Consider the following 104,820-nt stretch of genomic DNA (forward strand, 5'->3'; position numbering starts at 1 on the left):
TTGAGTGGAACCAAAGGAGGAGGAAGAAGATGGATGTGCCACCTCCCCTATCAACCAAGAAGGGAAAAAGCAAGACAGTAAGAGAGCAGGGAAGCTAAGGGCAAGATGAGATAACCGACTCGAAATTCATGGTAAGATAGATGTATGATGTGTAGCCAATTTATAAAGATTATGTTAGGAGGCATGGTGTGAGGATGACATAGTTCCCACCTGTAAATATGCTTCCATGCAATTCCGAGGGTAATACAAGGAAAGAGAGGATAAAGAAGAAGGGAGGAGGATATGGGTGAAGACTTCCCACCCATATACAACTTTGAAAAGGCTTTCCAACCCGAATGACCTTAAACTAAAGGTCTCAAACTCCGCAGCCCAACTCGAGATGACCCAGCCCATTCATCGATGGACGAGCTTCAAAGCTGTAGTACCATGTGCAGGCTACTATGTGAACCGAACATCATTGATTAGTAAGGTGGTTGCTATGTGCTGATTCCGTCGGACATCATTGATTAATAATGTGGTTATGTGCTGAATCCACCGAATATCTGTTATTATTCCAAAGTGTTCATCGGGAAATTGACTAAGTGTAATTGAATAATGAATATAGGTGTGGAATTGAATTGAATATCGATTTAAAAATGGAAAAGTGAATTTTGAATTGAATTGTGATTGAAAGTGAAAAAGTGAAATTATGAAAGAGTACATTTAGCAATAAAATAGTTTAGACAGCAACAGTTGTGTGACTTTGAAAAATCACCAAAAATGGTGGAGATTGAATTAGAGGCTAAATAATATATGAAATTGAAGCTGAATGAGTCTATTTTCACATAAAGGAAACTGAGCAAGGAAAAGATCTATTTTCACATAAAAGAAACAGAGCAAGCAAAAGAGTTATATATTTTGAGATATTTGAAGTTTAGTTAGACAAAGTCAAAAAGAGTTCAGAATCCCCTATTCTGAATTTAGAAAATTGTAAAAAATTGTACAAAAATAATTATGGGATAAAATTTATATGTTTAGAATTTTCAGTGAATCTATTTTCAATAGAAACAAACAAAAACAATATCTGAATTTTGTACAATGATATAATTAATTTTTAGTGAAGAGAGGTCAGAACTGTCGAGTAGTGAAATAGGGGAAACTTTAAAGAATAAATTGTACTATTTGGCTAAACCAAAAATTTTGAAAATTTTATGGTAAGAAGATATGTGAAACTAGTTTTGGGTAAAATTTAAGGATCTTAATTTGGAGTTCTGTAGCTCCAGGTAAAAATAATTTAGTGACTTTGACTCGAATAGACAGCTTTGAATATACATGTGAGTGAATAGTGAAATTGTAGTTAATGTGTTTAAGTGTGTTATACACATTAAGGATGTGGAATGGAGAGGAAGAGGAGGAAAATTGGAAGAACATATGAATGATTTGTGTATAATTGGCCAAGTTGTGGCTGGATTACGCCACATTAAATTTATAAAATTTTGCATTGAGATGGTAAATGTCTAGATGGAAATATGCTTGTCATCATAAAAGGGTGGTAAGGTTTAAAGTTTGTAATCTTTATTAAAATGGTTTATCATGTGGTTAGTCTTCAAAAAGACTAGTTTGCGACTATGGTTGAGTGTAATGTTTATATCTTGTGTGATATGCATAGGAAACGGGAGTGGAAAGGAAACGAAATACTAGGTTCATGCTTGAAGTGTAAAATGATGCAAAAAGGGGACGTTAAGTTAAACGATAAATATGTATTAGTATTGAACTTAATGAAATTGAATTGTACGTGAATTAAATGGAAATTGCAAATGATATGATTTGAATTGAATGAATTATTGTGGTATTGAAATGTATATTGGATTGAGAAATTGAATTGAATCGTGAACATGAGAATCATGAATTAAATGAAATGGAAATGAAGTATTGAATTGCATGAGTATGTATTGGGTCTCAGAAGCCCTATTTGTTACAAATATAGTATTTTGAAGTTATAACGCGAAGATTTATAAAAGCATGTTAAAAATTTGAAGAGTTTAAATTTGAATGAAATTTTATAGCTCAGTTTAACATGTTTATAAGTGTATGTGTTCTGGTAATGCCTCATACCCTATTTCGGTGTCGAATACGGGTAAGGGGTGTTACAATGTGACATCGTCAGATTCGGTCATAACGTTTAGACCGAATTTGGGGTGTTACAAAAGCAGGCTGTCGAAAGAATATACAAAGGGAATATGAAGATGATTGAGTCATCAGAATCCGATTCCGATGAAGATTATTAAAATTTTTATTGTTGTTTTGGGGATTATAAATAATTAACTTAGATGATACATTTTATTTTTCTACTTTAGATAAGATTTATTTAGTTTGTTTTTAATTATTAACTAACTTTTAAAATGAATTTTGTTGTTCTATGTAGGTATCCCACATGAAGATGCATAACTATTTTGAGCAGAACATGCAAAAGGAAAACAACCCAACTACACCTCGCTGTACCGTCACAATGACAAAGGGAAGTTCTCACTCTTATCTTTAGTTTTGGGCACATTAGGAACAATGTGCAATCTAAATTGTGGGGGGCATACATAAAAAAATTTATGTTTGTTTTTTTTTTCTTTCGTATGTATTCTTATTATTTTCGTCAAAAAAAAAGTTTCGTATGCATGGTGCTTGAGCTTACAGTAATGCAAGTGATAGGTTAAGAGCATGTTACTAGGAATTGTTTGTATGAAATTTGTAAATTTGGCTTGATAGTAAAGTATTCTAAGCTTTTAGAATTAGACTTGTTTGTTCACTTTATTACAAGGTATAATAGGTAAAAGCGTTTAAGTATACCAAATGACAAATAACTACATAATAAGGCATATATGTATGACTTGAACTGTAGGTAGCTATAATTTTGTCACTCGAATTATTGAATCCATGAATTCTGATATGCCTAATAATGACCTAAAGCATTGTTTTGTTAAAGCTAGAACCTAAAAAGCTAACCTTATGCAATTGCACCTTAGTACCTATATTTGAGCCTTAATCCCACTTCTTAATAAACCTCAATATTGAAACTATAAACTAAAAAAAAATTTACTGATATCCTTTGTGGTCCCATATTTAGATTCTGCATGAATTTATACGTCACGCCATAGATGTTGAGGGTTAGGTAAATATATCATGGAGGTTTCGAAAAGAACTAGAGTGGAAAAAGTAAGAAACAGTATGATATAGCAAGTATAAGACTCTTGCAAAAAGTGTGCTTAAATGAAAAATTAGTGTGAGAATAAAAGTATTGTTAGAGTTAAAAGCAAAGTGAGAGAAATAAAAGCATAGAATGGGACAAAAACAATGCGAGTGAAAAAGAGCGAAATAAGTGATCAAATAAAAATTATATGTACTTAGGAAACTTTTCATTCATATTGCACAAACTTGCTAAGCTAACTGTACTTATGAATATTATATTGTGTCTTCACATTTGAAGATAAAAGGAAGGTGAGATAAGGAGATATATAAATGTAAGCTAAAAGCTACACTAGGGGGTGCATAGGGAACAATATCATGTGCCAAAATACTTTCATGCTTGAACTATTTTGATGCCCTTAGTTCTTGAAATCCAAACCAACTTTATGTGACTTAGGTAATTCAATTCATGGATGAAAGTCATGATGAGTTATGTGAATTCTAGTTGATTGCATTCCTCTGACATAAATGCTATAATTGTGTAGTTTGTTTGGATGGAACCATATGCTTAACCATCTGTTTACTTGTTAATTTAGTAATTTAGTGAACTATTGTGTTTGAATTTAATAACCATGAGTATTTTGCATATCACGTCAAAGTTACAGGTTTTAGCAAGCACTCTTAGCTTCTATGTCTCCAAACTAACTATTTCTATTAAGCATGTTCAAGGGACGTCTTTTAGTTGTATGTTGGATGTTTTGTTTACTTGAAGAAAAGCAAAGAGTTAAGTGTGAGGGAATTTAATCTACCACAATTTATTGTGGCAAATTAAGCTCTTTTCACCACTTAAGGAACTTGTATTCAAGTGATTTTCTATCTTTTAATTCTATTTTTAAAATTAATTGGTTTTGAAGTTAAGTTTAATAAATTGAGCTTTTAGTGTTGTTTTATGACCTTTTAGGCTGATTGGGACCTAAGGAAGAGCTAATAAGTTGACTAAGTGTGTAGGACAATATTTTTGGCCAATGAGTCAGTGAACTATAATAGATGTTGCAACATTCAAAGAGAATGTTGCGACATTGAAGCAAGCCTCACACTTAGTCGAATTTCCAACACAAATCCAAGAGGTGAGCTACTGGAGACAATGTCACAACAGCCATAAGCAAAAGTTGTGACATTCAACCCAGAATCCAAACGGGAGCATACTACCAACAATGTTGCGACATCAGGAAACCAAAATTGCGACATCCCATCCAGAAGAGCAAGCAATCTGCCCATAAAGTCACGACACCGGCTAAGGGTGTCACAACATCGGTTTAACGAGGCCCATATGACTGCAAGGGGTGTTTTTGCCCGTACAATCTTTGTTAACTTGTTACACAACTTGTAATTAACTTAAATTGGTCATATAACATAAACACTATAAATATTAACTCAAAAGACCTGATTAGAGGGCTGGTTTTTGTTTTTAAGTTCTTTCATAGGATTAATTAGAATTTTAGTTATATCTCAATTTTATTTTTGATTGTTAAACACTTTGTTAATTTTAATAGCAATTTTGTTTTTGTTTTCTTTTAATTACTTTTTTTTATTTTCTTCTTTGCCAAATCAAATATCAACATCATTTGTGGGTTCAACACTCCAAGCTTTGATTCAAGATTTTCGGATTCTAAGCATTCTTTTCCCTTCTCTTTATTTTTACATTTATATTAATATTTGGTAATCAGGGAGGAGAGATTGTATCTAGAATGGCCATGAACTAATGCCTTATGAAGATTGATGAGCTAAAGTGGGAGTGGTTGTTTTAGGTTTCGGGTTTCGAAACTAGTTAAATTAGGTTAAGTGAATTAAACCCTAGAATTGATGACTCTAAGAAGTAACTTAGGTAGATGAGGCTAAAACAATAATTTGCTTAGGACCAACTTAATCTAACCTGATTTAATTTATCAGATCGAAAGATAAGTAAGTTAAGTCGGTCAATTAATTTAGTTATAGGCCGAAAGGTATTAATTAGGTTAATTGTTAGCTGATTAGTAAAAACCCTATATCTAAGTTAATCATGATTGTGATTTTTGTCTACTTATATTGATTGTGATTTTGGTGTTAGCTTTTATATACTTTGGTTTTGTTTCGTGATTCATCTCTTCAATGTTTTGTTGTAATATGATTAGCACGTGAGTAGCTATTTAGACCTAGGTAGTTTGTGATTTGTTCTATTAGTTTAGTTTAAAAGAACCTCCTTTAAGTACGATTCTCAAAATATTTCCCAGTGTTTCGTTACAAATTTTACTATATTACACTTTAACTTATACACTTATAGACACCACACTTCACTCAGTTAAAAGCACCATCCACCAAAATTAACCATTCTTCTCACCTTTTTGATGTGAACCGTACCCATCATAACAACTCTCTACGAAAAACCGCTATTTATTTTTGTGTTGTAACCATAATTAAGATCGATAATCTTCCAAAATTTGAAGACAACACTTCTTTAATTTCTTTAAATACTCGGCAGATGAAGTAGCCCTTGAAAACATAAATTCATACAAATCAGCAAATTCATAATAAAAAAGTATTCATTCTCACATGCACCATGGCTTAATAAGTCGCCGCATATATTGGTCAAACAATCAGCAAAATAACTATAGGGAAAGCCTACACTTTTAAGGCTCAATCCACTTATATATATGGGTGCATGGGTGGCCCCAAATAGTATAACTAACGGATAATATAAATAAAAAATATTCAATACTATGTAAGAAGTTTAGCATTTGCATGCCCTGTAAACCAATTTGATTTATTCAATTCATTTTGTTGTCAAGGATATAATTTTATGACGGTAAAAGTTAAATAGCAGAATAATAGGTTACAAATAAGGATTTTACAAACGAGAAAAGGATTGTATAAATTAGGAACGTCACGTTATTTGTATCATTTTTTTAATAATTTTATGTTACATCAATATTTTTATTTTGAATTTAAGCATTTTCATCTTGAAAAAAGAATCAAATGAAAATGAAAATCTTGAAATTCAGAATAAAATTACTAATGTGGCATAAAACTATTAGAAAATGATAATATTATTATTTCGTATAATCCTTTCTCTTACAAACGAGTATTCTAATAATAATTGGCTAATTGAATTTCAAGAATTGCAACTATAAAACTAATATAAAATAGTTTTTAATATTTTATAATATTTAAACAAAAATATGAACTGTTGGTCCAAGATGAGCTGGATTATTCGAACATGGGCATGAAACATTTCTGAAACCAAGTACATGTCTCATATCTAATTCCAAAATAATTTCCTCTGGTACCCATCGTTTGCATGAAGTGTTAGCAATCTAAGGCATCAACATCGGGCGGCAATGGCAGATTAATTGGGAGGAAGCAATTCACATGTTTCTCATTGATTGATGATGAGACTAATTATAAATATCGATCATTTGATATTAATTCAAATGCATGCATGCATACGTGTTTAGGTGTACCGAAATAAAAACATTTAAAATGGTTCATGTGTTGTAGTTGTCATGTTAAAGAAGTTAGTTTAGATGATATTATATATTATTTATTTTTATGTCATATTTTTATATCATTCGAATATAATTTACACACTCACAAAATTATATTATCATACAAATTAAATCTGCAAATCCATCCTATATTATATTTTAAAAGATATAAAGGAAAATAACAGCTACTACATTAAGTACGCGTTAATCCAATGTGGTAAGTAAAAACGAAGAAACAATGGGAAAATGTGGGCATTAAGTTATTAACCAGAAACAAAGCGACGCCAATACCAGTGCTTCTCCCAAACAGAATTCATGGAGTCGAGCGGAATGCCTTTGGTTTCGGGCAAGAAGAGGGCAACGAAAATGGTCATGGACGCGATCCAAGCAGCGTAGAACAAGAAGGTGCCATATTTGAAGTGGCAAAGCATGGTCAAGAAGGTTTGGGAAAGCACGAAGGTGGTGGCGAAGTTGACAGCAACGCTGATGCTTTGGCCCGTGGACCGGATTTTAATGGGGAATATTTCACTTGGAATGAGCCAACTGAGAGGACCCCAAGACCAACCAAACCCAGCTGCGTAGATGCACATTAGAACCAGTACCAGTATGGCGTAGCCTTTGCTGATTTCCTTTGTGCCTGAAACCCCTGTTGTAACTGCTAGCAGAACTGCCACCCCTACCTTCACAAATTTCCCAACCAACATTGATTTAGAAATTGCTTCAATGGACATCGATAAAGAAAATTCATGGGTGGTTGGGTGCTTTTAGTTTTCGTTTAAAGCATTCGCTTTGGAACTAAACCAGAAATTTTGAGGGAGATAAAACTTTAAAATTTTGAGTGGTCAAAATTAAAAAGGTTTAAATTGAATTATTTTTTTTAAAGGACCAACAGTGAATTGGAAAGGGCTTAAAAGAAAATTTTCCCATTTACCCTGGGGGCCAAGGCCCTGGCTCTCCTTGGTGCGCCCCTGGCAATGAGTATACGATCTCCTGATTGGAATATAACAAGAGCAAAAGCATACCTGACAGACAAACATTTGAATTCCACCTTCCAAGAACAAAAACCTGCGACCAAACCGATCAACTACACCGGTGGACACAAGGATTGATGCAAGATTAACTAACCCCAATATGATAGCCGCTATCAATGCTGAATCATTTCCAAAGCCAACTGATTGGAATAGAACTGGTGCATAGAATGCAATGATGTTAATCCCCGTAAGCTGTTGAAAAAATGGTATTGCAATTGACATAACCAGGTGAGGCCGATATTGCCTCTCAAATATGGTAACAAAGGGCTCTCTCTTTGCTTCATTGGCTACATCACTGGCCTTTTTTAACTCAGCCAGCTCAGCTTCCACATCACAATCTTTCCCTCGGACTTTTCGAAGAGAATGTCGGGCTTGCTCCACTTTGCCTCGTTCTATTAGGCTGCTGGGAGTGTCTGAAATCAAGAGGGCGCCTATAGTCATGATGGCAGCGGGCACTACGGCCAGGCCAAGAGAGAGGCGCCACCCCCAACTTCGTTTAGCAGTACCGTAGTTTATGCAGTTGGCTGCCACCACGCCAATGCCTATGAAGAATTGGAAGCCTGTGTTGAAAGCTCCACGCCATCTTGGTGGTGCCACTTCCGAGAGGTATACAGGAGTTGCCTTAATTCAAAGTTTACAACAAAATTTCAAGGTTATAAGAACTAGGTGATCCCTCCTAAGACCAAATTAATGTTGAAACTTCAAATTTAAATTATAGAGACTAAACTGTTAAACTTTTATAGTAATGGGATGATTTGCTCATAAACGTATAGCACAGGGATATACCGAATTGTTTAACCAAAATTTAATGTTAATTTTGCTAGAAAGCTGAATAAACTTTGTTAGTGCATTTATTATTACATGTGCTCAGAGTTGACTTTCACATGATACTTAAACCAGAAATTACCTCTAGATTTTAATTTTATGATTTTTTTGGGGGGGAAATTTTGTGATCAAATTGATATCCAGCTGGCATGTCTAAATTAGGATCCTCAAATCTTAAAATTATTCGTTTGTTAACCATGGAAAGAAACACTGAAGAAGTAGATCATATCTACAATGTAAATAATGTTGATGTGTTCTTAAAAATAGCTAATTGGATAAATATATATTTTTTTGAACCAAAATTGGATAAATATATTAACTACAATATTAAGGGAAATATTTTAAAGAATTATTGTATTTTTTACGAATATGATTAAGTGACAAAATTTGAATGAGGTTGGCCAATACAACTATTCCCTAATGTAAACCAAAAAAAAAAAATACAACTATTTCCTACAAGGCTACAATCCTTTCCAAAAAAAGAAATAGGACCAAGCTAGTTACCTGATTGGTAAAACCAACCCCAAATCCAAGCAAGATACGGCCGAAGATAAGCATGGCAACGTTAGCAGCGCCGCCATTGATGGCAGCACCAGCAAGGAAGGTGAGACCACCTAAGACCATTGTGTTTCGTCGACCAATTGCCGCACTGAGGCGGCTAGCAACCAGTGAGGCAGCTAAACCAGCAATGTACAGTGAAGAAGTAAAGGATGTTAAAACTTGGCTATCATACACGCAATAGATGTTGGTTTTAGCCTCTGCTGCTTTTCTTAAAACTGATGGGAAAAATTTCTGGAGAAATGGTTGCATAGTTGTCACACCTCCTGCAATTATTTAGCCAACAATATCAGGGAAGTTTCACTTTCAGTTTCAGCTGATTCAACTTTCAAGGTTTTTGGTACAAATTTACCCATCCTAAATTCCATTTGAGACCTTTAGAGTAAATTTAACATAGTTTGAACTAAACCCCTTTTTTCCTTTCTGTAATTCGAGTGTGTCGACTTTAGACACTTGAAGAACAGCTTCGAATTCTTTATCTGTTTTCAATTCATTTTTTCGGTTTAGCTGCTTTGAATTTTAACGGAGAATGAAATTAAATATAAAAATACTACTCCATTTATGCTCACATAGCATTAAATTTGTTCCATTTCTGTAATGAAACGTCTCTCAAGCTAATTGATGTGAAAGAATCTTGTTAAGAAATGGCTTAAAATTGGTAGTGGATTGTTGTTGTTGGTAGTGGGTTGTTGGTGGTAGTGGATTAGTGGATGGTTGTTGGTGTCCATTTTCAACCACAAATCTTTGCCAAAGTTTTGGACAATTATGTCCTTGAACTCTCTTATAAATAGAGAGGTTCATTAGCCATATTAATCATCCCAAACCAAGAGAGAGCAAAGCTTGTTCTTTGAAAGCTAGGATTTTAGCTTTCGGGTTTTCTATAGGGGTTGAGAGTTGTAAGGTTCTCGGGTTGTGTCTTGAGTGTAAAACACTTGTAATCTTCATCTTGTTATAGTGAAATTTCTTTTCGCCTCTGCCCGTGGACGTAGGCATTAAAGCCGAACCACGTAAATCCTTGTGTTCACTTTATTTTTCGTTCCGGTCAATTTACTTGTAGTCATATCGGAGTTCTCGAATCGATCCTTTCCGCAACAAATTGGTATCAGAGCGTAGTTGAAGGAGTGATAATATTTTCTGAATTGCCCTGTGACTGCAGCTTTGTCTGATCTTTCACATCAGGAAGAAAATATTATCATTCATTCAAAGGTTCCAAATTATGGCTACAAGTGTTTCATCGACTAAGTATGATGTCGAGAAATTTACCGGGAAAAATAGTTTCAGTTTATGGCGCATCAAGATGCGGGCAGTGCTGGTTCAACAAGGATTGCTAAAAGCATTGTCTGGTAAAGATAAATTACCAAGCACGCTTTCGGAAGAGCAAAAGGATGACATGCTAGAAAGAGCACATAGTGCTATTCTGCTATGTCTAGGAGATGAAGTGCTACGAGAAGTAGCGGATGAGAAAACCGCGTCCGGTTTGTGGCTCCGGTTAGAGAGCAAGTACATGACGAAGTCATTGACGAACCGGCTCTACCTCAAGCAAAGACTCTATGCCCTGAAGATGGAGGAAGGTACACCTGTTTCCCAGCACCTGGATAAATTCAATTCCATTATCATGGATTTGAATAATATCGATAACAAAATCGATGATGAGGACCAAGCAATAATTGTTTTGTGTTCTTTGCCTCCCTCGTATGAGAATTTTGTTGATACAATGATGTACGGTCGTGATGACCTGACTCTAGAGGAGGTGAAAAATGCCTTAAGTTCCAGTGAGTTGAGGAAGAAAATCACTGGTAAGGTGGTCGAAAACAATGAAGGCGAAGGCTTGGTTGCTCGAGGAAGATCCAAGGCAAAGGGTGGAAGTTCAAGTAAAAGCCATCCTAGATCGCAGTCCAAGAAGAGAATACAGTGCTACTACTGTAAGAAGTACGGGCACATGAAGGTAGATTGTCCGAAAAGGAAGGAGAAATCAGAATCACAGGAGCAACAAAATGATCGTGCGAATGTAGCTGATGCAGATTCTTCAAGTGATGCCGAGATCGTTCTTGCAGTATCCGACTCTTACGCTGGTGGGAGATGGATTCTTGATACGGGAGCTACATTTCATATAAGTACTTCGAAAGATGCATTCTCAACATACGAGAAGCATTCTGGTTCAGTACTAATGGGAAATGACCACGCATGTCAAGTCATGGGGATTGGCACAGTTCGTATAAAGATGTTTGACGGTATTGTTAGAACTCTAACTGATGTTCGGCACATTCCAGAAATGAAGAAAAATTTGATCTCTTTGAGTACGTTGGACAAGAAAGGCTTTCGGTACTCTGCTGAAGGTGGAGTTCTCAAGGTATTCTCGGGTGCTTTGACTGTGATACGTGGTAATTTGGAGCGGGGCCTTTACTTCCTCGATGGTTCCTCGGTTACAGGTGTTGCGGGAGTGTCATCATCAGATGATCTAGATTCTGACACCACGAAGTTATGGCATATGCGGCTCGGGCATATGAGCGAGAGAGGCTTATCGGTGCTAAGCAAACGAGGATTATTGTCTGGGCAGTGTACAGGAAAGTTGAATTTCTGTGAGCACTGCGTCTTCGGTAAGCAGACTCGGGTAAAGTTCAGCACTGGGATTCACAAGACAAAAGGCACAGTGGATTACTTCCATTCTGACCTTTGGGGGCCTTCTCCGACAATTTCTAAAGGTGGTTACAGATATCTGCTTACCTTTATCGATGATTACTCGAGAAAGGTTGGGTGTATTTTCTGAAGAGCAAGTATGAGGTTCTCATCAACTTCAAGCAATTTAAAGCTTTAATCGAAAATCAAACAGGAAAGAAGATCAAGCGATTCCGGACGGATAATGGCTTGGAGTTTTGCTCAGGTGAATTCAATGAGTTCTGCAAAAATGAAGGAATAGTGAGACACCGCACTGTTCGTCGAACACCACAACAAAATGGAGTTGCAGAACGCATGAATAGAACTCTCTTGGAGCGAGCTCGTTGCATGCGATCAAATGCTGGGCTCGGTGAAGAATTTTGGGCTGAAGCTGTTAATACTGCTTGTTATTTGGTTAACAGATCTCCGTCAACAGCTATTGAGCTGAAGACTCCTGAGGAAGTATGGTCTGGTTCTCCTGCTGATTACTCTGGTTTAAGAGTGTTTGGCTGCCCTGCGTATGCTCATGTAAATGAGGGAAAACTCAAACCGAGGGCGAAGAAATGCATATTTCTTGGATACGGCCAAGGGGTGAAAGGATACAGGTTGTGGTGTCCTGATCCGGTTCGTCCAAGTTCATCATCAGCAGAGATGTGACTTTGATGAGTCATCCATGCTTCGATCCACCACAAATTCCCGGGAAAAGGAGGAGTCAGATAGAATGGGAGATCACGGTGTTGAGAAGCAGGTGGAGTGTCAGGTGGACGCTCCAATTCCTACGGAAGGTACTTCAGTCCAGGATGATCAAGTTGAGGTGCAAGATTCCGATGAAGATGAGTCACCTCAAGAAAAACCATATAGCATTGCCACTGGAAGAACGAAGAGACAAATCAAACCAAATCCGCGTTACGCTAATCTGGTGTCTTTCGCGCTCAGTGTGGCGGAGTCCATTGGTATAGAACCTTCCAGTTATAATGAGGCTGTCACGTGTGATGAGTCGGCACAGTGGGCAATTGCTATGAGTGAGGAGATAGAATCTCTTCACAAGAACCATACTTGGGAGTTGGTTAAGCCGCCAAGTAACCAGAAGATAGTTGGTTGCAAATGGGTCTTCAAGAAAAAGGAAGGCATCCTAGGGGTTGAAGCAACTAGATTCAAGGCACGATTGGTTGCTAAAGGCTTCACTCAGAAAGAGGGGATTGACTACAATGAAGTTTTCTCCCCAGTCGTAAAGCATTCTTCCATTCGTGTATTACTTGCCATGGTGGCCAAGTCTGATCTAGAACTTGAGCAGCTTGACGTAAAAACGGCGTTCTTGCATGGTGAGCTCGAGGAAACAATCTACATGCGTCAACCAGAGGGTTTTACAGTTCCTGGTAAAGAAGACCATGTCTGTCTATTAAAGAAGTCTTTATATGGATTGAAACAATCCCCAAGGCAGTGGTACAAGCGGTTTGATAGCTTCATGATTCAGCATGGTTACACAAGATGTGACTATGATGCTTGTGTCTATCATCGGAAGCTCTCAGATGGTTCGCACATTTATTTGTTGCTGTATGTTGATGACATGTTAATTGCTTCCAAAAACATGTCGGAAATCAACAAGTTAAAGTCGCAGTTGAGTGGTGAGTTCGAGATGAAGGATCTGGGTGCTGCCAAGAAAATTTTGGGCATGGATATTCACAGAGATCGCAAGGCGGGCAAGCTTCGTGTGTCGCAGAAGAACTACATTGAAAAGGTTCTTCAACGCTTCGGCATGGATAAAGCGAAAACTGTGAGTACTCCGTTGGCACCACATTTCAAACTCTCTGCAGAGTTGTCACCACAATCTGATGAAGAAAAGCAGCAAATGTCTCACATTCCATACTCGAGTGCAGTTGGAAGCGTGATGTATGCAATGGTTTGCACTCGTCCAGACATTTCACATGCAGTTAGTGTGGTCAGCAGATACATGAGTTGTCCTGGCAAGGAACACTGGCAGGCCGTGAAATGGATTCTCAGGTACTTGAGAGGTTCTGCAGATTTATGCTTGGTATATGATCAGAGTGACTGCACTAGCAGTGTCACGGGCTATGTGGACTCTGATTATGCTGGAGATCTGGACAAAAGAAGATCTCTGACGGGTTATGTTTTCACTTATTCTGGAGGAGCCATTAGTTGGAAAGCTGTGTTACAGTCTACCGTAGCCTTATCTACGACTGAGGCGGAATATATGGCGTTAGCAGAAGCAGTGAAAGAAGCATTGTGGATGAAAGGTCTAGTAAGCAGTTTGGGTTTACAACAGGATTTCACTGTTGTATTTTGCGATAGCCAGAGTGTCATACATCTGACTAAAAATCAGATGTTTCATGAACGGACCAAACACATTGATGTCAGATATCATTTTGTTCGGGAACATGTTACGCAAGGTGACATTGTTATCAGCAAGGTTGCTACCGAGAAGAATCCTGCAGATATGTTAACTAAGGTGATCCCTGCATATAAGTTCAAGCATTGCTTGGACTTGATAGGTATTCGGGATTGATTAGCGCCAGAGAGGCGTTTGGAAGAGGTGATCCAGTTCGAGGAATTCACTATGATGTTCAGCTTGGTAAATTTCAAGCCAAGGTGGAGATTTGTTAAGAAATGGCTTAAAATTGGTAGTGGATTGTTGTTGTTGGTAGTGGGTTGTTGGTGGTAGTGGATTAGTGGATGGTTGTTGGTGTCCATTTTCAACCACAAATCTTTGCCAAAGTTTTGGACAATTATGTCCTTGAACTCTCTTATAAATAGAGAGGTTCATTAGCCATATTAATCATCCCAAACCAAGAGAGAGCAAAGCTTGTTCTTTGAAAGCTAGGATTTTAGCTTTCGGGTTTTCTATAGGGGTTGAGAGTTGTAAGGTTCTCGGGTTGTGTCTTGAGTGTAAAACACTTGTAATCTTCATCTTGTTATAGTGAAATTTCTTTTCGCCTCTGCCCGTGGACGTAGGCATTAAAGCCGAACCACGTAAATCCTTGTGTTCACTTTATTTTTCGTTCCGGTCAATTTACTTGTAGTCATATCGGAGTTCTCGAATCGATCCTTTCCGCAACAAATCTCATGGATGCAGCGAAAAACACAATTAATTACATGTACTCCTCTGTTTTACAATCATGGAAGATGAAAATTTAATTCGAAGACGAAAACAGTGTAATTTTTTTTTTCATTCTTCTTCTTTCTACCTTACTCTGTACCAGAAATTATTACCAAAGCTGGATAAAAAAACAATTACCTGAAATTCCAATGTCATAACCAAATATGAGGCCGCTTGAAGCAGCAACAATGCAGGTGATCACCACCGAAGCTGTGATCTTGCCATTGAAGCTGCTGACAGGTCCATCGACGCCGCCAAAACCTCCAACAGCCATTTCTGGTGCTATTTGTCAGTGTCCGGGGAGGATCAGTTTTGCTCTCCTGACCACCTTGTCGCGACAAAGACGAGATCACTCTACTTTATATACTGAAAATTAGTAGTGTTGCTGAAGCCGTAAGAGCTATGAATTTATTTTGCTTCCAGATTGACTTTATCCTAATTTTGTTTTGGATCTGATATACCTACCTTTCAATCTGTCAACGAACCTTGGCATTTAATATTTAAGAAATAAAAATTAATGCCAATCAATACAAAATGGATAACCGTCATATTTTCATATAATCATTCCAAGCAACGCCTCATGATGATCAAAATTTTAAATTATATGTAAATAATTTATATAATTATATCATTATTAAAATATTAAAATATTATTACATAAAATAATTTAAAATTAATAAATTTGACATGGGTATAACCTTAATCTCACTTTTAATTATATGATTTTGATTAAGGGAAAGAATCCTTATCAAGAATGGTAAAGAGGACCAATGATTTTCTTCATATTTTGAATTTAGTTATACCTTTTTCTTTTTTTCTTTTTTAATATCCATTTGAGTTTAGTTTAGTACTGTTTCTTAAAGGTACTTTGGATCAAAAGTTCAAATTTTATACTTTTACTTTTGGCTAAAAAATTACTTTTGCAAAATTTTTGAAAAGCTCAAAAGCATACTCAAATGTATTTTGTCCCAAAAATACTTCTTAAAAACAATACTAAATTGATCCTTAATGCAGAGCTTATTTCCAGTGCTTGTCTAAACATGTGATTAAATTATTATTTATCCTAAAATTAAATTATTTTTTCAGATTTATTTTAAAAAAAACTTGCAATTCAATACCTCAACTTTGAATTGTTGTAACCTAAGAACTTGCGATTTTAATGTATCCTAAAAGCATTATAAAAGTTTCTCCTCTGTTATTTTTATATTTCTAACAATAACTTGTTTGATTGCTTTAACTAGAGCAACTGGGCCGGGACTCGTTCGTACACCCAACAACAATAGCGCGGGGTGTTAGGTACTGTGGGGCAAGTCACAATGTCAAAGGGACCTCTGATTTGTTAGTGTGCAATAGGTTGTAAAAGGACCGAGGCAGAGCCACGTCAAGCAGAAGACAAATCTCCAACAACCATGCAAAGAGCATGAAATGAATCAGCAATTGTTGGCTTAGCCCACGTGAAATACCAATATCTTCCCTTCTCCGATTAAGCAACATTATTAATTCAAGAAAAAAACAAATAAGCAACATGAATTCGTAAGTGGAATGAATATACATATATCAATCTTCTCCTACTTCTCTTGAGACGAATGGGAAGTGGCACATGGGATTATGCTCATAGGTCATAGGTAAACGGGCATGCAAAATAATTGAATTTAGCAGTTAATACAAAATCCAAAATTTGTCCAACCATTAAACCATACAGACTATCTTACTTTATTTATTTATTTAACCATTAAAATATGCTGGTGGAATTTTTAAAATTTCATTTTACTTCTGTTTGGCACATTTTGCCAGCTAGAAAACGTGATGAGATACAGTGATGTTAGTGGTTGACTAGAGAGAAAATACAAGGAAGATGGAAACAAAAGAGGAGGAGGAAATAAAGTTTAGAAAAGAGAGAAAACTGGAGAAATTCTAGTTCCCCTACGGTCAGCGTCCCATGAGCCCGGTTTAAAGCTAAAGTAGAGTACCGGGTCATCCAATAAAAGAATAAATGAAAGGGAAATTATATAGTTTAGTATCTAAACTTGCTTTTAATTTCTAAATTGGTACTTAAGTTATTTTTTGTCCAAATTAGTAATCCAATTTCTTTTCTGCCACATATTTAAATTCATTTTTTTAACATAATTTAATTAAGATGACATGGAAATTAATACACTTTCCAATTTGCTCTTCCTTAATTTCCTTGCTTTAATTAATTATCATGGGTCCAGGCCCCAGGGGTTGAAGTTATGACATTCAATTCTGACTTCGATATTCGCTTTTTTCCGTTTTAATATTAAAAGGCGTTGATATTTTTGTCTAACCGTTTAAAGTTTTATATTTACAAAACAGAGGTACTAAAATATTTAAAATATTTATTATGCATATAGATTTTAAAGTATATTTTTGTTAGAGTTGTATGACCTAAATTTTTATTAAAAAATAAAATACAGTGGTAAAATAGGAGGATCTATAGTTCAATCTGCTCCGCTGTAATCTCAGGGAGATAAGATCTGAAATTCTTCGGTCTGCTCCACTGTAATCTCAGGGAGATAAGACCTGGTGCGATCTACTCTACTGTAACTTCAGAGAGATAAGATCCTTATTTTAATCCACTCCACTGTAATCTCAAGGAGATAGGATTACTATCTTCAATCTGCTCCGCTGTAATCTCAGGGAGATAAGATCTGAAATTCTTCGGTCTGTTCCACTGTAATCTCAGGGACCAGAAGACAAATTCCTAAATTGAGGCTGCACCTACGGCCCCCACAGTACGGCATAGGCTGCATAAGTAGAATCCGTTTAGAAGTACACATCTATTTGATATTGACTGTGCAAGTAAAATTCATATATAACTTCCCTCCTTCTATTTGACATTGATTAGAATAAAATTTTTCAACTTATTAAACTCCTTTTATATTAATTTGAATTTCAATATTAGTGCATTTGTTTCTCCTCTGCCCATAGTTTTTACTCGAAAGGATTTTTACGTAAAATTTGTGTGTTTTTTTCATTCTTCTTTTTTTTTTGCTTTACAATTTTTCTGTATTACCATTATCGACATTCAGTTTTTACAATTTTAATATTAAAATCTTTAAAGAAATATTTTTTTATGAATATGTGTACCTTTTTCTTTCTTTCTTTTTTCCATAAAAAATCTTAATTGCTCAATTTTTTCAAACTAAATCATTACTTTGTCAATGATGATGTTGATCTTTGAGCTGGTCATGGTTTTTTTCATTTTTCTATAATTTTATCTTGTTTTTAATTTAGTCCACGTTATTATGGTTTCATAGTTTTTGGTTTGTCAGTTCTATTTTCTTTGAAAGTAGATGTGATTTTATTTTTAATTTTAATTTTTAATCATGCTTTGACATATATGGCTCAAGCCTGTTTTTGACATTTTTGAGGTCCTAGGCGAAACAATGAATTGGATCTCTTTTAAAGAAAATTATAAAATATAATACAATAAAAGTTGAAAACGTTTTTGGGCCCTAGAAGATAAAACATTTATGGTGAAAAATTGAAAACCCTAGGCATTTAATTAATTAATTTTAGTCTGAATTTTCTTTCCACATTAATTTATGATGTGGTGAGTCTTTTGGGGTCTTTGGCAATTTTTCTTGTTTGATTTGTGTTTATCGTCATATTGATTTGATGATAGCGAGGTTAGGATTTAATTTTCAACAATTTGATCAAGCTTATACATGTTTAGTTTGCTTTTGAATTATTTCAGTGTTACAGTTATTGTCAATTTGCCATTTTTTTTTGAGATTATTTTGCAAACATGACATTTGTGCATAATTTGTAATTATTTATTTATCATTTGTACTATATGTCATGTCTTTGTATTATTATTATTATTCAAAATTACTATTCATAATAATAATTTTTTAAATAAAATATTTTATTCAAATCTAACCCATTTTTGAAAATAATTAACCTCAATTTAAGTTTTCTTTCTACCAAATCTCTTCTATCAATAATTCAGTCCGATGGCTAAATTTGTTCATATGTTAATCATATTACAATGCTTTTTTTCAATTTTTAATAAACTTAATTCGGATTAACTAATGGTTCAATTTATTATTAAAAACATACATACTAAAAAATATTTCATTTTAATATTTATAATTTTATTTACTATTATCAATTTTCGAATTTAGGAAATTTTGGTTCAAATGGCCTGCCCTTAAACAAGTACAAAACCATAGTGGCTTTTTAGATAAGGCCTCCCAAAGAAACTAAGGGCAAAGGCCCACAGAAGATAGTATAACGTTAGTGTTAGGCAAGGGAATCGGTGGATTCTTTTCTAACTTCTAAAATTTGTCCAACTCGACAATGAAAGACCCAAAAAGTGGAGGAGACTTTTCCAAGTCTTTCTCTTATTATTTTTATATTTAAAGGTGGATGGGTACTGAAATTCAACTTTGCTACAGAAAAACAAATACCAATCATGGAAAATTCCACTCAAATAATGAAGTTTATAAATCTTAAGATATATCCAAATTGAAGATGAACATACTTACAGACATCAATACTGAAATAATATTTTGATGATGAAGAGAGTAGTCTGGCATGCTTCCTTGCTTCTCCTGGTTGTTACGTTGCATGCTTGTTTATCTCATGCTTAGTCTAATTCTACTGCAGAATCACTTGCACTCCTCGATCGGAAAGTCAACCTTCAATCCCTCACAAACCGCTCTGTTTTGCCTTCCTGGACTATCTCGCCTCGAAATGCAGAAGCAAGTCCATGCAGTTGGTTTGGGGTCCATTGCAAAGGCGACAGCGTTTACAGAATCAATCTTACGAGCTATGGCGTAAAAGGTACATTGCATGGATTTCCATTCTCATCTTTGCCTAACCTTGAAGAATTGGACCTTAGCATCAATGGACTTTTCGGCACGATCCCACCTCAAATCAATCAGCTCTCTAATCTCACTTACCTTGATTTGTCATATAATCAGTTGTCTGGTAAAATCCCACCTCAAATTGGTCAGCTTATTCATCTCAGGACCCTTCACCTTGTTCAGAACCTATTGAATAGCTCCATTCCTGAGGAAATAGGTCAGCTAAAGTCCCTCGAAGAGCTTGCCTTGCAGAACAACTATTTAAATGGTTCCATCCCTTCCTCTTTGGTTAACTTGGCCAACCTGACCTACTTGTATATGTTAAATAATTCCCTTTCTGGTAACATCCCTTCAGAAATAGGAAATCTCAGCAGCTTGCAGGAACTTTACATTGACAAAAACCAACTCGCAGGTTCCATCCCTTCCACTTTTGGAAACCTAAAACACTTGAGATTGCTCTACTTGTCCACTAACAGTCTTTCAGGATCCATCCCTTCTGAATTTGGGCATATGGAATCGCTGACTGAATTAGCACTTTTTAAAAACAATCTATCAGGTTTCATCCCACCCTCACTCGGAAACTTGACTGATCTGACCATTCTCCAACTGTATGAAAATAAACTTTTTGGCCCCATTCCTGAAGAGTTAGGGAACTTGAAATTATTGGTTTTCCTAGAGTTGAGTCAAAACCAACTCAATGGTTCTATTCCATCTTCATTTGCTAATTTGAGCAACTTGGAAACTTTGTTCCTCCGAGACAACCAACTTTCCGGTCCCATACCTCAAGAAATAGGAAACTTCATGAAAATGTGGATGTTGGAACTCGATGAAAACCAGTTCACAGGGCAGCTGCCACAAAACATTTGCAAAGGTGGAAAACTGGAATATTTCATAGCCAATGACAATCATTTCAGAGGACCAATACCCAAAGACTTGAAAAACTGCAGCAGCCTAAAAAGAGTGCGCCTGGAAAGAAATAGACTGACTGGAAACATATCAGAAGATTTCGGAGTCTATCCAAGCTTGGAATTTATAAGCCTTAGTGACAATGACTTTTATGGTGAAATTTCACCTCAGTGGGCGTTGTGCAATAATTTGAGCAACCTACAGATTGCCCGGAACAACATCACTGGCAGAATACCACCTGAGCTTGGAAACTCAACTCAGTTTCAAGCTCTTGATCTTTCTTCAAATCATTTAGTTGGGGAGATTCCAAAGGAACTGACAAAATTGACATCTTTAACAAGGCTTATTTTGTCAGGGAATCAACTCTCTGGTGGTATACCAATGGAAGTTGGATCTTTTTCCCAACTCGAGTATCTTGATTTGTCGGCAAACAGATTGAGTCAGTCCATCCCCAAGACTATAGGGGATATGTTGAAATTGCACTACTTGAATTTGAGTAGTAACAATTTCAGCCTAGGAATTCCACCTCAGATAGGCAAGTTAGTTCAAGTGAATGAATTAGATCTGAGTCATAACGTGCTTTCTGGGGATATTCCAACACAAATTCAATCTTTGCAGAGCTTGTCAACGTTGAACCTCTCTTACAATAACCTCTCGGCAGCATCACCATTTTCGATGAACTCCGAGGCTTGCTCCATGTTAACATTGCGCATAATGAGTTGCAGGGTCCAATTCCTGATATTCCGGCATTTCAAAATGCTCCAATACAAGCACTAGAAGGAAACAAGGGTTTGTGTGGCAATGTTAGTGGGTTGAAACCTTGCAAGCTTTCTAAAAACGGCCACCACAAGTTACTCTACGCAATCATGTTTCCTCTGTTAGGAGCTTCTATCCTTTTAATTGTTATTCTGGCTTTGTATTTCAGCTTCAAAAGTCGGGGAAAACATGCAGATGAAGAAAGTGAAAGCAGCTTGATTAGTGCAAGCCTCTTTTCAATATCGTCCTTTGATGGAAAATTGTTGTACTCTGAGATCATAAGTGCAACAAACAACTTCGATTCTAGTTGCTGCATTGGAAAGGGAGGATACGGAAATGTATACAGGGTAGAGCTATCATCCGGTGATATTGTAGCTGTGAAGAAAGTCCATCCACTGCGTGCTGATGAAGTTAGAGCTGCAAAAGAATTCCAAAATGAAGTAATGGCGTGCATAGAGATACGGCATCGAAATATCGTAAAGTTCTATGGGTTTTGTTGGTCTGCCGAACAATCATTCTTGGTTTACAAATACCTTGAAAAGGGTAGTTTGGCTACAAATCTAAGCAATGAAGAAGCAGGAAGAGAATTGGATTGGGAAAAAAGGGTGAATATTATAAAAGGTGTTGCTAATGCCTTGTCTTACTTGCACAATGATTGCTCGCCACCGATTGTTCATCGAGACTTGTCAAGCAACAATGTTTTGCTTGATGCGGAATTTGAAGCTCATGTTTCGGATTTTGGCACGGCTAAACTTCTCAATCCAGACTCATCTAATTGGACCAATCTTGCTGGAACATATGGATATGTCGCACCAGGTAATTTAGTTCATAGAAATCTTTTGTTGCATAAAAGGTGGATCATCATTCTGCAATCGACTATTTCTTTTTAACAATTTTTCCTTTTCAGAACTTGCCTACACAATGAAGGTTAGTGAGAAATGTGACGTTTATAGTTTCGGAGTGTTGACTATGGAAGTTATCATGGGAGCACATCCTGGTGACTTGATCTCCACACTACCATCTTCATCTCTTGAAATGCGGCTTCTGGTAAAAGATGTCTTGGATCAAAGGCCTTTACCTCCATCAACAGACGTTCAAGACAAACTGGAATCAGTGATGGAGATAGCTTTTATGTGCTTAGCTGAAAATCCACATTCTAGACCAATCATGTACGCTATTTCTCAGTTGTTAGCCAGCTGAACCATTTCCTCCCATGGGTCATTGCATTGAATTGCAGACCAGAACGTATGATGTTTGTCAGCTGCTACTCTGAAGTTTGAATATTTTATTGCTGTGTCATTCCAGATATGCAAGTAGATTTGTAAGAACAGTATTCCCAGGTTTTTATGTATCATATTCCCGTTTAAAGTGATTTGCAAGCAAATAGACACCGTAATGTAACTTCTTTTCAAGAAATAAGAAAGACTTCATTTTACAACTTCTATCTTTTTCTTCTTAATAGAAGAGGAAATACATAAATTAAACAAACATAGCTCTTGGTGACAGAACACTAATAGCATCAATATCAAGTTGATCAAGAAACACCATTGAAGGAGAGTAATACAAAATACTTGGTAATATTTGCCCCTAAGCCATCGATGCTATACAAAATATTCAACATCATATGCTATACAAAATATTGTAATCAACTTATAACTTCAGACATGATAAATTAACTTGTTATGTTAGTTATATCATAGCAAGTTTTCTTGGTTATCAATGACGACTTTGACTTTCAATCCAACCACCATCCACAGTACATATATTGCCGACTTTACTCTCCATTTCCTTGTAGAAGCTGCTGCTCAATGATTGGCTCTCAGAGACAAAAATATATGGTTGGTTCAAATTTTCTGGTTTTAATCAGGCTGCCTTTAGTTTGAAATTGTTTTGGTTTAATGATCGAGGGGCTTTTTCAAATGCTATTGACTTTTATAATTGAAATTTTCAACAGTCATAGTAATTCTTTTTTTATATATAATAATTGAGTTGGTAGAATTTGTGTGATGATGTGTGTTGGTAGAATTTTTATCTTCAAGTCTTCAAATGATATTCGTCTTCACTGTAGATATTGGTGTTAAGATTTGGGGTTAATTATAATTTTAAAAAGAATTAAAGGATTTAATGAGAATGTTTAAAAGATTTAATCAAAACTTTTAAAAAATAAAGACTTAACGAGATTTTAAAGGGACTTAATTAAATTTTTTTTAAATAATTTAAAAGACTTAATGAAAAATTCTAAAGTCGCTAATTAGTTTAGTTAAAAGAAAGTCAAAATAGAATTTGTTAATCTAATATCTAATAAATATATTTGGCTATTTTACAAAACTGATCCAAAATAATTAAATGTTTATAAGAATAATCCAAATTCAAAAGTATTTATGAGAATGACTTGAAAGGATCAGTGCCTCTGGGTTATGACACCTTCATAGTTGGTATCCATGTCTGCAATTCCTAAAAAATTACTTAATAATTGAAAAAACAGCTAAAATAATTTTTTTTATGTCAGCAATGCAATAGCTGACACTCATATATATATATATATATATATATATATTTAAAAATACATGTTATAGTAGGCATAAAAATAAAATTGCAGCACGTTTGGTTCGCTGTAATGGAATAGAGGCGTAATGGAATAGAAGCGTAATGGAATAGAGGCGTAATAGCAATTCAATTGTTTGGTTGAATGTAATGGAATAGAGGCGTAATAGTATTCTTGTGTTTGGTTGAATGGAATGGAGGTGTAATAGCATAAGAGAAAAAACTAAAATGACTAGAATACCCTTAGCAGAAATTTGTTTAGGCAAATGATTATTGTTATTGTTATTAAATTTTAATAAGATTATTAATATCAATAATAAATGATTTAATCATATTTTAACATAATTATTAAATATATTTTAATTAAAATATATAATTTAATAAAATTCTTAATAATCAATATTCTTATATGGATTTACTAAAATCATAATATATAATACAATAAAATATAATTTAAAATAATTAATATTAAATATAATTTAGTTAAAATATATAATTTAATAAAATTCAATATAATTATTCTTATATGAATTTACTAAAATCATATTATATAATACTATGAAAATAATATATAATCTACTTTATTATTTTTAAACTGCAATACATATTTAATGTGCTAAAATATCATTAGTGAAACAAATAATTTAATTATTCTACAATAAAAAAATATTAGCCAGAACCTTATGTAGAAATAGACTATCCTTGTGAGGTGAACAAATTTTGAAAATAGTCTACAGCAAATTGCATAAATTCTTCGTCTTTAAAATATTTGATCATGTTATTATGTTGATGCTTTGTAGGTATATGTATAATTGAGATAAAAATTAAAATTTGCATGGAATTATAAAGATATCATGCATATTGGTCAACAAAGAAAATGTTTTGTTTACTTTGGCGACCATGTAAAATTTGCCAAGGTCCAAAAAAGTTGGATGAATCCAACAGAACAAGAAATTATTGTTGGATGAATAGGTTAATACAAGGATTATTGTAAGATAAAACCATGAACCATAATCCACGTAGTAGATACAATATGACTAATTCATCTATTCTATAAAATGCTAAACAAATCAACTCATGCCAGCAACAAAATCGAAGATAGAACAACTAGGGTGTCACTGGAAACTCCCCAACTTTAATTATAAAAAATATAATAAAATAGATTTTCCAACTTCTTTAAATCTAGCACTGCCGTGCCATTTTGCAACACTTCAAGCAAAACAATCCCCAACCATTCTTCCATCTCGTCAAACAAATAGGTTACCTGCAGCAGGAAAGATGCTCCATACCAAACCGACTTTCTAGTGAAAGTAAAAGAACGCAGCTACTCTATCTTTGTTGATAAGAATTTACAATGTATCACGAGTCTTTGTTGATAAGAACGCAGCAACTCTATCTTCATGAAGCTTCCACCTACCTAAGGAGGAAAGAGTACAAGGATTTCTAGTAATGTACATATAAACATCTGATCCCTGTTTTTGAACCACTACATTAACCTTGTTACATTACATCCTTGTCTTGTACAAACATATGGTAAATGATGCAAACCTGGTATTAGATAATTAATTTACTCCGTGTCACTATTGGATTCTAAAAAGCTAAACTCTCTGTATCCATCAAGCTTGATTAGTATAGTTCCACGGTTTTCTTCACGCCACTGAATACCTTCCTTTTCAAGAAGCTTAGTGACCTGTATGCATCAGCCAGTGACATAAAACATTAGACAACAAGAAGATAAACTACACTGTCCTCCTAAGACAAAAGCATAAAGTAAAATGTTCGCAATGAAGAAAATGAATCAAAGTTCAATATAATCAATAAAACATTTCAACCACATATAATCTACCAAAACATCCACATTAATCATTTCTGGATAAATCAACCACCACAAAAGAATCTGACTTTTTTTTAATTAATTTACTACAGAAAGGACAACTAGCTGGATTAGGATACTTTAGATCCATACCGACTGTTTCAGTTTTGACTTCCCCATACCATGTGTTCCACAGCCAGTAATAACCAAGTAGAAAACACACCTGATCAGAAAGATAAGCCGCATACCTCCAACTCTCCCTTTGAATATGCAGTAGCAGCCTGTAGAAGAACATTCATTCTACCATCAAATAGTCAACTGTACTCATATCAATTACAAAAAATTCATATGGAGCAATGCAACTTGTATTCATGATGTTCATATATGTATGTATGTATGCATGTATGTATTTGGTTTATAGAAATAACAAATATACATATTGATATAAACGCCATACCTTCTGAAAATAAGATCTCATGGAATCCCAATGTTCTTTGGCACTCTATCTAAATTTGTGATATTCATCTCCCTTAGCTACAAATTACAGAAATTCTGAATTGTAAAGAAAAAGATGATGAAAAATAGTGCAGAAACGTATATACAGGTTGTACAAAAGAGTTTATGATGAATATTTTGAGAAATGGTTATAAATGCTACGTGAAGAAGGAAATAAAAACAATACAAACCCTTAAAGAAAACTACATCCAATCAAGAATCACCTTAAAATTCTTCCGTTCCTTTTTCTTATTATTATTTCAGTAGACTTTTTTAAGTTCTAAAAAGGAACCAAAGAGTTACCTAACCACTTTTACGATTATTCTTATGTCTTGATTTCTCATAATAAGTAGAGGGGGCAGTTATTCAAGTAGCTCTGAGTACTTGTATATTCAAATTATGGCAGGAGTAGGACAAACAGAAGAAAAGTAATGCATACGTATCTAGCATACATGTGACTAAAAATGAAAAGATAATTAATAGCAATTTGTCAGTTTACCCTTCCAATAGAGGTGATCAAGTGCAATTTAGCAAATAAAACTGTTTATAGTGATATTCATAACCCCATTTCAAAACCAGAGGTCACAATATAAACAAACTCACACATACAATAACATGCAAAGCCTGAGAAAATTAACAAGAGAATACCATAGATATCCTGCTGAGGTTCTGCATCAGTATAGCTGCAGCTAAACCTGGATCCGGCTAAGAAAATCAACAGTTTCAGAAAAAACATTTACCTCTAGGCTTGGGTTCAACCATAAATTTAATTTTTAAAAAGAATTTGTAACAATATGAATCTAGTAGATAGCCATTTAAAATGTTTCAGCTATATCCGATAGCTCTTTGGTTCATAAAAGAAATTCCTAAGCTACCTCAAAGAACAAAGACTTGCAATCAGAAACTATTAGGCTTCACAGAATAAACTTTCAAAGACTTGCAATCAGAAACTATGATGCTTCACAGAATAAACTTTCTCGGATACATCACAGAATCATACTTCACCTCAAGAATTATTTTTCATGGAACAGAAATATACAAAGCTATACGCAACAAGTAATAGAACCACTTTGAAAAAAATTTCATATGTTTGATCGAACATGCAATAGAATCAGTCAAAGAAAAGCCGAATAAAAATCATAACAAAGGAATTAAAATTAGGAGAACAAAAAACAAATATTCTAGATTTGAGCAAAAGCAAAACTAATCTGTAAAATAAACAGGGAACCAGCGACCTGCTAAAATAATGATGGTAACGACCTGTCACTCAAAACTGAAGAGTTAGAAAATGGAGAAAAGAAAAACGAAATCGATTTTACAGAAAAGAAAAGAAAAACAGGGAAAGAGTGCGAGCATTTTTCGTTGTTAGAAGAAGAAGAAGCAGAAATCGATGGAAGAAGAAGCAGAAATTACTTGTGCAATATCGATGGAAGAAGAAGCAGAAATCGATGAGGGCAGAATATGGAATAGAAAATAAGAAACGGTAAGGAATCCCTAATCGGCGCTCAGCGTGGGGAATGCCTATTACAGCCAGTGGGCGTAATAGGGACGGAATGGATTCGGGACGTAATAGCATTACGGCCAACCAAACGCCCGTTTGGTGGTGGGCCCGCCGAATAGGGGGAATGCATTCCTATTCCCCCAACCAAACGTGCTGTGAAGGTACCATTTACCAAGTGATCGATACACCTTTTTCAAAAAAAAATAAAATTACTTTAGTTTTTGATGCTACTGTGGTGAACGGCACCCACACAGTAAAAAAATAGAGACTTACACGGTAGAAAGCAAGTAAAATCTCGGAAGCACATACAAGGATGTGGCACGTCAATTTCCAAAAACACAGCTGAGTTACGAATATATATATATATATATAAAGCATGTATATTATGTACTTTTATTGCTTTTGAATGAATATATGCAACAAGCCCTAAAATTTTAAACTTCTTTGGTAACTGTATGTTTTTTCATGATAAGGGAGGGGGTCCAAGGATCAATCTTAAGATTTGACATCAATCAAGATTTCATTTTAATTGAAGTTTTTTTTGCTATTACCCCAAGGGCGAACTTGACATTTTAATAATTGTACTTAGTATTATAAAAAAATGGCCTGAAAATCTTGTAAACTTAAAAGTTATTATCCAATAAAATTTTAAGCCATCCAATAAAGAACCCAAGTTCCATCCACTTCAAATATTATTCTCTTGTTTCCAAACAATGTGGAAGCTGAAATCATCAGGTTGAGCAAAACAACAGCTCATCTCTTTTCACTTCTTCTCCCCAACTTTACATCACTATATAGTCTCACCTGCATGGATGTATGGCCCCCAAGAAAAAAGATGGCTTTGTTCTCAATGCTTCTTTATATTTTCTTAATTGAGGTGTTCCATTAATTTCTTGCGGGGCTGTGGGCATTAGGGTTCACTTTTGGAGAAAAGTTATGCAAAAAATCCATCGTCCCATGCCATTCTGCATTTTTCCCATATAGACCATGTCCAGTTTTCCATTTGTTTGTTGTGTCCCTGAGTGTCCATTATGTATTCCAGACACTGATTCAACAATGATATGAGGAGAAGAAGCTATGTCCATGCTTCATAGCATATTATATATCCCACACCTAAGCGCAGACTAAGATATTTGACTGACCTCAAATAGATGGCAAGGAAATCATGTCGTACAACATCATATAAATCTTGAACAGCCTTAACAGCACCTTTTTCATGCTCCGGCTTTCTGTTTAGGCCACAATCAGACCAAAAGACAGACATAAGTATACAGATACAGAATTTTATGAGAAACAAGGTAATATATAAAGATAACGAGAAAACCCCAAAGACATCTGTTTAACCTTTTCCTTTGAAATTTGTATAGGAAAAATCATGATGCAGGCTTTTATAAGCAAGTCATTTTCCCCTTGAAATTAGTATATCAAAGAAGTGAAAAGAGTGCCGGCACAGGAAAATAATTGTTTTTACCGGCAAAGGGGTGCTCGTTGGTGACCGACACTCTAAATAAGTTATTATTTTTGTTAGAGTATAGATTCTGTTAGTCTATTACTAATTTGTTATACAAGCTGGAATATTGTTAGTAAGTGGTTAGCAGCAGTTAGTTATAGTAGCTAGTCATAGCAGTTAGTCATGTATAAATATTATTCATGTACTTATTAAAGGTAAGCTAATAATACTAGTAAAGATTTAGGGTGGGTTTGGATGGGCGATTGGGTGCGGTGCGGTACGTTTAACTTACTTTTTGTCTCACGCTACAGTATCTAATCTCACCGCCACCGTTGTTTTTACACTAATCACAGGTAAACACACCGCCCATCCAAACTCACTCTTAGTGTGTTCATTCTATTTCTTTGATCCTGTTATTCATCATAATACAATTACTAACATTTTATACTCAATATAAACATGTATTTTTTAAAATTCGTGTAACACCCCTTACCCGAGACCTTTGCCGGAGTCTGGCACGAGACGTTACCTGACTTAACTTACCAGTTCGGAGCATAAAAATTTATTTTTAAAATTAATTCACTCGCGTTCAATCAATACGTCCCTAAAAAGAGCACTCGAGACCCTAAAACATACAACGAAAATGATTTGGGTCCAAACCGGGAACATTAAAAATTTTCTGTATACTTAAACAAATCAAAATAATTTATTTCACTATTCACAATAAAACTATCCACCTACATAACTGTCACTAATTTAATTATAACTTGAGTTACAAAACTCGAAATTTAGATCCATAATTTTTCCCTAAAACTACACTCATATATCTTCTTACCATAAAATTTCTAGAATTTTTGGGTTAGCCAATTAGTACAGTTTATTCGTTAAAGTCTCCCCTGTTTCACTTTCGATGGTTCTGACCTTTGTTCACTCAAAATCAATTATCTCATTGTACAGACTTCATATGGTGCTTTCGCTTGCTTCTATTGAAAATATACTCACTAAGGAATCTAGACATATAAATTATAACTCATAATTCTTTCTATACAATTTTTAATGACTTTATAAAGTCAGAACAGAAGACTTCAAAAACCATTCTTACCCGGTCTCACTAAAATTCAAATATCTAAAAATATATAACTCTTTTTCTTACTCTATTTCTTTAATGTGAAAATAGATTCATTCAGATTTAATTTCATATCTCACTCAGCTTCTAATTCAATTTCCACCATTGTTGGTGATTTTTCAAAATCACGTCAATACTGTTGTCCAAAAACTATTCCATTGCAATTTTTTTTACTCTTTTATAATTTCTTTGTATTAATTATCATTTAGGCATACACAACACCAAAACACATTCTTATATGGCCATTTCAATAGTTAATCATTATCGAATATTTACTTACTACTCCTTAGCCATATCATAAGGATACACACAAAATGATTAATTCTCTATACATGCCATATAAATCAAAAAGTTGTTTAACAAAATCTACCGGGGTAAATCTGGATAGTGTGATCGTTGATGTAGATCCGATCCTCCGAACATATATATATACACGTCAATATACAAGAAACAATAAACACACACAAGTAAGCTTACAGAAAGCTTAGTAAGTTCATAGACTCACAATAAAATCTTACCAAATTTTCACTAACAATATTAATAAACAAATAAAAATTCAACATTTTCTGCCAACCACAATTTCAAACAATGAATTTACTCAATCGAACTCAATATCAGATGTCAACTTATATTCCAACATTTAGCTTCAATTTCATTTTTAAATACTTGTCAAATTAAGGATCGTCTTACGAATTTGAGTACATCGTTTGCCCGATGCCACGATTTGCTTGAATCTTTTACAATGCTATAACTCAGTATGGTTTCCTTCATTGAAATACCATACCTACTTTTCACAACTCAATATGGTTTTCTTCACTGAAACACCATACCTACTTTTCACAATTTTCCATTGATTCACCATGGACTTATTCGTCAATTCATCACTGATTACCGAATGTATGTACTCAACCATGCGTATCCCTTAATTTGAACTAACAATCTCATTTTTTTCTTATTTTTACCATAATCATAATTAAACAACAATAATCATAAAAGTTCAGCTGTATGAACTTACCTGGGCCAATTTGTAGGAGTTGTAAATGTTCAGGGACTAGTTTGATAATTTCTCTTTTCCGCATTTATCTTTGAATTTTTGATCTATAATATAAAGTTTTTCATTCATTAGCATCTAATTCAATAATAATTCACTTCGCAATGTACGCCCTTCAATTTTTGAAATTACACTTTTACCCCAAAATTTACAATTTTTACAATTTAGTCTCTACTCAATTAACACTTTAATTGAACAAATTTTTCCTCCAATAACAATTTATCTAATCACTTTAGACTACTAAACAGCCTTTTATATTCATAATTTAAGTACAAAACCCCAATTCCTAACTTTTTCACAATTAGGTCCTAAAAATCATTTTCTACTAAAATCACTTAATAAAATCATAATATAATGAAATTAAAACTTAAAATATATAATAATTCATCATAAACTTCCATAACTTATTCATGGTAACTTACAAAATCACCCATGGAATCAAAAACTAATGAATTCAATAGTTGGACCTAGTTGTAAAAGTCACAAAACATAAAAATTTCAAAGAAAAAGCAAGAATTGAACTCACATGGTATAAAAATATGAGAAACCAGCTTGTTTAAGATCTCCTATGGCTTTTTTTTTCTGATAAATTATGAAGAAATATCTAGATTTTTCACTTTTGTCTTTGTTTTATATATTTAATTTGTAAAGTTTCCAATTTTGCCCTTGTTTCTCCTTACTTTCTTGCTGATTTTTCTTGCCCAACCATCCAGCCCATATAATTTGGGCCTAATTGCCTTTTAAATCCCTCCTTAATAGTCACTTAAGCTATTTAATCACAATTTAACAAATTTTACACTATTTTCAATTTAGTTCGTTTTAGTTAATTGACTATCCAAACGTTAAAATTTTCTAACGAAACTTTTCTAATAACTCAATGACACTCCATAAATATTTATAAAAATATTTGTGGCTCGGCTTATGAATTCGAGGTCTCGATACCTCATTTTAGACTCAATTTACCTATTAAATTCTTTTTAAATCACAAAATTCACCAATTCAAGAATTCTTCTATAATCACACTTGTCTCGTATGTATTTATTTATTAGATTTTAGAACTCACTGGTCGGATTTAGTGATCTCGAATCACTGTTTCCGACACTATTGAAAATTAGGCTGCTACAATTCGAATGAAAAAAATACACATGGGTATTGGCCATTATAATACCAACACCAAAAAATTATTTTTTTAATCTTTCCAGCAATCATCAGGTAATCATTGCTTAATTATTGATATAGGTGCTGCCCATTAGGGTACCATAATCCCCGGCAACGTTTATTTCAAGTCATTCTCGTAAATATTTTTGAACTCGGATCATCTTTGTAAATATTTAATTATTTTGGGTCAGTTTGGTAAAATAGCCAATATATTGTGAAAATTTTCAAGCAATGAAACTAAATAAACTTTGGATAAACTACACCCAATGTCACTAAACTATTAGTAAGTTTACATTTTGGTTACTTAACTTCAAAAAGTTATAAAATGGTTACTGAAGTATTTGGAATTTTAGAGTCATTGGACTATTCAAAAGTTTTTTTTTTAAGTCATAAGGTTATTAAGTTTTTTTTATAATAAAAAAATCCGCTAGTGAGCTCCAAACAACGATTGGTATAGTAGATCAAAATCCATCGACGAGTAGAAGAACATATCTTAGGTCCAAATCATTTCGATAGTTAGTGTCCAAGGGTGTATGTAGGGGTAGGTAGGGGCCTTGGCCTCCAAAAATGGAAATTTGCTATTTCAGTCCTCTCATAAACAATGAATTTGTAAATTAATATATGGTGAAATTATACTTTAACCCCTAAAATGGAAAAAAATCTTTTTAGCCCCTTAAAAATGACGAAATAATAAATTAATAAATGATTAAATTATGTTTTGACCTCTCAAAATTTTAGAATTAATTTTTGGCCCCTCTTTAGAAATTCTAGATTTGCCCCTGTTGGAGTCAGAGATCAGAAAGAAAAAAAAAGTTGCTTGGATTTTAATTAGTAGATTCAAGACATTCAAAGTTGTTTTATGAAAAAAGAATTGAATTGTTGAAAAGAATGATGAGAGAGCTTTCGATTGGTACAGATAATGCGAACAGAAAAATGCTAAATAATAGTGATTTTAACAACTTAGTGACTTAAATGAAAACTTTTGAATAAGTTAATAATCATTTTGTAACTTTTTTGAAATTGAGTGACGAAAATATAAACTTGCTAATAACTTAGTGACATTGAATGTAATTTACCCATAAAATATTAAAAATTAAATATTTTTATTACATTTTTTAACTAAAATATTTTTCATTTTGTATGGAGACTAAATAATATTCGATAACGTACTAAAACAACACTTAATTCAGTGACAAAAGTTAACTCGAGTATGGCAGACATGTGATTTTCTTAAAATCTTTCCCCCTTTCTTTTAATATTTAACTACCATTAACTCTCTGTTTATGCAGGAGATTTACAATTTTTTCAATAATTTATTTGATTAAGTACTACGTATTTTTAAATTTAAAAAATTATGAATTAAGTAATTATTTACTTTTTTAATATTAATTAATTAATTATTATTAGTATTAATTTAAAGGTTAAATACTATTTTTTTGGCTGTTATCTTATAGTTAAATTATCACTTTAATATTTTTACTATTTTTTTTATCAATTTGACTCCTATACTTTCATTCGTAATTTTTCTTATCCTAATTTAAATTTCTGTTAAAAAATAAACCATTCAATGACACTTTACCATATGTGAAAGAAAACAATAAAAAAATACTTAAATTTCAGAAAATTTAAAAAAATCATCAAAGTCCAAAAAAAAAACCCCTCAAAAAAATCTTAAAATATAGAAAATTATTAAAAAACTAAATAATCATAATATATTTTTTTAAAAATTGTAAAAAAATTTAAAAATTAAAGTATCTTAAACTTTTAAAATAATTTTAAAAAATCGTAAATTTAAAAATATATATATCTATTTGAATTTTTTTTAACAATCTCATTATAGATCTTGATAATATTTATTATTTTTGACACAATACTAACACTAACCATAGCCTCCAACCTAAAAATAGGAGAAATTTTAAGTTTTTTTAAATAAAAAATTATCATAAAATTCTTTTAAAATATTATAAAATTCTAAGATTTTCTAAAAATACTAAAATTCGAAACAAAGGTTCCCCTCTAAATTTTATGATTTTTTTTTTGAAGTTTTGCGTACTTATAGTATTATAAAATATTTCTATAAAATTCAAAAATAGATTATGTGTTTATTTTTTTATAATTTTCTAAATTTATGAAATATTTGTTATAAGTTCTTAGACATTTGGGGCTAGCCTGTCCTTAAATAAGTAAAAATTAAAATATGTCTTAATCTATTTATTGTTCGAAATTTAAAATTTAATTTTTATATTTTTATTTTTAAAAATTTAATCTTTCTATTTTTTTAAATTTTAAAAATCAGGTTTAGTTGTTTAACTCTTTTTTTGTTAAATTTAGGGTAATTATATTTTTTTTAATTTTATTGCTATCTAGTGAGTATTTTTTTTATGTTAAAATACAACAACAACAAATATTAAAAAAAATAATAGTGTTAACCATTAGACTAAAGTAAAAATATTAAATTTTTGAAAATAAATATATAGGAACTAAAATCGAAATTTGTAAAGAGTATGGAACCTTTTGCATATTTTAAGTATTAACCATAAGTAAACTATCTTTAATAAATAATGGCTTTTTAAATACGTCGTCTCTCAGAGAAACCATGGTCAAACACAAGACTGGTGGAGAGTGGAGAGTGAACGTAGATCCGATTTAACAATAAAAGATTAGTCTTTCCAAGTTTTAGGGTCTGTTTGATTGCCAGTAAAATATTTTCCGTAAAATGATTTCAGGAAAATATTTTTCTTTTCTGTAAAATGATTTACTGGAAAATATTTTCTGGTGTTTGATTGAATCTGTGTAAAATATTTTCAGCTGTTTGGCAGATTTCCTAGAAATATTTTTCGAAAAAATTGTTTTTACATATATTGATATATATTAATAAATTTTTATATTTTAAATTATTTTTACATATATTGCAATGATTTATTTATAATAATACTCAATTATTAAGCTACAATATTAATCGTTATAAATTGAAAAAAATTAATATCAAATAAATTATTTGTAATTGTGTTAAAAAAACAAGTATTGAATAATTAAAAAAACAAGTTACTGGAAAATCGATAAACAGAAGCAATTTTATACCGGAAATGAAGGAAGGAATGAAGGAGGCGATAGAGAGGAGAGCACGGAAAATGTCTTACGGAAATTGAAAGGGTAAGACATTTTCCCTAAAATGTAACCCATTTTCCCTTGTTTTGGAGTTCATTTTCCAAATGGAAAATGTTTTCCGCCAATCAAACGCTGGAAAAGTTGGAAATGATTTTCCGGAAAATCAATTCCTTCAATCAAACAGACCCTTAAATGCGGTATGAAGTGCTTGCTTTCAACGTCTTTCAAAAACCAAACTTGCAATGGAGGGGAAGACGAAGACCCCAACAGTGTAAGCCAATTTTCCAAGTCTTCCTTTTATTATTTTTATATTTTAAGTCTAGGTATGGGAATTCAACTTTCCAATGAGAAATAAAGAAAAACATCATAAAGGAAAATTGGACTCAAATGCTTTTAACCTTATGTAAATCTTGAAGTATATCCAACTTGTACATAAACTTAAAACTAAATATCAATACTGAAATACTGTTTGGAACCTTGAGTTGTTAAAGATGAAGAGAGTAGCCTGGCTTCCTTCCCTGCTGCTCCTGATAGTTACGTTGCATACTTGTTTATCTGATGTTGAGTCTAATTCTACAGTAGAAGCACTTGCGCTCCTCAATTGGAAAGCCAGCCTTCTATCCCTCACAAACCGTTCTGTTTTGCCTTCGTGGACTGTCTCGCCTGGAAATGCACAAGCAAATCCCTGCGGTTGGTTTGGGATCCATTGCAAGGGTGACAGCGTTTCCAGAATCAATCTTACGAGTTATGGTGTAAAAGGTACATTCCATGCATTTCCATTCTCATCTTTGCCTAATCTTGAAGAGTTAGACCTTAGCATCAATGGACTTTTTGGCACAATCCCACCTCAAATCAATCAACTCTCTAATCTCACTTACCTTGATTTATCATATAATCAGTTGTCTGGAAGAACCCCACCTCAAATTGGTCAACTTATTCATCTCAAGACCCTTCACCTTGTTCAAAACCTGTTGAATGGCTCCATTCCTGAGGAAATAGGTCAGCTAGAGTCCCTCGAAGAGCTTGCCTTGCAAAACAACTAAATGGTTCCATCCCTTCTTCTTTGGGTAACTTGGCCAACCTGACCTACTTGTATATGTTAAATAATTCCCTTTCTGGTAACATCCCTTCAGAAATAGGAAATCTTAGCAGCCTGCAGGAACTTTACATTGACAACAACCAACTCGCAGGTTCCATCCCTTCCACTTTTGGAAAACTAAAACACTTGAGATTGCTCCACTTGTCCACTAACAGTCTTTCAGGATCCATCCCTTCTGAATTTGGGCATATGGAATCGCTAAATGAATTAGCACTTTATAAAAACAATCTATCAGGTTTCATCCCACCCTCACTCGGAAACTTGACTGATCTGACCATTCTCCAACTGTATGAAAATAAACTTTTTGGCCTCATTCCTGAAGAGTTAGGGAACTTGAAATTATTGGTTTTCCTAGAGGTGAGTCAAAACCAACTCAATGGTTCTATTCCATTTTCATTTGCTAATTTGAGCAACTTGGAAACTTTGTTCCTCCGAGACAATTAACTTTCCGGTCCCATACCTCAAGAAATAGGAAACCTCATGAAAATGTGGATGTTGGAACTCGATGGAAACCAGTTCACTGGGCAGCTGCCGCAAAACATTTGCAGAGGTGGAAAACTGGAATATTTCATAGCCAATGACAACCATTTCAGAGGACCAATACCCAAAGATGTTAGTACAAAACTCCGGTAAGGAAAAAACTCGAACACACGATCGGAACTCGAAAAGAAAAAGAAGAAATAGGACAGGCTCCAAGGCGTGTATCAAGCCACTATCTTTAAGGTTATATTCGCCCCCACTTATCTTCAGTGTGCAAACGAGTTCCAAGAAAATTAACCTCGAGGATACAATGAAGCCAATGACTATTTGCGTTTTGCACTGACGAGAATAATTCACTATGCACTGAGTAATGTATAACAAAAACTCAATTTCTACAAAGGATTTCTGCAGCAATACTTTATAGAATAATCTAATAATATTAGAAAATGAAGGAAGAGAAGAAATAATATTAGAATTTGTTGATATGATTTCCAAATGAAATCCCATTCCTATTTATAGGAATTTTCATGTCTCTTCATAGAGACATCTTTCAATAGGTGTCTTTATGAATAAATAAATAATAATAATTATTCATTTAATTTTGTAACTATTCAAATAATATTTTTTGAATAGTTATAATTCTTTTTTAAAAAGTCAAATGATATAACTTTTGACCAATGACCAAAAGTTTTATCTTTTGATTAATTACACCCATTCATTTATAGTTATTGGGATACTATAAATATTTGAAAATATTCCAACAATCTCCCCCCATTTTCAAAATATTTAGATTTTGATATTTTTGGAAATCAATTTGCATAAATAAAGGTGTCTTACGATTGAACCTTCACTTAGTGAAAACATGTTAAAGTTAATCGAAATTGTATGGTAGACTAAGCTTTGAACCAACTATTCCATTTGATTAACTGAACACATCTCACACAATGATTTCAACATCAGTCAATGCATAGTATCTAGGGACACTATTATAGCCATGTGTCTATGTCCTCTTTTCATGAGTGCTGTCAGAGCCAAGCCCTTAAGCTCCTAGAAGCGGCCACACTTCCACTCACATAAGTAGATCCCATCAAAAGTGTTCCCGTAATTATAACACTCTAACATATTTATGTTATGGGTCCATTAAGAGTACATTACTCATCCTTCCCTTATCATTACGGGTACCTAGCACTTTAATCTTAGGATGGATTTATTTATAATGCTAACAGTCACATACTAATGATGTACTTTGTCTCATTGAACTCAAGACTTGACGTTATACCAAGCGTTGAGTCGAGTTTCCATCATGGGTGACTCTAATTAATAGGCTTGAGTCCCATCCCTTTTGAGGTCCTTTTTACTGCATCTCTAGCAAGACTTTTTGTCAAAGGATCTGCCAAATTTTCACTTGACCTCACATAATTAATAGTGATCACTCCATCAGAGATTAATTGTTGGACATAACTATGTCTTAATCCAATGTGTCTAGACTTTCCATTATATACTTGGCTATATGCCTTTGCTAGAGTAGCCTCACTATCACAACGGATAGAAATAGGTGAAATTGGCTTAAGCCATAAAGGTACATCATAAAGCAAATTTCTTAACCATTCTGCTTCTTTAGATGCAGCGGCTAATGCAATAAATTCTGCTGCCATGGTGGAATCAGTAATACATGTTTGTTTCTTGGAACCCCAAGAAATGACTCCTCCACCAAGAATGAAGATCCACCCACTAGTAGATGCATGATCTTCCAAACTTGTAATCCAACTAGCATCCGAATACCCTTCTAAAACTGGAGGATATCCATTATAACACAATCCATAGTTAATAGTTTTCTTTAAGTACCTAAGTACTCTATTTAAAGCTTGCCAATGCAAACTACTTGGATTACTTATGTATCTACTCAATTTTCCAATAGCATATGCAATATCTGGTCTTGTACAAGTCATTATGTACATAAGATAACCAATTAGACTTGCATATTTCAATTGATCAATTTTCCTACCAGCATTAGATACTAATTTTAATTGAGGATCCATGGGTGTAGATGCTGGTATACAGTTGAAAAGATCAAACTTTTTAAGCACATTTTCAATGTAATGTGATTGTGATAAAGCTATAGTGCTTTCATCTCGGGTTATTTTAATCCCAAGAATAACATCTGCTACACCCATATCCTTCATAGCAAAGTTGTTTGACAAGAATTTCTTTGTGTTTTCTATTTGTTTCAAATCCGTGCCAAAAATGAGCATGTCATCTACATATAAGCAAATTATAACACCCTTTCCATTATCAAATTTACTATATATGCACTTATCGGATTCATTTATTTTATAGCCATTAGCTAAAACAACCTTGTCAAACTTTTGGTGCCATTGTTTTGGTGCTTGTTTAAGCCCATATAAAGATTTAACAAGCTTACATACCTTATGCTCTTGTCCTGGAACAACAAATCCTTCCGGTTGCTCCATGTACACTTCCTCTTCCAATTCACCATTTAAAAATGCAGTTTTAACATCCATTTGGTGAACAACCAAATTATATATAGAGGTAAGTGATATTAATAGTCTAATTGTAGCAATTCTTGCTACTGGAGCATAGGTATCAAAGTAATCAATACCTTGTCTTTGTGTAAAACCTTTTGCTACCAACCTTGCTTTAAATTTATCAATGGTTCCATCGACCTTCATTTTCTTTTTGAAGATCCATTTACAACCTATTGGTTTGGAACCTGGTGGAAGATCAACTAAGATCCAAGTTTGATTTCCCATTATTGAATCCATTTCATCATTTATTGCTTCTTTCCAAAAAGCAGAGTCTTGAGATTTCACTGCTTCTTCAAATGTAATAGGATCAGATTCGGTATTATAACAATAAGGTATCTTATTGCATATACTTTCACCTTTTCCTTCTACAAGAAACATAATGAAATCTGGTCCAAAATCTTTGACCTTTTTAATCCTCTTACTTCTTCTTAATTCTTGACAAGATTCATCATTATTATCAATTTGTTTCAATGGAATCTCATTCTCATTTGAAGAATGAATCAATTGTTGTGGTTGTAATTGTCTTGATATAGAATTAAATCTATTTTCATCAAAAATAGCATCTTTTGATTCAATAACTGTATTAATTGAAATTGAATCATTTGGTTCAATTACTATGAACCTATATGCCTTGCTATTATGTGCATAACCTATAAATATGCATTCAATTCCTCTTTCACCTAACTTTTTACGTTTATGTGTTGGAACTTTTACAATAACTCTACAACCCCAAACCTTTAAATAATTAAGGTTTGGTTTCCTTTTCTTCCATTGTTCATAGGGGGTTATTTTAGTTTCCTTATTAGGAACTCTATTCAATTTATGACAAGCTGTTAGAACAGCTTCTCTCCAAAAACCCTGTCCAAGACCTGAATATGATAACATTGAATTTACCATTTCAATCAAGACTCTATTTTTCCTTTCAGCTACACCATTTTGTTGTGGTGTGTAAGGGGCTGAAACTTGATGGACAATTCCAGTGAGTTCAAAATAACTTGGATTATAGTATTCTCCACCTCTATCCGATCTTAAGCACTTGATAAATGATTCACACTGAAGTTCAACTTCAGATTTATAAACTTTAACTTTATCAAGCGCTTCATCTTTTGAATGCAATAAATATACATAACAATATCTAGAACAATCATCAATAAAAGTAACAAAATATTTCTTTCCACCTAATGTAGGAGTATTATGCAAGTCACATAAATCACTATGTATCAAATCAAGCAATTTTGTTTTCCTTTTAACCTTAGGGAAAGGATTTCTTGTAATTTTAGTCAACATACAGGTATTGCATTTTTCAATATTATTATTAAAAACAGGAATTAAATCTAATTTATACATGTCATTCAATTTTCTATAATTCAAATGACCTAATCTATAATGCCACAAACAAAATGATTCAACCATATAAGCAGAAATAGTATTTTTATTCTTATTAATAATATTAAGTTTGAACATGCTTTCATACATATACCCTTTTCCCACAAAAATTCCTCCCTTAGACAAAATAAACTTATCTGCCTCAAAAACAAGTTTGAAACCAAACTTATTCAACAGACTTCCAGACACTAAATTTTTCCTAACTTCTGGTACATAATATACATCATTTAAGGTTAAAACCTTTCCAGAAGTGAATTGTAGTTCAACAAACCCTTTGCCTTTAATTGTTGCGGTGGAAGAATTTCCCATGTACAAGACATTGTCATTTTCACATTGTGTGAACTTTGTGAACATGCTTTTGTCTTTGCACACATGTTTGGTTGCTCCGATATCAATCCACCATGTATTATCATCTTGTGCCATATTAATTTCAGATATCATTGCAACGAACTTTTCGTTATTATCAGCCTTAGAAGATGATTTCTTCTTTAAAAATCGACATTCATTCTTGAAATGTCCCGGCTTTCCACAATGATAGCATGAGCCCTTTTGTTTCTTTTTGAACTTAGGTGCTCTATCAGCCTGATTGAACTTTCTTTTGAATGGTTTAGTAGTCTGTACTTCCTCCATAACATGTACTTTGGCATTTTCAGAATTTAGGTTCTGATCTTGTTTTCGATACTTTTCTTCAATACGAAGATGATTTGCCAAAGCCTCAAGAGATATTTCCTTTTTCTTATGTTTTAGACTTCTTTTAAAGTCTTTCCAAGATAGAGGAAGTTTGTCTATTATAGAGGATACCACAATCATTTCATCCATTTTCATATCATATTGCTTAAATTGATTCAGCATCTTTTCAATATCACGAAATTGTTCCATAACAGAACGACCATCAACCATTTGATAATTATTGAAACGACTGACAAGAAATTTCTTACTTGTAACATCTTCGGTCATGTATCTTTCCTCCAATTTGTCCCATAATTCTTTAGCGGTGACGTCGTTTTGGTAGGTGTCGAACAAACCATCAGATAAACCATTCAATATGTGGCCCATGCACATGTAATCAGCATTGTCCTATTTTTGTCTTTCTCGGGTTGCAGCAATAGATTCGTTTTCATTCTCTTCAGGTCTTGGAGTATCCAAAACATAAGCAATCTTCAAAGTTGATAACAAAAAGTGCATCTTTTTCTGCCATCGTCGAAAATTGCCACCATCAAAACGATCAAGTTTAACAAAGTTGGAAGCCAACTCCCTTAGTGTTCCACTTTCATGTGTTGTGGTAGTCATCATGAAATATAACCTTAAAATTGTTAGTACAAAACTCCGGTAAGGAAAAAACTCGAACACACGATCGGAACTCGAAAAGAAAAAGAAGAAATAGGACAGGCTCCTAGGCGTGTATCAAGCCACTATCTTTAAGGTTATATTCGCCCCCACTTATCTTCAGTGTGCAAACGAGTTCCAAGCAAATTAACCTCGAGGATACAATGAAGCCAATGACTATTTACGTTTTGCACTGACGAGAATAGTCCACTATGCACTGAGTAATGTATAACAAAAACTCAATTTCTACAAAGGATTTCTGCAGCAATACTTTATAGAATAATCTAATAATATTAGAAAATGAAGGAAGAGAAGAAATAATATTAGAATTTGTTGATATGATTTCCAAATGAAATCCCATTCCTATTTATAGGAATTTTCATGTCTCTTCATAGAGACATCTTTCAATAGGTGTCTTTATGAATAAATAAATAATAATAATTATTCATTTAATTTTGTAACTATTCAAATAATATTTTTTGAATAGTTATAATTCTTTTTTAAAAAATCAAACGATATAACTTTTGACCAATGACCAAAAGTTTTATCTTTTGATTAATTACACCCATTCATTTATAGTTATTGGGATACTATAAATATTTGAAAATATTCCAACAAAAGACTTGAAAAACTGCAGCAGCCTAAAAAGAGTGCGCCTGGAAAGAAATAGACTGACTAGAAACATATCAGAAGATTTCGGAGTCTATTCAAGCTTGAATTTTATAAGCCTTAGTGACAATGACTTTTATGGTGAAATTTCACCTCAGTGGGCGTCGTGCAATAATTTGAGCAGCCTACAGATTGCCCGGAACAACATCACTGGCAGAATACCACCTGAGCTTGGAAACTCAGCTCAGCTTCAGGCTCTTGATCTTTCTTCAAATCATTTAGTGGGGGAGATTCCAAAGAAACTGACAAAATTGACATCTTTAACAAGGCTTATTTTGTCAGGGAATCAACTCTATGGTGGTATACCAATGGAAGTTGGATCTTTTTCCCAACTCGAGTATCTTGATTTGTCGGCAAATAGATTGAGTCGGTCCATCCCCGAGACTATAGGGGATATGTTGAAATTGTACTACTTGAATTTGAGTAGTAACAATTTCAGCCTTGGAATTCCACGTCAGATAGGCAAGTTAGTTCAAGTGAATGAATTAGATCTGAGTCATAACATGCTTTCAGGGGAGATTCCAACACAATTTCAATCTTTGCAGAGCTTGTCAACGTTGAACCTCTCTTACAATAACCTCTCTGGTAGCATCACCATTTTCAATGAGCTCCGAGGCTTGGTCCAAGTTGACATAGCACATAATGAATTGGAGGGTCCAATTCCTGATGTCCCAGCATTTCAAAATGCTTCAATACAAGAATTAGAAGGAAACTGTTGAGCATGGACTGCAATGCAACAGAAGGCCATGATGCAGACCAGCATTCAAGCAGGACCAGAAGTAGCTTAATTATTTTGTTTACTTTTTGTCCATTTTGTAATGCCATCCAAGCTAAATATAACTAGACTTTTAGAGTTGTTAAGATTTGAATTGATGGATGTAATGGCTAAAAATTGTTCAGCTTTCTTTTGTATTACTTTAGTTGGCAACTTGCCAAAATAGGTGGGAGCAGTTACAAGTTTAGGTAACTGACATTCTAATTTTGTAACTCATATATTTTCAAATGAAATGAAAAGTAATAGCATTTCATTCAGTTACATTTTTTGCTTTTGAGTTTTCTGTTCTGTTTCTGCTTGCTGTTCGTGAGCTTATGCTCTTGGTGTTTTCATTTGTTTGATTTGCTGCTGCCATTGTTCCAACAGAAACAGGGGTTTGTGTGGCAATGTTAGTGGGTTGAAACCTTGCAAGCTTTCTAAAAACGGCCACCACAAGTTACTCTACGCAATCATGCTTCCTCTGTTAGGAGCTGCTATCCTTTCAATTGCTATTCTGGCTTTGTTTTTTGGCTTCAAAAAAAAAAGGAAAAGATGCAGATGAAGAAAGGGAAAGCACCAAGATTGATGAGAACCTCTTTGCAATATCGTCCGTCGATGGAAGATTGTTGTATGCTGAGATTATAAGTGCTACTAAAAACTTTAATTCTCAGTGCTGCATTAGCAAGGGAGAATACGGAAATGCATACCGAGTAGAACTGTCATCAGGTGATATTGTAGCTGTGAAGAAAGTCCTTCCACTGCATGCTGATGAAGTTAGCACTGCAAAAGAATTCCAAAATGAAGTAATGGCGCTCATAGATATACAGCATGGGAATATTGTGAAGTTCTACGGGTTTTGTTGCTCTGCTGAACAATCATTCTTGGTTTACAAATACCTCGAAAAAGGTAGTTTGGCTACCAATCTAAGCAATGATGAAACAGCAAAAGAATTGGACTGGGATAAAAGGCTGAATATTATAAATGGGGTTGCTTATGCCCTGTCTTACTTGCACCATGATTGCTCACCACCAATTGTCCATCGAGACCTTACAAGCAACAATGTTTTGCTCGACTTGGAATTTGAAGCTCACATTTCAGGTTTTGGCATGGCTAAACTTCTCAATCCAGACTCATCTAATTGGACAAATCTTGCTGGAACATATGGATATGTCGCACCAGGTGATGTAGTTTATAGAAATCTTTTGGTGCATGAAAGGTAGATCATTGTTCTGTAATTGACTATTTCTTTGTTTTTTCTTTTCCTTGGCAGAGCTTGCCTACACAATGAAGGTTACAGAAAAGTGTGATGTTTATAGTTTTGGAGTGTTGATTCTGGAAGTTATCGTGGGAGCACATCCGGGTGATTTGATCGCCACACTACCATCTTCATCCCTTGAAATGCGGCTTCTGGTGAAAGATGTCTTGGATCAAAAGCCTTTACCTCCATCAGCATACATTCAAGACAAACTAGTATCTTTAATGAAGATTGCTTTTATCTGTTTGGCTGACAATCCACATTCTAGACCAACCATGTGTGCTGTTTCTCAGCTGTTAGCCAGCTGAATCATGTCCTCCCAAGGGTCTTACATTGAATTGCAGACTGCCATGTACGTTGTTTCTCAGCTGTTACTCTTTGAAGTCCTAATATTTTTATTGTTGTGTCATTGCTGGTATACAAGTAGATTACTAAGGAAACTTTACCAGGTTTTCATGTATCATATTTACGTTTGAAGTGATTTCCAAGCAAATAGACCCCATTATGTAACTAATTTTGAAAAATGTAGATTTGATTTTAATACTTCTCATTGCACATTCCCATATGTTATATAAAATATTCTAACTTATGACGCATTTAACAGAGGACTTCGACTTTCAATCGAGCAATTATCTGCAATATATATGTCGAATTTACTTAAAATCCCATTGCACAAGCTGGTCAGTGATTGGCTCTCTGAGAGAAAAATCTATGGTCCGTCCAAATGTCAAGCTATGCATCGAAATTCTTTATTTTTCTACAGTATTAGTATCTGGCACTTATATTGGGTACGTTAGTATAGATAAGATCATCCAAATAAATGAAAAAGCTAAGAAAAATTGAGTTGGAAGGATTTGCGATGTCTGTTTGAAGAATATTACATTAACCAGTCTTGAAATCTTCAAATAGCTATGACTTGTCTTCAGGAAATTAGTAACTATGAAAGCTACCCTTTAACAACTTAATTTAATGTCCATTGACATTATTAAGTCCCCAAAAATCAACAGTACTCTTGGAGCTTGACCCCAAACCTCAACAAGTACCTCTCCATGCAGCTATGTAACCATATTCCATCTGAACATATTTAATGTTTCCATACTCTTTCCTTGATTTGGCTTACAATTCCATCCGAACTTTCCTTGTTGACAAGTCTAGACCACCTTGCTATGGCTCGTAACAACATAAATGGCACCATACCAAAATAGATAGGGAAGTTGAGATCACTTTCTCATCTCTTTTTTGCATAAAAAGGAACTGACAGACAATATCCATTCTCCTATAGGGAAATTGAGCAACTTGGTTAATCTCTATCTTGGCGACAATGAACTCTACGTCTCCATCCCTGACTTGAATTGTTTGATTTGTCAAGGAACCATCTTGATGGTAGCTTCCCTCGGAAACATGACTAGTTTAGCATTTCTTTACAACCCCTGATTCCATGGGAAACCCCATGTCAGACGTTTTGGATTAGCTGAGAATGAATCAACTGGAAATTTACCAGAAAATATATGCTTTGGTGGACTGCTTGGGAAACTTACTGTAGAAAACAACCATTTCACAGGCCCCATACCAACGGCTTTGGAAATTGCACCAGCTTAATAGAACTTAAGCTTGAAGAGAATCAACTTAATAGCTGAAGGTTTTGGCACATATCCGAACTTGAAGTACACTATTTAAGTTATAAACAGTTGTCTGGGGAGCTATCTAATAAATGGGAACAATACCCCCAATTTGACAAGCTTAAGATTTGCCAATAACATCTCTGGGCGAATGCCAACTAACCTTGGGGAAGGATGTTAGCTACAAATACTTGACCTATCTTTAAAACATTTAAGAGGGGAGATTCCAATAGAACTTGAGACGTTGACGTCACTGAACATCCTTTTGCTTGATGATAACATGTTATCTGGTTACTTTTCCCTAGGGATTCAGATGCTATCTGGTATGCAAAGCCTTAGCTTTGCCCGCAACAAAATGGGCTGCTCAATTCCCAGTCAATTAGGACGGTGCTTGAATTTAAGTATGAACAAGTTTAATGAAGACTGGTTTTCAGCCTTTTCCATCCACAAGCCAAAATGGTCGACTGACAAAGTGTAACAAAGTCCTTTTGATCCTGGTCCTTCTCTTTGGCGGTGAAGCTCTTTTTTTCTATCACTGTTGTGATATCATTAACCGAAGAATTAGGGACAAAGAAAACGAATCAAGAGAAGCACAGACCGGAAGTCCCTTCATGATACGGTGCTACGATAGAAAATAATTAAGCATTCGGACACCATTATCAACCAAAGGAATTGACTCAAAACATTGTGTCAAAGTATGACGGAATGTGTTAAAAGGTGGCTTTCATGCAGACCATTCTGTTCGAGCCATGCAAGTTGCAGCTGAAGAACATGCTGCTGCTTTTTGTTGTTTAATTGATGTTTTGCTACTTAGTTACATTTGAACTAAGTATGTAATGTATTTGATGTAATTTGGTGGTGATGGATTTGATAAATCAGCTTAACCAAGTGTGCAAGCAATTTTTTATAAGTTTCAAGACTTTGTAAGTGGAGTTAAGTGTATTTAGGTAACACTTTTTTTGTTTTTCAGACAAGTTGATTACTTGTTATATGTAATGAAATGTTTTCAGAAGAGAATAGATGAATCTTTCAGCATTTTTCTCTTCTCGTTTTGGTTCTTGTTAAGCAATCTGTTCTTGTTATTTTCAAGCCCGATTTCTTTATTTGTTCAGCAAGTCACTGTAGCTTCAAGCTCAAGACTCTGATGTGATTTCTTAATTTGTTTCTTAACTCCTACAGAATGTTCCTTGAGGTAAGGAGGGAAAGGGCTTTCCACGGTTTGTTATGATCTTCATGATGGCTTTTCAAACATGGACATCATCTAATTATTTGTATTTCATGATTATAATAATTGTAATATTATATATTCGAATATATTTTAATTGGATAATTATTAATTCATGTTTATCCTAAAAAGCAATAGCCTTCCAAGAAAAGGAGAAGAGAAAAAGAATAGAATAGAAGAAAATGAAAAAGAAAAAAAAAGGAAGGAAAAATAAAATATAAAATATAAAAAAATTGTTCAAAAAGAAAAAGTATAGAGTGGAATTTGAGCTAAATTTTTTGTTCAAAAGGATAATATAATATTTCATATCAGCTTGAAGTTACACTTAGAGGTGATCATGGATCATGTCAAGTTTAAGCTGAGTTTAGACATGATATTTATATGCTTTATCATTGTTGGAGTCCAACACTACTTAAAATATGAATTTAAAATTTTGCCTAAATCCGCCCATATTTATTGATAGTTAATCTAAGCCTATTTTAGGCCTATCCATGTTACTTTTTTAAAAAGTTCAACAATTATATTTTATTATTTTTAATGTAATTTTTAAAGATAGTGCAAAGAACCATGGAAAAGAAAATGTTTTTTTTCATTAAAACAGTTTGGACAGCAGCAGTGACTTAACTTTGAAAATTCACCAAAATTTATAGAAAATTTAGTTAGAGATTGACTTAAATATGTAATTAAAGCTTATTGAGCGTATTTTCATATGGAAGAAACGGTGAAAGAAACGAAATTTTATAGTGTTAGATATATTAATTTTCGTGAAATAAGGTTGGAGTGGATTTGGGTTCTCCAGTTCTGACTTTGGAAAATCATAAAAAAATTATAAAAAAATTATTAGGGTTTTAAATTTATATGTTTAAATTCTTAATGATTCTATTTTCAAGAGAAACAAACGTAAACATCATCCAAACCCCGTACTAAGAGATAATTAATTTTTAGTAAAGAAAGGTCGAAGCTGTCAAACAACAGAATATGGACGAATTTGAAGAATTTACTGTACTTATTGGCTAAGTCATAAATTCTGAAATTTTTATGATAAAAAGATATTTGAGTCTAGTTTCAAAAATATCAAGCGAATCTTAATTTCGAATTCTGTAGCTCAAGATATGAATAATTTAGTGACTATAATTCAAGTGGACAACTTTGATATGAACACATAAGTAAATAGTGAAATTATAGATAATGTTACATATAAGCATGTTATATACTAAAAGTTAAAGATTCTAACAAATATATACATAAAGGATGTGGAATAGAGAGGATGAGGAAGAAAAAAATATATGAATATATATATATAGTAGATGAATTTGAAACGTTTCGAAATGGTTGTAAATGATGGAATGATTAATGCATGTGAGTATGTTTAAACGAATTGATAAAATAATAAGTGAATAATTGTTAATTGATGTGATATTGAATTCTTTGCTAAAATTTTATAAAGAATTAAATTGATTGGCATAATTTAGAAATAAATATGAAATATACGTAAAGTGGGTAAACTACTTTTAAAAGTGCAAGTCCTCCAATGCTCTTATTTGCAAAACTTTAATATTTGTGTTAATTTTATATACTTTGTTATCTTTGATTGAATATCATGTTTTTATAAGGACTTGATATTAGAAATAGGTGTAAGTGGATGATATATAAAATGAAGTGGCGGTTATGAAACCTGAATATATATTCAAGTAATGATATATAAAAATAAATAAATAAAAATAAAGAGCGGAACTTGTAAGAAAATGGAGACGATGTCACGATGACAAGTTCGCCATGTCACGACGTGGAAACCCCAACATCGCGACGACAATTCAAACATTTTTATGAACTTTACAGTTTGGCCTTTGATCAATTATGGATGTTTTAATGAGCTCATTTAACTCATTATTAGTTCTATCATAAATTCAATTATTACTAAAATGAGTTAATGATCTACATTAATTAAATAATATGATAAATTGATATGAAATTTTCAGTAGTTGCTTCGGCAACGAATGTGACATCCTGATGCATTAACTCGACGATCGGGTCGGGTATGGGGGTGTTACCGTAAGCGCGCTAAAATTTCCTTAATGGCATGTCATCTATATCTTAATAGTTCATATCTTGTCTACATAGGCTTTATTTTCATCAAATTATAGCATTTATTTAGTCAAAAAATATACTATAAATTTACAATTTTCTCAATTGAGTCCTCTTCTTCACTATACAATATAGCTTGTATTTCACTTTAGATCAAATGCACATAACATCATCACTATATTACTTTTACATTTTTTACAATTTAATCCTTGTAACAATATTTAGTATAATTATATCTTCCGCTTTCATTAACACATGTAACTTGTCTCCATATTTAATAATCTTCCATAATTCGCTAATAATTCTTATTATAAATTTCACATATCACTTTTACTTTGCAATTTTAGTCCTTATCACAACATTCCATACAATAGTACCTTACATTTTCAATAACACATATAACATATTTCATTTCTTAATTTAATTTCTATATTTCACCACAAATTCTTATTATCACATTCGCATATTATTTTTGCTTATTTTATCAAAATAGTCTTTAGGACGTCAATTCAATCAATAGAACTTTCATCTCTTTTTAATACATGCAATATGTTTCTCTGTCTAATATAATTTCCATAATTCTTCACTAGATCTTATCATATTTAACTCATGTTACTTTTAGACATTTAACAATTTAGTCTTTGTCTCTCTCTCATATTTCATTCTACACTTTCGATCTGCTTTTTTCGATCGACTCCACTGCCGACCAGGGGTAACACTTCCATTATACATGTTCATGGGTTAAGCTACCCATCTAGGCCTGAAGGCCCACCTGAAATTTGAAAGGGTTTGGGTAAAAATATTAGGCTCGAAAAATGGGTTTAGACAACAAAATTAGGCTCGTTTAAAATATGCGTCGGGCTCGGGTCTGACTCATTTTTAAGTTTATAATACTTTATATTATGTTATTTTTATATATTATGTAATTTAGAACACATTAAAAAAACATATAATATAATACTACTCTAATGTAAACATTAAAATAATGTTAAGATGATTATATAAAAAAATTCAATAAATAAAAATGTATAAAATTATTAAATATTAAAATAATATAATATAAATATTTTAAAAAAATAAAAATAATATGGACGGATTAAAAATGGGCTTGGGTTAGTCTCTTGCAAATATGAGCGGGTTTGGGCAAAAATTTAAACCCATATTTCAGGTCAGGTCGAGCTTGACAAGTATAAAGTATGTTAACATCATGCTTAAACCCGGCCCGAACTCGACTTGACCCAGCCCATGAGAACCTCTAACTACTATATCATTCCACACACTATTCATATATATATTAACTCAAACATTCATTTCCTTATAATAATTGCAAATTTATCAACTTTAGTATCTTTTACAATTTAATCATTTTATGTACTTTTAATCTTTTCTCACTTTTCTTCCATTTTCTCATCATATATTATTTAATAAACGCAATCAACTTATTATTTCTTTTCACTTAGTCATTACCATATCTTATTCTTCACTTATTAATCATATAAGCTTGTAATTAAATATCATATTAAATCTATATTTCATCCTAATAATTAACAATATAATTGAAAAAAAGTAAGTTTCTACATATACTTACAACTTTAGGCTTTAAATCAAGCTTTCTTCTTCCTTTGGCCATTCATTTGCCTTATTTCTTCACTTATTTCTCACTTTCCTTTACTATTTCTCAAACATTTATATTCAACATTAACTCCTATTTTCTCTCTCCTCTAAGGCATTCATGGATGCACCTCTGATGGAATTTAGGTAGTTATTAGACTTCTCTATTGATTTCACTCAATAATTATGAAGAATTTTTGAAGAACTAAGCTTAATTGGTTTGGTAATAATGAAAAGAACTTAATTGAAAGAAAAGTAAAACTTGGAATGGATGGTTTTGGTGGCTAACGTGAGAGACAAAGATGAATGATTGCTTTTATTATCTTCATCAATTGTATACTTACCATATATAAAATGGATGACTAAGCTGGTGTTATGAATCAACTCAACACCAACTCAACTGTGAAATTACTAAAATATCTTTACTTATTAATATTATTATAAAGACTTTTTTGTTAGTTCATACATTTATTTTGTTTTGTTTTATATTTTACATATTTATTTTACGATTCATGTTTGAGATTCGGATATGTCTCTCCTAATAATATTGTCTCTAATGTCCAAACTTTATAACATTTCGTACTTTTATATAATACTTCAAATAAAATAACTAAAAAAATTGTTTAGGAATCAAATACAATGCTAACAAATCTAAATAGAAATCTCTTGCCACAAAGGATATAATTATTTATTGAAATAGATTTATAAATAGATGTGATAAAGTGTAGTATATACATTATGTGAATTAATATACTAAAAAGTTAGAATCATTCATTGCTTAAAAAAGGTACTTCTGACTCCAAAAATACTTTTGGAAGAAAAGCTGTGCAGAACAAGTTGCTTTTGACTGAAATTTTTAGCTTTTCAGAAGGCACTTCTGAAAAGGAGAAGCTAAAAATTTTAGCTTTTCCTCTCCCAAAAGCACTTTTGGTGCTTAATTACTTTTTCACCCCTCCAATAACATAATATTTTCCTTTTTTTTCTTGGTGCTTAATTACAAATGTGTTAAAATCATTAATTAAAAATAAAAAAAATTAAAATCCTAATTACAAATATTTAATGGTTATATTTAAATATTTAAAATATAGTTTAATTAATATTTATTGTTTAAAAATATTTAAAATTTATATTTCATATATTAAAATATTAATAACAAGTTATAATAATTTTTTTATATTCTTACTAAAATATAATAATATTAAATAATTTAAATATTATTTAAATGTATATTTATTACTTGATAATAACATGTCTAAAATGAACATTTTATTTCTTAAAAGCACTTTTTGATAATAATACTAAAGACTTAAATTTTAAACTAAATTTTTCAAAAGCACACCTCAAGCACTTTTCTATAATACTTTTCAAAAACATTGCCGAAACTATCACTAAATATCATGACATTGGATGCGAGATTAAAGTCAAACGAAACTTCATAAAACTTGGGCTTTTCCAACTTCTGTATGCCGTATTGAAGGGCTAGCAATTTTTTTTGCTTTTAAAGATAGCTTTCCAAGCTGACTATGCAAAGGAAGACCCTAACAGTGCGAGAGACTTGTTCAAGTCTCTCTTAATATTATTATATTTCAACTTTACCATGAGAAAAACACAAACATCAATATGGAAAATTGGACTCGAGTGCTTTTAAGACTAAAAGTAGGTATATCCAACATATTACAGATGAACCTAAATATCAATACTGAAAAACTATTTGGAACCTTGATTTGTTAATGATGAAGAGAATAGCCTTGCTTGCTTCCTTGCTGTTCCTGGTTGTTACATTGCATGCTTGTATATCTCATGCTCACTCAAATTCTACTGCAGAAGCACTTGCACTTCTTGATTGGAAAGCCAGCCTTCTATCCCTCACAAACCACTCTGTTTTGCCTTCCTGGACTATCTCATCTCGAAATGCAGAAGCAAGTCCATGCAGTTGGTTTGGGGTCCATTGCAAGGGTGATAGCGTTTCCAGAATCAATCTTACGAGTTATGGTGTAAAAGGTACATTCCATGCATTTCCATTCTCATCTTTGCCCAATCTTGAAGAGTTAGACCTTAGCATCAATGGACTTTTTGGCACAATCCCACCTCAAATCAATAGACTCTCTAATCTCACTTACCTTGATTTATCATATAATCAGTTGTCTGGAAGAACCCCACCTCAAATTGGTCAACTTATTCATCTGAAGACCCTTCACCTTGTTCAAAACCTGTTGAATGGCTCCATTCTTAAGGAAATAGGTTAGCTAGAGTCCCTCGAAGAGCTTGCCTTGCAAAACAACTATCTAAATGGTTCCATCCCTTCTTCTTTGGGTAACTTGGCCAACCTGACCTACTTGTATATGTTAAATAATTCCCTTTCTGGTAACATCCCTTCAGAAATAGGAAATCTTAGCAGCTTCCAGGAACTTTACATTGGCAACAATCAACTCACAGGTTCCATCCCTTCTACTTTTGGAAACCTAAAACACTTGAGATTCCTCTACTTATCCACTAACAGTCTTTCAGGATCCATCCCTTCTGAATTTGGGCATATGGAATCGCTGAATGGATTAGCACTTTTTAAAAACAATTTATCAGGTTTCATCCCACCCTCCGGAAACTTGACTGATCTGACCAATCTCCAACGGTATGAAAATAAACTTTTTGGCCCCATTCCTGAAGAGTTAGGGAACTTGAAATTATTGGTTTTCCTAGAGGTGAGTCAAAACCAACTCAATGGTTCTATTCCATCTTCATTTGCTAATTTGAACAACTTGGAAACTTTGTTCCTCCGAGACAACCAACTTTCCGGTCCCATACCTCAAGAAATAGGAAACCTCGTGAAAATGAGGATGTTGGATCTCGATGGAAACCATTTCACTGGGCAGCTGCCGTAAAACATTTGCAGAGGTGGAACACTGGAATATTTCATTGCCAATGACAACCATTTCAAAGGACCAATACCCAAAGACTTGAAAAACTGCAGCAGCCTAAAAAGAGTGCGCCTGGAAAGAAATAGACTGACTGGAAACATATCAGAAGATTTCGGAGTCTATTCAAGCTTGAATTTTATAAGCCTTAGTGACAATGACTTTTATGGTGAAATTTCACCTCAGTGGGCGTTGTGCAATAATTTGAGCAGCCTACAGATTGCCCGGAACAACATCACTGGCAGAATACCACCTGAGCTTGGAAACTCAGCTCAGCTTCAGGCTCTTAATCTTTCTTCAAATCATTTAGTGGGGGAGATTCCAAAGGAACTGACAAAATTGACATCTTTAACAAGGCTTATTTTGTCAGGGAATTAACTCTCTGGTGATATACCAATAGAAGTTGGATCTTTTTCCCAACTCGAGTATCTTGATTTGTCGGTGAACACATTGAGTCAGTCCATCCCCGAGACTATAAGGGATATGTTAAAATTGTACTACTTGAATTTGAGTAGCAATAATTTTAGCCTGGGAATTCCACCTCAGGTAGGCAAGTTAATTCAAGTGAATGAATTAGATCTGAGTCATAATATGCTTTCAGGGGAGATTCCAACACAATTTCAATCTTTGCAGAGCTTGTCAACGTTGAACCTCTCTTACAATAACCTCTCCGGTAACATCACCTTTTTCAATGAGCTCCGAGGCTTGGTCCAAGTTGACATAGGGCATAATGAATTGGAGGGTCCAGTTCCTGATGTCCTAGCGTTTCAAAATGCTTCAATACAAGCATTAGAAGGAAACAAGGGTTTGTGTGGCGATGTTAGTGGGTTGAAACCTTGCAAGCTTTCTAGAAACGGCCACCACAAGTTACTCTACGCAACCATGTTTCCTCCGTTAGGAGCTGCTATCCTGTCAACTGTTATTCTGGCTTTATTTTTTGGCTTCAAAAAACAAGGAAAAGATGTAGATGAAGAAAGTGAAAGCACCATGATAAATGAGAACCTCTTTGCAATAGCATCCTTCAATGGAAGAATGTTGTATGCTGAAGTCATAAGTGCAACAAACAACTTTGATTCTCAGTGTTGCATTGGGGAAGGAGGATATGGAAATGTATACAGGGCAGAGCTGTCATCAGGCAATATTATAGCTGTGAAGAACGTCCATCCACAGCGTGCTGATGAAGTAAGAGCCACAAAAGAGTTTCAAAATGAAGTAATGGCATTCATAGATATACGGCATCGAAATATCGTGAAGTTCTATGGGTTTTACTGGTCTGCTGAACAATCATTCTTGGTTTTCAAATACCTTGAAAAGGGTAGTTTGGCTAGAAATCTAAGCAATGAAGAAGCAGGAAAAGAATTGGATTGGGATAAAAGGGTGAATATTATAAAAGGGGTTGCTCATGCCCTGTCTTACTTGCACCATGATTGCTCGCCGCCAATTGTTCATCGCGACCTTACAAGCAACAATATTTTGCTCGACTTGGAATTTGAAGCTCACATTTCAGAATTTGACATGGCTAAACTTCTCAAACCAGACTCATCTAATTGGACCAATCTTGCTGGAACATATGGATATGTCGCACCAGGTGATGTAGTTTATAGAAATCTTTTGTTGCACGAAAGGTAGATCATCATTCAAAAATTGACTATTTCTTTGTTTTTTCTTTTCCTTTGCAGAGCTTGCCTACACAATGAAGGTTACAGAGAAATGTGATGTTTATAGTTTTGGAGTGTTGATCATGGAAATTATCATGGGAGCACATCCTGGTGATTTGATCTCCACAGTACCATCTTCATCTCTTGAAAAGTAGCTTTTGGTGAAAGATGTTTTGGATTAAAGGCCTTTACCTCCATCACCAGATGTTCAGGACCAACTAATGTCTGTGATGAAGATAGCTTTTATGTGCTTAGCTCACAATCCACATTCTAGACCAACTATGTACGCTGTTTCTGTGCTACTAGCCAACTGAATCATTTTCTCCCAAGAGTCTTACATTGAATTGAAGACCACCATGTGTTCTGTTTCTCAACTGTCACGCTGAAGTCTGAATGTTTCTTGTTATGTCATTCCTTGTATACAAGAAGATTAGGAAGAATAATTTTTCTAGGTTTTCATGTATCATATTCATGTTAAGGACCAGCAAGTGTTGGGTGCAATGGCAAGGCACATTGCATTTCTAACCTAGACCTAGGTTCGAACTTTGGAGATGACTCATCCAAATAAATGAAAAGGCTTAGAAAATTTTAATGTTTCCAAACTCTCCTTCCTTGATTTGGCCCACAATGGTTCTTATGGAAATATTCTATCTGAACAATGCTTGTTGTCAACTCTGGACCATCTAGCAATGGATCATAACAACGTAAGTGGAACCATTCCACAAGAGATGGGGAAGTTAAAGTCACTTTCTCAGCTCTTTTTACATGAAAATAAACTCTCCGGTAATATCCCTTCTATGGGGAATTTGAGCAACTTGGTTAAGCTTTATCTCGGTGTCAATGAACTCCCCAGCTCCATCACTGAAGAACTTGGGATGCTAAGATCTCTTGGCTTGTTTGGTTTATCAAGGAACCATCTTAATGGTAGCATCCCTAGGAAACTTGACGGTTTAGCATTTCTTTACCTTTCGAGCAACAAACTCTCTGGCTCCATACCCGCAAAATCAGAATGCTTAGGTCTCTCTATCAGCTTCAGCTGTAGAATATTAGTCTCACTGGTCAAATCCTGATTCTATAGGAAACCCCATTTCAAAAGTTTTGGATTAGCTGAGAAATAACTAATTGGAAATTTACCAGAAAATATATGCTTTGGTGGATTGCTTAGGAAACTTATTGTAGAAACCAACCATTTCATAGCCCCCATACCAAAGAGTTTGGAAATTGCACCAGCTCAACAAGACTTAAGCTTGAAGAGAATCAACTTAGTGGAATCATAGCTGAAGGTTTTGACACATATCTGAACTTGAAGTACATTGATTTTAAGTTATAACCAGTTGTCTGGGGAGCTATCTGATAAATGGGAACAATACCTCCAATTTGACAAGCTTGAGATTTGCGAATAATAACGTCTCAGAAGAATGCCAACTAACCTTAGGGGAGCAAATCAGCTACAAATACTTGACCTATCTATAAATCATTTTACAGGGGATTCTGAACATCCTTGGAAGGTTGACATCACTGAACATCCTTTTGCTTGAAGAGAACATGTTATCTGGTGACTTTTCCCTAGGGATTCTGATACTCTATGGTATGCAAAGCCTTAGCCTTGCAGCAAACGAAATGTACTACTCAATTCCTAGTCAACTACGACAGTGCTTGAATTTAAGTATGAACAAGTTTAATTAAGACACCCCCTCCGAGATTGCCAAATTACAATTGATACAAACTCTGGATCTACTGAAAATGGCGAACCATGCTGCTGTTATGTTTTTGTTAAAGTGCATGCTACTACAATGATTTTGTTGAGTGCATACGGCTTGTATGCATGCTGCAGCAATTGTGCATGTTGCAGCAACATATTTTTTTGTTTTAGTTGCAATGTAGGTTAATTTACATAATATAAAAAAATTAATTTCTGAAATGAGTGTTAGTGGGTTTAATTACGAAAATAGTATGTTTTTTGGGTGGAGCCTTTCTCATAGGCGCCACCACCTTTTTTATAATAAATAATTTTTTTGTTTTTTATAAAGAAATCTTTTTTAAAAATATATATTTATACGGGTCAAAATACGGTCAACGGGTCAAAGTACGGGTTGAAAATATTTTGTTATAAATTGTTAGTTATTTTGTTAGTGTTTTGTGTTTTGTGATTTTTTATTAATGTAAAATTATTTTGTTAATTATTTTGTTAGTAATTTATGTAAGTGTTTTGTGTTTTGTGATTTTTTAGTAATATAAAATATTTAAAAAAATTATTTTTATAGTTATTTTGTTAGTAATTTATGATTAGTTTATAAATTGTTAGTGTTTAATTTAGGGTTTTGTAATTTTTTTAGTAATGTAATTTTAAAAAAAATAATTTTATAGTTATTTTGTTAGTAATTTATGATTAGGTTATATAAATTGTTGGTGCTTTTTGACTTATTAGTAACGTAAATTCTTTTTAAAAAAAATGTTATAGTTATTTTGTTAGTAATTTATGATTAGTTTATAAATTATTAGTGTTTAGTTTAGGATTTTGTGATTTTTTAATAATATAATTTTTTTAAAAATAATTTTATAGTTATTTTGTTAGTAATTTATGATTAGGTTATATTAATTGTTAGTGTTTAATTTAGTGTTTTGTGATTTTTTTATAAATGTAAATTTTTTATAATGTAATTTTATTTTTATTTGACCAGTAACACCTATCAAATAGGAGTCACCAACCTATGAGAAAGGCATCACTAATAAAATAATATTAATTTTTAAAAAATTATTATAAAAAAAGTGATGGGGCCTATGAAAAAAGCTCCACCTAAAAAAAATTGTTTTCGTAATTAATCCCAACCCATTTCAGAAATTATTTTTTTATATTATTTTTGTGAATTAACCATGCTTGGGAGACATTAAACATTTCCTACAACAGATTTTTTTGGTTCTATTGCATCTACTTTTGACAACATGTTTTGTTTGACGTCTGTTGAGATATCCTATATTCAATTTGAAGGTTAATTTCCAAATTCTAAAGCCTTTATTGAGGCTCTATTTAGAACATTGAGAAATAACAAAGATTTGTGTGGGAATTCTACTGGTTTTCAGCCTTTCCCATCCACGAGCCAAAATGGACGGCTGACAAAGAGTAACCAAATCCTATTGATCTTGGTCCTTCTTTTTGGCAGTGAAGCTCTTTTATTGTTATGGTTTGTATTTCATCAATTATTTGAAAAGAACTAGGGAGAAGGAAAACGAATCAAGAGACGCACATACTGGAGATCTCTTCATAATATGGTGCTACGATGGAAAAAATCGAGCATTCAGACATCATTAAAGCAACCAAAGGAATCGACTCAAAACATTGTGTCAGAGTACGAGGATTTGGAAGTGTATACAAAGCTGAGCTTCCAACTGGTCAAGCTCTTGCTATTAATTGACTCCACACATCACCAGAAGATGGAATGACCACTCTAAAAGCCTTTTACAAGTGAGATCAATGAACGACATCGCAACATTAAGAATCTTTATGGTTTTTGTTTGCACATGCAATACTGCTATTTGGCCAATGAGTTGTTCAAGGGCTGGCGCTTGGAGAAGTTTCTAAACAGTGAGGAAAACAGGAAAAGCAATGAAGCTTGGGTGGATCAAAAGGAAAAATGTCATGAAAGTTGTGTTGTATGCCTTAACCTATATGCATCATGATTTTTCCCCTCTTATAGTCCACCCTGACATATCAAGCAAAAACATTCTACTGGACTTGGATAACGAGGTTCATATCTCTGGACTTTTGGCACTGCCAAGCTTCTAAAACTCATCCCACCTCCATCAAATCAAATGGTGCGGTATATGGTGTTCCTAAAGAAGACAATTTTCTTACGAGGACATTATGGGAGGTTCTTGGTCTTGAAGCTCAACTTCCTGAATCAAGCAAAAACATTCTACTGGACTTCCACGCAACAACATTTTTTATACAATAGACATAATCTAAAGGTAAAATAGGTGGATGTAAAATTATAAAGGATGGTGTTTTTGAAATTAACTGCATATAGGGTGAATAATTAAAGAAGACAAGGCTCCGCTTTGTTCTTAAAGATCTTATCATTATAATCATTCTTTTTGAAGAAACGGAAACAGCGTGATTACCGACCACGTCATCTTAACCTTACCCCCTAAAATATCTATCCCCAACATTGTCATTTCCGTTCACGTGGGCCGTAATTATTGGTCAACTTTTGGCAGTGACAGCTAGACAGACAGGTAGCAGTTTCGTCGAGAACATTCACGTGGCAAAATTGGGAATTTACTTGGACGCGGCATTCCGGACCGGACAGACACGTCTACTTAAGTTTAAGCTCCGCTGTCCAAAATTGCTATCACTCTCTCGTTTCTATACAGATTCAGAAAGAAATAAAGGAAGAAGAAGCAATGGCCACTCTTACAGTGCCCACGACAGTTCCTTCGGTGTCTGAAGATTGTGAACAGCTAAGAAAAGCCTTTTCAGGTCTCTCCTCTTTCAGTTTCTTCCCTTTACCATTTCTCTCGTATGTTAATCTAACTATGTTTACTTTGATCTTCTCCATACAATATTGATCGGATCAAACTTCTTTACACTAGGATCTATAATGAACGACCTTTTTTCTGATTTTATTTCGTAATTGAAAATGGTCTTCATTTTTACACCAAAAGAGTTCCTTTTTTCCCGTGCTGGTGGGTAGATCTTGCGATGATCTACCACGATCTGTCAAGATTGTGTGGAAGAACTGAAAAAGATGATCATCAAATGATAATGCCTTTTATTAGTTAAGCAAGTTCCTTGGTTTATGACGCCTGATTAGTGTTTTTTGTTTATACTGCGGCTTATAGTGGTATGCTTTTTCTTGACTTTTTTATCAGTTTTGATGATCTGATGATGGTATGGTTTTGTTCTGGTATTAAGAGGCTTCAAGTCTTTTGATGTGTAAACATAGTATAATAGCATGTCTTACAAACAACTTTAAACTGACCGAGTTTTTGTCTTAAATTATTTTGTCGTCGTTCTATGAGGCAGTTTCTCCACACATTGATATAAAGCTTGGATTGATGTTTCATTGCAGGATGGGGAACTAATGAGGGCTTAATCATAGATATATTGGGTCACAGAAATGCCGAGCAACGAAACTTGATTCGAAAAACCTACGCTGAAACCTATGGAGAGGATCTCCTCAAGGCACTAGACAAGGAGCTCTCGAATGACTTTGAGGTCAGTTTGCAAAATCAATTGCTTTATTCACTGCTAGAGACTATTTTACATATTTTTATTTTATGGCCTGGAATGCTGACTAACCTTGGTCGCTTTCCGAGTTCTTATCAGAGGCTGGTTTTGCTTTGGGCTCTTGATCCTGCTGAACGTGATGCCCTTTTGGCTAATGAAGCCACCAAAAGGTGGACTTCAAGCAATCAGGTCCTTATGGAAATAGCTTGCACAAGGTCTGCCAACCAACTGCTTCACGCAAGGCAGGCTTATCATGCTCGTTATAAGAAGTCGCTTGAAGAGGATGTTGCTCATCACACGACTGGCGACTTCCGTAAGGTATATTAGATGGATGCTTAAGTTATCTGTAAAAACTAAACTAGGTATTGTTTATTATGTTAGCGAGTCAATGAAGTTTTATTATTTGTTTTCTGTTCTGAATAGCCCTGCTTATTTATGTGTCTTTATTCCTTTCAGCTCCTCCTACCTCTAGTGAGTTCATACAGATATGAGGGAGAGGAGGTGAACATGAATCTGGCGAAAACAGAGGCGAAGTTGCTTCATGAGAAAATTTCAGACAAAGCTTACAGTGATGACGATGTCATAAGGGTTTTGGCTACAAGAAGCAAGGCACAGATCAATGCAACTCTGAATCACTACAAAAATGAATATGGAAATGACATAAACAAGGTAAACAAAGTTGGATTTTGGCTGTTTTGTATTTGAGTATTTCAAGGCATCTTTACTTTTATACTAGAAGTCAATTACTTATCAAAGTTTTCCTTGGTCTTCGATTCCTATCTGCAGGACTTGAAGGCTGATCCTAAGGATGAGTTCCTTGCACTACTAAGGTCCACAGTGAAGTGCTTGGTCTATCCGGAAAAGTATTTTGAGAAGGTTCTTCGCCTAGCAATCAATAGACGAGGAACGGATGAAGGAGCTCTTACTAGAGTTGTTTGCACTAGGGCTGAGGTTGATCTAAAGATCATAGCAGATGAGTACCAGCGAAGGAACAGTGTCCCACTGACTCGTGCCATTGTCAAGGACACTCATGGAGACTATGAAAAATTGCTGCTGGTACTTGCAGGACATGTGGAGAATTGAATCTGATATCTTGAGACAATTTCCTGGTGAATAAATGTTTATGACCAAACTATAATGGTCTAGTGTGGTTACGAGGTTTTCCTGTTTTTCTATGTATTAATGCGAGTTATATGCTATCCAAGAATTCGAAGTCTACTTAAAACCATATACAAGAGGCTTTTTTTATCTTTTCTTTTGTGTGGCTACTGATTCTATCTTGCATCAAGCAGAAGCCGCTATCTTTTTTAAAACCTAGGATCATGCAATAATGCTTTTCAAGAGTCTCCATATTCGAGAAGAAAATATGCAAAACCCAAAGAGAAATTTAGAAATCTGATTTGCAATATTCCTAAGCATACCCGAAAGTCAAATCTTAAACGTGACAAAATATCAGACATCCCAAGTTTGGTTAAAAAAGACAACAAAATAATACAAGTTGAAACTACATAATGAACAAACTAGAAGCAAAATTTTCTTCTACATCCTTAAGACTCTCAAAGGTAATCCGCTGATGCTGTAAAGCCTTCCACCACGACAGCAGGCACCAGAATTTCATGTACATTATATTATCTAGTAACCCAAGGACACTGACTACTTTGTAGTGAACAGCTAGCAAATTTGGAAGCACGACAACAGCGGCAGAGTGACTCTATCACTTTTTCAGGAGGTTCCTTGAGAATATTCTCTTGCAATATGGGCTGGTACGCAAGATCATGTGGGGACGGACAGCTCCAACTAGAGAAGCATGAAGGGAACCCTGCTTTGAGACAAAATGTTTAGAGATGAAAATCATGCTTCTTCAGACAAAAGTTAACTTATACAAGAGACGAAAAGAGATACTAGGAAAGATGTCATTCAAATTTTGATCAAAATATTATCCAAGTACCCATACCTTAGTTACTGCTAAGGCAGATTGAATGACATAGTTGGCAAATGGGTCTTGCAATAATTGTTCAAAGTGTACGACAGAGATCAACTCATGGATGATTTGCGACCGGCTTTCTGCAAAATACTTGAGGCATTTTTCGACAACATGACTGCTAAATTTCTGCATTGAGAGGTGAACATAGTGCCCTTTGAACTGAGAAAGTAAGTTATCAACAGCAGAGCGAACCTTTAGCTCTATAATGTACTGAACAACATAGTTTCTGTTTCAGAGAAAAATGAATATTACAATCAGAGAGATAAATAAATTAAAGAACAACTTTGGAGAAAATGAAGTTCAAAATATATTTTTTTCATGATGAAATTCTCCTCTAGTTATGATTTTAGTTAACTTATTTTACTATAGACTTGATAGATCAGACTTGTTTCACAGGATGCATTTGCTTCTAAAGTTTGCCAAATTCTTGTTTTAAAGGTTTTTTTTCCCATTTAGGTAACCTAATATGTACATTACAGAAAACAAGACAAATAAAGATGGGAAGAACTAATAATTGATAACGCAAAATCTCCTTGATATAGGAGCTTAACTTGTCATTTTTATTCTTAATACCAAGTGAATGCATCCCATGCTCATTTGACATAATGTAGAAAGGACAGAAATGGCCGATGTAATTATAGAGGATCAATGTCTCTCAGAAACATAAACAATCAGTCAGAAAACTTGGAAGGAAATAAGGAACTAAGTTGACATACATGAACTTTTACCTTACACAAGGGTGTAACTTGTAAGTACTAGTTTGAAGATATGATTCATTAGCATGAAAAAATCATTTTAACTTAAGAAGCAACTCCTTTTTTATGATTCATACATTCCATTAGCATGACAAAGATGTAAATATAAACAGGATTAATTTTTCCAATAAGCTAACTTAGTCATCAAAACCAACAATAAACGAGGATGAAAGAAACAAACAAACAAAAAAATATCTTATTACCCAAAAGGATCTTGAGCAAGTAGAAGTCCATTTCGGGAAATTTGGGTAATTAGGTTATATCGATGTTGCCCATTTGAATGAGCAATGCAACGTTGCAACACACAGCATCCATGACGATGAGTGGCAATATCTACGCAAAATTGTGCAGCAGCATCAAAAATAATCTGCATTGGTAATTAACAGAAGCAAAGGACCAAAAATGTTTCAGAATCAAACTTGGCAAAAGAAAATATACACATCAGAAAATGCAATGCATCAAAGTAGAGATAAAATTCCTAACACAGGAAATGCACCAATGCCCACCAACTACAGTTTGAATTAGAAGCATGCTTCTAGAACCGACAATTATGACTGAATTCTAGTTTTTTGGTTCATGACCCACAACAAGAGAGCCTGACCAATTCTGTAAAATTGCAAGCTAAAAGTTCTCCCAATGGACCAAAAACTCTTCAAGAATCATGAGTTACTATCTATCTCAAACCTATCATAGCCTGTTAAAGGTTGTTTCCTCCCTTGGAAAGAATTGTTCATAATAATAAATATTCAGAAAGATAGAATAGATTCCTTCAAACTGGATCCTTGCATTTGTGTCAGTTGCTTGTCATGCACTGGCAATATGCCAATACCTGTAATTAAGCTAGTACCTGCAAGAAATCTTTCTCCTGTTCACAAGGTTTACCTAACAATCAACGAGTTAAACTATACACCGATGTCTCAAAATACACACACAAAACCGAAAAACATATCCTGCAATGATCCAGAGGAGAAACATGGCATGACACTAGGCATAGGTAATAGTCCATAGCATAAAGACATCCAAGCTAACCATATAATTTTCTTTAGAAGACTTGAGTAAACCTTGTCAAGATGAAAAAAAAGCATATATCTGTGATCTGTCCAAATAGTTAACTAGAGATAAACCATATAGTGGATTGACACGATGAAATGAGACTGTAGTGGTCTAAGTAACCTAATATATGTAAAAAAAGAAGAATGTCCATGGTTGGGGTCATTCGTGAGCAAAAGTATTGAACCTCGTAAGTTAATTCACCCTCATCATTGTACCTTATTATCTTCATTACCAAGGCATTGCAAGAAGCGCTGCAAAACATGATTTCCATTGAGATCCTTGATAAGATCAAGAATTCCAGGTTTAAGAGCTGACTTGATAAGAGAAACTTCTTCTCTGGATTTGAGAGTCTCAATCAACTTCTGTACTACACGAGTACTGAAATATAGCAGTATACCAGTTTAGCAACAAATATATATACATATTATATACGAAGAGAAAAGGCAAAGAATACGAGTAACAGAAAATAGAATGAAGAATTCAATGATAATGAAGCAGTTACCCATATGTGTTTAAGGAAATCCTCACTAGCTGTCCTGATTCTTTTGTGACCATGTGAACAATCTGCAGTCTTTGTTCTTCAGTACACACATCCAGCAACTTTTGCACAAGGTAGTTTCCAAAGGGATCCATCATAAGTTCCACAATATTATCAATAATTTCATTGAATATTATTTGAACATCTAAACAGCTTCCTTCATCAAATATCCTTTGCAAGAAGCGACAATGATTCTGGTCCTTAGCCATGTAATTAATACATCCTCGGAACTCAGCCAGGGAATATGGAGTTGGCATTAGTCTTACATTTTCTCCATGATTTTTATCAAGTTTAGAGCTTTTCTCTTGAAGGTTTTTGAAAGATTTTTTCTTATGGCGCTTGAATGAATCGTGGCCCAAGTTCTGAATACCATACTTCAAATCTCTTCCTTGAATGATGACACTGCGATCCTCCACAAGAGGAATTTTAGTGTGCATGAACCTAGGATCACTCAAAGAATCAATGACACCTCTACCTCCATTACCATCCATCCCACTTTGCTTTGAGAAAACAAAAGGATAATAGGTATTCTGTAATGGAATACCCCTATTATCAAAACTCCTGCACTGTTCCATTCTCTGCTCCAAATGATAATTTCTTTGGTTATTATGCCAACTCCATTTTGAAGCCAAATCATTGGAATGATTATAAGCAATGTTCTGAGGCCCCAACGAATCACCCTTTTCGTTTCCTCCCTGCAAACCAAGCAATGTGGACCTCATGACATCATTACCATCAAAATACATTGAAACTTGTAGTGGAGAAGATTGAAACCCTTTGCTAAAACCTTCATATGAAGTATATTTTTCAGCATTATAAGAATAAACATCACCCGAACCAAGGCCAAAACCATTTGGGTCGCTCTCAGATCTCCTCATTTCAGCAGAACCGTCACTATCTATCTCTTCATTTCTAATATGCATTTGATATAGATTATCGCACAAATCAAGACCATCCTCGACCGATCTTTCTTCATTCACGTTCGTATTTCTGAAATGAAAATCGGGTAAAGAGGTAGAATCCAACCAGAGTCTATAATCATGAAACTCGGGCTGTTGTTGTTGTTGTTGGTCTTCAAATGACGAACTTTCTTCATGTGAAGAAAACCCATTTGAGAAAGAGCTTGAAGGAGAAGGGGAAACTCGATTCATCATCTTCTTCTTCTCCTTCTTCTCACCCGTTTCAAACATCTTCACACACACACACAAAAGAGAAAGGGAACAAACAAAGAATCAAACTTTTATTACGAGAGAATATTTTCACACGAAACAGATACAGAAAGCTCACCGGACAAACAAACCAAAAAAAAAAAAAGGCTTCCTTTTCAGTAGACGATTGTTCTTTTGGTTGATTTGGCTATCTTTATTTCAACGATTTTCTCTTTTAAAAAAAAAAAAAGAACATTGGGTTCTTTTTGTGTATTGACGGTTACAAAAGGAATGGCGTACGGACTGGTTATGGCTTAAGCTCACTCCATTGCAGTAGGTGAGCAGGCACTACATTGTGAAAATATATAGATACATAAAAATAAAATAAGATAAAAAAAAAACACTTTGGAGATTTAAATTACGGTTTTTTTTAATCATCGGTATCTATCTTGAAATGCAAAACAGAATGCTTGATTTTCTCAGATTAATTTGACTTGTTTTTAACCTAACCTGTACAGTCAATTTTAGTTTTTTATCAGTGAAAGAATTTTTTAGTCATTGGATTTGTTGAAATTTGGGACATTCTCTCTAAGGTTAAAAAATAGAGTGTGATTTGATCATAAACTTGGCCTTTTAGATATATACGATAGAGATAACCGCACCAGATCCCTTATTCTTCTAACCTAATCCTAACTGTCGTTGCCCAACAATATGGATTCTCACGTTGGAAACTTTTGCTGTATTTTCTCTACCTTCAAACCACGACATAACAAAAATAATCATATTTTGTAATATTTTAGGTGATATCAAATATTAATGATATTGCAACTTATGTTAAAAGTATTTCCATATGATTATTTTTATATAAAATCTATCACAATTTTTAATTTTGTTCATAAAGATTTTAAATAAAATGATAGTAAAATAAATCTCAAAATTATACATGAATTTTAGGTTTTATAGTACTTTTTTATATAAACTTTGATTTTTTATTTCATTCCATTTTCATAAACATTAACAATATTGTTGATGTCAATTTTGTGGGCTAGTCTAGAAAAGGTTGAAGGTAAGTTATTGGTATTATGGTGAATATAACAATTTATTGGCTTTTGGCCTCTAAGCAAATGCCGAGGTCTAACTACTTGTGCATCAACTCTTTCCTGCAAATTCAAGGTTGTTGGATAGTTTTTGTGCCCTACAGGGAAAGGTCCCTTATGACATAGTTTTGGTGCTCTGCAGGGAAACATCCCTTATGAGGACTTTGAGGCTTGTTCAATTATGCTTATGGGTCAATAACCTGTTGCAGGTTTTGATGTTCGGCTAGCCTGCTCATTGGTTTGAGCTATTATATTTGTTTTGGGCTTAAGCTTATACATATGCTCTTTAAGTCCAGGCTCGTACTTTGGGTATTAACAATAGTTCCCCCTCCCCCAAACAAATAGGCCTATAGCTTTCTACTTTCTAAGTAACTTGTGGAAGATTAGCAATGACTACTGCTATAGGATATCGTGAAAACCCGACACCTTTTTATAGCAATTGGTACGCTAATTTTGAAGGGAATGGGCCATAATAAGAGGAAAGTTGGTCATTAATAATCTTGTAAGTTACAAGATGGTGGGGAGTCAATAAGGTAGTGTCACGAGTTTAGACAACTATAGTTATAAACTTCATTTGTGAGGCTTTCTATATTCTTTTTCATTTATACAAACCAATATTTCAAAAGAAAACTCCTTAAAGGGTGCTTCTTTCACTCTTCTCTGCTGTATTATACTTTGCCTACTTTTCTTTTTCTTTTTTTTCCCTTTTTCTTAAATGTTAAATGTAGTAAGGGGGGGGTGCCACTGAGGGTCTGTCTCCACCAGCGGTAGTCGATGCTTTCCACAGTAGCATAGATATGAAATCCGTTAGATTATACCTAAAAGGTTTAAGAATTCTCCTGATATTCCCAAATGTTTTGTTATGGTAGGTAGGCAATGTAGGAGAATCTCTAAAAAAACGAGAACCATTTTTGTTTTTACCTACACATCTTTAGGGGAGGTTTTCATTTACCGCTCCACCTATTTTTCTATCAAGTATTAAAACTACACAACCTAAAACCTAACCAACTTTTGGCGAGTTATTTCATCTATTGCTGCGAGTTGAAGTAAATTCCATCTATGAGGATGATTCTCCACTTATTTTCCTACAAGGTAAAGTCTAGCTATTGGTATCACTTATAATCAAAGTAAGTAGGTATGTTCGTGGGTTTAAAAGACTGACTGGACCGACAAAACAAAAAAAAAAATTCTGCTAGGAAGGCAGCATATGCATGATAGGGCTTCAGTGCCCACTAGGATTTTAAAAACCAAAAATGCAATGTAAAACTAACTATGTCTGGAAAAGAAGGACGTCAAGTGACTTATTTCTTAAGCCAATCCCACTCTTGTGAAATTGAACCCTTAAACATTCAGAAATACTACTTGGGTTAGACTAAGGGTAAGGGGTACTTCCCATGGATTTGCTTGTTACTGTGGGGTTGTCACCCCAAATTTGTCAACAAAATGAGTGCCTGTTATCCCTATTTTTTAGTGTATTTTGGTTTCTCAAATTGTTATACTAACTACTAGATACTATGTTTATGATAAGAACGAAATGCCTGAAGCAGTACTTATGCTACACTGGAGTCGGGACCTCTGCAACTCTTGTTAATGTTAACTGAGAAGATGAGGGTGTTGAGATTTCAACGGGCGTTGATGTCGTTAAATTTTGTAATGCTCTAATGAGGGAAGGTAAGATAAAGAGAGTTGTGGTTGTAGAGTGAGAGAAGCTAGAGGGATTGTCTTAAGGTTTTAGCCCGAAGCCTAAAATGGAAGGCATTATTTTCAATGAGAGAAAAGTTGTATCCAATTCTTCTAAAACTCACTCAACCCTGAGACCCAAGGTACTACCTTAAAACTACCTTTACTAACTTTAGTCTTTGCCTGTAATCATTGCGCTTCTTTAATCTTGTAGGTATGAAAAGTTCTGCATCTTCTATCACTCATAAAATTTCTACAAAGAAGGGCAAGGGATCTTTAGAAGAATCCTCTGGAAAGACACCAAACACAAAATTTCCCAAATTGTCAAGTGATAAACTTGTTCCTCTGACAAAAAAGTCTTCACATGTATCTGCCTCTCAACTGAAATTTGTTCAAACACTGCTACATCCATCCCTTTCGAGTGGGTCTTGAAGTATTGTCTTGTTAATGAACTAAAGAATTACAGAAACTACGGCCTCCTTTATATGACAAAGACATTGTTTTGTTAATGAAGTATTGTCTACCTTTTATTACACATGCATTTCTATTTATGTATTTGTTCTAGCAATGTTCATTTGCGTGCAGCTTATTTCCATTCAACTTGGTGCTTTCATTGGCCACCTTGAGGTGTTGACAGAAAAGGAAAGAAGGTTTGGTATAGAAATTCCAACTGCTAGAGGGGGAATTAGAGGCTACACAACAACGCTTAAACGAGCAAAATTGCGCAGCTAAGGACTGATTAGACTCTGTTATCAAGAACAAAAATAAGGAGTTGATGTTGTTAGAGGCAGAAAAAATATCAATGTCTGGGTTGGAGAAGGAGCTGTCTGCCAAGAAAGTTGAGAAAGAAAATCTAGTTGATCAAACTATCAATATAAGGGAAAGCTATCATGCATAAATGCTTTTAGAGGTGCAGCTAAAGTATGAGCCATTTGTATTCACTGAGGTCCCGTTAGAGCTGCTGCATTTTTTGCCAAAAGGATTAAATTAACGTGTTGAACCCTTCTACCTAAATAGTGGAGAATGTTCGTATTGTGGTCACTACTCAAGAAGTTGCAAAGGAGAACACTCCAGAGGTTGCCCTGTGATTTGAAGTGATCCTGACTGCTGGCCAAACTACAACTTATGTTGTAGAGGAAGATCGAATTAGGTTTTTTCGTTGTTTTCCGTTACTGGGAAAAATAACTTTTTAACCCTTATGGGTGTTATTAGATGGATGTTTGACCCCGTTTGAAGTTTGGATGAATATGTTCTGTAACTCGAATGATTTTGCCTCCTTATCGATGCAATACAGTTTTTACTGCTGCACAGGTATTCACACTTAGTATTTTCCAAGATGATTTGCATTACATGTGTTTTTTGTAGGCTTGCCTACTAAGGCGGTTAACTTGTATGCCTCATGTAGTATTTATGATATTATGTAAGATCCTTCTCAATTACGAGTTGACGTTTTTCATTCTATGATTGGTTTAATGGATTCATGATTAGGGGTGTAGTCGAGCCAAGTTGAGCCAAGCTTGAATACTGTAAGCTCGAGTTTGAGCTCAACTCGGAATTAGAAGTTGGACACTCGACTTTAAGTTCAATCAAACATATATTTTTAAGCTCGATCTCAGCTTGAAATATAATCAAGCTACTCAAGCTCGAGCTCGATTAAGCTCGCTTACCAATTTTTATACTCAAACTTGAACTCAAGCTCAATCTCAACTCCATAATTAAGCTTAAGGTTAATAATATATATTAAGAGCAATAACATAATTTAATAATATAAAAATATGAAAAGCTTGATAAGGCTCGCAACCTATTCGAATCAAGTATTACTAAGCTTGAATTCAACTCAATCAATAATTTAAGCTCAACTCAATAATTACCGAATTGAATTCAAATTTTTCAAGTCGAACTCGAGTAGCTTAAAAGTACCAGTGTCTCATTTAGATCCCTATTGACAGCTTCGTGGCACTAAGTCCCATAATTGAGACTACTTATGGCTGACCCTTTTATTAAATGTCGAGCTATTTGCTGGGCTTAATCTACTTGCTTGATAGTTGCATCCTCCCGAACTTTTAATAAGTCTAAGTTAGTCTTTAAGGCATTTTTATTTGAGTTTTTATCTATGTACTAGGCCCTTAGGGAATTAATCCCATTTTTACTAGAACTTCTACTCCATAAACTAAAGTAAGAGGAGCTTGTCTTGTAGCCTATGTTACTATTGTCTTGTTGACCCAAAAGATTCTATAGCTTATTTTTCTCATGCACCCTTCGCATCATCTAGTTGCTTTTTTTAGGGTAGTAAGAACGTTCTTATTGGTGGATTCAACTTGCTCAATTTTTTATTTTTTTTGTGAATAGGCTACAAAAGCGTGAACCAAAGGTATATTAAATCTGTCATAGAAATCCTACAACTTTCCAAAAACTTGTTTTCTGTTATCTATTATTCACTCTTTTGGTATTCCAAATAGAAACAAGATGTTTTCTTAGAGGTAAGTTTTCATGGAAAAGGTTGAGCTTTCATTTGACATAGCATTTTTTGAGGGTCATAAGACGACTTTTAGCTACTTATTATGGATCTAGAGGAGTTCTAATTGTTTATCCATTTTGTCTAATGCCTTTTACTTTACTTCAAATGCGTTGAATAAAAGTTAAAACAAGCACATAGAGAGTGTGTACCATGCTATTGTGAAATTGATGTTGTAGTGTTTGTTGTTGAGGATTGTGGAAATATTTGTGGTTTGCTATTTACATATGGTTGTCTAGAAGTGGCTAATAGAATGCTTGTTCTTGAGATCATCGAGTTGGCCAAACAAATGAAGGAAGTCCAATAGTGACTTGAAAAGTAGTTGTGATTGGTGGGCGAGTTTGGCGACATGGACTGACAGTTTTGGTGTTATAACCTTGACCAAGTCATACCCGACTAGTGAATGCTATTGTGATTTTCATAATAGACATATTGTTCTCCAGGTGAGTTGTTGAAGTAGGTATTTTTCGATTAACTGAATCTGGTCCGACTCATAATCAAATCTATTTATGTTAAACACTAGTACAAATCTAAATAATATAGGCAAACAAATATAATGAAAACCAATACAACGCTAAGAAATAAAATTAAATATGAAACGGCCCAAGACATTCACTGAGACAGACCAAAATCCTCTAGACTCATGGACAAACACAGCAATTAGTATAGGTCCATGGTTCTACTTGACACGTTGAACCTAAAACACAATTCCGGAACCCATAACGGAAAAGGTCAAATAATATAAACACAACCCCAATGAAGATAACAGAAAGACACCACCAAAATGACTGTTAAGACCCGGGAAGTTAAACCAAAGCAATGCTGCTTTCGCCGCCTGGGGGTTTGCGTACACCACCGAAGTAGTCTCGAGACTCTACCTTCCCATCAGCGAAGATGTTGCTGCCGCTCATCTCTTGCAGTTTTGCCACGCTGAGCGGTTTCTCTGCAGAACCTGGTGGAATATCACCCTTAAATATGTCATTTCCTGAAAGCTCAGCAAACTTCTTATCATAAATTTTCTTTGCTGTCTTAACCACGTCCTCCTCACTTGACATGTTACCTCCAGCAGGCTACAAAATAACATCCATGCTCAACAACCAGTTAGATATTTAGATTTTTAATTAAAGATGCAAATTTCGGCTAGGAACTCGGAACTATGCTTGCTAGTCTCCATATAAGTAAAACTGAAGCAAAGAAATGTCATTCTGATATTTCATAACCTAATTCCAAAGCACGACTTTAGGATTCTTAGCTACCTTAGGTGCAATACATTGAACAATAAATCTCAAAACAAAAATGCATACCAAGTTCAAAGCACAATTTGCTTAAGCATTTAAAATATGAACCAAGTTAGGGGTCAAAATACATGTACTTACATTATGCATATCAGGTTCTCTCATGTCAAAATTATCCTTCAATGCCAATGCACGTACGGTTGTCGTCCTGGGCAAAATTTCAGGTGGAGGCGCGAAGATGTCATGTCCGTTAAGCTCCTTGCACTTTGCATCAGAGAGCTGCTTCGTCAACTTTGCTTCCTCACTTTCCAATGTTCCACTTAGCTCACGCTGCTTCGCTACCTCGGTAAGAGTAGTTGGCTTTTTGGGGGAAATACTTTCTTCCTCAGCAAATGAGATGTGACTGATTCCAGCTAAGGCTTGCTGGGCGCAAAACATAAAAAACGTTTAACAAAACAATATTGATACGAATATATTATGTTCTAAACATTGGTATGAATTACAGATATCTAACTTCTCATAACAAAAAATGAAAGAACGAACGCATACCTGGTACATCCTAAGTCCTGTTTTGCCGTTCGGAATGGAATTGGCACTACCTGGTTCTAACTCATCATTTTCACCGTTGGCTGCAAAAATACCACTACCGGTCATCTCCTTCATTTTATATCCAGAACAAGGTTTCCTGAACATTGGAACATACGAATAAGTAGCTTAAAACCAAATCGATGGAGCCATGAATTCGCTCTCTCGTTTTACCACAGAGAAGAAGGAAGGAAGAAAAAATGGAACAAATTTTGAACAGCTTTACTTAATTATACTTAGAATGCTAATAAGCAAATGAATATTAATAAAAGAAAATTATTTTCAGAAATTACACTAGTAACTGATTTATTGACGTACATTAAATCATCAACCTCACATAATTTTTACTAATTCCAAGCAGTAAGAACATCTATCGGATTCACGAAGACATGATTGATTTGGTACGTGAGCAATAGTTAGAGTTCGTAAACGGTTGGTACAGTTGAATTTCAACGGGAACCCGATAGATCATCAATAAATCATTGGCAAATAAAAGCTAATAAGGAAATTAATCACAGAAACGCACAGATTAAAAGTCAAAATTTTCTTTGCTTCGGTTTTTTTTTTTCAAAAATTTCAGAACGGTAATGTTTAAATAATAGAGAGAGACATAACAGAAACAAACAAGAATAATAAGACAAAAGGCGAAATTCTAGTTACAGTTCAGGTTTCCAACTGACAAATTAAATAACGTCTACCTAGAAAGTTTTGAAAACAATAAATTTAAAATGAAAATGAAGGTAGATTTAGGAGAGAAAGAAGGCGGAAGCAGATCTCACCGTTTGTTTAAACTTTCAAATTCTTCATCTGTCACTTGACCTCCAAACACCACTTTCCTGATCCCATCCGACGGCTACCAATAATTAAAAAAAATAAATCAAAAACACTTATTCACCAGCCAAACAGAAGAAAAAAGAAAGAATCTGAAAGAAGTACCTGGTAAGGGCGGGTGGAGCGCGAGGCGGAGGCGGGGGAATCGGTGTTTGGAGTTTCGGACCAAGTGAGCAGATCTGCTGTGGAAGTGTGTGGTTTCCTCACTGGAGTGCTCCTCTCCATTTTTGTGTGGATTCTTTTTTTTCGCTAAATTCACTCTCAAACTACCAAAAACAGTATGGTTCTAAATAAATACAAAACCGGAAATAAGAAAAAGAAAAGCCTTGGGTTCCTCTACTCTTACTCAGTTTTAGAGGTTCAAACAAGTGACAAGAAAATGAAATGAGGAAAACGGGATCTGAGGAAGAGAGAGAAATGACGAACTTTCCTTCTTTGTTGTAATTTTATTGGATTGCTTCAATTATATTTATAAAACGCTGGAAGAAGCGTAAGAGTAGCTGCTACTCTACTTCAGTTGTAAAACCAGCAACATATTCTTAAAACTAAGAACAAGTAAGATGGAGAGTGGAGATGGAAGGAATCCGTTCGGAATTTAATTTTAACTTTAAAAAACTTTATTGATTTTAGGATTCGACCGCTACGTGTCAATTCAGATTTCGCTGGTCTCCTCCCATACCCAATGAAATTTTGTTGTTATCGTACAAAAAACCAACTTGAAATTTAAATTAGTTTCAAATTTTGGATTAGTCCTCAAATAATTAAAGCAAAAGAGACATAAATTTTAATATAAGTAGAATCGTTTTACATTTTTTATAAAGAAAAGGTGGAGTGAGGAGAATTTGGGGAAAGAAACCTCGTCAGTATTCAAAATTAAACTCTTAATTAAAAGATCGACATCTGCTATATTTGTCAGCTTGAAGAATAAATTGCTTTTAGAAAGTTGGAAAATAATATAGGGGTAAAATAAAATAATTTTGGATTGCAGCTCCTCCCCATGTGAGCGAGCAATATACCCATTTCATTCACGCCTCGCCTTTCGCCTTTCGCCTTTCGCCTTGTTTTCACGTGCGGTGATAATGGACCTACCCGCTAAGGATAAGCTTTACTATACAATATTGGGTATATTCCACAAACAAATCATTCCATTTTTTTTATTTTACTACTTAAAAAATTTATACTTTAAACACTTACAGTGCGTTTGGTTCGCTGTATTAGATTAAAGGTGTATTAGATTAGAGGTTTAATAGCAAATCAACTGTTTGGTTGAATGTAATGGAATAGAGGCGTAATAGTAATCTTGTGTTTAGTTGAATGGAATAGAAGTGTAATAGCATAATGGAAAAAACTAAAATGACTAGAATACCCTTAGCATAAATTTGTTTTGGTAAATGATTATTGTTATTGTTATTTAAATTTTAATAAGATTATTATTATCAGTAATAAATAATTTAATCATATTTAAACATAATTATTATTAAATATTTTTTAATTAAAATATATAATTTAATAAAATTCTTAATAATTAATATTCTTATATGAATTTACTCAGATCATAATATATGATACTGTAAAATATAAATTAACATAATTATTATTAAATATATTATAATTAAAATATATAATTTAATAAAATTCTTAATAATTAATATTCTTATATGAATTTACTCAAATCATAATATATGATACTGTAAATCAAAATTTGAAATAATTAATATTAAATATATTTTAATTAAAATATATGATTTAAAATAATTTAAAATAATTATAACTAATAAATTATATTTTATGAATTTGTATAATTTAAAATAATAATTATTACATATAATTTAATAATTAATATTAAATTTCATAAAATTCTTGATAATAAATTTTCTTATATAATTTATACAATTTAAAATAATTAATATTAAATATAATTTAATAGTGATATATAATTTCATAAAATTCTTAATAATAAAATGTTTTTATATGAATTTACTAAAATCAATATATAACTTGAGAATTATATTCTGCATAAACATAATTAACTTATATTAAGAAAAGGTTAGATGAAAATGAAATTGTACATCATAATCCATATTTTATATAGTTTTACAACATTAAAAAGTTTGAACATTGATATTTAATGGTGAGAAAGAAATCTTCTGACCCATTCCAATCGGGCAACAGAAGGTAAACTATAGAAAACGATCATTTGAGCTGGATGATCGGGAATTTTATTCAAAGCATCATACCGCTAATCGTCGGTTAAACCTTCAATTGACCATAAGGCTGAATATAAATTTGAAGCTTTCTCTTCCATCTTTTCTTCTGACTTCTGCTGAACTACCACCTCGGAGGCAATACTCCTACTGATTTGATCGCCAACGGACTGGATTTTTTTCCCCCAACAAGGTGGCAGCCTCCTCAAATGAAGAATACACATTATCACGAGCATCAGATTTCTTCTTTCTCTTGTTTGAAGATGAGGAACCCCCTTGGTCTCTATCTCCTCGCGGATCTGTACCAGAAACATCCATGTCGTCTAAAGAGACGTCAGCTTCGCAGTCATAGAATGTGTTTCTCTCTTCATTCATATCTGCAGTACGTTCATCCTCAGCATGTATTTCTTCAAGAACATCAGCAGCTGTTTGAGCGTCTTTCCCAGTCGCCCGATCTCTTGCGTATATCGCAGTAAGCTAGTTGTAGTAAGGGAAAGAACGATGTCTGAACTGAGAGGCTTCTTTGTGACTCTAAAAAAAATGAGGAAATCATATTAGTTATAAGTTTTGTAAAAAAACAAATAAATACTTGAAATACATTTTACCTTTACATATGATTCCCAAACTGCATCTTCAGCAACAACGAGCTGCCTATGCTCGTCCCAACCAAAACCACTGTTGTTTTGGCCATTAAGCATGTCGTAGATGACTGACCATTCCCTTTTTAGGCACCTAATCCGAGATTCAATATTTGGTCTCGCCTTCAACATTGCTCTTGGTAAAGCCTTTTCTAGCATTTTGTCTAGCTCGTTCAAATAACCGGCTTTGAACCCGGTATCAGCATTAAATGTTCCTACATTGTGCAAATCCACCATGCAAGAAACCAAGGCTGCATCCTCTTTTGGAACCCATTTTCTTTTGCTTCCTCGAGAAGCTTGAGAAGAAGCACCCGTTGGTGGAACACCTGACATATTGTTCTTAAGAAAAAAAAATTAACATTATTTACTATTTTGAATATCATGAATCAAAAGGTGAACAGTTTATAATATTATATCGGTAGTTCAATACTAAATTTAAATTTATAACACATGCTGAACGAAAAGATAATTAAATTATAATTCAACAAAGTTTAGTACAATACAGAATTTTAATCAAAGACCACCAAAGTTTCATAAACTAGATACATAAAATAACATAAACAAATCAATTCAAACTCAATTTGTCCCTAAACCTAACTAATTTCTAGATGCTTACCATTCATCAAACATTTGGTTGGCTAGTTCCATCCTCCAAGTTGCCCAAGCATCCGATGGATGAATATTTGTGATATTCGGTTCATCGTCATCCACCACATTAGTAGGTAATCCTTCTCCCACCTCCGCTTCAATGGGATCAATACTCATATGGGTTCGAATAAAATTATGGAGCAAACAACATGCAATAATAATTCTATTGTGCACCCTTACAGGATAAAACGATGGACTCTTAAGTATTCCCCATCTAAGTTTTAATAAGCCAAAGCATCTTTCAATGACATTACGTGCTGAGGCATGTTTCATATTAAAAAACTCTTGCGGAGAACTTGGCTGATAACCCTGACGCCACTCGTTCAGATGATATCGTTGTCCTCTAAATGGTGCAAGAAATCCCTCACAATTTGTGTATCCAGCATCAACTAGATAATAACAACTTATAAAATATTTTTTTTAAAATGATTAATTCAACAAACAAAGTTTGATCTTAATGAATAATTCAAATTCCTCTAACTATACACTGTACCATGAGGAACTTTTAGTCCATGTCTTCTACTAATGGCATCTCGAAGCACCCGTCCATCGGCAACTGAACCTTCCCAACCAGGAAGAACATAAACAAATTACATCTCAGGTGTAAAAACACCTAGCATATTTGTTGCTATGTCACCTTTTCGGGTTCGATATCTAGGTTTATCAATTGTTGGCACCCTAATCTTGATGTGGGTTCCATCAAGAGCACCTAAGCAATTCTATATCACATGATATAAAACCTTGAGTTAGAATACTAATTTAATTCTAAGTCAACTAAATGTTGTACAAGCTATATATAAAACTCAGTCTAATACCTTAAACCATTTCCACCTTGTGTCAGAAGAATCGGCTGTAATTGGGTCCGGCTTTTTAAATAAGACATCTTGTAAGCGTATGACAGCATTTAAAACACTATGAAATGCTCTGCTTACAGTTTCCCCGGACCTTCTAAAGTGATGCTTGATAACTCGATTTTTAAGGTGATGGGAGATGATATGTAAAAACATTGCTACTTGCTCATCAACAAGCATGAACCTTGACGACTTCAATCCCCCTATCGATTCTAACATCTCACATAGTTTAAAAAAGGCAGTTCTATTCATCCTAACTTGTTCAATACAAGTCTCGTCACTAGCATATACAAGCCTCTTCACATAATCTCGTTGTGCATAAAAATCTACGGTATAGGACCTAATCCTTGGTCTATAAGTATGTAGGCTAAGGCTGGCACCCATTCTAAATAAGAACCAAATCGCGATTCTACAGATTTCCAACCAAATTGTCAATGCAGCACCGATTCTTTTACGCCTCACACTTTGTGCAATTAAGGGCAGACGAGCCATTACTGCACCATATTAAAATTAGAACTCAGTATCAATCCCCTCACACTTTAGAGATGCAAATTTATTAAAATAAATATCGTATAAGATATCTTTTTCAATTAATGAAATAGATAATTCATTCAATTTTTGTTGAGATATTGTTAATCTTCAGTAAGATTTTATCAATTTTAATTTTTAGAACATTTTCTCCGTTGATGCAACAAAAACATGAGTAAATAACATTATACGCATTTGAAAAAGGAACAAACTCTTTATGAATAATTATGTCAGTTGAGTGTCATTTTATAATTTGATAATATATTTGAAAATAATATTATAATCAATTTGAATTAAATAATGAATTTGAATATTATTAATTTAATAACAATTATATAAGCATCGAAATTGGAACTTGATTGATTGTTTATATAAGTACCGAATTATATTTTAATTAAAATATGCAGATTTAATCTTAAATTTGGACATTATATAAGCATCGAAATTGGAACTTGATTGATTGTTTATATAAGTACCGAATTATATTTTAATTAAATATGCAGATTTAATCTTAAATTTGGACATTATATAAGCATCGAAATTGAAACTTGATTGATTGTTTATATAAGTATCAAATTATATTTTAATTAAAATATGCATATTTAATCTTAAATTTGGACATTATATAAGCATCGAAATTGGAACTTGATTGATTGTTTATATAAGTACCGAATTATATTTTAATTAAAATATGCAGATTTAATCTTAAATTTGGACATTATATAAGCATCGAAATTGGAACTTGATTGATTGTTTATATAAGTACCGAATTATATTTTAATTAAAATATACAGATTTAATCTTAAATTTGGACATTATATAAGCATCGAAATTGAAACTTGATTGATTGTTTATATAAGTTTTAAAAATAGAGAGCTTATTATATAAAAAAGCCTTGTAAATTAATTCAATAATTATTTGAGTATTTAATAATAACAACTATATTGTTTAAATATATTGTTTAAATTAAACCGAAAATAAATATTTCGGTTGAGACCATGGTGTTCATACAGTTGAATCACTCCATGCTTCCATTTGAAGGGCGTGTAATTTAGTGAAATAGCTTTTACTCGAATAACGTTGTATTAAAATGTTTGAAGCAGAGGTTAATATGAGTTTGGTCAACTGCTGTAGGATGCATTTGTAAGCAAGTTTTAACTAAATGTTGATGCATAATTTATTGAATCCACTCATGAACAAGCATGATAAAAGAATGCGAAAAATTCACCAAAATCATGCAAATAACATCATTACGCAACTACCTTTAGATTCAAGTAGATTGGACATTCATGATGACTTGGATAATAAAATAACTATAATGAGAAAGGGCAATGCTCAGAAAGCCTTCAAAGTCGATATATATATGAGATGGAGAGTAGGTTAAAGAGTTACATGCAAATAAGACATTATCAGAATTATATTCTATCCAATAATTGAAACGGAGTGTATCAAAGGATGTTTTATTAGATGGGGCTATCAAAGTAGGCTTTCTTATTTCTTCTAAGATAGCTTATAATGTTAGAACCATGGAAGAATGATTGAAATGACAATAGGTAATTATTTTGGTAACTTGGAGTGCTGCTAGTTTTATGTTCTGGTAATGTAATTTTTTATGGTAGAGTTAACAATCTTGCCAGTATCATATTAGAGAGAATTAAGTTAAAAGGCTCATAGTTCTTCAATACTAATCTCAGTAACAGTAAAAAAAATCAAATAATTTAATTGCAAAAAAACTTACAGTGACTCAGTGAATACAAGAGGCTTAGTTATGGGTGGAGTAAGCAAGCCAAGGGACTAAGGGAATAGTGCTAGTGGCCGGAGGCGAAGCAAGCAAGGGAGGTTGGGACTGAGAGGTGAAAATAAAAATACAATTTCAATAATAAAAAAAGAAGAAAAAGTAAAGCAATACGTTTGAAGAAGTAAAACAACATGCCCATAACATAACGAATAAGAAACACATAAATAACATAACCCAACAAAGAAGAAAAAGCTAAATAGGAATATTTCATGATATGTAATAGGAGATGACTAGCACTTCGAATTTAAAGGAATTTATGTTATTTGGTTTCGTAGTTTAGGGATTCATCAGCTGACAGTTGGTCTAGATCATTGGTCCAGATACAACTTCACGAATGAGTTTCTATTTGGTTTCAAATAGAAAAATAGATGCTAAGTTGTCTGAATCTTAGGATCTTATCAACACTACCACACCTTACGCCAAGCAATGGATTGAGAAAGAGATACGAGACAGGAACAGACACTTCTGTGTTAGTTTTCCCATGAAATCAACAGAAGTAGTTGCACTAAGGGAGATAAAATGCATACTTAACAATGATCTGAACTAAATAATTTGAAAATTATCCACCAGCAAAAACAAATATTCCACTAGTATCAAGGCAACATTGAGACATCATGGGAAGTAATTGAAGTCCTGTATATTTTTAAACATGTTTCTAATGGTAGGCTAAATGAAAAAATGATGCGGTTTTATATTCCCAAGAAGGGTAAAAAGCCAATATTACTATGTTAAAGGCTACAAAATTATGAAGAATTAACATGTTTTGTGCACAAAGCCAAAGTTAGCTAACCTGATTTCTCCCGTGACAGCCTCACCTTTTCCAATCCAAGAGTTTTGAGCAGATACCTCAATCTGATCAGTTAATGAATAAGTCACCTGATCAAGATAGACAAAGGGAGGTGCCACAACAACATCTGTTCGACAAACGAGAATATCAGAAATCTTCATAATATTTAACATGATATCAGTGGACCCAATGAATATAAAACTACATGGCATCTAAAATGCAATAAGCAAGTCTAGTTAAAAGAATCAAGAAACATCATACAAATTGCTTCCAAGAAAGCACGAGTAGCATTTGTCTAGGAGTAGAAAGGCATATGAACAATGATAAAAAGTTTGCAAATCTTTTAGCCACGAGCCAATATAAACCCCAAGCCAAATTCCATAATAGATTTAACATCTCACATGGATTGAAAAATAAAGGTTGTAAATTACCAATATCACTCTCCAACTTTGCGCTGTTCAGGTCAGAAACAAGCTTCGTGATGGAGTCTTTTGTTCCATTCTACAAGAACAAAATGCACGTCATCAATAAGGGAAAATAAACAAGAGAATGAATGTCATAGATATGCAACTGTTGCTACATACGAATAGAGCCCAACAATTACAGTGTGAAACCATACTGACAGGAAAAAAATACAAAAAATGTAATAACAATATGAGTTAGAGTGCATGAAAATCTCAAAGAACCTCAATATACAAAGAGACATGTTTATTCCATTGGAAGATGTACAAAATTAACAATAAAAATAGAGCATTTTGATATACAGTAATAGAATGGCAAAAATGAAAATGAGGAGAGGGAGCGAAAAGAAAAGAAATCTGAACCGACATGAAAACACAACATTTGATTCAAAATTGAAAAAGTCTACAAAGCTAGGGACACAACAAACTTAAGAGACAAGTATTAGCTTGGAAGAAGATTCCACATCAATAAGCACAAAAAACTTTAAAGGAAGACCAAAAACCAAATCGAAAAAACACTTCAAAAGTGTTGGTGCGGTAACATGTAGGTACTAACAAACATAAAACAGAGCCACGCATGATATTTGACACAAACCACTGAGATTGGAAGCAAACCAAGAATGGACATAGAGATTAATTAATTAATGCTTCTTAAAAACATAGGGATTGGAAGCAAATCCCCCTTAAAAAATACCTGAAACTAGGTTAAAACTTCTGGGTTTGTTACAGAAAACAAAGAAAGAAAGGAGAAGCCTTTGTAAATTTTTACGAGAAAAACAGAAGCAACTCTCTTCTTGCCTTTCTCTATGGCATGCTCGAGAAGAATTTGGGGCTACTGGCCGAAGGCGAAGCAAGCAATGAAGGAGATAAAGAAGAGACAAGGGGACAGAGGGCAAATTAGGGCGTGAAAACTAAAACGGAGGTAAACTGAGGAGAAGGCAGGGATTAGAAAACAGAGAATTTCGGGGATTAGGAGCGTAACGTATTAGGGGTGTATTAGGCAATACATTGAACCAAACACCTGCTTAAGAGGGGCTTAAGTGGGGCCCATGGATTAGGGGTGTATTGGCTAATCCAATACACCCAACCAAACATGGTTATGTTACATAGTTACATAATTTTTATCACTTCCCCTAAATTTTCAAACAAAAATCTGACGTGAAATGAAATTTTCTCTTAAATAATAATATTATTTTAAAAATTGCCCCTAATAGCTTTGGTTTCTTTATTTCATCATCACCATTTTTCATCATCTCCACCAGTATTCATAAATTTATAAGAAATTAATGAAGGCTTCAAGTCGTATATCAATGTCACTTTCTTTAAGGTTCTATTTGTCCACACATATATTTTGGTATGCAAAAGAGTTACTAGTAAATAAACATCAAGGATACAATAAGGCTCAATGACTGTCAATGTTTTGCACTGACGAAAATAATCCACTGAGCATTGAGTAGAGCATAGCAAGAATATCAATTTTTATAAAGAATTTCTGCGATAATTCTTTATAGAACAATCTAGAAATATAAAAAATGATGGGAGAATAGAAAGAAACTTTGTTTCTATGTATTTTTTGGGTGTGTCATGCAAATGAAATTCTACTCCTATTTATAAGAGATTTCATGTCTCTTCATAGGAACATAATCATCAAAATGGATAGTGATATCTTTAACACTAAACATAATTATTCAATATATATCTGCTTGAATATTTATGATTACTTGTTAATAATCAAATGACAACTTTTGGTTATTTACAACTTTTCATTTGCAACTGTTGAAACACTATAAATATTTTGAAAATGCTCCAACATAGAACACTTTTAACCTACCCTGTCAAAGACAAGTGTTGAGCTTCTCATTTGTATGGAACAAACATAGAGCTTACATAGGGCCTCACCAAGTCAACATCAATCCCATCACCACCTAGCTAGAAAGGTTACCACGTTCCATAGGAGGCCAACCAAGAACGTTGTGGACACATGCTAAGACCTGTGGCATTCCACACCGGACTCAAACGACAAATCTAAGTCCAAGATGTCAGATCTATTACTAGAGCAACTCAGATAACAATCATCCATTACATCAAGTTAAATGATCAATTTTTAGAACATTTTTATAAAAGCACAGAAAATAGATTAATTAAAATTTTAAAACATTAAAATCATGTTGAAAGCATTAAAAATTCATTTATAAGGGTTTAAAGGTGTCAGGGACCAAAAATAAGCCTTAGAAGGTCGAGAATACTCAAAACAGGGTAGGGTATCAGTGCAAGTGGAGAGAAGAAATACTAATACTTCTCCTTGGTACTATAGATTTTGGCATTTTGATACACTTGTTGTGATACCACAAGAGCTTGGTATCAATGCCTGTGTCCCATGTGACAAAAATTGCCTAAAACTCACTTGTCAAATTTGACACCTAAAAACTCAAACTTGAACTTGGAGGACTCAAGAATCAAGTTTAAAACATCAAAACACCTTCAATCATAGTGAACATAAATCAAGCTAGAGAACAACTATACACAAACTAAATTTCTTAAAAACATGTTTAACTAAACCATCAATCAACTCAAAACATGATTAGTTATTGTTCAAATGCATATACCACACCAATTAATTATGCATACACATTCAAGGTATTCAAACTTTTCAATAAACACAGAAAACTCCTAGGTTCTCTAGGCTTAGGTATATGCTATATATTTTCTAACAACCTCAAAATAAACATTACTTTTACTTGACTGAGTTGAGATATGAGCCTTTAGATGTCGTTAACTATATAAATCAGTCAGAAACATCACTTAACACCTACATACGAAAACAATATATCCGCTTGCTGAGCATTGAAAGATTGTGAGTATGAATTAGGATTTGAATTTCAAACCTGAGATTGAAAGTTAATTAATACAAACAGTTTGAATCCAAATACTAATCAAGAAATAATAAACAAGAATTAAAATGAAAGTCTTGATATACAGGAGTTATTTGAGTGATTTAAAAAGAAATAGCGGACGTGAAGTTAAGTGATTATACTTTTTAACAGGGGTGGACCCTATGAAGAATGCTGAATTATTACCATAAGAGTCTCCGACAAAATCTTTATTTGAAGCAAAAAGTACTTTTCTTATGACTAAAGAGTGAAGTGTTTTGGGATAGGTTGGAGCAATTGAGCTTTCTGCACCCATATGTCTTAGGGCGCACACAAGTACACGTGTATGCTACAATTTATAATGGAGAGGGTTTCTTTCATAATTCATACAAATGTTGATTTTTTTTTAATGAAGATTATAGTTCCACCCCTACATTATTTCATTTATAACTTATGAAAATTAATTTATTGCGGGGTGGATATGGTGAAACAATTAAATATATAAACAATATTTTGTAGAAATAATTTAGACATCGGCAATTTAAAAAAGAAAATACAAAAAGCAAAATAATTATGAGTGGAGTGAAAAACCAACAAACAAAACCAAAGATTCCTTAAAAGAAACCATATTTATTTCCTAGATTTGAGTTTACAACAAAAGCAAATGTTTGATGGTGAAGGTTTTTTCTTTCAAAAATATATTAAAGTTGCGCACAGACTTCAAACATCAATCAAATTAATAAACTAAATGTTTGGGACCAATCAGAAGATGTCGGCAGGTCGCATCTTAATGACTTAAAATTTAAAGTTAGCTGAGCTTTGATTCATAACCAAAATATATGAAAAAGGAAACCAAGCATAATGTATTTATTTAACAACAATTTTCTCAACCAACCAAGGTTTAATTATCCACGAAATCATTCACAAAAACTTGAATGCAACCTTCTCTTCTTATAAACCAATTTACAAGGAAGATTATTTTGCTAAAGTTAAACTAATAGCTTCAAAAAGTTTCTTTTTGGCCGTCATTATTCGAATATGTTCTCTTTTTCTTTTGCCATTTTCTTTTTTAATTTTTATGCAATAAATATATTATCACATCAACAATATCATGTCAACTTATTATTTTTACATATCATTAAAAAAAGTCAGTTGATACATTTAACAACTTTTATCTGTGCCCTGACTAGAATTTCAAATTTTAAAAAAACTTAAAAGCTAAAAATGATAAAACTAGAGAAAATAAACTAGATCCATAACTGTATACATAATACAAGACTAATAACAAAACTTATCCGAATCAATTTAATTACAAATGATTAAGTAAAGATTAAAATTTCAAAAAGTATAACGACTAAAATTCACATCTTTGCAAGGAAAGAAAAATCTATATTGTTGAGGGAAAAGAAAGAAAGATACCTACAACGAATCTAATGCGGATGTGATGAAAAAGAAGTAATTATTGTATATATGGTGGAGTTTTGTAATTTTCGACAAGTTTCTTTGCTTTGCTTGCGAGACATCCAATGGGCTTGAATAAATGAGGACAAAGAAAAACCCAAGAATAAGAACCGCGAGGATGTGAAAGTGATGTGGCCTGCCCTCCGCAAAAATGACATATAACGCCCACCGTGGGGCTCTACCGACTGAGCTAGACGGGCTTGTCGCTTCCTGGTGTTAACCATAATAGGTTTATCGTAGATTATAATCTTTCATGCCTCCACTCTAGCATTTTCTTTTATTGGAGATGAGTCCTTATGCCCATAGACAGTACACTTTGCGGGGTGGAAAACATATCATGGGAACTGGAAGTGGTAACACTGATTTATTGATTTATTTCCAAGTAAAAGATAATTCTCTTAGAGAAGCCTCTAGTAAGAATACTTCAGAGACCAGGAAAAATATCAGTTCCATAAGAACATAAGCACGGATTGCAGAGCTTTCAAGAATGTATGGATTTATGTAAGAATCCCTGAGATGCTGCTGCTCAATAGGACCCTGCTCTTTGTTGCTTGAGCCTTCTATAGCCGTCCTTTTTAGTGATTTTGAAACCGTTTGCCTAGGTGGCCGAAATGTACATGAAAAGGAAAAATGAATGCAAAAATTTATAGGCATTTACAGTAATCCTCGACCGAATGTGATCAAATTTGACTACTCAAATGTTGTCAATTCAAACATACATGCAGCTTTTTCAGTGTGTATTACCTTTGAATTTATCAAACTTAGGTACGTTTCCTTTTAGATTACGTATCGCTGAAGAAGACCAGAGCAGGTAAGAACTCAATCATGCAAAGGACCGTTGCAGCAACCCTAAAATTGACTTCAGCTTGTTCAAAATGTCAACAGGATGAAAGCGATGCCTCGTCATTGCTGTAACATTCCTCGCTATACATCAAAGAGAGTGTCTACTGGCGTGAAGTATAGGCTTCTCGTCATTTTCGTCGGGATCAAGGTCAACCTCATCTTCATAATCCACTTCTATAATGGTTCTGTCTTTAATATATGGTTCTTCCAATTCAAATGGTTGAGCTTGAGAATGATCTCCACCTTCAGGCATAGTATCTGACAATAGCTCTCGCATCTCAGATTCTATGAATGCTTCCATTTGAGCTCGCTCTCTATCCTTCGGGTAGGTGAAGTAGAGAAATGAATAGATGAAACAACAGAGTGCCATCGGAATTCCTATTGCTGTGTACAGTGCTTTTGCCAACGGCAAAGCGTTTTCTCTATCTGTTGCAATCTCTTCAGATTCACTTACTCCTTTCTGAATAGGTTTGTAACCGTAAACGTGCTGAGCTAGAATTCCAACTGCAGGAGGGGCGAATGATGACAAGATGGATTCAAAAGATCGGTCCAAAGCATAGACGCTTGTTCTTGACTTCTCTGGAACTATTTCTGCAAATATTGGACTGCATGCATAGGAACATTCACATTCCACGTTATCAATATAGGAGCAAGAAAAGTCCTTTGAACTCTCAACTATACATGCTCAAGTTTGTCAATTCTTTTTTGGCTCTTCATGTGTTTTCTACAAGTGAACTCGGGCTTATGTCCGGACTCTTGCATACCTTGATCCAATATTTAATAGGACATTTCGAGATACATTTATTTTGTCCAGCTTATGACAAAACTAAGTTGGTAAATGCTACATTGCGAGTATGTAAAATATAATTTCACGTAATGGAATGTTAAACAAAATAGATGGAGGGAAAAGAGAAAGTTTGAGAATCTTACTTGTTTGCAGCTGGAGCATTCCAGGAAATGCAGAAGCCAACAATGATTAAGACCAAACCATGCATCACACCTGTGGATGGATCATCAGGTAAAACAAGCAAGAGTATTGCTGCTAAAGGGATGGCCGATGCCGAGCTTATTTGGGCTAGAATGATCCTTCCAGAATTCGGGAGACGTGTGGACAGGAAATCCCCCATCCTACCACCAAAAAGGCCCCCCACAGAAGTAGCAATCACAAACATGGCTATCAGGAATGCAGTTTTCTTGTGGGAGAACCCAATTAGCTCCAACCACATCGGTGCAAATGACAATGCAGACCAGGGGAATGAACCAGTAACACCCTGAGCAACGATAATTTGAAATGATGGGATCTTTACGACTGATTTTGCTTCCAGAACCAGGCCCTTCACTTCAGACCATAAGGTTCTATTTGACATTTGATTGCTAGATTTTGCCCCACTATCTGAAAAATGTGGATCATTGGCAAAGAGGTAGACTAACGTACCAACAATGATGCTGATTAGTCCTACCAGATGGAAGGCAATTCTCCAACCAGGGATACCGATGAATGTTATTGGAGCTATTAGTACTGCAATGAATCCTCCAATAACAGAACCAAGATTGCTTGTGAGTTGTAACCACCCAAAAGCCATACCACGGTTACTGTCATCTGTTGAGTCAGCAACAAGGGACTGGATTGCAGGTCCAACAATGGCAAGGCCAATTCCGTTTAAAGCTCTAGATATGGCCACCTGTTCAAATGATGCCAAATGACTAAATAATTTAACTTGGTTGCTTGCTCTAGCCGCTACCGGTACTTCCTGTAGCACTCTAAGCAATTTTTATAGTAGCTAACTGAAAAATCCCCCAAACAAATTGTAGACATATGATATTTTAGGGAATTCATAACTACAGATTTGTTAACTCATAAGGAAACAATAGAAAAAAAATAAAAAAAAAAAGTTTAACCTGACATCAGCCTTAAGAAGCAGTTGAACCAAGAAAATAAACACCTCTAACCCTCTGTGCTTGACTGAGCAAGCAAGGGAAAAAACACAACATTAAAGAAAAAGTGAAAACACCAAAATATTCCAAGATTTCTTTTGGTGCCACAAATGTGCATCTTCAACAATGTTTCTTAATTCAAGTTACATTTATCAATGGCAGATGAAATCCATTAATGCATTTTCCTCTGTTTTTATTCACCAGATAACCAGATCCATCATAACCAAGAATACAAGTACATCCACCAAATCACCACCATCAGACCAAATATTTGCACCATTATAGTTGCCAATACGCTCAACCGATCCAATCCAAAACAACCAAAACATAATCAGGCAATACGCTCCAATCACTAATTCACAATACAGAAAACCTCAATTAAACCATACCCAATTCAACAAACTTGAACCGAAACAACATATAAAGACCAAAACCAAAATCTCTGATTCCCAGGCATCACCTTTCACATTCCCACCAACCAAGCAAAGAAAGATAAATAAAAGATCACTCGATTAAAAAAATAAAGGGGGCAAAATAGGTAGCTACAGTTTACCTGAAAGAAACTGGAGGAGAAGGCAACAAGGAAAGTGGCAGCAGCCCATAAAAACGCACCAAGAGCTATTACATGGGCTCGATTGTGACGCACAGCCAGGTATGCAGCAATTGGATAACAAGCGGATTGAACGATAGATCTGAACAAGGTGAGAGAGCCGAGTCCAGTGGGGTCGGTGTGAAGGGCAGCACCAACTTCCTTGTAAACGCCTGGTAACAATGACTCATCCGCCCTCTCCATGATCCCTGCCAGGTTCACCAGGACCAGAGTCAAAGTCTCGGCCTTCATTATTTTCCGCCCTGCTGAGTTATTGTCCCGCAGGTTTTGGGATATCTTTTGCGGACAATTACGTAGAATAGTGGAATAGTTCCCTGGTTGGCAGCCTCCGTTGGTTTTGGAATATTCGGATGCTTAGAATTTTGGGTGTTGAAAATTGGAAAGGATTATATATATATGGTATATGGGGACAGTTGGGTATGTCTGTGGCAAGACAAATGGAGGCAATTGGAGATACGTGTAACGCATGGGTAAAATTTTGGACTTTGACTGAATTGCAAGGCGGGGGACGGGGGTCAGCTATAGATAGATAATATTGGAAATTAATATTGGAGCAACTTCGGATTGTGGATTTGGAGAGTTTTATGCATCGCCACTTGGCAGTGAGGGGAAATAGAAGAAAACATTTTTGTATATTAATCATGTGTAGGTTCAGTGGCAAAGCTGGGGTAGGGGCTTTGGCCCTTAGTTAAAAAATAGAAAGCTACTTGCAGATTTAATTAAAATAAAAATAATTTGGTTTTTTTTAAAATTAATAATTCAATTCTAGACATTGTTGGATAAAAGTTAAGATAATGTGTAGTCTCTCATCTCATTATGTATTTCGGTTTTTTTCGTTTGAGTTTTTTTTTATTTGATCCATTTTATAATTATTTGGATATATATTTGTAGTTGTAATGTATTTGCGATTCTTTTTTATATTTATACTTGTAAATTTTCAAAAAAATTAAATTTACTTAACCTAACCTTCGTAGTTTTGGCTTTCAAAAATTTTATTATTTTTCTCGGCCCCAACATAAAATTTTTGACTTCCTTCCTACGTAAGCCTACCTTCAAATTGTGGAAGCCACGTTTATAAATGATTATTGAAATTGTATTGGATAATAATTAATAGAAAAATGGATAAAAAATGGAAATGAATATTATTACAATACAAAAGTATGGGATGGTTGATAAGGTTGGTTCACACCAAGTGGGGTGCAGAGAGTCACTATTATGAAGGAAGTTCAGATAAAGAGAGGTGCAGAAGGTGTTGCTCGCAGAGAAACAACGAGGTAGTTTGGTACAATTTGGGCTAAATAAATAAAGTATTTTAGCTTGTCTTTACCCATCATCCAGGGGATTTATAGGGGGAAAGGATGACCAATCATGAACTCCTATAATAGGGTTGTGAGTGATCAGATGAGAGAGCTGATGGATGTGTTATGTCCCAATACATATTCTTTGTATCATGTAAGTCTTAGGAAAATGGTGCTTAGGGGAAGGTTGCCATATATAAATTGTAAAGATGAGACATCGAGATTTAAGAACTGAATTTTATAGGATGGTATATGAAAATATAAGAAATATATTTAAAAAGTAAGATAATTTAATAAAGAAATTATATTTAAAATCATAAACCCATTTAATAATTTTGAGATATGAAAAAAGTGGGTAAGTTGGGCTGGACAACAAGGATCCCATTCTTTTACTTTACCAAGATTTAATTGAAAGAAAAAGGGGTAAAAGATAAATAAAGAAAAAGAAAAAGGCATTGCAAATTGAATGGTATTAGGAGTGGATCAGATTAATTCACATTATCGCTCTAAATATAAGATTACCATTTTTGTTTTAACAATTTTTGATATTATTAATAACGCAATTTTAAATAATATAGGAGAGAATCCTAGTGTTACCTATTATTAATGACTTTAATCCATTTTCTTTACGCCATAAAAGAATAATAATAATTAATGAATCAAGCTCTGAATTTGTATATATTTTTTAAACTCGCAAATGAGTTTTGATAATCTAATCATTACATTTCGTTTAAATTTGAGATTTAATCTATATACTTTAATTTTGACATGATTTGATACTTCAACTTTTATAATGTCATTAGATAGCCTAAATACTTTATTCTAATTAAAATAGTGGTGTGGAATTTTAATAATTGTTACCACCGTTCAATTTCTTTATTAAATTTAGGTGTTATTTTTTGTTACATAGATACTAAATTTATTTTATTGTTTTCACCAACACAAAAGAATTCTAACAAATGAACCTAATTCGAAAAGTAGAGAGACTAAATTCTTGAAAATAAAAATATGAAAATTAAATTTCACATATATGAAGAATACAAAAACTTTGAATAAATTGTAACCTTTAAATTTTTACACTATAATTTAAACAATAAATAAATAATTACCCCAACCCAAAATGGAAATAATATTTTTCTATTGGTTTATTGTTTATTTGTGATACTTTGTCTATCATATTATTGTATTTTTTCTAAAAATTTAATTAATTTTTTATATATTATATTTTATCCATTATATCATCTTAATTGATCATTATAAACTAGGTTTTACTTTCACTATTTGCATATATAATCTTAATTTGTACTTAATTAATTATTATAAGCAACGTTTTTATTATTACTCTTTGCATAATTGAATAGTTTTATTTATATATTCACTCAAGCAAGAATATTATATTTTATATAATTCTACAAAAATATTTAATGACAAGGTGGTTTTTTTTTTATACCTATATCTTTTCATTATTTTCCAAATGTATTTTCTACAACAGGAGGATTCTAAGGAATTAAAACTGGAAGAAATCGCTCCACTTTCTCGCCTATTATTTTGTTGATGGTTATTAAAGGATCTTTATTTTTATAAAAAAAATTTATTTTAGCTTTTCATTTAATTTACATTGTTTGTCAAATCATCTTAAAATGAATGAAAAAGTTAACATTTGTTAACTTTGTTGATGTGGTATACAAGTGGTTTGCCACGTGAATGCCATGTTAGTAACTAATTAATTTTTTAAATTAGAGTGATTTAACAAATCATGCAAGTTCAAGGGATAAAAGATGTCAAATTTTAAATAGAAGGCTAAAATGATTTTTTTATAAAGCCAAAGGGTCAAACAAGTCGTTATGTCTTTTTAAATAGCTTAGTGCTCAATTTGGCCCCAAACTAAAATTGTTTTTCCACTTGGTACCTAAACATTTTGTTGTCCCAGTGTGATACTTAGATTATCATTATGTTACCTGGTTTAGCCTCTCTTTTTTGTAACAGTGGTCACCACGCGTGGTGCCAATCAAAATGTGCCACATGGCACCTTTCAACCAATCAAAACGTGTCATGTGGCACTTAGGGTTATTTAAAATAAAAAATTGGCCCACCATTGACTTGATGTTGATTGACATTAATCACTGTTGATCAACATTGACCACCATTGATTGACCGTTGATCATGTTGAAAAATTCTAGTTTAAAAAGTGGTTTTCTATCCTAACAAAAAAATTAAAAAATTGAACATTTACGCGGTTTGTGATATTTATAGCAATAATTTTTTTCCAAAAAATTACATGTGCTTTGTGTGAGATAGATTCCAGACGTTCTTGGCTTTCAACCGAAAAGTTTTCTCCGCTATTTTCATACCACGAATTGCTTCGAGTGTGGGCTCGAACAATCACGAATCAAACACAAAACCAAAAACAATTTATCCCTTTCAATAGGAAAAAGTAAATCTCTCTAAATAAAAATTGTCAGAATTATTATTCCCCTATAAATATATTTTATACTTAGAAAATTATATTTTCTAGCAGAATAAAAATATTGAAAACTTATATAAACTGTTGTGTAAATAGGTCTATCAGTATAATCTATTTATAGGGAGTGATAGAAAAATCTTGGTTGAATTAATAAAATACAAATAATATTTATTTAATAGAAAAACTAATCTTCTAATTTAACTAGAAGAGGGGGCTGACACTTCCTAGTTAAATACACTAGGGATGTTGCCTAATATGATGAGAGATTGGGCTTCTTTTGTATTAGTCCAATTATATATGTTTCTTAAACTTTTAATCAAACACTTCATAATTAAATCTAACGTAATACATGTTTTTCTATTTCCCAAAATAAATATTATTTATTAATTAATTTAATCAGATAAATTAATTTCCAATTAAATAAATTTCTCATGTAACACCCCAAACCTAGCCTAAACGTTATGGTCGAATCCGGAGATGTCACAAAGAAGGATTTTGAAAACGGAGTCGTTACGATAAATCATTCTAGCTTTATAACTCATATTCACTTATATCTAATGCCAAAAACGTTATTTAATTATTTTATTTACCAAAACGAGATTTATAGCGAAAGTTATAGAAAACGTTGTTTTTGAAAATCCCTTTCATAATATTGGAAAACCTTTGTTTTAGTAAAAACCATAGTTTTAAATATCCGTCGCAAATAATATGTTAAAACGAGAGTCTAAATCCCAAAATTACACCAAATAGTCCAGAGAGTCCAATTATTACAAACTCTAAAAATAATCTTTAAATTAAAATAAAAACCAGTTCGTGGTCACCGTGAGGCTCCGTCACACCGATCCGCCTAAGCTTGTGGATTACCTAAACAGAATAGAAAAACAGATGTGAGTTTTCGTAAACTCAGTGTGTACCCCAACAGAAATAGACATGCAATTCATACAAATATCACATACATAATCAGATTTAGATTCAGATTCGAACTTAAGTCCTTTATAGATACAGATAACAAAATTAGATATGTAGAACAGATATACAAAATCCTACCCCTATCCTCTACACACCAACTCCGACCAACCCATCACACCATGTGAGATTAAAAACACCCACCCATCCCTACACATCATATCATGCCATTACGACACGTATCAGATAATGTGCAACCAAGCTGCCACAATATAGGAGATGGTCGTCATACAGAACACTTCCTCCACATATACAAAACCCGTCTCAGTCACAAATACAGAAATAACAAACGCATGCATAACATGCTCATATACAAATTTCATATATATATCCTTAACACAATAGTCAGACATGCATAACAGTGTCTTACTCAGAGCAGAGTATCAGAATATCAAATAACATAATTTAAGGATTTGGTTAGCCCTTACAACCCTACGGTAGACCCAAAGTCGATTGGAATAACCCATGCGACCCTAGGGAAAATTTCAGAATTATGGGCCCACATGCCCATGTGGCCAACACACCCAACTTGGCCTATCCCATATGGCCCACACGGTTACGCCCACACCATCACATGGTCGTGTCTTGTGCATGACCACACCTTTGTCAGACACACAGCCATGTCTCACACATGGCCAACCACACGACCGACCACACACCCATGTGGCGTCAACAGATTACTTTTTCGGCTTTCGCCTAAACCTAATTTTCTTTGTTTTGCGAACACATTGGCACGATTTTGATGCCAAATCACTCCCGAGTCGACCAGCACCTAAAATCAATACAATAAATCTTCCAAAATCAATCTTATTTCACAATTAAATCGAACCCACAAAACCGACAACAGTTTAAAACAAGCGTTTATCACTTACCCCAAAGCTCCGAATTATTCTAACTACGATTCCGCAAGAGGAAAGCCCCGTTCTATACAATCCACTGCTACCAAAACTCAAAATCAACGAACAGAAAGAAAGAATAAAATCAATTTGAACTGTTTAAAAACGATTTCCCCAAACCATACGAAATTCACCCCTTACACTTATCAAACCGCACAAAAACACCAAAAGACTGAAAAATCGAGATTGAATGGCAGGATTGCGACAGAATTTCAAAAGCAAGAAAGCAAAGGATTTTGCCAGACAATAGGAAAAGAACGTCAATTCTTTTGGGAATTTGGAAGAGGAAAAAATAATAAAAATTTTGAAAAAGAAAAATATGACAACATATCCCTTATTTTCCTCCCACTAGTCCACTAACTCACAACTACCTCAGAGTTTTAACTCAACTGAAACTTTATCAGACAACCGAACAAAAATTAACACCCTCACTCACACAAGGATTTGAACACAGGATCTCTAACATACCAACTCTTTACCACTCAAACCAGCAGGCTCATTCTAATATAGATTAACAAACAATTTTATATAAGCCCACTAACCAATGACTAGGCTTGGATCTAAAAAATAACAAAATTTGCCAAAAGTGAGAGTTGAACCCAAAACCTCACACACACACACAAAACACTTAACCACTGAGGCAAATACACATTTATGCTAGAATTTTGCAGATACAGAAATATTTTAAGTGGGGCGTTGCATCTCAACTCAATTTTAATACCGTTGAAGTCATGACAACTTTACCGTAAAAAGTTTTATGAGAAAATATATTTAATTTCATATTCAATGGATTCATAATGACTAATTAATTTAATTCTATTTTCGATCTTCAATTATTTAATTAAATAATAATTCGAAAAACTTAAATTAATTTTCAAGTCATTTTTATACTTAGTGAGAAAATATATTCATTCCCGAATGTGACCAATTTCACCAAATTTATCATTTTCATTCATTTTTGTTCATTTGATCAAGCTTTTCACCTATTAATTAGAAATTTATTTAGTCATGAAGTCATTCCACTATAGTATTGTGGCTGAACTCTCCTTAATTACATACAATTATAAAAGCTACTCAATCAGTGATCGTCTAATGAACTTGTTATAAGTGTGTTACCTTCGTAGAATATCCTTATTCTCTTTGGGATAAATTCATTCTCCAATATGATCCTATTTTATCTCATGGTAACCACTATATTTTCCTTCATGAAAAGTTAATTACTGTCAAATAGTAATTAAGTCTGTAATATGCCAATTTGCCTAGCCCGTGTAAGCAATAAACCAAAATAATAAATCAAATAAAATTAAGTCCATGTCCAGATTACAACAAAATTTACCCCAAACCCAATACAGACTTCAACCCAATACCAACAGCCCGAATTAGCCCAAGACACAGAAACCCTAAGCAGTTAGCAGCAAACCAGTGCCACAGCAACCTCACCAACGTCGCAGCACGTCGCCCCACACCCTGCACATTCTTCCTGCAACAAACCACAAACCACGAACATCAAATAATAGCAGAAATTACGACAATAATGAAAAAAAGAGTTTTCGAGAGTTTTTTTTTCCGTTATTTCGGCTATATAAAGCCAAATTTAATTTGTAAAAGGGGTTACGAATATTGTGTCAAAAACTATTGAAAAAATGAGAATCAAATAGCAATTTGAAGGTGATTTGTTTTTTTTCCCTTTTCTCTTCGAATTTTCTTTTTTTGGTTTTGATCTTTATTTCATATTTTTAAAAATAAAAAAATAAAGAGGAAAAAGTGACTTACCTGGTTTCGAGTGCCGTTCACGGTGGCTTCACGGTGGGCACGACGGCGGCGGCATGAAGGTGCTAGGGTCGAAACCCTAGCAGAGAACCCCCCTCACCTTTGCTTACCATTTTTAAAAAATGAAATAGAAATGTTTTTAAGAAAAATTTCGTTTTTAGTATTAAAGGAGAACGACGCCGTTTTAATGAGGGAAGATCCGCGCGTTGACCCGACCTGCAGACAGGGTCCGCGCGTTCTTGTCCTAATGGGTAATTTGCGCTATTAGGCCTCCTAATTTGTTTCATAGTTTTTAATTCACTTTTCTTAATTTCCTAAATTCGCCCCGCATTTTGATGTTGTCCCATTTTAACCCATTTCGCCGCGCAGCGTTTTGGAGGACAAGGATTAATTTCCCTTCTGACCCCTCTTTATTTTGTGCGTGTTCAATGGGGTTTGCACATTTGGGTTTATTTCGAATTTGCTCGTAAATTTCTGCTTGGATTTCAAACTAGTCCTTTTGTCCTTTTTGTACTATTATTATTATTATTATTATTATTACTATGGTATTATTATTATAACAATGTATTTGTGCATACTTCTTGTAATATACGCATATACACTTTTTATTCTATATATATACATATACATTTTATAATACATATATATTTTCCATATTTTATAATCCATACATATATACATACATTTTCTATAATATATATACGTACATTTTTTAAAATTATTATAAATATATTTTTTTTGCATATTTCATTATATATATACTTATATATATACGTATTTTAATATATACATATACATATTTTCATAATTTACTTATACATATATCATACTTATACTTTTTTTTTTATTCTTGTAAATACATATACATATATCTTAATATACATATGTGTGTACGTTTTACATTAAATATGTTTTACATACCTTATAGTTTCAAAATACGTTTATATACGCATACTTATTTTATGATAAGTATATATATAAATTTATACTTTTATGTATATTATTATAAAAATATACGTACACACACTCATATACTTTTATACATTTCATAATTTTTATACATATGTGTACATATATAAATGCATATTTTAATTCGTAAACATATATATATACATACTTTACATTTTTGTATTTCCTAATTTTAAACGTACACATATATATATTCTTCTTATTTTTATAGTTTTACGTAGACATACATACATATATTTATTTTTTATATTGTATTTTTATTTATTTATTTCTATTACGGTTTCGTTGTTTCATGTGGTGTTTACTTTCTTATTTTATGCCCATTTTATTTGAATAGTTTATCTGTTTATTTTGCACGATCGATCCGTTTGTTATTTATCTTTTATTGGTTGTTGCATGTGCTATTCACATTTGCATTATCGTATTTGTCATTGCTTGTCTTGCATGCCAACGATATAATCTATTTTTGCATTTTTTACGATATCGTATTTCATTCTACTCGATATATCAAAATTTGTTTTAAATAAATTGCATTTTGTATTTTGAGATTCGGAAAAGTTGTACCCTAACTTACGGGGTTTCATTTTTCTCGATAAATCCAAATAAACGAATCTTTTCAAACATAATTTTTTAAAAATAATCTCGGGAATTAATAAAAGATTGTGTTCTAACTTACGAAATATGGTATTTTCTAAAACTCGAGATAATTGAATATCTTTTTAAATAAGTTTTTCGGCATTCATTCTCGTATCGGAAATTTTGGGCATTGTATCTTAACTTACGAGACGTAATTCTCTTTCTCGATTAACGTGAATGTTTTGACAAAGGATCATTTTTTAAAACTCTTCAAAATTTTCAATCTTCGACGCTAAGACACTAATTAATCAACTAGGAACCAATTTTGGGCGTTACGAGGGTGCCAATCCTTCCTCGTACGTAACTGACTCCCGGACCCGTTTTATGATTTTTGTAAACCAAAACAGCTGTTTTGATAAAATCGAATCCTTTATTAAAAACAACATTTTTTCGAGGTGGCCCAATCGCACCTCATCAAAAAAGATTGGTGGCGACTCCTATACTCGTTTTTATTTTCAAAATCCAAGTCAATCTCATTTTCACGGCAAAAAAATAGTTTTGACAAAGTCATTTATCATAAAGACAAACGACTCATGGCCACGTTTACTTTTTATCTATCGTGTAATGCCAATGAGAGGATATCATTTACCTATTTCTTAGGTTATGAATTCCATTTTTGTGAATGATGCTACATACTACAGAAGTCGTATACTTAACACACCATCTTTTGATTCCTTACCTATTTGAATTCAAGTTTATACTTAATTTGTAACACCCCTTACCCGTATTCAACTCCAGAATAGGGTATGATGCATTACTAGAACACTTACACATGTAAACGTATTAAACCGAATTACAAAATATCATTCAAATTTAAACTCTTCAAATTTTTAACATGCTTTTATAATTCTTTACAACATATCCTCAAAATATTATATTCATAACAAATAGGGTCTACGAGATCCGATACTTACTTATGTAATTCAAAGCCCCATTTCCATTTTATTCAATTCACAATCTTTCATGTTCACAATTCAAATCAATTTTTCAATCCAATATATATATTTTAATACCACACTCTCATACTATGAAACTTTATTTTCCCATATGAGCTTAAACCATGATCATCACATATCAAAGACAAATGTTCTTGACATTTCCATCACATAGACCGAATTAATCAATGCAACTCAATGATATAATCATCCATATATCATAATTATCACATATATATATGTCATGACTAAATTTCTTAAACATTTGATCAATTGCTTTTCAATACCGCAATAGTTCCTTCAGTACCAATACGTATTTACCATTCAATTTAACATTTACTGATTATAATCGGGCATATGACCATTATACACAATTCTTTCATACATTTTTTTATCCTCCTCCTCCTCTCCATTCCACATCCTTTATGTATAAAACATGCTTAAATAGCATTATACATAATTTCACTATTCACTTATATATTTAAATTCAAAGCTGTCTATTTGAGTCAGAGTCACTAAATCATTTTTATCCGAAGATACAGAGCTCCAAATTAAGATCTGTTAATTGTCATTGAAACTATACTCACATGTTTTCTTACCATAAAATTTTCAGAATTTTTTTACTTGGCCAATTAGTACAGTTTATTCTTTAAATTCACCCCTGTTTCACTGCTCAACATCTCTGACCTCTCTTCACTAAAAATGAATTTTCTCATTGTACAGAACTCAGATAATATTTACGTTTGTTCCCTTTGAAAATATACTCATTAAGGATTCTAAGCATATAAATTATAACTCATAATCATTTTTGTACAATTTTTAATTATTTTCCACAGTCAGAACAAAGGATTCCGAAATCAATTCAACCTTGCCTAACTAAAATTCAAATATCTCAAAATGTATAACTCTTTTGCTTTCTCTGTTTCTTTTATGTAAAAATAGATTCCTTAAGCTTTCATTTCATACCTTATTCACTCTCTAATTAAATTTCCACCATTTTTGGTGATTTTTCAAAGTCACACTATTGTTACTGTCCAAAACTGTTTTGTTGCTAATTCTACTTTTTCACAATTTCACTTTTTCACTTTTAATCACTATTCAATTCAAAATTCACTTTTCCATTTTCAAGTCAATATTCAATTCAATTCCACACATATATTCGTTATTCAATTACGCTTAATTGTTACATGATCTCATGTATTTTCACTTAGTCAATTTCCCGTTGAACACTCGGAATATACATGGATACGTAGAGAATTAGCACATAAGTGCCACACTGATATGTAGCCGAAGCTACCACTGATACGTAGCCGTAGCTACCACTGAAATGTAGCTGTAGCTACCACTGATATGTAGCCGAAGCTACCACTGAAATGTAGCCGAAGCTACCACTGATCAATAACGCTGGAAATGTCCACGAGCTTGCTCACACAAGCTGTCAGGTGTCTACAACACATGCTAGATCACCCAGCACCCGGGACTCACTGTAACACTGTAACGCTGATCTCTTGTGACATGTCACTTGTATCCACTTCTATTCCTAAGTTCAACCGAGAATTTACACTTAACACTTTATTTTCAACACTTTATCACTTGAATAATTCATGAACAATTTTTCTTCCACATTCAATATTAATTCACATATCAAATATAATTCACAATTTATAAAAAAATAATTATTATTTACACGTAACTTACTTTGATGCAACAATATAAAAATTTAGTAATTTAGTCTTTAATCTTTTCTTTTCTCCGGTCAATGTCGATTCCACTTCTTTCTTGATCTATAATAACACATTTTACTTATTTAGTACTCACATTTATCAAAACAGTCCTTGACTCAAACTTTGACAAAATTACAATTTTGCCCCTAAACTTTTACATATTTACACTTTTTCCCCAAAGCTCATAAATTAAACTTCATACCTTATTCTTATGTATTATGACATGATGAACATTTTTCCCTTCTATGGTAACATCAAATTCCCACTCTAACACTTACTTATGAACATTTAGTATTTTTATCGATTATGTCGTTTTACTCATTTTTACTCGAAATCGCTTAGCAAAAGTTGCTTAACATAATTTCTAGCTTCATATTCTATCATAAAACATCAAAATAAACACATTTCACATATGAATATTTTTCCAAATATAAACCCTAGATTAAATTATTGCTAGAATAAGCAAAATCAAGTTACCGGGACTCCAAAAACGTAAAGAACATTAAAAACGGGGCTTAGAATCACTTACTATGGAGCTTGGAAGCTTGAAAACCCTAACAATGGCTTCCCCCCTTGCTGATTTCGTCCAAATGAAGAAGATGAGCACAATTTGCCATCTTTTTCCCTTTTAATTCATTTTAATTACTAGATTACCAAATTACCCCTAACTTAAAAATTTCCTATTTCACTTATCTCATGCCCATTTTTGTCTACCAACTTAACCAATGGTCTAATTACCATATAAGGACCTCCAATTTAAAGTTTCATAACAATTGAACACCTCTAACATGTAGAACTCAACTTTTGCACTTTTTACAATTTAGTCCTTTTGACTAAATTGAGTGCCCAAACATCAAAATTTTTAAACGAAATTTTCAAAAAATCATTCCGTGCAATCGTAGACCATAAAAATATAAGAAAAATAAATTTTTCCTTGTCGGATTTATGATCCCGAAACTACTGTTCCGACTAGGCCCAAAATCGGGCTGTTACATAATTACATCAAAGTATACGAGTCACACGCACATAGTCTATCATCCACTCATAATTAAGGTATGTCACACTATGAATGTCACAAGTGAATAAATTCATAAATAGATTTAGGATTTATTCTACTTGAGTCTTGTTCGATGTATTGTCAATTCAGTCAGTCATATCTATGTTTCTACTTTTGGGAGTCGTCTGTTTCGATGCTCAAGACAAAGTATCTCCCTAATTGGACTTGATAGATGACATATTAGTCTTTCAATCGGTTTGCTCATTTCTGATTAGACTAAGGACATCTACTAATATAAACTATCTTTCCATATTACGATCTGACCACGTAATATCGCTTAGTATTAATTAAACATTAGATAACCGGTGAGTTAATATTTGCTTTCATGTTGCTTTGCATGCAAAAACTATTGAAAACAATATATGAGGATATTAATGTAATTTATGAATATTTTTATTAAACCAATTTATTCTAAAATACAATCATATGAGTCGAATATACTACACTTAGGGCACCAGAACCAATAGATCGGTGTTTATCGACCGTTGACCATCCATGTGATGTTATTAGAATGCGTCATGTCACCTTTTTTAAAATATTATATATAATAAAATATTTAAAATATAAAAATCATATATAAAATATATAATAATTCAAAAAAAGTTTTAAAAAATATAAAAGTTTAAAAAAATCAAAATATTATATAAAAAATGAAATTTTGTCATAAACTATTTTTTTTCAAAAACTCTAAATTCTAAAAATTAAAAAAATATATCTAAATTTATAAATTTGCAAAATAGATAAAGTTCATAAAAAATATATAATTTTTTTAGAAATTTAGATGTATATATATTTGAATTTTTAGAATTTAGAGTTTTTGAAAAAATAAAATTTGACAAATTTTCAATTTTTATATAATATTTTATTTTTTAAAATCTATATTTATATATTTTAGATTTTTTAAAATTTTTAAATTTTTTTTTCAATTTTATGTAATATTTTGATTTTTTAAATTTATAATTACATATTTTAGAATTTTGGGTTCAAAGCTAAGTCGACATTAGGAATATATAACCTCAAGGCAGCTTGGCTTGCAATGCTCTCGAGTAACCAAGTTTGGTAAGGAGGCCAGGCCAGAAAGAGCCTGCCTTCCCCAGGTTCTTTAGTCATAGGAAAAGATTTGGCCCGGGCTAAGATGCTGGCTGGTGAAGAATCAACTATAAGTTAGGCCCAGTTTGTATCTTTTAGTGAACTATACCATTCTAAGGACTAGTTTTGTTGCTTTCGAAAAAAAAACTTTCTAAAAGTGTTTTCTTAGAAAAAGTATTTTTGAAAAATATGGTAGAAAAATATAAAAAAAGTGTTGTTAGTTAATTTGTTAGTGTTTCTCATTGTTGTAGAAATTGTGATTGAAGGTTTAAGATATTATTTTTGGAAAAGTTAAAAATTAATTAAATTATACGATATTTAAATAATTTAATATAATAATGCATGAAGTATAAATTTTAAATACTTTTTAAGTAATTAATATAAATTATTAGTAAAATTAATGATGCATAAAATATTAAAAAAAACTTAAATATAATAATAAATTATATTTAAATAATTTAATATAATGATTAATGATATTTAAATAAAATAAAATAATAATATATGA

General features: G+C 33.4%; 11 protein-coding genes and 1 long non-coding RNA gene across 20 annotated transcripts; 7 read left to right on the plus strand and 5 right to left on the minus strand.

The window, feature by feature from the left end:
- Positions 1-6,810: 6,810 nt before the first annotated feature.
- On the minus strand, positions 6,811-15,338 carry LOC107905118 (sugar transport protein 5). Of its 2 annotated transcripts, none has more exons than XM_041094277.1 (4): positions 15,000-15,338; positions 9,038-9,357; positions 7,609-8,329; positions 6,811-7,357 (listed from the first exon to the last, which is right to left on the minus strand). In XM_041094277.1, the coding sequence occupies exons 1-4, from the start codon at positions 15,133-15,135 to the stop codon at positions 7,203-7,205; spliced, it is 1,332 nt and encodes a 443-aa protein (XP_040950211.1). In that variant the 5' UTR covers positions 15,136-15,338; the 3' UTR covers positions 6,811-7,202. The 2 variants fall into 2 exon arrangements, with proteins under 2 accessions (XP_040950211.1, XP_016687181.1); XM_016831692.2 differs by having other exon boundaries at positions 7,700-8,329; positions 15,000-15,337.
- Positions 15,339-19,337: 3,999 nt separating this feature from the next.
- LOC121203358 (MDIS1-interacting receptor like kinase 2) lies at positions 19,338-22,793 on the plus strand. The gene is made up of 3 exons (XM_041094278.1): positions 19,338-19,670; positions 21,525-22,171; positions 22,263-22,793. Exons 1-3 carry the CDS (start codon positions 19,597-19,599, stop codon positions 22,553-22,555), a joined length of 1,014 nt encoding a protein of 337 aa, XP_040950212.1. The 5' UTR covers positions 19,338-19,596; the 3' UTR covers positions 22,556-22,793.
- LOC107902591 (MDIS1-interacting receptor like kinase 2-like) lies at positions 19,663-21,491 on the plus strand. Its single transcript, XM_016828744.2, has one exon. The coding sequence runs from the start codon at positions 20,012-20,014 to the stop codon at positions 21,374-21,376; it is 1,365 nt and encodes a 454-aa protein (XP_016684233.2). The 5' UTR covers positions 19,663-20,011; the 3' UTR covers positions 21,377-21,491.
- Positions 22,794-24,832: 2,039 nt separating the features above from the next.
- Positions 24,833-29,052, minus strand: LOC107905119 (uncharacterized). Of its 6 annotated transcripts, XR_005914054.1 has the most exons (6): positions 27,621-27,972; positions 27,443-27,467; positions 26,856-26,912; positions 26,170-26,246; positions 25,936-25,993; positions 24,999-25,589 (listed from the first exon to the last, which is right to left on the minus strand). It is a non-coding gene; the product is annotated as an uncharacterized lncRNA (long non-coding RNA). The 6 variants fall into 6 exon arrangements; XR_005914056.1 differs by adding an exon at positions 28,851-29,052 and having other exon boundaries at positions 24,833-25,589; positions 26,856-28,753; XR_005914055.1 differs by adding an exon at positions 27,982-29,048 and having other exon boundaries at positions 24,873-25,589; positions 26,856-27,896.
- Positions 29,053-36,092: 7,040 nt separating this feature from the next.
- On the plus strand, positions 36,093-43,826 carry LOC121203335 (MDIS1-interacting receptor like kinase 2-like). The gene is made up of 3 exons (XM_041092672.1): positions 36,093-36,600; positions 36,735-37,057; positions 43,206-43,826. The coding sequence occupies exons 1-3, from the start codon at positions 36,093-36,095 to the stop codon at positions 43,824-43,826; spliced, it is 1,452 nt and encodes a 483-aa protein (XP_040948606.1).
- A 2-nt stretch (positions 43,827-43,828) lies between these two features.
- Positions 43,829-45,424, plus strand: LOC107902592 (MDIS1-interacting receptor like kinase 2-like). The gene is made up of 3 exons (XM_041092673.1): positions 43,829-43,886; positions 44,408-45,040; positions 45,132-45,424. Exons 1-3 carry the CDS (start codon positions 43,829-43,831, stop codon positions 45,422-45,424), a joined length of 984 nt encoding a protein of 327 aa, XP_040948607.1.
- A 7,965-nt stretch (positions 45,425-53,389) lies between these two features.
- Positions 53,390-54,946, plus strand: LOC107902593 (MDIS1-interacting receptor like kinase 2-like). The gene is made up of 3 exons (XM_016828745.2): positions 53,390-53,897; positions 54,036-54,531; positions 54,625-54,946. The coding sequence occupies exons 1-3, from the start codon at positions 53,390-53,392 to the stop codon at positions 54,944-54,946; spliced, it is 1,326 nt and encodes a 441-aa protein (XP_016684234.2).
- Positions 54,947-55,159: 213 nt separating this feature from the next.
- LOC107902595 (MDIS1-interacting receptor like kinase 2-like) lies at positions 55,160-56,381 on the plus strand. Its single transcript, XM_016828746.1, has 2 exons — positions 55,160-56,156; positions 56,248-56,381. Exons 1-2 carry the CDS (start codon positions 55,160-55,162, stop codon positions 56,379-56,381), a joined length of 1,131 nt encoding a protein of 376 aa, XP_016684235.1.
- Positions 56,382-59,261: 2,880 nt separating this feature from the next.
- Positions 59,262-62,701, plus strand: LOC121202824 (annexin D1). The gene is made up of 5 exons (XM_041094279.1): positions 59,262-60,703; positions 61,296-61,441; positions 61,553-61,771; positions 61,910-62,122; positions 62,240-62,701. The coding sequence occupies exons 1-5, from the start codon at positions 60,628-60,630 to the stop codon at positions 62,534-62,536; spliced, it is 951 nt and encodes a 316-aa protein (XP_040950213.1). The 5' UTR covers positions 59,262-60,627; the 3' UTR covers positions 62,537-62,701.
- Positions 62,702-62,832: 131 nt separating this feature from the next.
- Positions 62,833-67,279, minus strand: LOC107905122 (putative pumilio homolog 8, chloroplastic). Its single transcript, XM_016831694.2, has 5 exons — positions 65,748-67,279; positions 65,461-65,623; positions 64,396-64,559; positions 63,408-63,663; positions 62,833-63,272 (listed from the first exon to the last, which is right to left on the minus strand). Exons 1-5 carry the CDS (start codon positions 66,971-66,973, stop codon positions 63,168-63,170), a joined length of 1,914 nt encoding a protein of 637 aa, XP_016687183.2. The 5' UTR covers positions 66,974-67,279; the 3' UTR covers positions 62,833-63,167.
- Positions 67,280-72,780: 5,501 nt separating this feature from the next.
- Positions 72,781-75,906, minus strand: LOC107905124 (uncharacterized). The gene is made up of 5 exons (XM_016831696.2): positions 74,980-75,906; positions 74,823-74,896; positions 74,008-74,143; positions 73,600-73,881; positions 72,781-73,293 (listed from the first exon to the last, which is right to left on the minus strand). The coding sequence occupies exons 1-5, from the start codon at positions 75,097-75,099 to the stop codon at positions 73,030-73,032; spliced, it is 876 nt and encodes a 291-aa protein (XP_016687185.1). The 5' UTR covers positions 75,100-75,906; the 3' UTR covers positions 72,781-73,029.
- An 11,566-nt stretch (positions 75,907-87,472) lies between these two features.
- On the minus strand, positions 87,473-90,877 carry LOC107905125 (uncharacterized). Of its 3 annotated transcripts, XR_001686457.2 has the most exons (4): positions 90,452-90,877; positions 88,894-89,645; positions 87,865-88,568; positions 87,473-87,718 (listed from the first exon to the last, which is right to left on the minus strand). XR_001686457.2 is itself a non-coding variant. In XM_016831698.2 (3 exons), exons 1-3 carry the CDS (start codon positions 90,737-90,739, stop codon positions 88,052-88,054), a joined length of 1,557 nt encoding a protein of 518 aa, XP_016687187.1. In that variant the 5' UTR covers positions 90,740-90,877; the 3' UTR covers positions 87,752-88,051. The 3 variants fall into 3 exon arrangements, 2 of the variants coding, with proteins under 2 accessions (XP_016687187.1, XP_040950214.1); XM_016831698.2 differs by lacking the exon at positions 87,473-87,718 and having other exon boundaries at positions 87,752-88,568; XM_041094280.1 differs by lacking the exon at positions 87,473-87,718 and having other exon boundaries at positions 87,752-88,568; positions 88,894-89,667; positions 90,452-90,559.
- Positions 90,878-104,820: the final 13,943 nt, after the last annotated feature.

Source organism: Gossypium hirsutum, chromosome D05, assembly GCF_007990345.1.
Source record: "Gossypium hirsutum isolate 1008001.06 chromosome D05, Gossypium_hirsutum_v2.1, whole genome shotgun sequence".
Lineage (NCBI taxonomy): Eukaryota > Viridiplantae > Streptophyta > Magnoliopsida > Malvales > Malvaceae > Gossypium > Gossypium hirsutum.

Excerpts from the sequence above, each read along its gene's own strand:
- LOC107905118 (XM_016831692.2), bottom strand. The coding sequence starts at position 15,135 with ATGGCTGTTGGAGGTTTTGGCGGCGTCGATGGACCTGTCAGCAGCTTC. Across the intron at positions 9,358-14,999 it reads TTATGACATTGGAATTTCAG|GAGGTGTGACAACTATGCAA; the intron begins GTAATTGTTTTT and ends AAATAATTGCAG. Across the intron at positions 7,358-7,699 it reads TTCAAATGTTTGTCTGTCAG|GTAGGGGTGGCAGTTCTGCT; the intron begins GTATGCTTTTGC and ends AAATTTGTGAAG.
- LOC121203358 (XM_041094278.1), top strand. The coding sequence starts at position 19,597 with ATGCAGTTGGTTTGGGGTCCATTGCAAAGGCGACAGCGTTTACAGAAT. Across the intron at positions 19,671-21,524 it reads TACGAGCTATGGCGTAAAAG|CTTCAAAAGTCGGGGAAAAC; the intron begins GTACATTGCATG and ends TTTGTATTTCAG. Across the intron at positions 22,172-22,262 it reads ATATGGATATGTCGCACCAG|AACTTGCCTACACAATGAAG; the intron begins GTAATTTAGTTC and ends TTTCCTTTTCAG.
- LOC107902591 (XM_016828744.2), top strand. The coding sequence starts at position 20,012 with ATGTTAAATAATTCCCTTTCTGGTAACATCCCTTCAGAAATAGGAAAT.
- LOC121203335 (XM_041092672.1), top strand. The coding sequence starts at position 36,093 with ATGAAGAGAGTAGCCTGGCTTCCTTCCCTGCTGCTCCTGATAGTTACG. Across the intron at positions 36,601-36,734 it reads CTCCATTCCTGAGGAAATAG|AAATAGGAAATCTTAGCAGC; the intron begins GTCAGCTAGAGT and ends ACATCCCTTCAG. Across the intron at positions 37,058-43,205 it reads AATTATTGGTTTTCCTAGAG|TGGGCGTCGTGCAATAATTT; the intron begins GTGAGTCAAAAC and ends ATTTCACCTCAG.
- LOC107902592 (XM_041092673.1), top strand. The coding sequence starts at position 43,829 with ATGGACTGCAATGCAACAGAAGGCCATGATGCAGACCAGCATTCAAGC. Across the intron at positions 43,887-44,407 it reads GCATTCAAGCAGGACCAGAA|GAAAAGATGCAGATGAAGAA; the intron begins GTAGCTTAATTA and ends CAAAAAAAAAAG. Across the intron at positions 45,041-45,131 it reads ATATGGATATGTCGCACCAG|AGCTTGCCTACACAATGAAG; the intron begins GTGATGTAGTTT and ends TTTCCTTGGCAG.
- LOC107902593 (XM_016828745.2), top strand. The coding sequence starts at position 53,390 with ATGAAGAGAATAGCCTTGCTTGCTTCCTTGCTGTTCCTGGTTGTTACA. Across the intron at positions 53,898-54,035 it reads CTCCATTCTTAAGGAAATAG|AAATAGGAAATCTTAGCAGC; the intron begins GTTAGCTAGAGT and ends ACATCCCTTCAG. Across the intron at positions 54,532-54,624 it reads CATTTCACTGGGCAGCTGCC|CAGCCTAAAAAGAGTGCGCC; the intron begins GTAAAACATTTG and ends GAAAAACTGCAG.
- LOC107902595 (XM_016828746.1), top strand. The coding sequence starts at position 55,160 with ATGCTTTCAGGGGAGATTCCAACACAATTTCAATCTTTGCAGAGCTTG. Across the intron at positions 56,157-56,247 it reads ATATGGATATGTCGCACCAG|AGCTTGCCTACACAATGAAG; the intron begins GTGATGTAGTTT and ends TTTCCTTTGCAG.
- LOC121202824 (XM_041094279.1), top strand. The coding sequence starts at position 60,628 with ATGGCCACTCTTACAGTGCCCACGACAGTTCCTTCGGTGTCTGAAGAT. Across the intron at positions 61,442-61,552 it reads AGCTCTCGAATGACTTTGAG|AGGCTGGTTTTGCTTTGGGC; the intron begins GTCAGTTTGCAA and ends AGTTCTTATCAG. Across the intron at positions 61,772-61,909 it reads CGACTGGCGACTTCCGTAAG|CTCCTCCTACCTCTAGTGAG; the intron begins GTATATTAGATG and ends TATTCCTTTCAG.
- LOC107905122 (XM_016831694.2), bottom strand. The coding sequence starts at position 66,973 with ATGTTTGAAACGGGTGAGAAGAAGGAGAAGAAGAAGATGATGAATCGA. Across the intron at positions 64,560-65,460 it reads TTGGTAATGAAGATAATAAG|ATTATTTTTGATGCTGCTGC; the intron begins GTACAATGATGA and ends TTACCAATGCAG. Across the intron at positions 63,273-63,407 it reads CTGCCTTAGCAGTAACTAAG|GGTTCCCTTCATGCTTCTCT; the intron begins GTATGGGTACTT and ends GTCTCAAAGCAG.
- LOC107905124 (XM_016831696.2), bottom strand. The coding sequence starts at position 75,099 with ATGGAGAGGAGCACTCCAGTGAGGAAACCACACACTTCCACAGCAGAT. Across the intron at positions 74,897-74,979 it reads GCTCCACCCGCCCTTACCAG|CCGTCGGATGGGATCAGGAA; the intron begins GTACTTCTTTCA and ends AATTATTGGTAG. Across the intron at positions 74,144-74,822 it reads TTTGAAAGTTTAAACAAACG|GAAACCTTGTTCTGGATATA; the intron begins GTGAGATCTGCT and ends TCCAATGTTCAG.
- LOC107905125 (XM_016831698.2), bottom strand. The coding sequence starts at position 90,739 with ATGAAGGCCGAGACTTTGACTCTGGTCCTGGTGAACCTGGCAGGGATC. Across the intron at positions 89,646-90,451 it reads TCTCCTCCAGTTTCTTTCAG|GTGGCCATATCTAGAGCTTT; the intron begins GTAAACTGTAGC and ends TCATTTGAACAG. Across the intron at positions 88,569-88,893 it reads AATGCTCCAGCTGCAAACAA|TCCAATATTTGCAGAAATAG; the intron begins GTAAGATTCTCA and ends CTATGCATGCAG.